Source organism: Papilio machaon, chromosome 17 (assembly GCF_912999745.1).
Source record: "Papilio machaon chromosome 17, ilPapMach1.1, whole genome shotgun sequence".
In the NCBI taxonomy this organism is placed as follows: domain Eukaryota; kingdom Metazoa; phylum Arthropoda; class Insecta; order Lepidoptera; family Papilionidae; genus Papilio; species Papilio machaon.
In genome coordinates, this window is record NC_060002.1 from 6,250,180 (window position 1) to 6,374,289 (window position 124,110).

Below are 124,110 nucleotides of genomic sequence, written 5' to 3' on the forward strand. Positions count from 1 at the left end.
AAAAAGAAGTCTTATAAAACAGTGGTATTAAATAATAAACTATGAAAGGAATAACTAAAAAAAACAAACAAAAAAATTAATAATGAATCTATTTTTTTTATTTCAACCAAGTTTTTCTGTACCTCTTTCGGAATAATTTTTAGCCGACTTCAAAAAGAAGGAGGTTATCAATTCGACTGTATTTTTTTTTATGTGTGTTACCGCGAAACTCCGCCTCTGGTGGTCCGATTTTGATGAAAAATATTTTAATCGAAAGGCAGTGCTTGCAGATGGGTCCCATTTTTTTTTTTTTGTAGTTCCTTAAGCAGACCCTCAGTGACCATTGACTCAGTTCAGCATCAAGTTATAATTCTAGAATATATAGGCAAGTACTAAAAATATTATTTTGACTTCTTATGGGACATATCTTCATAACTTACTTAAGATATTTCATTACTGGAACACATATATTAAAACGTATAATTGTCTTTGTTATTTGTTAAGAAAATGAAAGTGATGGCAATATGTAATGAAGCAAGTATCAGACGGTTTAATTCTACAATTATACTTCAATGTAATCGTATATATTTCACATGATTGGATGTCGAACAAGGAATCTCGGAAGATATTTAAATGCACATCAATCTCAGCTGTCGCTTCCTGCTGCTTGACTGATGAGAAGCTACCAGTACTGTAACATCTTTTACTTTATAAGATGACTTAATATTGCTTATATTTCTGAGTACTTTCAACAAGAAAGTTAATGTAGGTTACAGCTACTTTATTAGTCATCTCATTAGGATCCAATTTAAATGTTACAACGAATATGTTTAGATGGATAGTTTAGCATGGACAGAAATCTACAAAGATTCCGCGAACCTTGAAGAATTTAAATTAACAAGCATAAATATAATTAGTAAATATTAACGGCATATTAACGCGTCACAATTACAGTATAGACTACTAATCGTAGCTCAAAGGTAAAGAGTTACATCTCTTAAGATATGTAACCCTTCTCGTCCGATGGCTCGTCCGTCGGCAGCTTTTACGGTCCTCCGGATAACATCTAAGTGCTGCTTTTAAAATTTTAATATCAGTTCTTTACGACATCTTGACCACTATATTTTTTCACATTAATTCACGCGATTATGTGTTATTTAGGTATATTCCTCTAAATTCACGCGTATAATTAAACAAAATACCTGTTTCTAAATGTATTTCATAATTGTTTTTTTATGTAAAACTAAATTTTTAGCAGACATTGCTTATATAATATGTTAATACTATAATCTATATATATATAAAAGAAAGTTGTGTTAGTTACACCATTTATAACTCAAGAACGACTGAATCGATTTGACTGAAAATTGGTGGGCAGGTAGCTTAGAACCAGGAAACGGACATAGGATAATTTTTACCCCGTTTTCTATTTTTTTTTATTCCGCGCGGACGGAGTCGTGGGTAAAAGCTAGTTATTAATAAATATATTGATTGTTATTGCAAGTTCTTGTCTATGAGAGCATGACGTCACTTACGTCAAGCTTGAGAAGGAAACTTTGAAGGGCGGGTCGATAAGAGGGCGCGAGAGTGCACACTGACTAAGCTTGTTGTAAGCGGATGTTGTGACTGTAATGCATCTGAGGTTATGCACCCCTGATAACTTGTTACAAGATCATATAAAATGAAATGTTTCTTAAACATGTCTGTCTCAGGATATATTTTATTCATGTTACTGTGCCGAAACATTTTCATAAACATGTCTCTTTATACAATATGTTTTTGAATACATCATAAGTGAAACTGTACCCCTAATCTTACCTGTTTTGTTTCAGATCGCTGCTGCTAGCAGCCATCGTATTAAGTAATTACTTAGTTTGGACCGCAACAAGGCATCATCACACACACAATGTAAGTATTAACGAGTAATTTATTTAATCACTGCAATAAAAGCCACCAGTGGTCGGGACGAAATTCTAATACTATTTCTGATCATTTTAAATTCGAACCTGAGAAAATGTTAACTTACACCAATATTATGTAGTTATTGGGGGTACAATTACCAATAACTACTATGTTACTCTTGTCCTCTTAATAAATCACACGAAATTGACTTATAGAAAGGACAAGGACAAAGGACAGTTAGAACCAGTTACACATAACTGACTTTTGACCAAGAAGTGTACCAAGTGCGGCCGTATAGAACATCTTATATATATAAAAGAAAGTCGTGTTAGTTACACTATTTATAACTCAAGATCGGCCGAACTGATTTAGCTGAAAATTGATGGGGAGGTAGCTTAGAACCAGGAAACGGACATGGGAACTTTTTTATCTTGTGTGAATTTTTTTTATTCCGCGCGGGCGGAGTTGCGGGTAAAAGCTAGTGTATTATAATTCTAATCAATGAAAAAAAATCACAACAAAATTTAGATAATACATTTCAACAAAAGCTAACGTAAGCCGAGCTACAGCTCACAAGCTGTCAGAAGGAAGCACGAGGCGAGACATTATCTGTGCGACGCCGGAAAGTTAATTTATTGCAGGAAGACGCTACAGCGGACGCTAAATCGAGACAGGGATGTCTCATTTACGAAGATACCAAATATAGACACTCACCAAAGATTTTAATTTGTCAACTAGAAATTAGACCACATAACCTTTAGAAGATAGTCCCGTAAGTTCTTATATTGTATTCGAAAAAAACAAAATTATTTCTTTCTTGATGTTCCACTGTTTCGAGTAGTAATTATGGTGTTTTAATGTTTTATTGCTCATTTTTTTTCAATCCATTAAGTAGGTACGTTTGGACGAAATATCTTATTTTTCAATCACATTATGAGTTAAAACTTCTCGTTAGCTTTTCTTTGCGTACTATAAGGCTGCTTAAATGGAATATATATTTATTTTGTTAATATTTGCCAGCCCTAAAGCAAACAAATAGTATTTCATAAGTCCACGAAGCTGCTATTGACCGCGAGGCCCTTGACTTTGACCGGCGCATCGCCATCTAGTGGCGAGTGGCGGACGCCTGATCGATTAACATCGGACAATGGTCTATTTAATGTGGATGATTAGGCAATCTTCTTAAAACACTCATCTCAAACTACGTAACAATAAGAAACTCATTTTACTGCACAGCTTCTCGGTCCAGGGTCATGAATGTTATTGTATAACTTCACTGAACTTTGACATTTTGCTCATTGAATAGGCTACGACGTTGAAGTAACAAAGACATCATCACTTAATAGAGAACCATATTAACTTACATCTATTGTTTATGGTCACTAGGCCTTATCTAGATTAGAATTATAGATAATAAAATAAAGTAGCCTTTCAAACTTTATCACTAATATTTACAATTACAAATTAAGTTTTCTAGTTTTTATTTTACAAAGCATTAAGTCTATAATAGGCCTACAATAGGCCGGTCATTAAGATTTAAACCTACAGAGAAAAGAAGTATTTCAAGTCGTTGGATCTTCGGAATTTGAAATATGCATCATATTGTTAGTGAGATGCGTTACTTTCGATTTCATCGCGAGATGGCGCTGCGTGAGATCATTGCCAGCATTGCCAGACATCATTACGTTATAGTTATGTAAATACTATACTAGGGTTGAACATTTAAAGAAAATTTTATGAAAAAAATTCAAACTTACTTTGGAAAGTTAATATAAGAGTTGCTTTTTATTTATGCTGTTAATTTAAAATTGCAGTATAAGACAATTACCAAAATAAGTGACAGCATTTTCTCACAATTAGCTTCGCTAAAATAAATATCACACAAATTTTCTTACAATTTTTTAATATATTGTTGCAACCCTAACTGAATGAAATTAAAAAGCATGTGAACATTTTAAATGTAATTAATCAAGACCCGCGCGTCAGTTATTAGTCAGAGACAGGCAACAGTCGCACATAGTCACAGAAAGTCACAGAGAGTCACGCTTAGTCCCATTACGCACTATTTCGGGAGTCACATTCACTTGGGCGGCACGCACAACCGTTACGGACCAATTTATGAGGTTGTTGTCTCGAAATACATTTAAAACTTCGACATTTTAGCAATTATGAAGTCACAAAATGCCGATTATTTATTAATTCATATACTTAAAAGTTTTCACATTGTCTATGGTAAGATCAATGTGATATACTTTTGTAAAAGTTACCTTTAATTAAACTCTAATGTACTTAATTCTTTAAGTAGGTATTTTTTAGATCCGATTCAACTTATAGTTATACTACCTCTAGTATTTGGATTTAAATGTTCATCTATTATTTAACACTAGCTTTTACCCGCGACTCCGTCCGCGCGGAATAAAAAAAAATAGAAAACGGGGTAAAAATTATCCTATGGCCGTTTCCTGGTTCTAAGCTACCTCCCCATCAATTTTCAGCTAAAGCAGTTCGACCGATCTCGAATTATAAATAGTGTAACTAACACGACTTTCTTTTGTATATATAGATTTTAAAATGCATATGTATAAGTTTTGGAATGGTCTTAACAATTAACGTAATGTTAAAAATAACACAATGATGTACACTATTCCATCAACACGTAGCTGAAAGTGATTTTAAATAAACTTATTTAAAGTAACTTTTATTGATTCAGTCAACACGTGAAAAAATTAAAAGTAAGTGAATCGTGATGAATAAATGTCTTAAAGGTTTCTGGTCACTATTCTCAATTTTATTATGCTAACTATAAATCTATTCATAAACCTTTTGATTGCTAATAATAATAAACTTGAAGAGTACGTATCTAAACTATTTTATAGCATAAGGGAGGCAAACGAGCAACGGATCCCCAAACATTAACCGAAACATTGATCCGATGCCCATGTACATCCGCAAAACTAAACGAACCGCAGATGCATTTGCTTGCCTTTTAGAGTATTTGTATGCTCTTTTCTTGAAAGCTCCTAATCGTGACTTACATAGCAAGTTTTTCTTGTATAATAAATTCAACACAAACTATATTAAGTAGTTTTACTTGCATAGAAAACCATAAAAGGTGACAAGGATATTGATTTCTTAATACCCATTGGTCTACTTTCTGTTAAAATCTATTTACGATTGAATATCTTTAGGAAGGTCTATCTATATCTATTAATGATCTCATCTTCGGCCCAAAAATGTGGTGAAACGTGGGTGCCGGTGTTTAAGGACATAAGAGTCAGAGACTCATATTGTTGAAGCTTAACATTTTCACAACGACTTCTTTTACGGCATTATAACTTTATTAGATTACTTAATTGAGTGTTTGCAATTTTATTATGTGAAGCAGCTATTACGATATGAGTAAAGTTGAAATAGCTATTATTATAAGCAATTCAGTTTAGTTGCCGTTCGTTGCAACACTCTTGACAACCTCCGCGACCCGGCGCCGTTTGTTTATCTACAAAACATTGACTTACAAAGCTCGTTCAGAAAGTTCTCGCGGTGATCGCAATTTTAAACCATAAGCTGGGTCGACATTGGTTAAAGTTTTATCGAGTAATAAATAAAAATAATATGCTTTAAATGCTAAAATTGTAAAACGGTGTTCATACAAACTATGTAAAACTAAGTATATAAATTGGAACGACCTCTGGTACCATAGTGCATTGGCGGGAGAACAGTCGCACCCCCAGATCAGATTTTTTTAAATACCCATGATAAAATGTAAATTATACGTAAAAAGCTCTGTTGGAAACGATTTAGTAGTAAAATGTATATTTCAAAACAATACAGGGTTCTATTTACACACCATGTGAGCCCAGCTTTACTTTTACGATTTTAAACTTCTCAGTCAACGTCCAATAGAGGGCTCTGTGCGGGAACAGATACAATCAAACCAACATTCCAACGACATATCAAGGATTGGGAAACTTTCGTAATTCTCTGCTTCTTAACGCCTATCATTTTAAATAGAGCAATTATTCGATCTGTAATAAGTAGACGTAAAAAGTAGTTATAAAATTAAGGATTTTTAAGTTCTTGAGTCTTTCTAAATGCCTTTTAATAAAGTGATAATTGTTGTTATTCTTTTATTTCATTCAAGTTCTATCAAGAATGGTCATTTATGTTGAGTGAGATCCGCACTAATTTTGCTAGACAGTACATAGATTAGTATAATAGTACTCTATATGTACATACATAGATTTCTATTTGGACTCTGAATAAGTTACCGTTAAGCTATCAGTGCTAAGTGTTATTAAGTTATTTAAATGTAAATAATTCAATCTGATATTTATTTCGTAACTGTTTCAATATCAGATTACGTTATTGTAATTGAAGCAATCAAAATTTAATTCGTTTATATTGTAAATATTGTAACGGCGTACGTACAATAAGTGCATCTGTGGGAAAATATTTTTAAAAGCTATCATAGAATTTATTTCGTAACTTGATTTGGAGGTTATGATGCAATTTGATGGAAAGATGAATTAAAATTACTCTATACTATAATTATTTTCGATATTTATCGTTTTAAATAGTAATTCGGAAGGTATGTGAAAACGACTTTTTTATTATGGAAGTTTTATCCCATCTGACGGCCTCTAGATATCTATTGCTTAATGTACTCTAAAGGTCCTTAGAGACCTCAACACTTAACCTTAATGGAACAAGTGGTCAGAAATGTAGTGTTTAAATGACTCCTATAAGTCAATTTGTGTTATATTGGTGCAGCTATCCCGTCACCGCAGCAGGCACAGGCGGCAGGGAGCGGGTCTGTACCTGCCAGCGTCCTACGTGCTGCCCGGGGGCGAGGGCTCCGGCGCTTGGGGGGAGTGGGGCGAGGTCAGCCCATGCTCGCGCACCTGCGGCGGCGGCGTCGCCAGCCAGAAGAGAATATGTTTAGAAGTTAGGTTAGTACAGCTGACCATCTCTGCCTGCTACCATTACGCTAATTTTTGTCGTTGAAGACAACCAGACAAATCTACTCTCTTTTAGCTTATCTTACAATCTATAGTACGGTACATTATCTCCAATTTAGCTGATCACTTTATCAATGGAATTTACCCAATACAGTTACCATTAAATTTGTGTTTCTTTGACTCCAGTCCCGAAGGTCAGCCGCTATGCACGGGCGGCGACACTAAGTACTTCTCATGCCAAACGCAGGACTGTCCAGAGACTGTCGACTTCCGTGCGGAGCAGTGCGCAGAGTATGATGACATCGCTTTCAGGGGAATCAAATATAAGTATGTATTCTTTTATCACAATAGTAAACCTTCTTCTTTTCACAATACTATGTCTAAGCTTGTTGGCTACAGATGGCTACCATATACGAACGCCCCAAACCCATGCGAACTGAACTGTATGCCGCGCGGCGAACGCTTCTACTTCCGACAGAAGACCAAAGTGGTGGATGGCACCAGATGCAACGACGAGTCCTTCGACGTCTGCGTCAATGGCACCTGTCAGGTAACGCACAATTTTCTGGTAATGAAAAAAAGCGCTGTGATCTCTCCGAACAATATAATTCGATTCCTAGGAATAGGCTAAGATATTAAATATATAAAAACCGTATAACTGGCATAAAATTTATTCCAACTAAAAACAGCCGGTAGGTTGCGACATGATGCTGGGGTCCAATGCGCACGAAGATAAGTGCCGCGAGTGCCGCGGGAACGGCACCAACTGCCGCACCATCTCCGGGCTCATCGACAGCTCTGACCTCAGGAAAGGTAAACGTTTACTTGCACAGCAATTCTTTACAAGTTTTTAATCTCTACTTAATTTTATCACTTGTACGATAATTAAATTACTCTGCAAAGCTTTTAAGATATTATTCTTTGCCATATTTATACAGAATTTTACAATTTTTTCTTTAATTTACAGGCTATAACGACGTCTTGCTAATACCTCAAGGCTCAACGAGCATTTATATTTCGGAAGTGCGAGCATCAAACAATTACTTAGGTAAGAAATGAGAAAAAAGATACATGCTCATTTACTTACTTTTTATATTTATTTCTAAATTTATTTTGATTAAAGCTTTAAGATCGAAGCAAGACAACGTATATTATCTAAACGGGGAGTACCACATCGACTTCCCTCGCAGTCTGACGATAGCCGGCGCCACCTGGCACTACGAGCGCAGCCAGCAGGGTTTCGCCGCGCCCGACAAGCTGCGCTGCCTCGGACCAACAACAGAACCCTTGTACCTCTCGGTTAGTAGTGTAACCTAAATCGCCAATAATTTTAAATCCCTTCACTCGTCTCTTCCTTCGTCTTTTGCTTACACGTTTCGAACTGGCATCTTCTTGATTTCAGCTGCTACTACAAGACGAGAACGTTGGTATCGAGTACGAATACAGTCTGCCCACCGCACTAGCGCCACCTCCGAACCAGCAATACAACTGGGTCTACGGGGAATTCACCCCCTGCAGCGCCACATGCGGCGGAGGTATGAAACTTTAAGACACACTGGCGCTGCGTCATACCATCTTTCATACAAATCTATTTAGTCTACATATATTTTTATCCGCTTTAGGGACCCAGAGTCGACAAGTGACGTGTCGGTCGAGAGAGGAACTGGAGGTAGTAGAGGACAGTCTGTGTGATACCGGCCTCAAACCTGTCACCGATCAGACCTGCAACACGGACCCCTGCCCACCGCGCTGGGTGGACGAACCTTGGGGTCCATGCTCCAAGCCTTGCGGGGAAGGTGGCACTAGGTCCAGACAAGTCTACTGTCAGAAGATCATCGTTAATGGGTAAACTTATTTCAATATAATATAATATTTTATTTGATTAATGACTATGATATAATGCCACATGATGATACTTTCAGGCTGCAGTCAATAGTAGCGGACAAGGAGTGCTTCGACCTGCTGGGCCCCAAACCCGAGCTATACCAGGAGTGTAACAGGAACGCCACTTGCCCCACCTGGTTCGCTGGACCTTGGAAACCGGTAATAAAAAATAACATAACTAATAGAGAAAAACCTCTACGTCTATATTTATGTCCGAATATGGTCTTTTTTTAAACTGATTTTCGCTAATTTATCGTATTTCTCCAGTGCGACAAACTCTGCGACGAAGGCAAGCAGACGCGGCAAGTGGTTTGCCATCAGAAGATCAACGGAAAGGTGGAAGTGTTTGAGGACGCAATGTGCGAGGAGGAGAAACCGGCCACAGAGCAGAGCTGTATGCTGCGCCCCTGCGAGGGTGTCGACTGGGTTCTCTCTGATTGGTCTGGGGTGAGTAACATGTATATAGTCTTCATCAGTGACCCTCAAAGTGCCCTCTGGGATCAACGGAAGACCCCAAAAGGGTATACAATGGCGAGAAATACTTACATTAATTTTTTATGTTACTAACTATTGATATTAGTTTTGTTTGTATTTCAGTGTGACACGTGTACATCATCAGTGCGCACGCGGGTAGCTCACTGCGCCACCAGCATGCATAAAGTGGTGAACTCTAGCTTCTGTTCGTACCACCCAGCGCCGGTGCTGGAGGAGCCCTGCGACCGCACTAAGCTGCCTTCCTGCCAGCTACTGTGGTACGCCACTCAGTGGAGCAAGGCAAGTTTCGATAGAACTGGAAAACAGCCTATCTTTTGCGTGTCAGTCTGACTGCCGTACTCAGAGCCATTTAATGGTAACCTAAATAGTCACTTAATGTAGATTTTTTATACTAATCTGATTGCGGTAGTAAGAGTTTATATTACAGATATTTAAGTTATGCCTTTCGGAATTAGGTCTTTGAGTCAGATGTTATTGACATAAAACTGTTTGTTCCAGTGTTCAGTTGAGTGCGGAAAAGGTATCCAAAGCCGGCGAGTGTTCTGCGGTCTATTTGACGGCGCGTCGGTGATCAAGGTGGATGACGACCGCTGCGACAGTAAACTACGCTACAACGATACAAAGCCCTGCGAGGTACCGTCGGAGAAATGCGATGCCAAGTGGTACGCTGGACCATGGTCTAATGTAAGCCGCTTTCTTTATTTATGAAACGTTTTTCTGTGAATTATATCGTGTACTGTTTTGACAGATGTATAACTTTTTCTGATTCTTCTGGACAGTGTACAAAAGATTGCGGTGGCGGTCAACAGTACCGCCGCGTGATGTGCTTGAGCGGTGGTGTCGAAGTGAAGACATGTCCTGAGGATACCATACTGGAAGCGATGCAAGCTTGCAACACTGAACCTTGCACCAGTAAGTGTTATCAAGATGTCAAAGACTAACAATTGCTTGTGTTCTGTTCTGCAGAGTAAGGACCCGTATATTATATCTATTTTGACCGGCTTCAGGCCATCAACCATCATCACGTCAGTCACTTGTTAGTTTTTCGACAATTTGCATAAACACGGGTTATTTAATTTTCTAAAAGATGACATCAAAACGTCACCGGCTAAAGCTGCGACTGCGGCTGACGATTACTACGACTACGAGGAATGTATCGAAGAAGACTACCCTGAGGCCGGTGCTGAGGCGATCGGACCTAGTGGCGTCACGGTGTGTAAATTTATGTACTTATTTATACTTTGTCGCATATGTTTTGTGACAGTATACAACGCTTTTTCTCTTATTTTATGTACGAGAGTTGTTATTATTTGATCTCTTTTCAGATAGAAGACGTAATGTTCAGCGATGGTCCAGTCACTGGTAATATATTTTGTCCTTTATTATTAATGTTTTATACAAGGACTTGTTAGAATGTAATTAATAAAAACTTTTTACAGATTATGAAGGTTCCGGTGATTATGAAACTCAATTTACTCTTGAAACTGGATCTGGTTCAGGTTAGTACTTGTACTTAAAGTATCGTCAGTTAGTAGTTTAAATGATTTTACATCTCTCTTAATTTTCTTTTTCACGTCACAGAGTCCACTGATGTTTGGACCACCGATGAAACGGGCAGTGGATCTACTGGCACTGACTTCACTGATGAAACAACAGTATTTACATCAATCACTGACACGACAGAGTCGACAACAGATGAAAGTGAAAGTGAACTGACTGGGGAATTCATTCCAATAAGTAGCAAGAAGCCATTATATTCCGCTTCGAAGAAATCTGAAGTTACTGATACAATATCCAGTACAGAACCATCGTCAACAATATCAGATAGCTCAGTTAGTGGTAGCACGGAAACCGGAATTACAGAAGGTAAAAAATACATGCTTAGTTTTTTTCATGGTTATATTAAACACCGACCCTCCGTAAGGAAAAGGGCAGGATAACAATATTCATGATTTTTTATTTTTTCCAACAGTATCCACAGATGGAAGCACCGATTCAAGTTCAACTTTGGATATTTCGGAATCAACTGGTGATGAAAGCACAGTAACGTCATATAGCAGCACAGAAAATAGTACAATAGAAAATACAGAATTGACAGGATCTAGTGAAGGTAAATACAGAGACAAGAATTTTTACTGTAATCAAACTTTAACATTCATAACCATATTGCTCTTTGTCGATTTGGATTTAACTGCGAACTTAACCAATATTTTCAGGAGCATCATCGAGTGTTAGCGAAACAGAGTTAACTGACTTAACCGAAAGCACAATTGCCGAGAGAACAGAGTCGACGGAAACAGGCGCAAGTTCAGCTTCTACTGAAGCTACTGAAACAGGTACAACTGAAGGTGGAAGCACGGAAGGAGCAAGTGAAAGCAGTTCACTCAGTTCAGAGACTGAAATAACGGACACCACAGAATTGTTTACAACCGAAGCAACAAAATCAGATACAGATTCGTCTGAAACAGATAGTAGTGTTACGACGGAATTAGATACAAAGGCCACGAAAGAAGAATCTGTTTCTACAGAAACTAGCACCTCCGACTCCATAACGACGGATCTCGTAACCACAGGCTCTACTGAATCTGAACCAACTGAGATTACAGAGTCCACTGTAACCGATACAACATTGACCGAATCAAGTGAAACCACAGAATCTGAATCATCAGAAATTACGGAATCTGAATCGAGCGCATCTACAGAATCTGTTTCTAGTGTATTGACTGAATCTGCATCCAATGTATCTACAGAATCAGAATTAAGTGCAACTACAGAATCTGGATCTAGTGCAACTACTGATTCTGAATCCAGTGCAACTACTGAATCTGGATCTAGTGCAACTACTGAATCTGAATCTAGTGCAACAACAGAATCTGAACCAAGTGCGACTACCGAATCGGGATCAAATGCAACAACTGACCTTGAAACTAGTGCATCTACAGAATATGAAACTAGTTCAACTACAGAATCTGGATCAAGTGTAAGTACCGAAGCTGAATCACTGGCGACCACAGAGACCACGGATCGAGAAACAACTATCGCTGGTGTAAGTACAGGATCTACAGAAGAAGCTACGATATCTGAATCAAGCGCGACTACAGAAAGTGCTACAGAAGAGAGCACTGAATCCTCAGAAACAACAGAAAGCTCTATTGCAAGCACGGAAACAGAAAGTGCAGAATCTAGCACCACTGAGGTCTCTGCTAGTTCATTATCAACAACGGAAGTATCGGAATCTGAAGAAGAAGAAACGTCAGAAGGTGAGAAAATAATTATATTATAATAAATAATTTATTCCCATAAATAATAATGTCATTAGTACGGACTACATAACAATTATTTTTGGTCACCTATCAGTCTCCAAGGTATGATTAAAATTGATAATAGAAAGATTTTATGTTTTAATTTAATAAAACCTTGTTTTAGAAACTGGCAGCACAACTGAGTCTGCGTCTACTACAGAAACTATTGAAGAAACATCAACGACGAGTGGATCTAGTGAGTAACATATTCTTTTGTTTTGGATGATCGTGTTTCTCTTAAGACGTTCTTAATTTCCTAACTTTTTTTTACAAGATATAGCTTTTATTACGTTTTTTCAATTTAAGCACTGGAAAGTTCCGAAACATCTGCAAGTTCGTCTATTGAAAGTGCATCCACAACGGAAATTTCGAGTACTGAGGAATCGTCTGGTGCAACTGAGACCAGACTGGAAGGCTTGTCCACCACTGAAATATCAACTGAAAGGGAGACGGGTACTGAAATTGGAACAAGTGAGTGTTAGGGCTTTTTTCATTACGTAACAGTATTTATCTTTGATATTCGGCCATGCATTGCTTAGATTTCTTAATATTCTTTAGTAAAGGTTAAAAAAAATAAACATTAATTTGTTATCTCAGCTCCATGGGACTGGACGACGACTGTTGAAGTTTACACAAAGAAACCAGGCTGCAAGGCGCGTAGGAAAGTCGCTAAGTGTATTAAGAGCAAATACGGATGCTGTCCCGACAAGAGGACCCCAGCAAAGGGACCATTCGAAGAAGGTGAGTTTGCTACCTTAATTTTACTCACGCAAAATACACGCTGGACGTGAAGTTTCGGAAACCGTAGCTCTGACTACTACTACTACTGCCTCTACTTTAAGTTTAACTAAGACTTTTCCAACCACACTCGAGTAATTTTCGTGACTTAAGCTGCACCATAGTGGACATAGATTTCTCAAAATTAATCTACTGTAAAGGATACATTCGGATATAAAATGGTTACATGTTAAACCAGGTTGCGAGAGTCCAAAGACGTGCAAGGAGACTAAACACGGTTGTTGCCCTGACGGAGTGTCCCCCGCGACCGGTCCTCGCGGTCAGGGCTGCCCACTGCTGGCCTGCAGCGAGACGCTCTTCGGTTGTTGCCTCTCCGACAATGTTACTGCTGCGGAGGATAACGATCAGCAAGGCTGTCCTCCCGCCAAGCCTGCTTGTGCAGAATCCAAGTAAGCAGCGTCTAATTTACCATGTTATATGACTCAACAATTAACATTTTTGGCAATCGTTATTAGCTTAAATTATTTAATTGTTGAACGGTTATTGATCATTCGATTCATGTATTTAAAAAGGTTTACGCATCTTAATTAATTTTTCGTTTAGGTACGGCTGTTGTCCCGATGACAAGACTGAATCTAAAGGACCGAGGAATGAGGGTTGCCCAGAGGAAGGTAACAGTATGATTTATTTATATTGAAATTACAAGGATTCCTTTTATATGATTTGTCTCTTTTTTAATTTAAATAAAGAAAAAAATGTTTAAAAGCTGTTTTTCGTTTGTAGAAGTTACAAACGAGGGATGTTTTGGGAGCGAGTTCGGTTGCTGTGCAGACAACAGCACCGCGGCAACCGGACCCGACGGCAAGGGCTGTCCCTGCAACATCACCGCTTTCGGCTGCTGCCCCGATGGTGTCTCTCCAGGTACAAACTACTTTATTACTATCGAATATATGTTTCTCTTGTATAGGAATGTAGACCAATTTCGCCGTTAAAGCTAAGATGAAGGCGACATGTGATAAGTCTAGGTCGTGATTCTTGGCAAAAGCCCATAACCATTGTTCTTTAGCTGATAATTACATAGATATATAGCAACATATTCTCTACTTTAACAGCCTTACGTATAAATAACATCATTAGAATTTTCCCAGAATTTAAAAAAAAAACTTGCGATTTGATTTATCTATCTTGTATCAGCGCAAGGCACTCAAATGGAAGGCTGCGTGTTCTCATGCAACTCGACGGAGTTTGGGTGCTGCGCAGACGGCGAAACTCCTGCCCACGGACCGGAGCAGGAGGGCTGCTGTTTGCAGTTCCCCTTCGGCTGCTGCCCCGACAACTACAAACCCGCCGCCGGGCCTCATCTTGAGGGTATGGCAACCAGAGATTTTATTTATGGAACAACGCATCAAACAAAAAAAGAACTTCGCCACCTATATTGCTCCTGCAAATGCTGTCTCTTATTAATGTTAAATACTTATAAGTAAACGTGTGGCAGGCTGCATGTGCGCAGACGCCCACTACGGTTGCTGTCCGGACAACAAGACCATCGCACGTGGACCCAGAAATGAAGGCTGCGGCTGTCAATACACAGAGTTCGGATGCTGTCCGGATCGGTAAACCAAACATCTATATTTTCTCCACCTTATCGGCATCATTGTTGCAATTTACTACAGTAAAAAAGACGCGATTGAGTTATTAAATAATCACTGTTCTTGCAGCCACACTACCGCTACCGGGCCAGACTTCGAGGGCTGTTCTTGCAACACCTACCAGTTCGGCTGCTGTCCCGACGGCATCACCATTTCCACCGGCCCCAACCTGGAGGGCTGCCGCTGCCAGTACTCACAGTACGGATGCTGCGGAGACGAGCTCACTGCCGCCGTGGGCCCTGACCAGTTGGGTTGCGATTGCGCCAGTAGCAAGTACGGCTGTTGCCCTGATGGCCAAACTGAAGCCAAAGGAGAAAAGTTCCTGGGTTGTTCTGATGTACCTGTAAACAGACAAGGTTAGTTTTTCCTACTGTGCATTATACGGTGGGTTAAGTTTATCGCATTCCTTTGGTTTAGTATGATTCTTATTAGTGTTTGGAATTCGTATTATTTAGGTAAATTCTCAGTTCTAAGAGCGTACTAAGACATAAACGTATATTTTTTAGAGGCTTGTAGCCTGCCGACGGAACGCGGCTCGTGCCGCAACTACACGGTGCAGTGGTACTACGACATGGAATACGGCGGCTGCTCGCGCTTCTGGTACGGCGGATGCGAGGGCAACGGCAACCGCTTCCAAAGCAAGGAGGAGTGCGAGGACGTCTGCGTACAGCCCTCGCCTAAAGGTTGGTAATCAAGGGAATTGTCGCTACCAGTAAAACGACTAATATTTATTTATATGTTTTCGTCACTTCATCCAACAGACGCGTGCAACCTTCCGAAGGTGAAAGGCGCGTGCGTGGGATACAATTTGCGCTGGTACTATGACAAGGAGCAGCAAGTGTGCGGCCAGTTCGTGTTTGGTGGCTGCCTCGGCAATGCCAACAACTTCGAGAGCCGCGAGCTCTGCCAGGCGCAGTGTCAGCCCCAAAAGAATGTTGGTGAGTTGAGTGTTGTATTACAAAAGCATATTATGTTCGCGTTTATTTAACACTTTGCGCGCGTTAGTGAAAATATAAAACTTAATTCCTATGCATTACGACTCCCATACGTGCCGTACCTGTAGAGCCAGCTATGCGTTACGGTTTGTATTTTGCCGTACCAGCACTTGACTTCGAAGGCTCTCAAAAACATGAAAACCCATAGATTCTAAAAAAAAATTGTACGAATCGATAGATTATATACCTGTATATACACTGCCGCCGCCGCCAGGATTTCTACTTAATATTTCAGAAGTTATAAACATTTTTCAAAATCGGTGGATTTACGGCAAAATGAATGCCTTGCCGCATAGAGCATAAATTTCGCTAGTGATGGGAAATATTTGTAAAATAGAAAACAATTTTGAACTTTAAAACAACATATTTTAAAGTCATGCAAAATCAACACTTAAAAATAATAGTAGGAACATTGATTACAATTTGATTACTTAAGTAATTATTTTTGATCTAGTAGTTAAGTTAACATATTATTCATAGTTTTTACATAATAATGTTATGTTATTTAAATTTAATTGTTGTAGTTAATAAAGTATGTTTTATTAAACTGCTTTATATTTGTATATTAAAGATAAAACCTTATGTACTTTATTATAGCACTCCAAACACATAGGTTTCTGGCATTCTTGACAAACAGTGCGTACTCTTTTCACCTTCTTGTCAGTTTCTCGGCTGGTTAGTTCTTTCCTCAATTCTTTCACGCCCGATCGCTGTACAACACTACGGCGCTCTGAGCTGCGCGCACGCCCCCCACCAGTGCGGTACGGCATCAAAGTTACGGCAACATACTCGCTGTGCCGCACCAGTGATAAATATTTTTGGTTCTGTGCGTTACGGCAACATTATATGCCGTAGTTTTTTTATGCAAAATTAAAACTTAAATGAATAAAGCAGGTCGGGAATATACCTGTCTATTTGTACGTGCCCAGGAGCCTAAAAAATCCAACCCCGCACCGCGCGCAAAACAAGGACAACTGATTGCCGCATTGTTCGATAGTCAAATACGGCAAAATAGTGCTCGTAACGCGCGGAATGTGTTAAAAGCAACATAAAGTTAATACGGCGTCGGTTTTACAGGATCCTAGCACTACATGTTTTCTTCTACTGCCATACAAGAATAGTCAAATAATTAAAATAGCTTCCTATTTAGAATCGTTCATATTACAGCACACTGACTAGTAACTAGTCTATAGCTATTTTGTGGGCGTTCCATTGTGGGTTTACATTGTTCCAGTTGTAATCCAATTTCAATCCTTGGACTTGAATAATGTAAACCGCACATTAGTTTTTATTTAGCTACTTTATAAATATCATATTATCATCCAGATGAATGTGAGCTGCCGATGGAGGAGGGTCCGTGCGCCGGGAGCTTTGCTCGCTGGTCCTTCGACCAGAAGACGCGGCGTTGCTTCCAGTTCGTGTGGGGCGGGTGCGCCGGAAACGGCAACCGCTTCACCTCCGAGGCTGCCTGCATGCAACGCTGCAGTCCGCCCGGCAAACCGCAACGTGAGTACTGACAATACGACACTCACTACAGTAACGTATTGTACATTTTTTCCACATCAATTGGATTCTAGTATGTCAAAAGAAGAAATCCAGTGGTATGCTTTAAAAAAATTTTAGTCTTGTCTTTAAAGTAACGAATCGTAGTCATATGGCGAAGTGATCTGATTCTAATAACACCGACTACGCTGAAAGAAATTTTATTGCATCGAACTTTAATTTGCTAATAATAGTTGCTATACATTTACATTGGATGGTCATGTACAAAGGTGATGGGAATTTATTATTTTTAATCTATGCTTCTATTCTAGTAGTTATTATGCATGAAGCTTGTATTGTGTGTTCTCTATATCCAAATTCTTTTTATAACCTTCTGGTATTAAGCCGGAATCTTAAGAACTGATGAACTTAACTGTATTCATCTCTACTTCCACTTTCTTTGACTTCAATTTCAAGTAAAAATTTAATGCATAATCTCGTGTACTTCATTCGTGCGACATTCTTTTGCTCAAATTAGCATTTTATCACGCTCAACTCCAACACTTAAATGAAATTGAAGTCATTTGAATGTACTAATATTTCTAACTAACACTGGACGTGCAGCAAGCTGTGTTGAGCCGCAAGAGACAGGGAATTGCACGGAGAAGCATGCCGCCTGGTCCTTCAGTCAGACGGAGAACCGTTGCGTACCATTCTATTACACCGGCTGCGGGGGCAATGGGAACAGATTCGATACAGAGGCCAGTTGTATGGCCTCCTGTCCCAGTGCGTACGGTAAGTAATACACGAAGTTCAGTGATAAGCTAATAATTGAGATTATTATCATCATCATCATCAACAACTGACTATACGTCCCCACTGAGGGGCTCGGAGCCTATTGACTTAGGGGTGACTCCGCCATAGTCAACCACGATGACCCAGTGCGGGTTGATTGACTTCACACATATCTTTGAATTTCTTCTCAGATATGTGCATCTTGCATCACGATGTTTCCTTCATCGTAATAGAGATGAGATTATTATAACCAGAGATAGAACTTTAATAGAGAGGCAATTCCTGTACGTTGATTTATGAAGGTATGTCAGTATTAGTGGTACATAATAAGAACAGTACCTATAGACAGTTGAAATAACTTTTACAACAGTCTACAAAGCCTACTGTCTAAGTACTATATATACCTTACAAAATAAATGTGGGTAGTAAAATAATCAATGCGTTTAATCGCAATCTGTATATATTGATATGTAATATTGAATAATCTGTGATAGCAATTGTTACTGCTAAATTTAAATGTCACAAATAACGTGACAGACTTACTGTAAGTTTCTGAGACCTATATAAAAAAATATCTTCATCCCTGTCATTATCTTTGACAAAATAGAGATAACAACATCTTTTAAACGGAGATTTTAGTCTCAGAAACACACTGTGAGTCTTTTTTAAATATTGCATTGCATGACTCATAACGTTTTATTATTCTATTGTTTCATTTGGGTACTAATATTAACAATATTTAAATTTAACTGTTTTACGGACGTTGTCGCTAATGTTTGCTAAATGTTTTTTTATTAACACTCACTTTAAGGAAATCTATTTTCACAATGTAATAAACAACTCTTGTGTAACATTCATATTATATGTGAATTTATAGATTTAAATAAGTACTTACTTTTCACTGACATTGAGGAGTAACGTGATCTTCCTTAATTATATAATAAATAATTTCAAACAATTTTCATGTATACTATAATATACATATTAATTCGGAATTGTGAAAAAAGGGACCTAGTTATTCTCCATATTACAATATAACCTTTTTTATTTAGTTATAAAAGAGGCTTTGTCGCAATGCGACCATACCGCCCCATAAGCCTTCCAATTAATAAGACATCTAATCATATTCATTATTTCTTAAACATATGTCAGTCAATGCAACCTTTAAATTAGTTAACGTTGTAACTATGTTATATATTTCAGAGCCAGAGATATGCGTACTGCCTGCTGAAACAGGAGAATGCGCGGACTATAGAGAGAAATGGTTCTACGATACAACTAATAAGGGGTAAGTCGCAGAAACGAATTTGAAGAAAAATAAACAGGAGATTACTACTCATTTCATAGGTAGTTCTAGTTACGTTACAACGTGATAAAGTCGTAATTTTTGTTCTCAGTTGCCGACAGTTCTACTACGGCGGGTGTGGAGGCAACGAAAACAGGTTCGATTCGCAGCAGGAGTGTGAGATGCGCTGCTACGAGATACCCACCACTACTACCACCGAGCCCACCACGGTCCAGACTACACGACTCACTCCGATCACAAGACCCGCGGAGACCACAAGACTCGAGGAGACTACACGGCCGGTACCGCAAGTACAGCCACCAGAGTCCGGCTCACAGAGATCTGGTTAGTGTTAGAATCTTGAGAATTTTAATCCAATTCCTTTACTATAAACAAACTGCACTTTACTTTTTCTCGCATACCATAACTACATAATATTAGCTAGTAAGAAGCCTTTTTAACAAAATCACTTTAAATTTTTAACGAAATTTGTCCGCTGTATAGATTTCTGTGCGTTGGAGTTGGATCCTGGCCCGTGCGAGGAGTTGCAGAGCCGCTGGGGCTACGACGGCTCCCTGGGCACATGCATCACCTTCATGTACGGCGGCTGCGGCGGCAACAGGAACAACTTCCCTACGCAGGAGTATTGCAACTATTTCTGTCCCGATGAAACAGGTAAATAGTGGTCAACAAGACAATGACAAAATGACGAGGAAGACTAATGAAAGACAAAAGAATGAGTAACGTTACGAATAGTTAGTTGACTTTCAATTGAAAAACATTGAAAAATTAATAAAACACATATTTCTAAGTGAATCTAGTTTGATACCATTAGTTCGTTCCAGTGGCAAGCCGTTTCGACCCGGAGACGTCTTCGGATGACATCTGCAGACTGCCGATGCGCGCCGGACCGTGCGATCAGTCGTTGATGCGCTGGTTCTATGACCCCAGCACCGACTCCTGCAGCCAGTTCACTTACGGAGGCTGCGAGGGCAACGCCAATCGGTCGGAATAAAAAAATAATTAATTTATATCAATTCTTTTTTCAAACTAAATTGTATAAAGTTAGTTACCAAGTCTTTCTTAAAAATCTAAACGTTCCTTTACAGTTATCTATAGACTTTTATTGTTCATTATTCATGATACGCTAATTATTTAAAACAGATTCGAAAGCTTGGAGGAGTGCGAGAGTCGGTGTAAGACAACAAGACCGGAGCCCAAGACTTCAACGACCACCACGACGAGCACCACGACGCCGGCTACAACAACTAACGCTGTCACGGTAAATTAATAACTACTGAAGCCTATGCACTACCATGTTACAAAATTTTATGGTGTCTTTTATCCGCATTCTTGTTTGTTGACAAACCCCCGGCTAACATAAAAATATTTTTTGGCAAATTAAGTCACAAAAATACGTTAAAACGGTTGTTTTCTCTCATTAGGTGGAAGAGTTGCCGCGAGAGTGTATAGTGTCCCCGATCCTGGAGGAGTGTTCGGGCGCGGGCACGGTATGGTATGCAGACAGTAGCCGGCAGTGCGTGCAGCATGTCAACGCTGACACCGGCGTCACCTGCCGCATCACAGGCGTCTTCAGCTCACCTGAGGCCTGCGAGAGGAGCTGTGGAGCTTTCCGAAATATTGGTTAGTTAGATGAGCAAATTACTATTTGTAACTATAGGTATACTGCTACTGCAGAGTGAGGTTCAATCAGGAGACCCTCACAGACCAGGCCAAGAAGTTCACGTATAATCTCCGAAAATGTATCTACTCGCATTTAAGCATGTAGATAAAATTACATCATGCGAATAGTTTTAAAAGAGAAATTATGTCACCAGATGTATGTCGGTATCCGATGGACGCGGGCCCGTGTCGGTCCTTCGAGCCCAAGTTCTACTTCGACGGCGACAGCAGCAGTTGCCGGCAGTTCCTGTACGGCGGCTGTCACGGCGGCCCCAACCGCTTCTCCACCTTCGACGAGTGCGAGGACATTTGTCAACCTAAGAGCGGTAACTAAATTAATTCTAAACCTTTTTACATCTAGAAATCCAAACTCGATTTGTTTTACAAAAAATCGATTAATTATTCTATGCTTTGTCTGAGTTAAAAGAAATATAATTGTTATGTATACGGATCTTTGATTTAATGCAATTTCCTCAGACCCATGCAAGGTGCCCCCGGAGCCGGGCAACTGTCTGGCGTACCTACCCATGTGGTACTATGATGAGGCGCGCGACGACTGCAGCCAATTCATCTATAGCGGCTGCAACGGCAACGGCAACAGGTTACACCAATGATATACTTGTACATTTCTACCGCGAAGATTCAGGACATTGAATTATTGTTATTACGTCTACCGCTAAAAAATTATAACAATTATCCCCAAATCTTTGAGATATTTTGTAAGTTGAATCAAAGGTTCTAGTCCAAAAACTGTAAATATTTTTCATTAGAATTAATATATCCTGATTTTAATGAATATTAACCAATTCATACAGATTCGATACACGAGAAGACTGCGAGGGTAGATGCAAAAAACGACCCTCGACCACCCTCGCGCCTACAACCGAAGTTATTACCACCACGACAACAACGACTACAACGACCACAGCCGCTCCCACCACTACACAACAAATAGTATGTAATACTTTGCCATAATAGCCTTCATTTCGGGTGAATGGAGTTGCTCGATTTACCCTTCCAGTATACCATTGTTGGAAAGTGTTCAATTCATTTGCTTCTTTAAGATGTACCTTAGATCTACAAGAATATTCTATATATTGTAACTTTCAGTTGGTGGAGGAGCAGTGCCGCATACCGGCGTCGTTGGAGCCGTGCGGGGCCAGCGCTGCTGTGTTCTACTACGACGAGACGCGCGGTACATGCCTGCCCGCGGAATTCGGCAACTGCCGCCATCCCAACTCCTACCGCAGCGAGGAGGAGTGCGAGAGACGCTGTGGTGTCTTCAGAGCGCTCGGTTAGTACTTTCATATCAGTATATCGTCTTGTTTTTAAATGCTGTTTATATATCTCTTTAGACTTTCTCGCCTTTAAACTCTAGAAAATCAAAAGATTAGATCAAACCAAACACCTTGCTATTTCAAGCAAAAATACGAGATAACTGTGCTCTAATTACACGTATCTCGGTATCTCACAGATGTGTGTCGGTATCGCCTTGACCCTGGGCCGTGCAACGAGACTGGCATCATGAAGGTGTACTGGGACGCGGAGTCAGGTGGCTGCCAACCGTTCGCATACGGTGGCTGCCAAGGCGGACCCAACCGCTTCTCCAGCGTGGACGAGTGTGAGGAGGTCTGCGGTCCTAGTGGTCCCGGTATGTATTGCCATTTGTAACAAGCTATGACAATCATCTCGTTTCTAATTAGTAGTTCTTAGATATTTTAATAGATCATTAGTAATGCTACAAAAGGGTATGGCTTGTTATAATCATTTCAGTAACTCATTTTCTATCCTATAGAGAGTAAATAAATACAGCAAATGCATTGTACGTTAATGCTTGATTGCTGGAGACGTGTTTTCTTAAATTCAATTTTTTTAACCTTAATTAATAGCATAGTCTATGTAACTCATCTGTTTCAGTAAGAAAACTTATACAATACATTTGTTGTACTCTCTAACATATTTTTCATTTATATTGCAATATAATTCTACGTAGTTCATTACTTCAAACCCACTTAGTAATGCTAATAATAATAATAATAATAAACTTCTTTATTGTCATCATAAGGAATACATACAATATTTATGGCATTAATAACAACACAAGAATATGACAACAATGGGCTGCAGGCTCAGCGTAGACCGCAAGGCATAGCCTTGTGGAGCTGGTTTTCAGCCTGTGCCGGTGGGCCATGCGCCCGTTCAGAGGTGCCCATCTGCTGGTTTACAACATAAGGAATTTAGTAATACAAACAAAAAAATACATCCTAATATAGAGAATTAAAAAAAAATTGGTTACTTTAAAATAAAAAAGAGCACATTAGCTTTATATTAAAAAAAATAGATTAATTATAAGTTTAATTATAAGTTTATTTGTCTACACAATAATTTTTGCTTAATTTTTTTTTTAAAAATCTGTACAGATACAGGACCGCGCAAGGGTGGGGGCAAGTCGTTCCATATTTTTGTGGAAGCAAACTTGAAACTTCCTCTGTAGCTTGTACTCCTATGTTTGGGAATTTTAAGAAAATTCTCCATTCTTCTACGTGTTTTTCTGTCAGTTCTGTCTTGGAACCAGTCGAATTTTGTATATAAATATGATGGCTTTTTAGATTTTATAACTTTATGTATACAACAAGCTAAGTGTAATTCCCTTCTCGCTGCCATGTTTAAGATTTCGCGCGCGTTTATGTACGGAGTAATATGCGAACGTTTTGGTATATTATAACAAAATCTGATACATGCATTTTGCACGCGTTGAATGCTCCTTTTTGTCTTATCTGTAATTCTAGGTCCATAAATAATGTCACAGTAATTGAAAAGGGAAAGTACTAGTGCTTCGGTAATTGTTTTTCTGATATCCTCGGTTAAATATTTACGGAGTTGGTATAGGTGTTTCAGTCTATAAAGAGCATTTTTTATCTTGCTGTTTACGTGTCCTTCAAAGCGTAAATCCCCGTCCATCAATAGCCCCAAATTTTTCGCGTATTCTACTCTATCAATTTCTTGACCCGATATCATGATTCTAGGAGACTGCCTGACAATAGCTTCACGTTGGTGTCTATTTCCGAAAACTATATATTTAGATTTGCAGGGATTTATCTTAAGAGAATTTCTCAAACTCCAATTAGATAAATTGTCTAGGTCCTGATTAATCTTTGCCTCCGCTTGTTTTAAATCCTCGGGGCGGCATGACAAGTATAACTGCGTGTCGTCTGCATATAAATGATACTTACAGTGTGCGATCGATGTTGTGATATCAGCTGTATAAAGACTAAAGATGATTGGGCTTATTATGGAGCCTTGGGGGGTGCCGCTAATGATGTCTTTAACTTGTGATCTGACATTTACACCTTCAACATTCTCGATTTCAACAAATTGCTTACGACCGGAGAGAAAAGACCTGAACCATTGGCAAGCTTTGTTAGATATACCGTAATAGCTTAATTTCTTAATTAGAAGCTCTATATTTATAGTATCAAAAGCTTTGGAGAAGTCTAGTAGTACTAGAAGAGTTCCTTCCCCCACATCACGTGCTGCGAGGATATCGTCGCTTACTTTAGCCAGTGCCGTAGCTGTCCCGTAACCCCTCCGGAAACCTGATTGTAGTGAGGGTAATAGGTCTTCAGATTCCAAATAGCACGTTAACTGTTTGCATACGATCTTTTCTGTAACCTTAGAGAGTGTCGGCAGAATACTTATTGGCCTTAAGTCTTTCAATTCTTCTACGTGAGGTTGTTTAGGAATTGGCTTGATTTTTGAAAGTTTCCATTGCTCAGGGTAAGTGCCTGATTGTATAGATTCATTAATTATATGTTTTATTACACTACAAGTAGATCCAAGAGTCATCCTAATCATGTCAATTGTTATTCCATCATGACCCATCGCTTTTGTGTTGATCGATTTTATAATTGTTTCTATTTCATTCTCTGTGCAGTTTTCAAATTGAAATCTACTATCGGTGCAGATATTATTATCGAAAAAGCTTAAGGTATTAACGTCCGTTGCAGTGCTAAGCGAATTCAAGAAAAAGTCATTTATTTTGTCTGGATTACTCAAATGAGGTGCAATTATTGGTGTACCTGGATCACCAAGCACTGCAGCTCTTTTCAAATAATTCCACATATGATAGGGCCTACATTTGTTTTTGTTAACATAAAAGTTAAAGTAAGCTGCCTTTTCCCTATCAATGGCCTTGGTGGTATAGTTTCGTAGTGATTTGTAGTATTCATAGTGACATGTACTTTTTGTAGCCCGAGCCTTTTTAAAAGCGTTGTCGCGAAGCTTCATCATTAATTTTATATTTTCGGTGATCCAGGGATGAGACTTATTATTTATACGAGTACGCTGTAAAGGGGCATGTTTATCAAATAAAACATTGATGAGAGCATTTAGGCATTCTACTTTGTCATCAATTGTATTGCACTTTAGTACTAATTCCCATGGTAAGCTTTCTAAGTCTTTTTTAAATATGTCTAAATTAATCCTATCAATATATCGTTTAAAAACAAAGCGTGTAACATCTCTAGGTTTTTTTATTTTTAATTCAGCAATTACCATAGCGTGGTCACTGAGCGTGGGATTATGAAATACGTTAACGTCTTTGCATAGGTTTGGTGAATCAGTTATTATTAAATCCAACAATGTAGCTGTTTCGTCTGTTACTCTGGTCGGTTGATGAACAACTTGCTCTAGATTGTAATTTGAGAGAAACGAAATAAGATCTGACGCTGGTTTCTTATCTGGGTGCATTAAATTGATGTTAAGATCGCCTAATAGGAAAATGTGCTTACAATATCCAAAAACTGCAATCATGTTACTAAGTTCCTCGATGGCCGTATCAACTTTAACAGATTCTGGCCTATAAGCAGTACCAATAGCCAAGCAACCGAGTCCTGGTAATTTTAATTCCAGCCACATTTGTTCCATAATAGATACCGGTTTCGCTATAACCTTAATTTTTAGATTGCGACGTATATAAAATCCGACACCGCCACCCTTTATACCATGAGGTCTAGGCTTATGCTTTAAAATATACCCAGGAATTGTTGGCGCGTATTTTTCATTGCCAGCTTTTATCCAGGTTTCATTAAGTGCAAGTATATCAGGTTTATGTCTTTCCAAGTACACAAATAGTTCATCTCTGCCAGTATTCAAAGAACGAACATTTAAAAGTCCTAACTTTAAATTAAATGATTTTTTAACCATGACACATATTTATAAAAAACATGAATGTACTTCTATAATTATGACACATTTAATATCCTAAGATTTTGTAATAACATACTTTAAGCCAGGACTTAAAGTAACACAGTTATCTAACAATAAATATACAAGAAGGCTATCGATGCGATCTATGATAATGTCTGTAGTTGTTCTAAGTTTCGAATATGTAAATATTCTGACGATTCTGTTTTTCTCATATATACCCGACCGCTTTTTACCCACACAAATTTGTAGTTTAATTCCCTGCCACGTTGCCTCGCAGCAAAGTGAAGGGCCCTATTAGACGGTGAAAGATTCTCGACGACAAAGATACGCCGCGGCGGATCCGCGGCTATACCGAGGTGGTGAGTGTCCAGCTTGCAGCTACCGTTGGCTCTGTTGAATTTTGCCGCGCAGTGAAGAAATTGGTCACGATTCGTCTGATTTTTGAATTTAACAAGAATTGATCTCGGCCTCGATGACTGTGGATTCGCCTTGGAAATTCTTTGAGAATGAGTTATATCTTCTTCCTTCATTTCGCAACCAATCGTTTTACTCAATTGAAGGACGGTAGTTGTTAAGTTTTCGGACTTGCTCTCTGGCACGCAGTGGATTTCTAAATTTTGAGCTCGTAATTGTTGTTCAAGACTGTCTACTTGCAATTTTAAGTCGATGTGATTTTTCTTCACTCTCTCAGCCTCGTCTTCTAATTTTTTAATCGTAGTGTTTTTCTCGGATATTTCAAATTTAAATTTTTCGTACTGGTCATTAAAAAATGAAATCGAGTTCTGAAAATCGGTGACCAGCTCCCTGATAGATTTCATTTGTTCATTGATAATTTCTTTAACGGTTTCTTTTATAACTGTATTGACTTCTTCACGTATAATTTCGCGTATATTTGCCATCAGATCGAGCTTGTCATCAGGATTTAACATAGGCTGAGATGATTTTGTCCGTTTTTCCATTCTTCTCACGGTTACGTTGGAGTTGTCACTATCGGGGGAAAGATCTGGCCTAGTAGTCTATAACAAAATATAGTAATTGTAGTCATAAGTAAATCGCATGTTGGGGTCCTATCGAACTGGTTGTGGGGGTGACTAACCGTGGGGGGGACAGCCCCGGCGTGCCTGCAGCCGCTGACGATGGGCTCCCGAGCCTGCGGCCAGGAGGTCCCGCGCTGGCACTACAGCACTACCTATGGGGACTGTCTCTCCTTCATCTACTTCGGCTGCGAGGGCAATCAGAACAACTTTATATCCTACGAGGAGTGCGCCGACGTCTGCAAGGTCCCACCGACCGCCGGTACAATATCCCTTTAGCTAGCCATCTCTACCGCGCTCCTGAAGTCCTAGTCCAGTTACCAGACATTTTTCTCTGTTTTTAGTTCATATACTACCGATTAAATTCTAGGTGGATTTTATCTGGCTCCCGATTTTACTTTTAATTGTGCATAAACATCACAATGGTCTTTTAATCAAAATTAAAGTTGCGGATGCTGAAAACATGCATGATAAAATTATAAAAGTAATGTAGAATTTCTATGACAATATTGATTAGTAGAATAAACGTTGAGAGACCATTATGATGCGTTTTGGTAGAATTGTGGGCTGGTTTAGCGCGTGAAGAGCTGGCACAAGGTCAACGTGATGAGCTACTGCATCCACAAGCACTGCTTGCACGCTTTATCTCCTTCCACTTTGCACTATACAGGTGTATTGTTATTGTTCTACAAGTATTATCTATGTGCGTACGTACAGGTCGGTATTTATAAAATAAAAAAGTTTTTTACTACTTAGTTATTCAATGTTAAAATATTTGTACAAATTGTCAGTGTATTTGTAATTTGGAAATCAAATGGAGCATGATTCTATTGTTCATGAGGTTATTGATATCGAACAAAACAATTTTTTACGCCATACACGATACATAAACACATCCCAATAATTTCCATAGATGTATACGTTAAGAAGGATTCACGTAGTTTAAATTCTCTTCTTTCATCAATGTATTTGTTTTTCATTAAAGAAAATCACAAACAGAACGATTTAATTTTGTGAGAACATGAACATGGACTTCTTATTTTTAAATTAATTAAAAACGGCTTAACTCACGTATTATCGTCCGGTGATGGCAACGACTAGTTTCGGACCCATCGGGGTTCATCTTCACCGGTCGATCATAATGACGATGAGTTAAGCCGTTCTTAATTAATTTATTATTATGTATCATTAAAGTTCAAACAATTTAATTTTTATATAAAAGTCGAAATATACCAGATTACAGGCAAACAATGTTAAAACAACAATTACACATTTATTATTAACTAATTACTACACTGGTGAGTTGTAGGTAAAAAATATTTGTACAGTCCAAACTGGACATACTGCCAAATATAATTGAACGATATTGTTATCAGTGTGTTAATTATTTGCGTGTCTGCAGAGACGAACGAAGTGTTGCCGGACTGCGAGGCGTACAACGCGGAGTGCTCTGCGCTGAGGTGCGCGTACGGCGTGCAGCGCACGCGCACTGCCGGCGGTTGCGAGCGGTGCGCCTGCGTGCAGGTCGAGGTCGACTGCGCGCCACTGCTGCAAGAGTGCCAGCGCCTCAAGTGCTACTACGGAATGCTCAACGAGACCGGCGACGACGGCTGCCAGAGGTACGCTCATGTTTTAATCAGTGCATTTTTAAAAATATCACAGGTTTCATTATATTTTTTAACGCCGCATGACGTATGTAATCTATATATGTTTTAAATATCATCTAGATCTGTTCAACTGTTCTGGAGTTACGTGATTATTTATAATTATTTACCTATTAATAAATTTCATAATTCTTACTTTTAAGTGATTTTGTACGTTTTAAAAATGTTAAAACAACACCAGATGCCGCTGCCTGGACCACCCGTGTGCAAGCAAGAAGTGCGCGGAGGGAGAGCGTTGTGTGCCCACCGTATTCCGCGACCCTGTCCTGCAGGAGATCAGTTACGTGGCCAGCTGCAACGTCAGTGAGTACCGCACCATTTCTTTATCACATGAATCCAGAAGGCGAACATTTACTACTGCACTTGAACCTTGAATAAAGTGTCCGTTGACATATATGATATAAACACATGATATATACAACTGGGTTAGACATAACAAATACATATTTTTTGTATAACGTAAATAGTGAACAAGACGGGTAGCTGTCCGGTTGCGGAAGAAATGCCGGTATTGGATGGGTCGTGCCGGGTCGAGTGCAACGACGACGCAGACTGTCGCGGCGAGGCCAAGTGCTGCGCCCGCGGCTGCAGCCAGCTCTGCCTTGCGCCCGCCGCCCCCACGCCTTCACCAGCAGCCAACATCGCCGCCACCAGCACCGCGCCACTCACCACCGCATACCAGCCCGGTTAGTATACCGTTACATCTAGTGAAATTTAAGTGAGAACTGAAAGGTAGAAGTTCACCACTTCTACGTATAATAGTCCTCAATAATCCTACAACACTTTATTGTTACCACACCTTCGTTACAACTAGAATTGATTTCGTGAACTTGTGTTTAGAGCTGCCGCAAGCGCCGCGCGCCAACACGGCGACGGAGCCCGAGGTGAGCGCGGCAGAGGGCGGAAAGGCCACGCTACGCTGTCTCTTCCACGGCAACCCACCGCCCAAAATCACCTGGAGCCGCGGCGCGATCACGGTACGCATGTCGCTTAGAGCATTATAGCATTTTATTTACCACTCTACTAGTCCTAAGGGTGGCCTCTCATCTCTGCCGTCTATCTCACACGAATCGCAGTAGCAAGAATAATTCTTCTTGCCACAGTTCTGGCCCTTATGTAGCTCTACTTAAACTGTCTTATCAGTGGCATTTAAAGAGTATCTTGGTGTCAATAAAAGATTATAAGATGGTTACGATGTCAGATCGACGGTACCTCTGACCGCTACCGGCTGCTGTCGGACGGCGCGTTGGAGATCGTGTCGCTGTACCGTAACGACTCGGGCGTCTACATCTGCATCGCCGACAACGGCCTCGGTGTCGCACGCCAGGAGATACGGCTGCTGGTCAACGGTCAGTGCTCATTGCCTTGCATGCCACACAACATGCCTTTCATACGTCATCGAGTGTTATCAATAAAAGCAAAACTCGCGTTGTCAAAGTAACTGCTACTATTAAGAGCTACTTAATAAGTAAAAACCTATCGGTGTAGTGTTATTCGTCGAAATAAATATTTAGTGATTTATTACAGATTTCATAAGATGAACGCTACGGAGTTTCAAATTATGCTAACCAAAGAATATTTTAGTTTGATGAAATGAAATGCATACTTTGTTTCAATAATTTTAGGTTAAATTATACATTTAAAGATCATGAAAGCTCATCATTAACGGAAATAAATAATAAAAACCTCTTTGAATATAGTCGATAAATCGATGACGTATGAAATTTTATATTATTTGCAACTGGTTTTGGAATATTTTAATAACATAGTAGAATAGATCTTTTAGTATTATCTCCTACTGATCGCACCACTTTCGCATTATTTTCTTTTCTATTGTAAACTAAATTTGCAAGAACCTGCGCCAGTAATGGACATTTACATGAAACCTGACACTATCTTTCTAATACTCTGCTCAAAGTATATGGGCATTTGTTGACACACATTTGTAGATTGATAAAATTTTAATTGGCAGACTGAACGATGCATAAAATATTTAAAAACAATATAATAGTAGCTATAATTCAACGAATAATGAATTAAACCAGGGTTTTTAAAAACTTTTATTAGCTTATTGTTAGTATCAGATGAACTCAATTACGTTTTTAATCTCTTCGCATTAATAAGGAAGCAGAAAAACATCCTTTGCTAAGAAAATGTTCGTAATATCTCTAGTTATGGAACATTAGATAGATACAGACCTATTGGACCTGTTAAGGTCATTCAAGGTTAATTAATCGGCTTACAGTATGTTCGTTGCGTAGCAGCTATTTGTTTGTCAATAAATAAACGTCTTTGCACTCTCGCCCTACAAGATAGCGTTTAATGTTATGCCATCTAATAACATTTCCGTGCTCACGATATTATCAAGTATATCGTTTATTATCGTTTAATTTAATTAAATATTACATCTTAATGGAAAATTGAACTTAAACAACACAAATGTGAGGTAAAACTGTACTCAAATGAAACTATAAAATCCTTTAAAGTCGTGTTATTTTACTGTTATCTACAAAGTTATTTTTTCAGTAAAATATTACCACGTGTCCAAATTGCAGGATGAATGTAAATTCATTGCGTAATCTTTTGCAGTCAACAGTCCCATATCTGAACTAAATTAGAAGGCAAACGCCCCTAATGACTCGGTTGACCAGTACTTGTAATGTTTGTGGAACGTCCTAATTATTTATACTAAAGTCCTCAGTAACTGTACATGTATTTGAATTCTAAATTCGAATACCTTCATATCATAATCACAAACCTATAAACTTTTGAGGTTAGTAAAGATAAAAAAAATAGTTTGCAAAACCTTGAATGTCACATAATAGTATTATAACTACTATCAAAATTTAGATTTTTACGTAAAATTAATAAGAATCAATCTTTAAAGCACCACATATTTAATAATACAAATAAAACCAGAGCTTGTTTGATTACTGACTTGATTAGCCTGGACAGAAAGTCCTAACCTATTAAAATGGTCACTGAGTCCTTACGAGTGCACAACGATCATTCAGTCCGCAGCTAAATCTCATACAATCAACAAGTGTGTCTGTCTGTTGCGGTAAACATACAGAAATACACACACAGCATGTGTAGATGTCTGTTACTGACGCTGTGCGCGTTGCTGCTGGGAGTTTGCGCGAAACAAGGTTCGATTTTCCTCATTTTAATCTGTTTTGGAGTAATTTATATTTTTCTAATCTCTTCATAGACCAGAAAAGATAGATATTTCATCGATAAAAAATAATATCTTTACATAAAAATTATAATTTAATTTGGAGTTGTTGTGATAATGTTGAATTTTTATGCTTTGAATTGACTGTATTCTTTCTAATTTATCTGATTCCTTAAATGTAGTAAAAATAATGCTATCACAGTTTATAAAATATTATTTAATTGTGGAATTCTTAACTAATCTAAATGCAATACAAGCAAATTAAAATGTTGCATTATCAGTCATTTGCATGGTCATCTGTGACATCACCCGGGAAGTTGGCGATAGCGTTCAAAGAACTGCGGGAATCGGGATATGTGGCGATATCACGTCGCCAACATTGTCCAAATATTTAACAAACATTACCAAAATTATCCAAAACAGATTGATCTAAGTAGCTTATTTTTCTAAGGTTTCCAATAACATTCGGGTTGATGGTCGCTCATTACTTTTAAATTAAAGATTTCTGGCAGTGGTACTTATGACATTTAATATTTTGTACTGCCAAAACTCTTATAACACCAGTAACAGTCACAATTCACAATGCAATCGCATTGTAGCACCCATGAACCTATGTAGACTAGTTTACTAACAATTGGAGTGGTCAGATCCCGTGGAAGCGCCCGTGGGCATCGCGGGAGATAGCGACACCGTCGTGATGGGAGAACTCAACCGGGTGCTGTACATTCGCTGCATGGCATACGGCTACCCCATGCCCTTCATACAATGGTTCCGAGGAATGTCGGGCCCCATGGTACCGTACAGCAGCTCCCTGTACGAAGCTAGAGGCAGTGTGCTCCAGATAAGAAGACTAGATTACGATACGCTCGGCGACTACGCATGCCAGGCATACAACGGCGTGGGCAAGCCGGCATCCTGGTCGGTCGTAGTGAAGGCGTACAGGCCGGAAGGCGATGAGACCGACAACCCGTACTTGGTGGACAGACAAGAAAGAGTGCGGATAACTCCGCGGGAACCTATCACTGAAGCGACGACCACACCGGTTCCTGAGATCACAGTACCAGTGTACACCGGTAAGATGGGAAATGTTATTTGAATAAAGAACTAAGCTGATAATTCATGTTCTATCTAAGTCTTATGATAGACAGATTGTCAGCGTATTTCTTTATTCCGCCTTTTGGGATGGTGCATGTTCGCATGGCTGCATGATTATCTTTTCTTTGGGTCGCATTCTTGTAACTACGTGCTTAAAATATTACAGGGTAGTATTGGGTGATATTTTATTTTTACGATTGTATGCACATTTTTTTATGATTTTGTCGAATTTTGCTTTTCGTCCTTATTAGATATTTATTTTAATATCTAACGAGGTACATCACAATGTGGGTATATTTTTAATGGAATGAAACGTTCACGTGAAACTGTTATTGTTATCTGCTAGTTACAGAATAATTACATTATAATTGTATTATATTGTATTTATAATTGCATTATTATAAATACAACCAGGTATGTGTACTTAAATATAAGATTATATTTTTATGATTTTATTTATAGAAATATCAGCCAAAGACAATGGATCTCCGGATGTCCTTCATGAAATTTAAAAAAAAATTAAAGTTATTCGTTTTTTTATTTTTAACTTTTTGCAAAGGGTCAATTTATATATTTAATATTAAATGTGTGCTATGTGTAGTGCCAGTGACGACACGTATCCTGTCGTCGACGGCGACGGTTGCGACGGGCGCGCAGCTGACGCTGCCGTGCGAGGTGGACGGCTACCCCGAACCCGAGGTGCGCTGGACCAAGGACGGCGTTCCACTGCTGCCCAGCGACCGCATCGATATCACAGGTTACATTCACTTCCACATTACAAATTTTCGTGTTTGATGCACTTCTACTAGATGGCTTTGGAGATGATTTTAAATCGACTTTAGCTCCGGTTCAATCGTTCAGGATTCTATTTAATAAAAATACTTCAGGACACTGTTGGCAATTCTTTGTTCCATGGATGTATTTCTCAGTCTACCCTTTTTTTTTATCTTTCCTTATAGTTCTTATTTATAAGATCGTCGTGACGTTACAGAAGAGTTAACATTTTTGGTTGCTGTTTATCTAATTAAGTTTGTATTTTAAGGTAAATAAATTTAAAAATAACTTCGGTAAAGTTAGTTTTATGTACTCTTAATTGACATAACATGAGGGGTTTCACAGAGTCGCGGCTGACGATAACGTCGACAAACATCAACGACAGCGGGCTGTACGGCTGCCACGCTCGCAACGCCTTCAGCTCGCACTCCTCCACGGTGCAGATCACCGTAGAAGGTATACTCGATGAACTCGCAAAATAAAACTCTGGTGATGCTTTACCATTCCTAATAAACACATTAGCAGATGAGACTTCCTATATCCTAGGAATTCTAGCTGTCATACTGATTTACGGAATACTTATTTCAATTTCTAGTAGAATATTGTATTTGTTGTTAGAATTTTGTATTGATTTTGTGCTTGCCTGTTAGGTTTGTACATCCCGCCGACATGTAAAGACAACCCGTTCTTCGCGAACTGCAATCTCATCGTGCGCAGCAAGTTCTGTACACACAAGTACTACTCCAAGTAAGTTTTATTCATTTAAGTTAGCGTGCAACAGAACGTGCATTAATCTTGTATTACAACCTTTAAATTTTGAATGTGGCAAAATTAGGAATGATTTACCTGAAAATCAAAATTGTTGAAATAAAAGCAAGATTGTTGGCAATACTCCTACAATTCTTACACAAAATGTTGCAGATTTTTCTGATAATTTTGAATCTTTTATTACATTATTCAATGTTGTATTAACACTTATCGTTTTGTTTCAGCTTCTGTTGCAAGTCGTGCGTGGAGGCCGGCCTCCTTAACCCACTAGATCTGGATATATTGGTTAAGTAGCGGGACAATTAAGTTACCTATACTTAGGATAAGTAGAGGCCAAGGGTCACGACCGATGCCATAGAATTATAAAACGAAAACTAGTTAAGTATTTCTAATGAATAACAACTATTTAATTTATAATTCTCACCAAAATTTGTGCAAAAAGTGAAGCCTTTTAAATGTTAGATTTATAAACCTTGTCTTAATGTATTTTATCTTGTAAAATTCTAAAATAATTATTCATTGATAACTTTTTCTAAACTAAAGCATTTTAAATAGACTACTCTAGTAATTGTATCAAAAATATAGATATTTCAAAAATTAAAAATAAATAGTCGTCGGTCGTAGAGACCTTTGGTGTTGAAAGGATGTGTGCCATAAAACCCTGTGTTTTACGTATTAAAACACGATGTATAATTGCACATGATATCTGATGACAAGATAAAACTCTAAGGGGCATGTTTCCAATCTAGTTATGCACTTTTAAGTAAACAATAAATACCAATAGAATAGATAGGGATTAATAATGTAAATAATTACTTACCCATCTGTGATGGGAACAAAATATCTGTTAGAATTTATATAAAAAACGCTGACAGCTCTAGATCATTCCACACAAGTTTAACTAAAAACCGCCATACACGGTCTGAGCGGCTTTCAGCGATTTCGCGCGGAGTAAAACTTCGATCTGTGTATGACAATCGTCAATTTACTTGTAGCTGCATTAATTTTATTGAAAGTGTAACTAATTTAAAATTTTAATTTACCATATGGGTTATTTAAAACTTGCGTGGAATGGCATTCAGAGCTCAAGTACCTATTTTCGGGACAGATCTTGACGGATACGTCTAATACAGTTCATTAAAGTATAAAAAAATAGACAAGGCTTTTTTCCATCAAGATCTGCCTCAAATATTAATGTTTCATGTTTAAATCTGTAGTTTCATAATTTTCCCATCATCTCGTACATTCTATCTCAAGGCCAGAGCGAGTTTTGGTGAAGTTACTCCGTAAGTTATTTATTACATAAGTCTGTAGCTTCGTATCACTAAGTGTACTTAGAGTCAATTTCAGTGTTATTTGTGAGTCATAATAATATTTTTAAGTGGAGTTTTATATTTGTGACGTGTAAATAGATGACAATAAAGTGCGTATTATTGATACTTTGTAGTAATTTTAATTATCCTTATTCCTATGAGCAAACTTACCAACACTACTAGCATTGCCAGGCGTACGGATAAAGCCGGACATAGATAGGCTTTTTGATTGCGTGTCCGGCCAAAAGTCCGAGTTGTCTGGCTTTTGTTAGGCTTTTTACATTTCCGAAACCAGAGTGTACCTATTAATACTGAGACAAAATTCTAAATAATACAGGGTGTCCGATCTTTCTACCCAAATGTCCGGCCAAATTGGCTGGTCTCTCCGGCTAGTAGGTTTGGCTACCTGGCAACCCTAAACACTACGTTTTTTCATATCTTGTCGGCTGAAGGACATGTGAGCGCTACGCAGTGACCTCCCCTACGCGTCCTGTTACGCCCAGATACATCTAAAATTGAGCTCTATGCAGCGACTCGTACAATATTCAAAGCCACCAAGATATATGACGACAGTATCAACAATTACCTAAAAAATGTTTCTTTGAAAGAAAATAGTAATAGTATTTTTGGTCTGAGAGGTAGTTAATAAAAAAATGTGTACACATTTATATAAGTTATATTTATAGTGACTGCATTTATCATATATTATAATGAAATTTCTAAAGGTAGATAAAACAACATGAGGTGTAAATATTTACAACAACCTTAAACTAAAGCAATATTTTTATTAATACGAGTATATATAAATATATAGCATGGGGTATGTATAAGTATATAACAAAGTATGTGTAGGCAGTGATTGAATAATAACATAATGAAAAAAAATAAAATAAAAGGAAAACATAATTATTTTGCGATAACATAAATTTTTATTTACATTCCAAAAATTCACAGTCAAATATTTATTAACAAGTATCGACCCGACGTCCTTCTCGCCCGGTGCGCGGGGTCGGCGCGGGGTCGGCGTGGGGTCGGCGGGGGGCAGCGGGGGGTCCCGAGCCCGCTACTGGAAGACCGCGGGGTCCTCGCGTTACGCCGCAAGCGATTGTCAATCATAATTATATATCTTGATTATCAGAGGCTCTACCACGAATGTAATATGCGTTTTCGTAACGTCGTCGACAAAATATGTCACAATCTGTATGAAATTTGTCATTGTACTTTACGACCGAAATAAGGCGCTGTACAAATCTAATACAAATATTGTCGATTACGTTACAAATACTTATTTTCGTGCTAGGCCCTCTGTTCACACGTAGTTTTAGAAACTTAAAACTAGTATATGAATTAACAAGCAGTCGTGACCGAGCTGCGACACGACGCGAGATGTCGCGGTGATCGTGGCTCGGCTGCAAAGGTATATATACCGGACAATCAACTCAACACCTACATCCCATGATGGCTTCTGATTTTGTAATCGTACATAACACAATACAGTGTTTACAATTTGCATAATCATATTGGATTGAGAGTACATCACAGGCGATGGTGGTGGTGGTGGTGGTGGTGGTGTTGGTGGGGCGAGGCGGACGCGGGGAGAGCACACATACACACAGACAGTTTGAGTGCGACGACATCGGCCCGTACGTCTATACTTAAACAGCTTACCGGGCGCGAGCCCGTTTAATATCACAATATGTGTTAAACTAAAACAAAGCGCAACTAAATGCTATTCATTTTTATTATATAAATCTAATAAAATCTATCGAAAACGAAACTAGGCGACGAGCTGACGTCCAGTCGAGCGCTCCGACGTACCCCGTATCTAAATATTGTACGTCCATCGTCGGCGACTTGACAAAAATAATCAAAATAAATACAAATAATATATAAGTAAAATCTCATCCTAAACTACACTAGTGTAAATGCGACGTGTCCCCGCTTGTACTTCAGAGGGGGGCGCGGGGGGTGCGGGGGGCGCGCACACGTCGCGATCGGATCGCATCGCAAAAACATTTTAGATTCCTAAAACATCGAGTAGACAATAAACGAGTAACTAACATATATCATTTACATACTAAAAGATGCGATGGCGGGCGGGGAGAGGGGCTCACTCGAGGACCTGAGCGACGATCTTTTCCATGTCGTTGTAGAGCTCCTCGTTGGTGAGCGAGTGCAGCGGCAGCGGGGCGCGGGGCGCGCGCGGCGAGTGCGGGCCGGCGGGCGCTGGTGGCGGGGAGGGCGCGGCCGGCAGCTGGAAGGGCTCATCCAAGTCCTCGAGACCGGGCGGCACCGGCAGCTTGGCCAGCTCCTCTTGTAGCTTCACGTAGTGCCGCTTGAGCGCCATCAGATTGTGCTGTATGCTGCGCTGCGTGCGCTCGTCGCCGCTCTGACCCTCCAGCTCCGTGATCCAGTTGGCGACCGTTTGCATTATTTCATTACGTTTGATCCAGAAATGTGTCTGTATCACCTGCGGTTGAAAAATTGATATATTTTTATAAGGCGATCGGATTCATGTGTAATTTAAAACGGCCTCAAATAGAAGATGTCATACCTCCTTGAAGCAGGGTTCGGGATTGCGCAGATGGTCGAGCATAGCCCAGCGCACACACGCCTGGTAGATGTTGGAGTTGTACTCGAGCGAGGCGTTGCTGCCGACGCGTGTACCACGACTGCGCTCGTAGCCCGGCTCGTTGAAGTATGGTTCCGGCACCAGGATCAGCGACTGGATCGACACCAGCACCTGCACACAGCGCAACACACTCTCACTAATGTGCCAACCAAACAAACTAAAGAGAAAGAGGGAAAACATCGTCTGATATAGATAGTTTGATATGATGTCACTCCGTCAAGTCGGCTACCTGTAGGAAGCTGGAGGTGTGCGCGTTCCACTTCTCCTCGGGGCGGCCGTGCCAGGTGTTGAGCACGGAGAGGCACACCTTGCCGTCGTTGTATAGGTTGGGGTTGAAGCGCACCGAGTGCCGGCCTGTCGTCTCCAAGTTGATGAGCATGGGCACGGCGGGATACTCCGCCGGGAAGTACACGTCTAGGATAAAGCATCCGTTCGCGTAGGGCGTGTCCGAGGGACCAGTTATTAGGACCTGTAATTAATAAACGTAAAATTTCTACCTGCCGCTTATTTTCTTATTGTGAATTACAAATTAAGAAGTGACAGCAATGAATATGGTGTACCTTCATCACGTCGAGACGGTCGGTGTCGGTGCGCACGAAGACAGAGGAGGAGTAGGAGAGCGGCAGACTGGTGGCGAGGGTGGCGGCCTCCTGCGCGAGACGCTTCATGCGCGCCGGGTGCGCTCTCTCGCCGGCCGCGCGCACCGTACCCTCGAAGTGGTACGGCACAGTGAACCTGTACCCGTTCTCCGAGCACTCCGCCAGCATCTCGAACGTCTCTGCACACATAATACAACATGTGCTCGTTCGTAATTGTTTGTATAGTTCAACAAGGATCTTGTGTTAATCAGAAAATTTGTGAAATAACAACGACATTTCCACAGCCTTATATTTTGACCAATGGCAGAGCGGCTGCTGCACAGTTTCACTTTCTTGGAATTTTAATATGGACAATTCTCAGAATTTTTGCTCACTGGTAACCCTTAAAACTTGTAGCCCCCTCCCTTGTCAATGTCAAAAAACTGCCATAAGACCCTTGTGGGTGCTATAATGTCTGCTTACCGAACTGCATGGTGCGCATGAGGTTGATGTAGCGCGCCTCACGCGAGGCCCCGCCCAGCGGCCGCGGCACGCCCCCCGCCTCCGCCTCACCCTCGGACCGGCACATCAGCGCCGACGTCGCCTGAACCATTACAAACAAAATAATTTAACCTCACTTTTGTTGTTAATAAGTATATTGTCTTGTCACATTATGTCAATATATGATTGTTGTTGTATGTATTATTTATTGGAGAAAGTAAGAAAAGCGACTTGCCTGTATGTCTGCAATGAGGGCGGCGAGGCCCTCGTCCTCCTCCGACAGCTCGCAGTTGCTGGCCGTGTTGAATCTTTGGCTGTACGTCATCTTGCCGAATATGTTCTTTTTGCTCATTCTGTAAGGTGTTAATAATATGGAGGTTCAACTTAAATTGGATGAAATTATTATTCCATAAATAAGGCTTGTCATTGCTCTAAGCCAGTGATTGTCAAACTTATTTCTTTCACCGCCCACTTTGAAAATCTATTATATTTTAGAGCCCCCTAATTCTTATTCAGCCCTAAAACTTAAAAACCACAATTTTATTCCTTTAATTAATTTCAATGCACCCCATTTTTTGAGCTCCTTATCGCCCCCTCCTAGGTTTCAAACGCCCCTTTGGGGGCGTTATCGCACGCTTTGGGAAACACTGCTCTAAGCATTTTACGGATTAAGGAGCGAATTTTTTTTTCCTTTTTATTATTCAAGAGGATACAGACGAGATGCGATAGATAATAGTTACCTGAGCTTGCTGGCGTATGAGTTGGTGGTGCGGCTCATGAGCGCGAGCAGCTGCGGCACGGCGCGCAGCGCGCCCGCCAGCCGCCGGCAGCGCAGCGCGTGCAGTGCGCGTGCGCAGCTCAGCACGCACACGTATAGAGGAATGTGCCGCGACATGTCCAACACTACCAAAACAAATTTGTTACTTAAAAAACAAAAAAAAAAACTCAACTGAATATTGTACTACAACACTCCGAGGAAGAAGACGAATCGAATGACACCTAAGTCGTCCAAATCGGTTCTGTCGTTTAGGATCCAGGCCGCCAGAAAGGAATTTACATACATACAAACCAACATACATTAAAACAAACATACATAACGAGCGAAAACATTATCCTCTTGTCAGTCGGGTAAAAGTATAAGAAAATATTTTCTTCACACGTGGCTGAATGGCGAGAGCGCGCGGTACCTGAGTCGTTCCTTAGGTAGGAGCATATGGCGGGCAGCAGGGAGCTGTTAGCGATGAGATCGACGAACTCGTGCGGCAGGTGATGGTCGCGTTCCTCGCCCTCTGGGGAGGGTTGCGGCGCGTCCTCCTCCGGCGGCCACCGCTCACCAGGGTTCATGTACGCCGACAGCACCTGCATATCACCCAACAAAATCGTTAAACAAATTGTAAAATGCTTTAGCTTTATGTCTTCTCCCGACTGGTTACTGTGCTCTCTTCATTAGCAACTTAATGGAGCTGACCTCGAGCAAGACAGTGACGTGTTCCTCCTCGACGCGCTGCCTCACGAGGGCCTGCTCCACGTTCCACGACTGCTGCGTGGAGCCGGTGCCGAAGCCCGTACCCTTCGCCCAATACAGCTGGCTCTTCTCCTCCGGCTTGCCAGAACCGTTTGATGCCTGGCTATTCTATAACAATATAACATTACACATTTTATAATTAACTAGCTTTTACCCGCGACTCCGTCCGCGCGGAAAAAAAATAGAAAACGGGGAAAAACTATCCTATGTCCGTTTCCTGGTTCTAATCTACCTGCCCATCAATTTTCAGTCAAATCGATTCAGCCGTTCTTGAGTTATAAATAGTGTAACTAACACGACTTTCTTTTATATATATATAGGACAATCACATTTCATTACTTTATTGTAGTTAAATTACATCGGATTCATGAAAGTATAAAAAAAAGATTACTGTACTAACATCATTGGAAGCGGGTTTGTGATGCGTGAATACTGCGAGGCAGGCGAGCAGCAGGCGCACGAGGCCGAGGCGCAGCAGTGCAGCGCGCAGAGAACGCCCGTCGTCAGTGTCGGGGGGCGCTGCGTGCAGCAGCCGCGCCAGCACACGGAACGGCAGCGTGCCCAGCGACCACGACCCCTCACCCTTCGCCCCGCCTCCGCCGCCACCGCCTACTGCACTACCAACGGCTATATTACCTGCAGCAACATCAACTCTAATTGACTTCAAATTTCTAAACAAGTTAAAAAATACTTTTAAGTTGCTCATATGAGGTCGGTTGAAAAAAAAAATTCATTTCTGAAAATTATGCCGAGAATCGGTTGAATACACTTTTTAACACACAAATCGGACAAAAAGGAAGCTCATATGTGACCTTTGATGGCAGAAAAATCTTTGTCATTGACATTCTTGCTCATATAGTATTTGTACTGACGTCCGTCCTCATCGTGCGAGACGCCGAGCAGCAGACGCAGCAGGTGCACGGCGCGCGGGCCCTCGTCCAACAGCGCGGCCGCATAGCCCGGCAGCTTGAGCAGCGGGCCCAGCGCCACCAGAGCGTGCACGGGTACGCCCGCAGACTGCTCCTCGCCGCTCCCCGCACCGCCACCACCACCGCCTGCTCCGGCAGCCCCGCCCAACTCCACTAAGTCCTGCACATGTTACGTATTCATTAAGGATTAATTGCATAAATATTACATAAAAGAATGAACAAAAACTTAGTAAATACTCCATAAAGGCTTTATAACTTCAGCAAATTATAAAACAACCTACAACAGAGACAAGCTTACTAGCAATAAGTGCACTAATAAAGTAATGATACTCACATCATATGGGTCCTCGAGTTTGACCCAGTCGAGGTCATGGTGGTGAGAGGAGGGCGCGGGCGGAGGAGCTGGTGGGGCGTGCGGGCGAGGCAGGCGCGAGGCCACCAGCGCCAGCCCGCCGCACTGCGCAAACCAGTGCAGCACGCCCAGTGCCAGGCCACCCACCCCGCCCACGCTGCTGCCCCCGCTGCTGCTGCTGCCATCCCACGTAACGCCGGGACGGGTTTCTGCTTACAATATACACATAGTTATATGTATGTTGAATTTCAAAAAGTTGTATAATTGCAATGAGATAGATCATGTTGTCAGTTGTTACCTCCGTTGGTGTTGAGGTGCAGCGTGAGAGACAGATGGGGACCGAAGTTGTGCGGGCAGACGGCGGCAAGCTGCGCCAGCGTCACGGTGCCCGGCACAAAGCCCTCCAGCCCGCTGGCCTGCACGCGGATCGTCGTCTCCACAAACTCTGTACAATATGCATGTGTAATCGTATCGTAATCTCAACATATTGCAACATTTATTTACAACTAAATAATGTAAGGCTTGTTATACAAAGTACACACCTTCAGCGAGTGATAGTACAGAGTTGTCGTTGTTGGGCTTGGACTGTCGCTTCTTGGTGCCCTGTTGCTTTAGCGAGTTGTTCTTGGCGTCCTTGACGCGCTTGTCCTTGGAGGCGCTGGCGGCGGCCAGGCTAAGCTCCCAGGCCTCGGCCACAGTACGGATGGCGGTGTCAGAAGCGCTGCGCAACATAGCCGGCGCCGCGCTGCTCAGGCTCATCCTCGTCGCTTCGTCTACTGTCGGGACATATTGCAAGTTACACGACTAGGCCACGTAATGACCGCTTACGACGATATGCTATGGTCCTTCGAGTTGGATAAATAGAACTATATGCAACTCACGTGGTGGGCGGTGTTCTGTGAGCAGAGAGCGCACGGTGGTGTGAAGCGGCAGCGAGAGCAGCGCATGGCAGTGCATGGAGGGGTGCGGCGGCGCGCTGTTGCTGGCTGCTGCGCCCGCGCCCGTGTCCGCGCCCGACGCCGCCCAGCGCAGCGCCACCGTGCCGCGCTCCGACGACAGCACCAGCCGCAGGATCAGCGACCTTGTGAATCCGGACAGACCTTCCGGACCTACTGTAACAGAGCATAAGAAAATCGTACATTTCGAGAACTTCAGAATATTGTGACCTGCTGCTTATTATTTGTAACAATCAACTCACTCGTGTTTTGCATTGATTCAAGAATATTGTGTAATGTCGAAGCGAAGAGTTTCTGATTGGAAGCGTGGCACACAGTCAGTTCTGCGAACAACCGTATCGTTTGTTCCTCCAGATTAGCGTACTCCGAGCTCTCCTGCCATGAACTGCAACAAAATAAGTACATTGAGACTCAACACATAATTACATTACCTTGTGATTACGAAATTATAATAATTATTTAACTTTTAATATCATTACATCAGTTTTGTCAAACTTTAGATAGTTATCTCTGTCATTATCTATATACATAAAAGAAAGTCGTGTTAGTTGCACTATTTATAACTCAAGAACGGCTGAATCGATTTGACTGAAAATTGGTGGGCAGGTAGCTTAGAACCAGGAAACGGACATAGGATAATTTTTACCCCTATTTTTTGTTTCGCGCGGACGGAGTTGCGGGTAAAAGCTAGTCTTTGATAAAACAGAGATAACAATATATTTTAAACGGAGATTTTGGTTTCAGAGATCCAAAGAGAGAGGTGCGACAGTGTACTCACGAGGCGCGCGGGCGCGGATAGCAGAGCATGGAGAGCAGAGGCCGCCAGAAGGAGTTACCGGCCGCACCCAGCCAGTCCTTGAAGCGGCGGTCCACGCACATCAGCCGCGCCCACTCCACGATGTCGCAGATGTGCTGCATAGATGGCGCTGTAAAATTGTACGACGAGTTATTTAAAAGTTACACCATCAATATATGAGAAAAATTTATAGTTTGACTTACATGTTACGGTTTGATTCGGTTCAATTTCGGCGTCTTTCATGTATACGTCCTCTTGAGTATTTAATTGTTCTTTAATTTGTTGTAGTTTAGCTTCACTGTATTCTGTTGAAGAAATCACATTTAGGTAAATAAAAACAATAAGCATAATGTATTATTGAAGATCTACCCCCTCTCATATAATGTGATATACGTACCAACGATGCACCGCACGAGCGCATGCGGCAGCGGTGACTGCATCAACATGAGTGTGGCGGCGGGAGAAAGTGCGGCCGAAGCCAGTGTACGCAGCTCACGTCGCCTCAGCCGTGCAGCAGCCGCAGCCGCACCGCAAGCTGCTGCGGTCGTCACCTCGCCCCCGCTCTCACCCGCGCTTGTGACACGCAGCGGCTGGTGCACCTTGCGGTCATCTGTCAGACCCTCCATACTGCAGGTAAACAATAAATAACAATTAAGAAAACCAAAATGTGCAAATTTTATCGTATCAATGTATGCCATAAAATATGCCAACTAACATTTCGTCATTGTCTACAGGAACGCCAATGTGTTCCATTAACTTCTTGAAGAGGTCCGGCCTTATGTAGCACATTGAGCATACGACTGAAAAAAAATACATTTTTTTAATAAGGCAATATGAAAAAGAAGTTGTAAATATTCATATTGCATAATGATTACTAACTGGCATCGAGTGCTTTTTTAAGGAAACTGATCTCGTCCACTTCCTGCACCCACACAAACACTAAGTCGAATAGCTCGTCCGTTATCAGCTCGTCCAGATCGTCCAGCAGACGCTCTTCTTTCAGGGACCATAACACCTGCAAATAGTCACATTTTAATACAGAAATACTACTAAACCTCAGTGGCAGGACTACCTTAATACTAATTAAGATGTTAATTTATTTCTTTGTTTTACTCAGGAAGTCTTTGAGATAACAAAGTCTAGGGACTGACCGATGCGAGTGTGTGAAGCAATGCTGCGGAGGGCGTGCGGCGCGGGCGCTGCGCCACCTCGGCCAGCCAGTGCACAAAGGCTGCGGTGGTGCCCTCGGGGCAGCGGCGACACAACTGGCGCGCCGTCCAGCACACCGCCGTTACGCTGGCGCCCGCGCTCACACCCCTATTTCCACCCCCGCACATCTGGAACGCTAACGTACAATCACCTCATTACAAAGTATACATTAACTGGATTTCTATAACCTCATTTTCTTCATGAATTATTAAGCCATAAGGTCCCTCTGGAATTTTTACAAAGGCAGTACTCACAATGTACGTATGCGTGTTCATCTGTGGCGAGTAGGGCGTTGAGTAGTGGGGCGCGCAGTTCTGGGCAGGCGCGCGCGGCGGCCAGCAGCGCAGTGTGCGCAGCGTACGAGGTGTGGGCGTGCGCCTGCGGGCTGCTGCCGCGGGTAGCCAGCACGGCGGCGCACAGCGCGCGCACTGCCGCCGGGCTGCCCACGCTCGCCCACCGCGACGACTCAAGCTGAGCTCGCGTGCACGCCGCCACCACACACACCCAGTTATTACTGAAAAAAACATTTCGCATCTAATCCATCGTACTTTAAATTTTGACAATATTATCCTAATTAGTAGAATTTTTTTCCTCAGACAAAAGTTATAATTTTTAAACATGGGTGGTATCCAACCTGTACCCGTTGGGCGCGAGTAGTGTGGGCGCGGCGAATGCTGGCGCGACGATGACTCGCAGCTGCAGTAGGCCCATGTAGGAGCTGTCGCGCGGCTTGTACAGGCGCAGCTGCACCGTAGACGCCACGGCCGGCCGCGCCAGCACCAGCCGGATGAAGGTCATGCCGGCCGTCACCTGCGGTGGACCCAACGCCACCAGCGGGCCACCGCATGACGCCTCTATGCTCACTGCACCGGGGCACGCTACAAAAATAAATTAACAACCTCTATATCTTGTAAACACTATCCATATTTCTAAAAGGTTATTAAATATAATATCAATAGCTTTTAGAAACTTATTGACAAATTATTTAATATTATTAATCCATATGTGTTGTTACTGACTTGCGAGGCTGGTGAGGTGCGGCTGCAGATGCACCTCGTGCAGTTGTGCGGCGTATGGCAGCGTAAGAGTGAGGGCGAGCGAGGTGTCGTCCGCACTGAAGAAGTGGTAGGACCAGGCGGCGGCACGTACACGTCGCGCTGCGCACGCGCCCGCAGACAGCCCGCCTCCGTCCAGCAGCACGTCTGCTGCCTGCGCCGTCGGGTTATCGCACGACACGGTGCCTGATTAACACAACAATATTTTACTTTTCAAAAAATATATGTATAATAATTTCATTTCTATTATAGAAGTGGGTTCCCACTGCCGAAACACTCGAACACTTTACTTATATATCATATATATTTAAGCTACTATTGTTTTTTGTTTATTGCTAATATATTTGTAGCTAACTAACATAGTGGGGCAATGTTGACGAGTCCATTAGCGGTGTCGGTGATAGGCGGCTGAGTCTTCTTGACGCCGGCGGCCGTCGACATGTTGATGATCTGCGGCGGCACCTTCAAGTGGTTCATCAGGGACGAAACTAGACCTTGACTGTTGCTCGGCCCCGACTGGAAAGTTTTACATATTTTTATACATCAACAAAGTAACAGCTACTAGTATTGTGAAAAAATGTACGTAAATTGTGGATTGAATTCTATGAATCTAGCATACCTGATGGCAGGTGGTGAGTTTCTCCACAGAGAGCTCCAACCCGCCAGCCTCTATGAAGGCGGCCAACGCTTCGGATTTGTCTAGCAGTTTCACAATCAGTTGCTGCATAGCTTGAGACAGATTGATCACCTCCTTTTTCCCTGTTCAAACAGAACCATGTTATTTTGTATAATGGTTGACTATTTATGTGTGCGGACGTAACTATATATTATTAGTGGTCGCCCATTGTTCGAAATTTAACACATTAACTTTAATTGGGTCAAATTTTACGTTCATCCGTTTGCGCAATTTACTTAAAAAGGGTACAAAATTTTTGCTTCACACGTTAACATAATGTTATTTATGACATGAAATTATGTCACTTGTAAATTCACGGTTAGAAAATAAATATTTAAACTTATTTTTTTTTTTTAATAATTTAAATAATTTGTCTATTGTAATATAACATACTGAGGAAATCCATGAGACTGGGCACCATTAGCGCCGCGTTAGAGGCAACGGTCGGCAGCTGAGCCACCAACCAAAATATTTCTTCCTTCAACGAAGAGTATTCTGTGGACTCGGCATTTGTGCCTGAAATTAAACATTTTGCGTGTTACAAATAAAATTATTTTATTAGTTGACATGAAAAAGAAATTTCTCTACTCACTTGAATTCAATACTAAACTGTTCAATCCATCGCACACTGATAATGTCGCGTAAAAGTCTTGCATGATGTCTGCTTCTTGTAATACTGGAAGAAAAAACACAAATTTAGTTAACCTTAAAAGGTTTGTTAAATTGTAATCATTCGTATTAAAATTTGTTGAATACTAGCTATCACCCGCGACTCCGTCTGCGGGGAATTTAAAAAACGTAATAAGTAGCCTATGTATTCTTTTAGACTATGTTCTGCATCTGTGACAAATTTCACCAAGATTCGTTGAGCAACTCCGGAGATACCTTCAAATAAACGTCCATCCATCCATCCAGCTAAACTTTCGAATTTTTAATATTAGTAAGATTAATTACAAATAGTTTGTATACAAAGACAGTGAAAGAAAGTGCGGCTTTAGAAAATGTTCACCTGCGTCGGCGAGGCACGGCGCGCGCGGTACATGCTTGCGCTCGTCCTCCAGGTTGGTGCCGTCAGCAACACCCAGCGCCTTGCTCTCGTCTGTCTGCGACTGCTCGCCACTCTCCACCTTTACCAATTGAAAAAGAAATGTTATAAGTTTATTACAGTTAACAACAAAAATTAACTTTCAATTAACACTTTACAGCAGTAGATGACGTTACACAGATAAACAGTTTCGATCAGAGAACGAAGTGTTAAATATATACTTAGTTCTAGGTTTATATCTCTAGTTCCATTTACTTTAATTTTATTAAAAACTAGGTTAAAAAAGTTAATTAGTAGTGTATATGTTCTTCCAGACTATATCTTACATATATACCAAATTACAGCGTGCTCTATTGAACTTATATTGAAATATCTTTTAACAAACATCCATCCCCTAACATCCAAACTTTCCCATTTGTTTACACCTGTATGTTTCATTAACAACGTATAATGTACCTGTCCTTGTTGTGTGTTGATGGGCAGCGGCAGTGCGAGAAGGCGGCGCGCGTAATACAACAGGTGAGCGAGAACAGCGCGGCGCGGCGGCACGCGGCGTGCCGGTGCGGCGCCGGGGGGTAGTATGTCTGCCAGCAGACCTGTCAGCCGCGCCTCCGCACTGCCCTCGACACGCCCCCCACCCGCACCACGCATCCACCACAAACTCTGAGTAGCTACAATCGGACATAAAAACATTATTATATATATTGTAACCATTGTATACATATGCATTTTATAACAATCAAACACATGACTCACCAATAGATCGTATGAGCGGCATGGCGTGGTGCAGGTGTTGCGAGGCGAGCGAGGGCACGAGGTCGTGCGCGGCCCGCAGCAGGGCGGCGTGCAGGTCGAGCGGCTGCGCACTATCATGAGCGCGCTGCGGCGCCCACAGCGAGGCCAGCACGCGCAGCGCCACCAGTGCCCCGGCTCCGCTGCGTGCCTTCACCACGCGCGTCAACACCGCCTGCAGCGCACCCGCAGCACCCAATCCCGCTCCGACACTAGACCCCGACTGACAACACAACACACATTATATAAATAAACACTCAATCACACTATGAACTGTAACTAAAATTTGCAATTTTTGTTTATAGTAGGTAGTGGGATGTACTCACAAGATAAGTCTCCGAGCAAGTGACTGCACAGTCCGCATTGACGTCCATCGAAATGAACTTGACGAGGGCGGGCACGAAGTACTCGCTCTCCAGCACGAAGCGGCCCAACGTCTGCGCTCCGCCCTCCGTCTGCCACGACACACGCATAAGATATTACAAACATCAAAGATGTTATATAAAGTAACAAGAAGTATATAGGTATAAGTTTAAACTCACTTGTAAAGGTAGTCCCGCTATCCACGCCAAAGACTGCATTGATAATATCCAGCACCTCAAAGATATATTCTCCACTCTGCATTACAATAAAAATATAATTGTAAACATAATACTACAAAAATTTATTTATTCCGATTTTCTCTTTATAAAGAACGTAATAATAATATTTAAACTGACGTGCAGAGCTGGTGCAATATGGCGGTGACGGTGTCCGGAGCGAGGCGCACTCGCGGCGTGTCCGAGGGTACGGGAGACCACGCCCCCGAGCTAGACGAGCCCCCGGAGCCCCCCGCGCTGCCCGCGCCCCACGCGCATCCATTCAGCGTCATCCACAGCGACAGCACGTTCTCCATCAGGCTGCAGTCGCGCTGCAAACACAAAACAACATTAATCATTATAAAAAAACAAGGGGTAATATAACACAAGATACAAATATGCAACAATACAATCCTATTACGAAAGGAAGATAATTTTACGTACCTGTTGCGGGAACTCGAGCGCCAGATGTCTGAATACGTCGTAGAGCGTGTGCGTGAGAGGGGGGTGAGCGCGCGTGGCCACCGAAGAGGAAGCTATGGCCTGGTGGCTGGGGCCCGCTGCGGGTGGTGAAGAGGGTCCGGCGGGCGAGGGCACGGGACTCATGCCCGGCGATAGCGGAGGGGTGAAGGGTGGTGATGGTGCGGGGCGCAGTGCCGCCGCCAGCGCGCCGGATGTTGCGGCCAGCAGCCGCCGGGCCAGCGCCTCGCCCGCCGCCGCCACACCACTCTCAAGACGCGCGTCCACGCACGTCGATATACTGTCAAAATAAGCTTTATCACTACTAATTTTAGAAAGCATTATAGTAGTGAACGCCTTTCACTAATTCTCTGATATTTTATTATTGTTAACGCTGTTATCTACTTCTTCAACCATATGGAAATACCAAAGTCTGAAACTTTGTAAGTGAATACGTTACCTAGTGTTGAAATTATCGGCAGTGGGTTTTATCTTGTATTTCTTTGCGTCCACGAAGTCTGAATCCTGTTTATCCTCCGTTTCCGAGTCGAGCAACACCTCCAGCTCCGCTACTTGGCTGAGACGATATTCAATGGTTTTCACTGCATCTATTATTTAAACAAGAAATATATATTTAAAAAACCTTAGCAGCACTCGAAGCGCATAAACTCAAATAAGCGCGAACGCAGGTGCGCAAAACATTTACGCAAATATTACAAAGACTCTAGATTTAAATGTAGTACATTCTAGTATTTGAGCAAAGATAAAAACTGGTGTAGTATTTTGCACGGCTTATTTTGTTATTATACATAATTATTCATAGCATGTTGTGCTTATTTAAATAGATACCTGTCACAATATAACTAATGAATCTCATTCCATTAACCCTTAATTGTTGATTGAGTCGAAAAAATATTTATGTGAATCTGAACATTTGCGACATAAGATCATGCTTTTTGAAGCATATGACAGAATTTACTATTTAAACCGCCTAGATATCTTTAGCAAAGAAGCTTAAAAGCGATACTAACACTTTTGCATCGATTACTCTCGATTTTTTGGAATGTCAATAAATTACCTACTTTTTTTCAAGTATTCTATTTTTAAATAACCCGCCACAAAATAATCAACTCAATGGTGTATAAAGCCATGAAGATGATTGCAAACCAAAAGTGAAATATCTTTCTACCAGTGAAAATAACACGTGAATTATTGAAACATTAAAGTGGGGGTATAGAGCGACAAGCCAAGTGACAAACGCGTATGGCGCTAGTGTGTCAAGGCTTACTTGCGGCCGCTAGCACGGTTGCGGCAACTTTGGGCTTGGACTTCGGCTTGCCGCTCTTCGACAGGCCAAAGCTAGCCGCTAAGGAATCTGCAACAACAGTGTGGTTTCTGCCCATTACTACCCTTCTATGATCTTTCGCTTGGCTCTCTACACCTGCCTCGTGCGCTTTTCACTGATAGCAATAAATGCTTTCATACATTTACGCGAATACTACACATTGATATAAATTAAAATAAAAAAAAATACAATGAAAATTTAATATCTACAAAACATTGAAACACATTCTATGCAACTAATGAAAATTCGTCTTTGTTTAAATGAATAAAATCATTTTTGTAATGAAATAAAGTGAGATAGTAACCTGCTACAGATCCGCTCTTGTTCTTGCGCGGCGGCGTCCTGGCGCCAATGTCGTCCTGTGTGACTGTCGGTCGAGATGAGCTCGCATCGCTCCACGACGGCTCTTCACTGGTGGGACTCGGGGTACCGTCTATGTTTTCATACTCGACCAAATCCTACAACAATTTAAGTCGAATTAAAACAAGACAGATTATGGTAAGCCGCTAAATAACAAGAAAATATAAAAAGTTGGTCCTTTGAGCCGGACATTGTGTTCACAGTACCTGCAGTAGAGTGGTAAGTGCGTGTCTTGGCCACGGTGGCAGCGTGACCGCCAGCCGGGCCAGTCCCAGCACGCTCGCCGGTTCCAGCAGAGACGCGCCGCCACTCGCAGCGCAAAGTCTCCCCACGACCTAGAAATAAACATCGGTAAGTCATTAGGATAAGTGCACTAATTACTATAGCATTTAGAAGTTTGAGAAAGGCGGAGGACCGCACAATGGAAAACGCCTATGTCCAGCAATGGGCAGACAAAGGCGGATGATGATGATAGTAGTTCATGCTAAGTGTTACAATGAGTGAGGTCCGTGTTGTGATGTACCTTGGCGCAGAGCAGCAACGTCTCGCCGGAGACGGAGCTGTCGACGGCGAGCAGATGCGCGACGAGCGCCTGCGCGAGCTGCACGGCGAGCGAGGGGGGCACGAGGCGCGCCGCACGCTCCATCTCCTCCGCCTTGGTGCTCACCACGCACCCCAACTTGCCCGACGAAACCAGCCGAGCCTTGATTCGGTTGCGCTGTAACAAATTATTACGTAAGATATGATGTCCCAAATCAAGATCTAAACATTGCTAAAAAACGTTAACTACTATAGAAGGCGGCCATTATACTAAGTGGTTGTCGTTGTTACTTTTGCCTTTTTAAAAGTTTTATACATTAAAAGACAAGCGACAATTTAAAAGAAAAGAGTTCAAATGTCATTACAGCATTTACCTGAGTAAGTCAGAAATATACAACATTTTTATGTTATAAAAATTTGAGCATGAAGTGATGTAACCATTCGTTAACAATGTTCAGTTCTTGATTTGGAAAGACGTCTAACAACTCAATGGATAAGATCCCATCAATTTAATTGTCTTCCCAAGCATCTTCAACTCCGGACATCAAACACTGTGATTTTTGAAAGACACAAAATATACTTCGGGAGTTTCGTGTATAAACAAGCCGAAACTCCACTATGATGCTAGGGAAGTAGGAACATAACCAGGTATGTTTGTCAACGTAGCTGGCTATGTTGGAATAAAAGCCTTACAGCGCGTCGCACCGACTCAAGCTCGTGCATGTGGTTGAGCAACTTCTTGTGCAGTTTGCGACGCGGCAGCTTGCAGTCACCGCGCTCGCCAGCCGCGTCCGCGCCGCCCGGCCCGCACGCACCCGCCAGCCCGCCCGTCACCCACTCCCATCTGATGACATTGTCCACACTTCACTTTAATTTATAACGATAATGTCTTTATGATTTGGTTTGTTTTGTTTTGTGGTATTTAAGATGTAAGTAGCCAACAATATATTTTGAGTTCACATAGTATGGTATTATGTTAGGGTACCTCTTGAGTCTCTGTGCGGCCGGCGTGGTGTTGGCTGAGGGCATGAGCGAGACGGAGGGTGGCGGCAGCGCGGCATCCAATACGGAGGAGAGCGCGGTGAGCAGCGCGACCAGTGGCGCGGGCCGCGGCTCGGGCGCGCGCAGCAAAGTCAGCGCACGTCGAGCTAGCGCCGCCGCAACGCCCGCGCCACCCGTCTCCAAGTGCGCGTACATGCTCTTCCGGCACATGTACATCACTACCACTAGACATCTGTACAATACAACCACATTATATACTGCTCCACTAACTTTACTAAAAAGCATAAAGTAGTGATATAATTAAACTGTAAGGGTGGATTACCTATCGAGTGGCCTTGGTGGTGCATCGTGCGGCGAGAAGGCATCGCAAAGCAGATCGGCGAGGCGCTCGCCCCACCAGTCGGCTGAGCCGCAGAGGCGCGCCAGCAGCGTGCCCAGCGAGGCCGCACCGCGCGCACCGCACGACCACATCAGTGAGGACACGCACGAGAACCACTCGCTGGACACCTCCGGATATTGCTGCAACACATTAATTCTTACAATTTGAAATCTGTCTTAAAACTATATATTTCCAGGTGGTGAATGGATCGAGGAATTAACACTATCACACAGTACAATCTCAACTCACCACCTCGTCCATTTGGAAGACGAAGTAGAGCAGCATGTCGACGACGTTCTCTGCGATGACGCGCAGCTTGTCAGTGGAGGCGCGCAACAGGAGGTCCTCCGCAGTGACAGCACCACGGGTGATCATGTCGAGCGCACGCTCGTTGCAATCGGCGCCGTTGCCGAGCTTACGCAGCATGTTGTTGCAGTTATGCACCTGCTGCTGCAGCTCCATACACTCCTGGTACGCGGCAACCACCTTGGGGTCCACCTCGTTAGCCAAGTTGAAGTACGCCATCATGTGGGCAGCGTTGCCGTTGTACATTTCCAGGTATGGGTTCAAGAGATCGATCAGTTTTCCGGTTGCCAACCTGTTTAAGTCAAGTTTTGAATGAACATTTTTTTCTTAAATACGTCATTCAAATTATAAAAATGTATCTTTTAATTATGGACTGTTCTTTTATAATCACCTAAACCTGCAGCTGAGGTCCTGGTGCAGGGCGTTGAGGGCATTGATAGAGGCCTGCACGTTGGGTACCTCCGCGATCTCGCCGTAGAACCAGCCCAGCGGGATCTTGCACTTCATAGCTGACATGCCGTAGCGCCCGATTGTTGTTATCTACAAACATAATTTACAATAACGGTCTCTTTTAATTCTGATTACCTTCTCTTATTAGTGAATTCTTTATCGATATGAGTATCAAATAAGATGGTATCAGGTACAGTAGTTGTCAAAGATCTTGGCAGTTTGGAACATCACAAAAGTTGTTGCGCAAAATACAATGTTAGGTGTAGTAAAGGGTACGCCAATATTTTTGAAAAGACAGTTGGTATTATAGTCGTACATTAGAAGAAGTAAGAATTTCCTATACATACCTTCATGTATCTGCAGAGCGGCGGTGGCTGTATGTCTGTAAGCACGAGGTGCTTTGTAGCGATGTCGGAGGCGAAGGCGAGCTTCACGCAGTCTGTCTCCTCGCCGGCCACCCAGATGTCGATGCACAGCGTTACCAGATCCGAGCACGACGGGATTATCTAAACAACACGGTAACATCGTATTAATGGACTCCAAGAAATTTATAACTTCGGTAAAAGATAGTTTTTACATCTTCGTTTATATATTTCCTTGTCTCGTTTACTTGATACTAGCTTTTACCCGCGACTCCGTCCGCGCAGAATAAAAAAAATGCATAGAAGATAAAAAAGGTCCTATGTCCGTCTCCTAGCTCTAAGGTACCTCCCCATCAATTTTCAGCTAAATCAGTTCGACCGATCTTGAGTAATAAATAGTGTAACTAACACGACTTTCTTTTATATATATAGATAAGATTAATAAGAAATATCTACACAAAATGGTCTTGTCTCATATGGTAAATTAAAAGTTAATCATTTGCAAAAATAAATAATATCATCTTCACCTCATCGGGTGAGATCGTAGTCAAGCGTTAACTTTTTCAATATAAAAAAAACTTACGACATCAGTAAGTCGCACGGTGTGTCCAAAGTCTAGCACAATGTAGCGGCGCGCACCAGAGTGCATGCGCTCCACCACCAGCGTGTGCTGCGGCGGCTTGCTCACCAACGTCGCCCACGGGATGCCGCATTGCTCTTCCTCCTGCTAACACAACAATATTTAACACTATCTGCCACACAAAGACTTCAATATTCACTATTATAGCCCTTTATTGCAGATTTAGTACAACCATCAAAGGTCTCTGAATGTGGCATGTTTCATATTTTTAGGTTACTTTTATTTCAGAAGTAAACGTAAGTTACCGTAAAGAAGTTATCTCCCGGCGTATCGGGTTTGTCCTGGGGATCGCATTCCATCATAGAGCTCTCCACGTCGTCCAGGGAGTCAGGGTCCTGCGACTGCTGCTTAACTTGCCCCTCCTTCACCACTGTCCAAAGCTGGCATGATAAAAGTTAAAAACACTATAGCAAACATAGTAAACCCTCTAGTAAGGAAGTTGTACGGAAACGTTACAATGTAAAATATATATAGTGATTTACTTAAGTAACTAAAATAAACGGCAACTAAAAACTATTTAAAGAGTGAAAAACTAAAAACTATTTTTTTTTTAATTTAATGGAATGTTGTGTGTACCTGATGTGAGTCAGTTGGCAGCGCACTAACAACAGCGGGTTGGTGTCGTGCGGCGACAGACTCTAGTTTGGTGCCATCTGAAGCCACGTAGCTGGTGACGTGCAGCGCCAGCGCCTCGCCCGCAGCCACACCGCACGCTGTACTCGCCGGCCCGCTCGCCCACCACGCACCATTCGACGAACCGTTACTCTTACCTTCTAACACATATACAGCAGGTTCATATTAATTTATTACATGAGTAGTTTATCTATAAAAAGTCTACATTTACTGTAAAATATAACAATGCTATTTCTTTTTTTGATACTGACGTGTCACGGGGAGTAACTGACCGATGTTGAGCGGCAAATTTAGCAGATCCTTGAGCTGGTGGTCTGGCCTAATGGTGGGTCCGGCGTCATCGCTGCTGCTGGCCTGCGTGCTAGCAGCGCGACCCAGCTCCGGTACTTCCGTTGTAAAAATGCTCCGCTCCAGCGGTAGACCGTATAGGCCGAACCTGACAATATCACAAAATGTCACTTCACGGGATACATAATTTAGCATATTACTATTTGTATGTTAAACTACTGTACTTTGCGTTCTCTTTCCTTTATTGTGTATAAAACTGTATAATTTATGATTTGATTAAAAAAATGTATTTACCTAGCACGTAACAAATGATGGTATAGATCGGTGCGGTCCTGCAGGCACTTGGCGGAGAGGTCGAGCAGGCGACAGCAGTGCGCGAGCAGAGCTGGCGCGGCGTGCGGCGGCACCGCGTGCTGTGCCAGCGCCACCAGCCACTTGAGCGCGCCGGGAGAGCCACACGCACCTACGTACGGCACACACGACACCACGCACTGCGACAGCCGCGACTCGAAAGTGCACTTCCAAGGCTTCGGAAGCTGCTTCACGCCTCTGCATCAACAAAAAACAACTCATATCAATATCGTCATACAGAACCAAAACTTAACTAAAAAATAAAATAGAGTTAGGAACCACCGAAAGGTATTCAAAATTATTCACGGTAATTTTTCCTATACAACGTCGGGTCTAATTTAACATTGCCTGTTTGGGTCAACAATAAAAAAAAATCTTTACTTACTCGCTGGTGATAAGTATAATTTTGATGCATTTCTTGGCGATGCTCCTGTTGGCACACAGGATGCAGTTCTTGACGAGCGCCTCGATGTGCTTCTCTATGACGGCGACGCACTCCAGCTGCTGCGTTTCTACCGGGCTCTCTGCCTCCTTGTCCTGGCCCTTCTCCACCAGCCGCATGCGCTGCAGCCGTATAGACAGAACCCAGTTCAGGAGATCCAGAGCGAGTCTGCGTTCCTCGTTACCTCCCTTTTTTGTTGCTATTTCGCAAAGCGTATCCAAAAACGTGTTGGATTCGAGCATAGCGATCCGCTGTTGCTTCTCCATTGGCAGCTCGGTGTGGGGGCTGGACCTCACCGTTATAGATATCTGGTGCAGCCAATCGCAGCCGATGAAGCCCGTCTTTTTGGAGCTCTCGCCGGACTTGGTCGGGCCTTTCGTCATGTCCTTGGCCGGATCGAACAAAGTCTTAATATGAATCAGGAATGTTCTGCCTCTCGCTCTAAATAGGCGCGGACTTGTCAGTATCAATGTGCCCGACTGCTGCGTCAGATCCAGTCCGGAGGAGAGCAGCAACGGCCCGGCGAGGATCTCCGCGTTGTGGGCCTGGAGATACTCCTCACTGTTGACGGGGTTCTCTATGTTGGGTCCGTCGGTGTCGATGACAGGGAAATGAACGGGCGAGTCGGATCGCTGGCAGAACGATGCGTCCTTTTTGTATCCAACTCCGTGCAAATTCTGCTTCAATAAGGTGACCTGAATCACGGGCAAATTTCCCGTACTGGCATTGTGCAAAGTGAAACTAAATTCTATGTGTGCAAGTGAGACGCTGTACGGCATAGTCAACTCGAGCACGTGCTCGTCCCAGGTGGAAGATGTATTTTGCAGCCTCCAGCATCTGTTGTTCTGGTGATCGGATCTCGACCTTTGCGCGGGGGACAATTCGCACCAGAAGCCCGGCACCACGGTGCTGTACGGCACGGTGTCGTTTGTGCCGTACATGCCACTGAGTGTAATCAAAGTTTCTAAGTCCGTAATGTTCAACTCGGGCTTGTTAGCTATGATAGAGGGGGGGCTGGTCGGCCCGGTCAATGACTCGTACCACAACATGTCCAGGTCTACATTAGAGAAATGATCTTCGACTACTGCTCCTGCTGAATCTTTTTCCCCATCGTTGAGCGCGTAGAAGTAGATCATGCCTTGCTTGGTGGCAACACTCAGGCGCTCCACAGACGTGCAGTACACGACCGACGTGAACTGACCGTTAGGTAGAGATTTTTCAGACAACATTTTAAAATCTGACATTGAATACATTCTTAAAGTGCCGTCCACCCCGACCGCAGCTAGGGAACATTGGTCGTGTTTATCGGCAGGCAGGAGACATAAGTCTACAGGGCTCTCGTTGTATGGCAACTCTTTAACTAAAACGGGTTGATCGTCTAAAGTGTAAACGGAGGTTTTCTTGTTAATTTTGTAAAGTAAGAAATGAGCCTTCGTGTCTTTCACTGTGCTGTCGATTTCGCTATCGTCGACGTCCATGTTCATGTCGCTATTGCCATCCGCCTCGGGTTCCGGTTTTGATTTGTCTGATTCTATGGCGGAAACGACTACTAATAAATGTTCCTTGTCCTCGGTCGGCAACAGGTGCGTTATTTTAGAAGCATCATTGATATCCAAGTCGGCCGGCAGGCGAAGGCACTGCACGGCGACGATGGGATACAACGCCTCCTCCTGGTTGGCGTCGCTGTCGAAGCCGTCGTTGTTACTGTTGCTGACGGCGGTCTCCGTGCCAGGTTTACATACAGTGAACGGGGGAATCTTGATTTTTTCAATACCATCTCCATCTTCATACCATTTCAAATCTGATATTTCCAGAGGTCCATTCATGTTGAAGTAATGAGTGATGGTCGGTGTAATAGTCGGCGGACCGATTTGAACCGCATCGGGCTGATCGGCTATTTTGGTGCCTACAGAGTCCAGGTTGCCACTCTTCCAGCTTTTGAGCTGCGACAGATTGCCGACGAAGTCGATGATGGTCGTCTGTCCTGGCTCCGGTAGCTCGGGCAGCAGAGCATTCGGAGGGGAAGGCGCTAGCACTTTGTAATGTTTCGAGAACATAATCTTCTTCGTGTCCCAAAATTTGCAGATCTCTTTGCTGGACGATGCATTTAAATTAATAACGTTACTTATGTGTTCATCTAATAAGTTGGTGCACTGCGGAAGCTCGGTCTCCTCATCGGAGTACTGGAAGTATATCTCGTCGTAGATATTGCCGTCGTCGGTCCTGGGCACCGGCAGGAGCGGGATCTTCTTGCTGCCGCCGGGCTTGGAATTTGCGCTACTGTTGGAGGTGGGCACGACCGTGGCGACGGTGCCTCCCAGCGAGCAGTATATGTCATAAGTCAAAAGGAAGAGCATTTTCTCCGAAGTCTGGTTATTCTTGGCCTCATTTTGGTCGTTCATTTCTTTGATGGTCTCGTCGGACTGACTGACGGCACCCGAGTCGAACAGCGCCTTGCTCGCATCGTCAGCGAGGGGCTGGTCCGCCTGCGCAGAGTTAGTTCGTGTGACAATCACTCCACATATGAGGGAGGGTTTCGACTTGACGCCGCTCGACTCTTTCTCGTTAGTTTCTGTGTTTTGATTTTGCTGGTATGTTGCCTGTTTCGACGTCATACCAATGAACGCCATCGCTGTGAGCTCCAGGTCGTATGTGGCTGCAAAAAATGTTATGATTTAATTTTATTAAATGACAATTTGCAATATTTTACTTCTACAAATAAAATTATTTTTACTTTAAGCGAAGACATTAAGATATGATAAACTACTTACATGTATCCTTTTCCAGGCTAGCGGACCAAACTTTATTACTTTCGGTGGCCAGTATCCCGCTGAAAATGGAGTCGTACGGGGAGAGGTTGATAACATTGACGAACTTGAGGCCGCTATCGAAGCGCCACAACGAGACCTTGCCCTCGGCGGTGCCGGTCGCCACCAGGTCGCCAGTGTTGCCCTTTGACACCACCGAGATGTCAGGGCAGGGATGCGCGCACGCAGTCGCATTTGAAACCTAATCAAATTACACGATATTTTAATAAGTAATAGTAAGTAAGAAACATGCAAAAAGTAATTTTGAATAAAAAAAATGTTGTTAGTACGACTGAACCTAATTGCAAAAAAAGGTTTGTTAGATATAGAGTTGTTTGTCAGTGTGTACGCACTCGTACGTAATGTAACGTACACGTGCGCTCGTGCGTGTGCATACTGACCGAGATGGGCACGTTGTGCGTGTATTCGCCGCGCACGAAGGGGCAGTTGGGGGAGTGGCGCTCGTGCTCCACCCACGGCTCGTCAGACTTCTCCCAGCACACGAGGCACACCATGCACGTGAAGCACATCGCGCGGTCGTCACCACTCGGCGACGGCTGGTGGTAGAAGCCCGCCTGCGCCATGCGTGCCGGCAACGCCCACCTGAACACATCACAAAAACTTTCCACTGTTTTATGTGACATTATGATAGTTTCTTTTAAATATATAACTTACGACACCTATGTTACGCCCCGTAGAGGTCATAATCTCCATTCAAATATGTTAATTTAGGTATCTAATATGTCAGATGAAGACTAAGTAGATTAACATCCGCAAAGTTACTAAGTAACTTGCATATTTTAAAATTGACACATTGAAGTAATGCATTGCAAAACTCATAATCGCTTCATATTTTCTACAAGAATATCGTTGTTGGTACAAACTTGTAGTCCATATGCGGCCAACGCTTGAAGGTCTCCTTCCTCTCGGCTTCGGAGTACATAAGGGCGCGGGTCTCGCCGTCGCGCGCACTGGGCATCAGCTCGTTGGCGCGCTGACGTACGGCGGAGGCGATGGCCAGCGCCGGCACGCGTCGGTTCTGCCCCTTCAGCTCGTGTACCACCGCCGCAGTCACAAGTCGGAAGGTCACTTGCGGCAGGGAGATCGTCACTGTGCTCCACTGCAATAATACAATGTTTTAATCATCCCTTTACAACAAGTTGCCTACATTGTAACTGATAACCATGCCAGTCAGATACTGATGGAATATACTGGCTGAACCATATCAATGTCAATGAGTAATTACATTAAAAGAGTTGATGCTTATTATTTTAATAATGAAATTAATCATAAGAACTTTCACATAAGAATATATTGTCAAACAAAACTAGATTGTTGGAAAATTTTAGGGTATGTTTTATAATGAACTTGAAAATTATTAATATTCACGCATATTCATTCGCAAACGTAAAACTGTAATGATCTTCTTTGCGGAGTGTATTTGCGCGTTTAAGCCCGGTCAGCTGGGACCGGGACTAATACCCAATGGTAAAACTGTCGTTCTCCAATGAAAATCGATGCGACCGTAGCGGACTAGCGGCGAGATAACGAAGCCGAAAATAATAACACGGAACTAGATTTCATACAAAGTTCAATGTTTTTCAAACGAAATTGGTACTGCACGATTCATATTTCTATTGTTTAGTTAAAGTAAATTAATAAAAAAAAGGTAACATATAGCAAACACTTATAAAATTATGAGGAATTTAAAGCAAAACGCTACTATCCACTTTCAAAGAGTGGCAAAGTTAGAGAGATAGAATGAGAAGGAATAAGAATGGAAGAAATAATTTATAGCGACGTTAATATATCGGTTTTCTTATGGTCGCCTAGTACTAGATACTTTACCTTTTGAGCTTTAACGCCTTTTCTAGCGGGCTCGGCATCAATGGCGGTCTTGAGTGCGTTGACGAAGTCTTGCAAGCCCTCGATAGCATGCACGTCTAGATTTTGGAGGCACTGGTACAGGATCACCGCCTGCACAAACAAGAATGTTCGTTCAAAAAGGATAGCCTATGTTACTCAGTGATAATGTAGGTTTCTAATGACAAAAGAATATTTGAAATAGGTCTAGTAGTTTTTAAGTTTGTGTTATAGATTAAAATCGAATCTTCCCCCTTTATAATATTTGTATAGATAGAAGTATAAATTGTAGTAGATTAAATTAACTTTATTTATGACCAGCTATTGCCCGCGACTCTGTCCGCGCGGAAGAACACTTTATAAGTAGCCTATGTATACTTCAAGGCTATGTTCTAAATCTATGCCTAATTTGCCAGCGATATCTTGATTTTTGAGATACCTTCTAACAAACTTCCATTCATCCATTTAAACATTCGCATTTATAATATTAGTAAGATGGAATCTAGTATTTGATATATAAAAGACCAATATAACGTAGTACTAATCTTTAATCCCATTCGTCTTCAATTACACCCTCATCAGGTCTCGATATTTAATTGCCAACAAGAACTCTTACCAGTGCGAAACACGTAATTTGTTTAGTTATTCCGAACTTTGAAGGTATTTTTAAATTTCAGATATTATTTATTAAATGTACTTTATATATAGAGAATTTAATTTACATTAATTTGAAACAATTTACGTTTTACGACACGAAAAGAAAAAAAGAAAAAAACAACAATAAACTAAATTGAATTTAAAACAGACGATGCCGCTTTATTGCAAAATATATCGCCTTGGGTCTAATATTAGGTGTATGAAAATTTCTTATTACAAGTTAGTTTATCGTAAAACTTAAAAGAGTAGCTTATGTTAGAAACTTGAAAAAACAAACTAAAAACAAAAAAAACAATCAACGTAACATTTATACATATTACATAGTGTATTATGTCAGCTTTTTATGTGATACTCAAAAACGGTAAATAACATAATTCCATTAAAAATAGTAAATACACAATATGGGTAAATATGGATACGATTTTTTTAAAAAGTTAAACAGTATTTTTATCTAATAATAAATTATTTCAATAAAAAAAAAAACAAAATCATCACTTACAGGAAGTTTCGTAGAAAGGAGAACAAGTAGGAATTAAAAAAACACAGCTATAATCAAACATCAGAATTTACAACATTCAAAGCACAAAAAAAATGGAGGAAAATGTAAAAAAATATGACGTTTGAACTTAAAAATTGATAGTTTCATGAAAGCAATTAAATTTCTAAAGAAAGTATCAAGAACGTTTATAACACAACAAATTACATTCACACCGCAATTTGCTCAATCCAATAAATACTGGCTGACGACATACGCCACTGTATGATTGAAGTTAGAATTGATTAAAAAAAAACAAACTACCCACCGACTACCCGTTGAAAAATAAAGTCAACAACACTTTGATTACAACTTATAATTAGTAAGTGAACAGATCAATATCTCAACTGAAGAACAATCGAATATTATAAATCGTTACAAATTAAAGAAAACAAGAGCTCGCATCCACGATACGGTAATTACGACTGTGATTATATTATTTTATATTGTCGTGCCCTTCTATATAGTAGGTATATACTGTGGATTATAAAAGTCTAATGAAATTGTAAACTACATTTTCAAATTCGTGCTTGTATTATATTGTGCCTAGCTTAGAACCTCTATATGAGAGACCTTAAGTGTATAAAAATCACAAATACCACTAAATCTATGCCATATCATTAAACAATTAAACGCGTAATTCCATAGTGAAGTTGCAACATGTTGCATAGAATGTTGTTAATTTCACCCGCTTATATCGTATCTAACATCGCGTGGTACTGGTACCGGCTAAGATGACTAACACATCTGCATAATGTAAGCAATTCCAATACTATCGACTTGTCAAGTAATTATTTACTAATGTTTTATTCTACGCATTGTTTCTGACCACGCCTTTACAAAATCTGTAACCCTTCGTATTAAGTTACGATTTGTTATTTTTTTTTAAATGTTTCATTTCTATTTTTAATATTACCTAATAAAAATTAAATAACAGAATTTCGTTTATTAATTAAAAACACGTTTTTACATTTTGCTTCTCGTACGACGGATTGCGAAACATCGGGAAAATAAGAAAATCGCCCAGTAGTATAAATGCGTAGTAAGGAAAGTAACATTGTATGAAATATTGATTGATATTGAGACGCGACGTATCGTAACGAAAAATCGAGATCCCATCGAATGTTTATCTATTTTTTTTTTTCATATGGAACGATTCGGTAGTGGCAACCCACATAAAACATAAACCGTGGGTTTTTGAGATCAAAATCTTTGCATATCCTGTTATTGTCTTTGACAAAATAGAGATAAATAAGTTTTAAATGGGGATTTTGGTCTCAGAAACCCATGGTTAAATGAAGGAAGGATAGGTTCAAATGGAACAAATCATTTGATGCTTATAACTAAACTAGCTGTCGACCACAACTCCGTCCGGTGCAGTATTAAAAAAACTTAGTAGCCTATGAATATGTTTTACATCTATGCAAAATTTCAGCAAGACTCATGCAATTGTTCAGGAGATACCTTCAAATAAACATCCATCCATACATCTCAAACTCAAAGCAAGATAAACAGCTGTGAACTCTATAATTAGCAATTGTTATTTTCGTCTACCGCTATTATAAATTACCAAAACAAAATCAGCTCCTTTTACACTATACAATATGTTCATGGTCATGGGTCAGGTCATGTTCACAACCATTACACAAAATGGCCAACCAAGTATAGATTACAAATTTATTATAGAATAAAATAAAACTATCTTCATCTAATTTTATAATTTTGTGTTAAAATATCTCCCCAACTCAGGACACCTGGACATCCTACCACATATAGACCTAGGGCTTAGACCCTACCCAAGTTAGGGGTGACTTGGCAATAATCAACCACACGGCCCAGTGCGAGTTGGTCGATTTTACATGTATCTTTAAAATTCTTTTCCAATATGTGAAGGTTGTATCACAATATTTTCCTTCACCATAAAAATATTGGATAAATGTATATATATATTACAATTCAATCTGACCAAGCGATTACAACTGTGTCACTGACGCTCTTACATACATGTCATGAAGTATAAATCTGTCTTGCTTCCACATATACAATATTGCAAAATAAGGCAAAATTATATAGGTTTGTAGATTATTTATGTTAAATTAGAAATACTCTCTACTGGACTTATTTTTTTCATCTACTCGGTACAAGGATGTAATATTCCTTCTTTGGGCGACAGCATGCTACACAGCCTTTCATACAACTCTGCATTTATTTTGTTATCTCTAAATAACTGTCAAAAAATCTTAACCTGGAGAAATCTTCTAACAAATATCCATTTATCCATTTTAGCAATTATAATAGTAGTAAGATTATTATTAGGATTATCCGAAGCGAGCAAGTTAAATGTCATGATTCTCATTTAAAATGTTAACCAAAACAGTGTGATTGTAAGAGTCATAATACTTTTACTCTTTATCTTTCGCAACACATTTTGCATATTCATTGTGATAGTTAACATATTGAAGAGGTGTGCTAAAACATCTGTAATTCCTCTATAAATTAACAATAGGTGTACCTCTGACAGGACGAGTTCGATCTTTATGACGGTCTCGGGCTGTGGAGAGGGCAGTCGGCGCTGCAGCGCCGTGTGCAGCAACAGCACCCCGTTGTAGTCTGTGCGGGCGCCGACACCGCTTCTGTCCCATAACAACACACGGTCCGCTCCTGGTGCATATTCCACGCCGACAGTACCGCCTTCATCTAAAATTAAGTTATAAATCATGATTTCCAGTAATAGCAAATCCGGCAGAATCGTAATTGTTTACTGAAAACTGTCAAATCAAACAATGTAGGACATTGAAAAAATTAAGTACGAAAATCATTGCTACAAAAACGATGGTGACGAATCACTTATTTTTCGTTATTTACAGATTGGATTCTATTTATATGTATAATTACAGAAGTATCCCAGCCTTTCTGACTTACCCGCTGATAGACAAGATGACTGAAGTATCACACCAGAGTTCACATCCAAAACGTGTACACCACCCACGTCAGTCTTCACCAAAATTATATTTAAGTTACTATGGTACGTTAAAGAAGAAACAGGAAAGTTCATACGAATATAACCATCTTCTCGTAATATCAAAGAATCATCGCCCATCGTGGCCGTGAACACATCTGTCTATTCTACGTAAACGCCATTTGTAATTATATTTTTTATGTCAAATACTTTATCGACAACATGGCCAGAGTCAAAAACTAAAAATCAATCGTTACCGTTTTCATTATCTGTATTGTCTCTACTTGAGTAAAACAAGATTTTTTTTAAATATTTATAACTTTTATAATGAACCAAATTATATGAAACAAAAACATATTAAAATCTTCATGTAAATAATCAAAACTTTTAACGTCTATTTTTCTCAAATGATTTTAATATTACAGTAAAAGAAAGTGAACATCGACCTTAAATCGTAATTTCTACATTCAATTATAAATAAATATATAACTTATTAATTTAAGAGGTATAGTAATCCACACCTAATACTCGTGATTGTTGCCGATATTTGCGGAAAGTTACCTAATGATGTTTATCAGGGTCTTCAAGGAGTGAATGATCAACGAGTGAAGGTCCGGACCTCAGGTAGCGCCCGGACATCGTCTAGGAGTAAATTAATCTATCCGGGACTTCTCTACCAGGGCATCCAACATGATTAAGATTAAGACAGTCGTGATGTCTGATGATCTACTTTGTTAACTAAACCATAAATTTTAAGTTAGTCAAATCTATGGTTCGATAGACATCTTGCTTTAAGATTTCTCAAGCATGGCAATGAGCAGAAATAGCGGTGCTATGTAATCATTGATAAGTAGGATTATATCATATTAAGTAATTAGGTATATATCTAAGGACATCAAATAAAAAATCTTTCAAACATACATAAACTTTATTATATAAAATTGTATAAATCTTGTAAAAGTGTAAATATTCAATATGACTTACATACTACAAATATAAATGGACGGAACTCAAGTCTTTTGTTATTTTCAGATTTTAACACCCTCTATAATTCCATTCCAATTCTACTAAATCAATTAAATATTTATTTTGTTTTATTTAACAATGAGTATGTTCTTCACAACCTTAGTGTAGATTATAAAATATTGTTCAATTAACTCAAATATTTTAGATTCCTTAGATAATACTTTAAAATTATTAGCTTTACGCAGACAAAAAAATCATAGCGTGTTAGGACGGAATAAGGAAGTAAATCAGTAAGTAGTCACTTGAATAATAGTAAAACCATAATTTCCTCTGTCACAGCGCCATTAAAAATATTGTAGTCCCACTCAATTTCGTTTGTAAAACCAGAGACAACATACTTATGTTTATGGTACAGATTTTTCGACATTAGTTTCCATAGTTAGAACCATGAATATATAACCTATAGACAAAAAGGAGGCAAAAAACAACGCTTCTGGAATCCTTTTGCCGCGATAATTACTCACAGTGTTGTCATTTACAAAACAAAATGACATTTAAAAAAATCGATTTTCAGTTTGTGTCAGAAATTTACGAACGAAACACTCGATTTATTAGTCTATGGTCAGAATATATTTATGGTTAGAACATTAAAACTCCCACGACTCCAGCCATTTCAAGCCGGTCATAGTGGAGTTGGGCTCGTGTGCTAAAGGACCGGTCATGCCGTACGCCAATGGAGAGAACAGATAGAAGCTGTACACTGTACTGGAGATGACGAGACCCATCGCGCACTGGTACACGCTGCGCCCCAACTCTGGGCTCAAGTAACTCTTGATGCTACGTAACAGATATTCTGTTAAGATACCTGGAATACAAAAGTTTAATTAATTTGTGAACAATAATTGGACAGTGGACAGACCAGTGTGCTGAGTTTTCATTTAATTATTATAATACTCGTAATTAACATGCCATTGCCATGATGTAGAATTTAAAAAAAACTTAAGAAGTAGCCTATTTGTTCTTCCAGACTGTGTTCTACATGAATGACAAATTTCATCTGGCTACATTATGCCATTACGGAGCTACCTTCAAACAAAAATCAATCCATCTATACATCCTTCCATCCATATAAACATTCGCATTTATAATATTAGTAAGAAGTAAGATGTCATCCCTACATCCCTTGGTCACGCCATCACGCGTGAACGGCTGGACCAATGTCATTGTTTTTTGTTGTATTTGTTATTGTCAGGAGAAGGTTCTTATGCCAGAAAATTTTTAAAAACTAAGATGGATGGATGGATAATGATGTTTGTTGGAAGGTATCTCCAGAAAGACTTAATGGATCTTAATGCAATTTGGTATAGATATAAAAGTAAAGTTTTTTTTATTCCACGCAGACGAATTCGCGGGCGACACCTAGTAATTAATAATATTAACTATTAAGATAATCGTAGTCAGTTACGATCTTTAGTATCAAAATCATTTTAAATATGTTTTATTGGGAAAACCTGTGAGCATGGAGCTGAAGACGAGCGCGGGGAAGTAATGGTGGAAGTAAAGCACGCGGCCCATCGCCCAGAAGGGCACGTAGTGCAGCGCCCACCCCACGAAACTCCACCCCGCAGCGTTCAGCAAACGCCCTCCCCCATCCCCACTCTCTGGAATATACATATTAGTTTTTTTTTTAATAGTACAAGGTGGCATGTCGCGCCGTTCAACTTTTACAATAGGTTAATATTATTTTTTGTAATTTCGTCTAAGAAAAGTTACTTATTTTAGAAATAAGTAGCACATACGCTAAATATGTAGACACCGTTGATGAAAAATATTATTTTTTTATCTGTGATGGATATAAAATGGATATTAATATATCGTATTTTAACAACAGTCGTGATAAGCAATTTTTTTATCAATTACAAAGATTTTCATAAAATTAATCCACAAAAAAAATTAACGGTTAAACTTTACTGTTGTCTTTTAGTCTTACCTTTTAAAGGTTTTCCAAATGCCTCTGCCCTCTTTTCTCTGATAGAATTAATGATGTAGATAAAAAAGAAAACAACCAAGAAAATAAGGTTGGTCCACCAAACTACAGGGTTGCCTAATAAATATACTCTATGACCACTGCCAGAGAAAAATTGACCCTGAGGAGAAAAAAAATAAGACGAATGAAAACCAATATTTACACTGTACATTTCTAATTTATTATTAAAAATAAAATTTATTTTATAAATAAAACAAATAGATTTGTTATTTTAAAAAACGAACATAATTAAAAAAACCACAATTTTAATGATGTAATTTTTTCATGTCGTATGACGTCACAACATGGCGCGGGTTTATGTAACTTTGTTAATTTGATCTCAGAATTTAATAAATTTTCTTACCCTGTAATTGATAGGCCACTGCCAGGGTTGTGATGTCACCTCCCCTTCCTTGGGCTTGAGTCCTGAGTTGCCTTGGAACATGACGGCGTGCGACTCTATGAACCGCTCCAAGAATCCAGACGCGTACGCATCGAAACTCACCTTGGGTACTACAATATTATAAAAGAGATAATCCAATATAACTTGATCTCAGATATTTTTGGTCAGTCTTATGAAAGATGGATCAGCTTAGCTTGGACAAAGTCAAAGTAAAACGAAGATGAGAAGAAAGTTGCGGGAGACTATTAGTTTAAAAATAAAGGATCAAAAAACATACTCTCACTTTCTCAAATCTAACCGCAGGATTCAACAGGCTAAATAAATCACATCGGCAGCTCCCTTCTTGGTTATTTATTTTAAACTTGAATGTAAAACTGGATCATTAAATGTTGCAATAACATACTCACAGTCATCAAACAAGTTGTCCTCAACATTCCAAAGCGCGTGTTTGTCCCTCAAGTTGGGGTTACACGCCACCTCTTGTTGTTCGTAGCCCCACTTCGGTAACTGTTTTCCAGTTGTAGTCAATACACATGTCTGTGTAAAATAAATAGTTTAGAGATAGCAATATGTTTTAATACAAGTGTGACAGCAGTGAAATTACACACTAAAATAAATTATACAATGTATAGATTTGTCGGTAACTTACCTGTAAATAATGCACAAACATCAACTTGCTCCGCACAGTTTGGATCTCTTCCCCATCCTTCCCTCCGGAGATTAAGATCTTCCAAACATCATTGGCGTCTCCTATACCATCCTATGTGTAAAAATAAAATATTAACAAAACACTAACTGGTGCCAGTGTGCCAAAACAATCCATTCCATTACAGTGCTAATTTTCTACTATACTGGAATAAATCAAGCATAAATTAATATTCATTTTTACATGCTTGAATAATAAATAGTAAATGTAATGGCGTCTTCTTCACAGATTACAATTGTAACTCTACGATAATTCGACAGAGACATTGCTCTAAAAAGTTAAATTATCTGATTGTCTCTTTCAGCTTACCTCTCCGTACCCTGTGACCTGCAGGTACTTGTGTGAGAGAGGTGCTCGTTCCCTGTGCGAGTGCAGATTGCGGCCTGTGGCGGCGTGTGTGAGGCGCACCAGGTCTCCGCTGCGCACCACCACCGCACCCCCCGCACCACCCGACACAGACTCGCGGTCGTAGGGTTTCACCACCCACCGGTTGTTATCATCTTTGTGTGTGTACGTTGTTATCTGTTTTGTTTATAACAAATTAATTCACCAACAAATAACATACGCACAATATTTTTTCCATTAGGTACATGACTCCAGTGTAGTGCATCAATGATAAATTGTATACTTTGCCTTTATCAAATTGAACATCTTATCAAAATTATAAATACGAATGTTTAGATGTATGGATGAATGGATGGATGAATATTTGTTACATAAGTCTCTACAAACAGTAGCAAAAGAAATTTCTATAATTTTTATGGTGCTTGTAACACTTTTGTACTCTACTTACAGTCAATATACAGTTAACACTTTCAGTGCCAACTCGGCGTTTGAGTCCACTTTAGAACATAAAAATATTGTCAAATTGAATGTGTTACTAACCTGCTGCTGACGAGCCCCCACTCCGGCGGGATAGAGATGATGATGCGAGTGCAAATAGCCGCCGCCAGTGCGGTGGTTCTTCAGTGTGACGAGAGCTCCGTAAGCCACCAGACGTGGCGCACTGGCGTTGTGCAAACTATTGCCCTCCAAACGCGCCTGGAAACCCGACGAGTAGAAACCGTCGCCGTTGCCACTACAATATTAAAACAAAAACTAAAAAAAATGTCGTACTCATAGTCGTTAAGAAGTCCCTTAGAATGCATGTAGTATGATAATTATATGTGTAATAAAAATTACAATGGTATATATATCCATTCTTAACTTTGGTAGGCTTTGAGCCTGAGAGGAATAATATTATGTATAAGCTGCTGACAAATAAAAAAATAATACCTTTTGCTTAGCACTGTGAGATGAATCCAGAAAAAGAACACATAAAGAATGATCGGCCATAGAATTAATGTAAAGGTCCGTCCAATTAAATGTTTCAATGTTAACATCTGGAAATAAATATTTCACATTAATTAAATCTGCATTTATTTCAGATGCATTTTGCCACCGAGTTCACTTTATGTGAAAATTGCAACCGCATTAAATGTGTTAACTCTTAAAACTCACCACTGGTTTTGTTAGATCGCCTAGAATATTCCATAAATCTGCAATTGTGCGCAGACCAACAAACAATACAAGGAACAAACCAACAAACTTAACAGACATTGTGCATGCTAGAGACCAGCCCAGGAACAGTTGCCATGACAACATACGAGTTGAATATGGCGGCAGACCTGTATCTGTTAATGTTCTCACCTGATATAAACAAAAAAAACACTACATATTATATTATATACATATATATAAAGGTACATATGATTAACATAATTATTAGTAGAGTTCTCGTAATACTTACTTACATTTTACAATGAATGTATATCAAAGAGAGGGCAGTGATGGAAAATAATGATGTATACATGTTTTTACCTTAAAAGCTCCATAAATAGCACAGCTCATAAAAAATAACAGAATAGGATCTAAAAGAATATATCTGTTCAGAGTTAAATATCCAACATCTGAAAAAAAAAACAGATTCACAAATTTTTTTTTTATAATATTTTTTAAGTTCAGTAACTTATACTAGTTTATTTCTATAAAAATATTACAAGAACTTACCACATAACAGTAGAATGGTACCAATAGATGTGGCTTCCAAAGATTGTGTCATCTCCCAAATTGACAAAAATGTTATCGGAACTGTTAACGCTCCTAATGTAGTACAAAACTAAAAACAAATTAATAAAAATTGTTAATTTTTTTTTTCAAATATTTTAATTTTTCATATGATAATGGAACAAAGAAGCAGTGGGACCATTGAAGTTTTAAAAATCACTGATGGCCATGGACACATTGCCGTCCTTCAAGTAATAAATCAAGTATATATTTTTCTAATATTATAAATGCGAATGTTTACATGACCGCTACGACTTAGGGTCCTTCAAGAAGCGAGCGTATCACCTTCTCAAAGGCCGGCAACGCATCTGTGGTACCTCTGGTATTGCAGATGTCCATGGGCGTCGATGAACACCTTGGTGTTCCCGCTGCTCGTTTGCCCCCTTCTCTTATATAAAAAAAAATGACATATCTAGATGAAATTTGGTACAGATGTAGAACATAGTCTGGAAAAACACATAGGCTACTTATTAATTATTTTTAATGCCACACATATGACAGCTATAGTCCGGTCGCGGAGCAGGAAGAATTTCGTACAATGACCTCTTTATCTACTGACAGAGGTTCCAAACGTTTTTGTATTAAGTGCGGTTTACATGAATTATTATTTGAAAGTGAAAGAAAATTTACCAACTTATAAAATATAGTTATTACTATATAAATCATTTATTTAGATTTAATAATACAAGTAAAAATAAAAATCTAGACAAGTATCTAATAATAAAAAATCAAAAAACAGAATCTGATTCCTCTGTTTCGGAGTAACTGTTACTTTGCTCTATTGTTCAATTTCGAGAAGTGAAAAATTCATTTGCATAATATTTTAAAACCAAAAATTAATTATCGGAAAGCCGGCAATAAAATAGATGAATGCCTGCACTTTCGTCTTTCAAATATTCGTTTCGATTGTTCATTTCGAACTAACCAATAATTAACCTTTTCGGTAATCCTTCTAACGGAGCCCATAAAATTTTTATTATGCAAACAAACAAACTAAAGGTTTAGAATCCCTGAGGACGGCGGCCTTTGTTTCTGTGCGAGCGAGACTCATTGTATTTACGCGGGAGCGACAGAGACAGGTAATGCGAGTTCAATGTACGAAATTCTTCCTGCTCCGCGACCGGACTATAGTAATAATATTAGGTCCTTACATATGAAATTGGCGTTTTTCGTACTGGCCACTTTAATCACGAATTTCTCCTCTTTGGTAAGGAATTCCAAATTCAAATTTGTACAGCTATAGACTCATGTATTTGTGGTTCGATGACCGTCATTCGTTTGTTTTTTTTCTTCTGTTTTTTTCTGTTTGCGTCACTCATTTTACAAAATGGAAAACTTAAAATATCGCATTTTTTACGAGTACGAGTTCCGCCGTGACACTAGTGCTGCGGAAACGACTCGAAGGGTGAATGATGTGTATGGCGGTCGTGTTGCAAAAGAAAACACAGATCGTTTTTGGTTCCAACGTTTTCGTTCTGGAAATTTCGATCTGCAGAACAAACCCCGTGGACGGCCTGAGACTCAAGTTGATAATGAAGAGTTGAAGGCTATTGTGGAAGCGGATCCATCGCAAACCACGTCCGAGTTAGCTGCAGGCTGCGATGTTAGTGATAAAACTGTTTTAATTCATTTGAAGCAAATTGGGAAGATTAAAAAGCTTGAAAGGTGGGTACCTCACGAATTGACTGAAGGAAACCGGCAAACGCGCGTCGACTGTTGCGTTACATTACTAAACCGGCACAATAATGAAGGTATTTTAAACCGAATCATTACCTGTGATGAAAAATGGGTTCTTTACTATAATCGGAAGCGCTCAGGGCAATGGTTGGATCCTGGCCAGCCAGCCAAATCCTGCCCCAAGCGAAAATTAACCCCAAAAAAGTTACTTGTAAGCGTTTGGTGGACTAGTGTCGGTATTGTTCATTACAGTTTTCTCAAATCTGGCCAGACTATTACGGCTGATGTCTATTGTCAGCAATTGCAAACCATGATGGAAAAGCTAGCGGCTAAACAACCTAGGCTGGTCAATCGCTCCACGCCACTGCTGCTTCACGACAACGCTAGACCACACACTGCGCAACAGACGGCTACTAAATTAGAAGAGCTTCAATTGGAAAGTCTAAGACATCCTCCGTACTCCCCGGACCTTGCTCCAACAGATTACCATTTTTTTCGAAATTTGGATAACTTGTTGCAAGGGAAAAAATTCAACTCCGATGGGGCAGTCCAAATCGCCTTCAAAGATTTTATTGATTCCCGTCCGACTGGTTTTTTTAGTAAAGGGATCAATGAACTACCTATGAGATGGCAAAAGTGCATAGAAAATAATGGTTCATACTTTGATTCATTAAATATATTATATTAAAAAATATTCGACTTTTTGTTCTTCCCATACAAAACGCCAATTTCATATGTAAGGACCTAATATATAAATAATATAATAATAAGTAATTTAATTCTTTGTATACTTACAATTCTCATTCCTTCATATCTGGTACCATTATATTTATCGCCGGGTTTCTCAAAAGGATATTTTCCATCATAGCCTGACAGTTTCCCTGAGAGTGCTATTAGCATCTGAAAATAAACTTTCTATTTTAATGTTTCCATTGGAGTTTATGAGAACTGGCATAGTCAAACTAGGGTGCTTTGGGTACTATTATGCTATATTTATAAACACAACATAATTCATAACCGTAACCCAGAGGGGTAGGCCATGAACTTCTATTTGGCAAACTCCAGGCATCGTAATTTTTCAAGTTTTATCTGATATAAATGTACTAACTGACCTTTCCCAGAGGTGGATGGACATCAAAGAAGAAAGTTCTATTTATGTACCAACTAGCCATTTTACCAAAGTGAGTCTCATCCCAGCTGAAAATTACCATAATCTATATATATAAAAGAAAGTCGTGTTAGTTACACTATTTATAACTCAAGAACGGCTGAATCGATTTGACTGAAAATTTGTGGGCAGGTAGCTAAGAACCAGGAAACGGACATAGGATAATTTTTACCCCGCTTTCTATTTTTTATTCCGCGCGGACGGAGTCGCCGTTAACAGCTAGTAATAAAATAATGTAATGTAGATGTTATAAATATATAATTTAACTGGATAAGCTGGAACAATCTCATCAGCCACATATTTCTCATAAATTATTTCATGTATTGTTCTATTCTATTCTATGAAAGAATAATCTTACCAAACATGATCTGGTTCCAATACTTTATAAAATCGGGTCAAAAAGGTAGCCGCGCATATAACACCAAAAAGAATCCACCAACTGCAAATTTACAAGACTTTTAATTTATAAATTGAGCTATTTCATTATATTTGTATTTTATTAATATTTAAATAATTCAAACATCGGAGTAATTAAAATAATACTTTATCCCTACCCTTTAACACTAGATTTACTAAACACTTTCTTTTTGACCTTTTCAGACATGTTTTTATAATTTACTTTATTACTTATAATAAAACGAGGAAATATAATATAAATTATAAACTTTCTCTAAAAATAAAATAACGGTAAACACATCAAAGACATGACAATTTACGATTAACAATTGTCAATGTCAATTTCATTTTGTCGTATTGACATTTACAAAAAAACACAGAGCAGAGTATGAACGAATTTCAATATAAGCATATTCATCAGAAGTTGGAATCTGAAAAATTTGACAGAACTAACAGAATCCCACGTGATTTGCATGAAAAAATCAATGAAACTACAATTAAAGTAAGTTAGTGTCTAATGAATTTCTTTACTTTCTTCACAGGTTTGAAAAAAAAAACGATTTAACAGCGTGTCTGAAAGATACCGATACTTTATCATGATGTCATCTGTCATTATTTTTAACACAGAGCATAGGTTTCACAATACATGAATCTTAATGATGTTTGTAAATATAAAGTTGACAAAGAAACAGATTTCTCTTTATTATTTTCCCATTCCTCATTCTTTATGCGAGTATTAGTTGAGATGGTTGTGTTTTAATCTTACGTCATGAAGGCAATTATTTACGTTTTATTAGGCCACTGCTTTCTTCTAACTTGTTTGGCAGAGTTGAGTGAGGAGAAAAAAGTACAATTTGTAACAAGTTTCGTTGATTATTTAAACAATTTACCTAATCATGCCTTCATATATGATGACGGTGTCCTATTGAACGCGCAAAAAACTGTGAGTAATCATATTAACATTTTATTTCTAATTTTATCTAAGGTTATCAAGTTTTCAACTTCAACAACATCTTTGTATATGTATTATCGCAATACCAATACTTATTATTTTAATATAATATAAAGATAAATAAATTAATCATTAAACACTTGCAAAATGTCAGTTATTGTTTGATGACAACATTATTATAATTTTTTAATTAATTATTATTTAATTATTTTTTAATTATATTTAATAATTATTTGCAGGATGAAAACAACTACAAGATTGAAATAAAACTTAAAGTTACTAGTATTCATAATCTTGAAGCATACTCTTATCATACATGTTCTGTCTCTTTGGAAGACACCGGAGGTAGTGATATCCACATAAAAGATGATTACAATTGCGAACCACCACCACCTTCAACTACTACGGAGTTTAATGTGGATAGCATAGTGTCTCAAGAAAAAAGCACAACAACAGAAGATGGTATAGAACACCTGCCCGTGCAACTTGATAATGAAGTGCAAACTAATACTGCGGTGAGTTATATTTTGTTTTATTTTTCTAATGATTTATCTAAAAAAAAAATTTAAAAGGTAATAGGAAAAGGAAAGTATAAAATAAAAGATATATATTTTTTTTGTTTCTTATGAAAAAAAAACGATTTTATAAGATTTTGGTGACTGCATGACCAGTTTTATTGATTATAACAACTAAAGAAGATTATTCAAAACGTTAGAGTATCTAGACTTGAGTTTCCTTGAAAGTTTTCCATATTATTCAAACTATATACTAAAAATCAATATACTTTTAATTGATTCAAAAATAAATAATTTAAGCATGATACAAGGTACTTATCTTAGTTAAACTATATTTATATATGAATCGAAAACTTTGTACCCACCTTTTAAGGGAATTGTGGTAAAAGATGAACATGTAATTAAAAAAACAAATCCTTAAGTATGAATTATGGTTTAATTTTGATCAATGAATGACCATTATTAATTATTAAAACTCAAAACATAATTTAGTAAAGTATTTGTTCTTTTCACCTTGAGATGTGCTTCCGAGATTGTATGTCACATTAGCCCTATAACATTATTAGTTACAGTGCATTGTTAACTGTACTTTACTTTTAAATAAATTACAAACACAATTTTTATTATTAATAACACTAAAGTTTTTTTTAATATCCTAATCATTACTTAGGATGAAGAAGAAATAAATAATATTTTCATTTTATTTATTCAAATATGTTATTACTGTAGCCATGTAACCAGTTTTGTATTAGGTTTGTGAAATTTTACACACTCAAAACTACCAAAGAATGTCTTGTCTGTCTTGTCTAACAGCTATAATGTTACTCTCTAAATATTACTCTGGATAACTCTTAAAAATATTAACAATATCAATCCAGTGTAAGGACAAAACTATAAATAATTAAAATAAAAAAAAATAAAATAACATTTAATCCTTCCCACCATTACAACGCAATAAAAACTAACATATTACAAAATAATTATAAATACATAAAACAGAATAAAATTAAAATTACACTAGCATAAAGAAACATTTATAATTAACGTTGCAATGCTGACCGGATAGGGTCCTCCCTCAGCTTTGTATGCTGGGTGCTCCTCTCTGGAACACTCAGCGCTGATCTTCCGCGAAAACCCTCACGACTATCCGCACGCCAGTTGCAGCGGTGGATAACCAAACATAAATATTTATATATAAAGATAAATAAAAATTTCAATATTACAAAAGATAAAATAAGATAAGAACTAATAAATAATATAAGAACTATGGTATAAAAAGAAGTTAAAGTTATGTATAATTAACGGGTCCTAAGTTCAATATGCAAGGTATTTAAAACAATATTAAAGAAAAGAAAAAAAAACTTATTCACTATCATAACTTCAATGTAACTTAAAACAAATAGAAATTCTGGAACAATATTAGTCTCCCTTTTACATATGTACATTTCGATAAGCAGCCAAAGAGTGCAGGAAAAAAAAAAAATTAGAAAAAAGATTTATTATAAATTTTCTGCTTCTGGACTTCTAATAAAAATACTTTTAGCTTTCTTTTAAAAGTAAGTTAGTAAAAAGTAATTAGTATTTAGATAGCTAAACTTGGCTATAGTAATATGACATAGTGCCAGATCAATTAGCTCCAGCCGCTGTAATTGAACCTCTTAAATTGATTTGACATTTTTATGACTTTATAATCTGTGTACCATGTACGATTTATTTGATCATCTTTTATGCTCATTTCTAGGTAAAAGAGTAAGTGGCTAATCAGTAATTGTGTAGCTATGAAATTGCCGATTTTTGGGTTCCTTCCATACTAATATTATAAATGCTAATGTTTAGATGGATGGATGTTTGTTTAAAGGTATTTTCAGAACGGCTAAAAGGATCTTGATGAAATTAGGCATAGATGTAGAACATAGTCTGGAAGAACACACAGGGTACTAAGTCAGTTTTTTTAATAAGCGCGGATGGAGTCGCGTGCGACAGTAATAAAATGTTATTAAAGGATCACTTATGGCTAATACATCTAATATATAAAATTCTCGTGTCACAGTTTTCTTTCCCGTACTCCTCCGAAACGGCTTGACCGATTCTCATGAAATTTTGTGAGCATATTCAGTAGGTCTGAGAATCGGCCAACATCTATTTTTCATTTTTTTTTTAACCGCGCAGACGGAGTCGCGGGCGACAGCTAGTTACTTATAATTTGATGTAGATCAGAATAGCTGTCGCCCGCGACTCCGTCCGCGGAGATTAAAAAGAACTGAATTAGTATCCTATATGTTCTTCCACACTATGTTCTACACCTATGCCAAAATTCATCGAGGTCCATTGAGCAGTTCTGGAGATACTTTCATACAAACATCCTTCCATTTTAACATTCACATTTATGATATTAGTATGATGGATTATAACCCCAGTGCCGCCATGAGAATGGCAAGTACAGATGTTCTTGACCTCCACACGGCATTTGCTCAAAAATGTCCCATAAAAATAAATAATTTATTCTACATCTGCCTATCCTGTAATTCATAAAATAAATTCAATTTACTATAGATTTAATAAGCTATAATAATTGCTTTCTGTAACTAAATTGCTTTGGTAAAATCGGACTTTAAATTATGTACATTGTTCACGGATAATTAGAAGCCGTTAAATCAATTATTATTTTTAAGCGCAAACCGCGAATATTTACACGTGTAAGAATAAAATGATGTATTTTATTTATAAAATACATCTCGCTCAATACAATCGTATTGTTAGTACTTGCTATATAAGGGGGCGTTTACAATCACAACAAAAATAAACCAAACTAGTTGCGTCAGACCTGTCATATTCCTTAATGTGATAATTCGCGCTCTTTTTTATTCTATAGATATAGATAATGCTGAGTGACTACTGTCGACTCTACCGAAAAATATTTTACTATGTTCTAATTTTATAAAATAACTAGCTGTCGTCCGCGACTCATTCCGCGTGGCATTAAAATAAGTTATGTGCCTATGTGTTCTGCCTGACTATGTTCTGCAACCGTGCCAAATTTCATCAAGATCCGTTGAGCTGTTCTGGAAATGCCTTCAAACAAACATCGATCCATCTAAACATTCGCATTTATAATATTAGTAGATATAAATAGATTTAAAATGCTTAATGTATTGTTAATGCACAGTGCAAAAGACTGGCTCAAGTTAGCAGGGTTAAGCACTAAGTTATCGCTCCTGCGCTGGCATAAAGGTGTGACTGAAAGCATACTAAACAACTGTTTACATCTACATCGCTAAAATTGGCAAAATTTGATTTATCCCTTTAATATTTTTCATACAAAACCAATTTTTGATGTTTTCTGAAGATCCTTCTTGGTGTTCATTACTTGAAATGAATCAACTCGCTCTATTTTATGATGTTAATTGACCGCGAAATTATCATACTCATATTTAGTTTTCCTACACTGGTTTAGTGTGATCACCGGCTTACTAATTGTGCATTTGTATCTTGTTCTTAGAAGCCATGTGTACGATGTGATCATTGTTATATTTAATTTATTATATATCCCTACCTTATAAAGCTGGTGATGTAGTGATTTATTAAAAGTATTTCCGGTGGCTATGTATTTTTTTTGGATGCATACAAATGTTTTTTTTTTTATCCATCACTGTTTTATCTATTTATCTTAGTCCATTTATTATGTTTTTCAGAAGATTTTGTTTAGTATGTATTTATTTTATATGTGTCCATGAACTCATTATGATAACACTATTACGAACATATCGTAGTGTCAATAAATCGCACTCATCTCGGTAATGACCAACTAACCTTAGTCATTATATGAACATGCGTTAAAGCAAAAGCAATACATAAAGAAAAGACGACTTAATATTCATTTAAAGCCAATGGACAATGGACTTAGGTGTACGTATTTGGTTAGTTTCTACGCACGTGTTAAAATTTTCCTATTTGATGACTGGATTAGTTACGCTAATAGGTAAACTAATTTAATGGACAAACAGTGGTAAACGCTAGTAACAACAACCTCTGTTGCGCGAATGTGTCGGCTTGTCCGGTGTAATACTACGACCACACCGAAGACAGGCGTCAAGGGGAAACAATACTGCCGTCTGAACATTTCCGTCTCATGAGTGTGCGTGCCGGAGACCTAATTTTTGTCCTCTTCTCCTTCCCACCCTTTTTACTATAAGGAAAGGATGGGAAGAAGTTTATTTGCAGGTGACGCCTTCAAAGATGAAATATTCTCTTCCTATGCGTCTCTTTCGACGTCTATTGGCAGTAGTTTCTTCGCTTTATCGGCGTATCTAGGTAGCCGCCTACTCGTTTGCCACCTTATAATATAAAAACAATCTCATAGCTGTCATTAAGATAAATGAGAATCAAAATGACGACTATTTGTTTTGCTACTGCAATTACGACATTATTCGTCCACTCCTTGCACTTGTTTTTGTTTAATGACTAAATTTATCGCGTAATATTGTTTTCTTTATACTAATTAAATATTACATAATTATTAAACATTGATTCTATCAGCTTTAATCCGATGGATAAATATTCTATGTGAAGATATTTTTTTGTAGTATTATGATTAATTTGATATCTACTTCAACCATTAACACAATTCATATTTTATTCGCTTTCTAGTAATGTTTGACCGGTTATCAATATTAATTTATAAATAAACGAAGTTTTTATTATTTGTAGTGTGGGATAAAGAGGTCATTAACCCACTTTACGTGTTAGTATTACACTGGTGATGCATTTTCATGATCACGCAGCATATTATAATCGCGAAGATGTTCTCAAATTGACAAATGGCCTTTTGATGCTTTAGGATTTTTTCAGCCATCATAACTTCAAAACGTTCTAAGAAATAAGCTAACGTGTAACAATTTCTGTAATCGCAAATAAGTATTTAGACATACATAAATGGAAATATTAAAAAAAACAACTTCAACGCTTTACAGCGATAGTCACGGTGCACATGACGAATTAATTCTTCACGAATGTTACGAAATGGATAATTTAATTTATATCCTTGTTAATTTCATGGATACACTTTTCAATATATAGGGTACCTATTTCTAAATTAAACAATATTAAATTTTTTATTTGTATAGTTGAATAAATTCCGAAGACGATATTGACAACCAAATACTTAGCTAAAAACCTATTTAAAACACAATGACACTGTGAAATTCTTTAGGCCACCTCTGGAGAACAGTTCATCGCAATACCAAGGGAGAAGCCTGCTGCACCATGTATCGGATGTTCCACCTTCGTGAATCCCGGAGCTGCGGGCGTCGAGGAGTTGGCTTTGCTGGGTATCCGGCACCTCAACAGGCACGACCCCGATGTCAAGCATGAGTTGAATTCAGTCGTTGAAGTGGAAAGGCAGGTTCAGGTTGGTTGATAATACTCTCTATCTTTGTCTAGCGCGTATCCTGTATGGTGGTGGGGCTAGCTTTTCTCATTACTCTCTTCTATTTCGCTCTGTCCTTACCAAATGTTTACCAGAATTCTAAAAATATTCCGGTATCTAAGTCAAACCAAAAAAAAATAATAATAATTGAAATTTATTTAAGTCCTGTAAAGTCACTGAATTTTCCTGGTCGAGCCAGCTTTACACATTATTTGTTGCTGCCAGCTCTACTGCTGTTGTGCGAATGTTGGTATAGCACTGAACCTTTTTTTATTAAAACTTATAAGAATATTTATCATTATTAGGACAATTAATGTTTACATAAAGTAATAAGTATTGGTTTAATAGTTCATTGGCGTAAATTGAATATTTTTTTTATTTCATATTTGTTTCAGATTGTAAACGGTGTAAGATACATTCTAACGCTAAAAGTTGATTATAACAATTGTACTATCGATGTGGCAGAAAGTTGTACAGTTGTAAAACCTTGCAAAATAAGTATTTTAGAAAAGCCGTGGGTCAGGTTATACGATGGTTCAAAATATAGAGGGATTTTAGCTAATAATTGTACAGAAGAATGGATATTTAGCGACAACGGTGAAGTTATAAACGACGAAAATAAAGGCAAAGATATTGTAAAAGTACCAAAAGATGATCTAGATAACGAAGGTGGCGCACATAAACCTATTCCTGATTTTGACAAAATTGCGAACACAGGCTCGGTAGATGATATACTTAAAGCTATACATAATTCCGACGTACAAGCTCAACCGTTAACAGAGAGAACCTTATCGGAGGGAGAAGTGAAAAAGTTAGAAGAACAAGTTATACCTTACAATCAGTTTTCGGATATATCAACGTTACATGAAGATGAAATAACCGCAAAACCTGATTCAGAAAACTTTAATTCCCACTCGATCAATAAAATTGAATCCAGAAAAAAATATATACCAAATTCTAATTCTTTTACGTTTGATAGCGAAGAGAAAAAAATTAATTCCTTAAACAGTGATAAGAAAAAAGCTATCGATGATTTACTTAATTTTTTTGCATCTGTTGATTCACATTCAAATCAACAAACAGAGAGAAGAAAAAGGAATTTAAATTTTGTTGGTGGAAAGCTACAAAAAAACATTAATGATCCAATGTACAAAACATTAGCAGAAGAATCATTAGCAAAATATTTACAAATATCAAATGAAGACGAAGAATATGAAGTATTAAAAGTTGAAGATGTTAGTGTCCAAGTTGTGTCTGGACAACTTACTACAATAACATTTCAAATAGTAAAAAAGAATGCACATTCTTCATCTCCACAGAAATGTACTGCACATGTTTGGGAAAAGCCTTGGATACAATTTAAAGATATAAAAGTAACCTGTCAATATAATCAATTGAATGATACGAGACGTAGAAGACAAATACCAGGTGGTGCGTTAGAGCAAAATCCGAATGATCCCAAATATTTGGAATTAGCTAACGAATCTATGCAAAAGTATTTACAAACTACGGGCAATTCAAGGCCCCACAAAGTGGTCGAAGTTGAAAAGGTTAAGACTCAAGTTGTGTCTGGTACGTTGACGGAAATTCATTTTAAGATTATGCCAGTGCAAAGCACGGGTGATGTCATAAGCTGTCTTTCCAAGGTGTGGGAACAAAGCTGGCTTAACAAAAAAGATATAGACGTCAAATGCCAAATTGGTGATGGTAAATGGCGATCGAAGAGGCAAGCTTTCGGTGGACAGACCGAGCGAAATCCGAATGACCCCAAATATTTGGAATTAGCTAACGAATCTATGCAAAAGTATTTACAAACTACGGGCAATTCACAGCCCCACAAAGTCGTCGAAGTTGAAAAAGTTACGACACAACTTGTTTCTGGTACGTTGACGGAAATTCATTTTAAGATTATGCCAGTGCAAAGCACGGGTGACGTCATAAGCTGTCTTTCCAAGGTGTGGGAACAAAGCTGGCTTAACAAAAAAGATATAGACGTCAAATGCCAAATTGGCGATGGTAAATGGCGATCGAAGAGGCAAGCTTTCGGTGGACAGACCGAGCGAAATCCGAATGACCCCAAATATTTGGAATTAGCTAACGAATCTATGCAAAAGTATTTACAAACTACGGGCAATTCACAGCCCCACAAAGTCGTCGAAGTTGAAAAAGTTACGACACAACTTGTTTCTGGTACGTTGACGGAAATTCATTTTAAGATTATGCCAGTGCAAAGCACGGGTGATGTCATAAGCTGTCTTTCCAAGGTGTGGGAACAAAGCTGGCTTAACAAAAAAGATATAGACGTCAAATGCCAAATTGGCGATGGTAAATGGAGGTCAAAGCGGCAAGTAATTGCGGGCGGAATAACTGAAAAAAATCCAAATGACCCCAAATATTTGGAATTAGCTAACGAATCTATGCAGAAATATTTGCAAACTACGGGCAATTCACGGCCCCACAAAGTCGTCGAAGTTGAGAGAGTTACTACTCAAGTTGTTGCTGGTTTTATGACGAGAATCTATTTTAAAATTTTGCCAATGCAAGGCACAGGCGACGTCATAAGCTGTCTATCCAAGGTATGGGAACGAAGTCGACAGGAAAAAGACATAGACGTCAAATGCCAAATTGGTGATGGTAAATGGCGATCGAAGAGGCAAGCTTTCGGTGGACAGACCGAGCGAAATCCGAATCACCCCAAATATTTGGAATTAGCTAACGAATCTATGCAAAAGTATTTACAAACTACGGGCAATTCACAGCCCCACAAAGTCGTCGAAGTTGAAAAAGTTACGACACAACTCGTTTCTGGTACGTTGACGGAAATTCATTTTAAGATTATGCCAGTGCAAAGCACGGGTGACGTCATAAGCTGTCTTTCCAAGGTGTGGGAACAAAGCTGGCTTAACAAAAAAGATATAGACGTCAAATGCCAAATTGGCGATGGTAAATGGCGATCGAAGAGGCAAGCTTTCGGTGGACAGACCGAGCGAAATCCGAATGACCCCAAATATTTGGAATTAGCTAACGAATCTATGCAAAAGTATTTACAAACTACGGGCAATTCACAGCCCCACAAAGTCGTCGAAGTTGAAAAAGTTACGACACAACTTGTTTCTGGTACGTTGACGGAAATTCATTTTAAGATTATGCCAGTGCAAAGCACGGGTGACGTCATAAGCTGTCTTTCCAAGGTGTGGGAACAAAGCTGGCTTAACAAAAAAGATATAGACGTCAAATGCCAAATTGGCGATGGTAAATGGCGATCGAAGAGGCAAGCTTTCGGTGGACAGACCGAGCGAAATCCGAATGACCCCAAATATTTGGAATTAGCTAACGAATCTATGCAAAAGTATTTACAAACTACGGGCAATTCACAGCCCCACAAAGTCGTCGAAGTTGAAAAAGTTACGACACAACTTGTTTCTGGTACGTTGACGGAAATTCATTTTAAGATTATGCCAGTGCAAAGCACGGGTGATGTCATAAGCTGTCTTTCCAAGGTGTGGGAACAAAGCTGGCTTAACAAAAAAGATATAGACGTCAAATGCCAAATTGGCGATGGTAAATGGAGGTCAAAGCGGCAAGTAATTGCGGGCGGAATAACTGAAAAAAATCCAAATGACCCCAAATATTTGGAATTAGCTAACGAATCTATGCAGAAATATTTGCAAACTACGGGCAATTCACGGCCCCACAAAGTCGTCGAAGTTGAGAGAGTTACTACTCAAGTTGTTGCTGGTTTTATGACGAGAATCTATTTTAAAATTTTGCCAATGCAAGGCACAGGCGACGTCATAAGCTGTCTATCCAAGGTATGGGAACGAAGTCGACAGGAAAAAGACATAGACGTCAAATGCCAAATTGGTGATGGTAAATGGCGATCGAAGAGGCAAGCTTTCGGTGGACAGACCGAGCGAAATCCGAATGACCCCAAATATTTGGAATTAGCTAACGAATCTATGCAAAAGTATTTACAAACTACGGGCAATTCACAGCCCCACAAAGTCGTCGAAGTTGAAAAAGTTACGACACAACTCGTTTCTGGTACGTTGACGGAAATTCATTTTAAGATTATGCCAGTGCAAAGCACGGGTGACGTCATAAGCTGTCTTTCCAAGGTGTGGGAACAAAGCTGGCTTAACAAAAAAGATATAGACGTCAAATGCCAAATTGGCGATGGTAAATGGCGATCGAAGAGGCAAGCTTTCGGTGGACAGACCGAGCGAAATCCGAATGACCCCAAATATTTGGAATTAGCTAACGAATCTATGCAAAAGTATTTACAAACTACGGGCAATTCACAGCCCCACAAAGTCGTCGAAGTTGAAAAAGTTACGACACAACTTGTTTCTGGTACGTTGACGGAAATTCATTTTAAGATTATGCCAGTGCAAAGCACGGGTGACGTCATAAGCTGTCTTTCCAAGGTGTGGGAACAAAGCTGGCTTAACAAAAAAGATATAGACGTCAAATGCCAAATTGGCGATGGTAAATGGAGGTCAAAGCGGCAAGTAATTGCGGGCGGAATAACTGAAAAAAATCCAAATGACCCCAAATATTTGGAATTAGCTAACGAGTCTATGCAGAAATATTTGCAAACTACGGGAAATTCACGGCCCCACAAAGTCGTCGAAGTTGAGAGAGTTACTACTCAAGTTGTTGCTGGTTTTATGACGAGAATCTATTTTAAAATTTTGCCAATGCAAGGCACAGGCGACGTCATAAGCTGTCTATCCAAGGTATGGGAACGAAGTCGACAGGAAAAAGACATAGACGTCAAATGCCAAATTGGTGATGGTAAATGGCGATCGAAGAGGCAAGCTTTCGGTGGACAGACCGAGCGAAATCCGAATGACCCCAAATATTTGGAATTAGCTAACGAATCTATGCAAAAGTATTTACAAACTACGGGCAATTCACAGCCCCACAAAGTCGTCGAAGTTGAAAAAGTTACGACACAACTCGTTTCTGGTACGTTGACGGAAATTCATTTTAAGATTATGCCAGTGCAAAGCACAGGTGATGTCATAAGCTGTCTTTCCAAGGTGTGGGAACAAAGCTGGCTTAACAAAAAAGATATAGACGTCAAATGCCAAATTGGTGATGGTAAATGGCGATCGAAGAGGCATGCTTTCGGTGGACAGACCGAGCGAAATCCGAATGACCCCAAATATTTGGAATTAGCTAACGAATCTATGCAAAAGTATTTACAAACTACGGGCAATTCACAGCCCCACAAAGTCGTCGAAGTTGAAAAAGTTACGACACAACTTGTTTCTGGTACGTTAACGGAAATTCATTTTAAGATTATGCCAGTGCAAAGCACGGGTGACGTCATAAGCTGTCTTTCCAAGGTGTGGGAACAAAGCTGGCTTAACAAAAAAGATATAGACGTCAAATGCCAAATTGGCGATGGTAAATGGAGGTCAAAGAGGCAAGTAATTGCGGGCGGAATAACTGAAAAAAATCCAAATGACCCCAAATATTTGGAATTAGCTAACGAATCTATGCAGAAATATTTGCAAACTACGGGCAATTCACGGCCCCACAAAGTCGTCGAAGTTGAGAGAGTTACTACTCAAGTTGTTGCTGGTTTTATGACGAGAATCTATTTTAAAATTTTGCCAATGCAAGGCACAGGCGACGTCATAAGCTGTCTATCCAAGGTATGGGAACGAAGTCGACAGGAAAAAGACATAGACGTCAAATGCCAAATTGGTGATGGTAAATGGCGATCGAAGAGGCAAGCTTTCGGTGGACAGACCGAGCGAAATCCGAATGACCCCAAATATTTGGAATTAGCTAACGAATCTATGCAAAAGTATTTACAAACTACGGGCAATTCACAGCCCCACAAAGTCGTCGAAGTTGAAAAAGTTACGACACAACTTGTTTCTGGTACGTTGACGGAAATTCATTTTAAGATTATGCCAGTGCAAAGCACGGGTGATGTCATAAGCTGTCTTTCCAAGGTGTGGGAACAAAGCTGGCTTAACAGAAAAGATATAGACGTCAAATGCCAAATTGGCGACGGTAAATGGAGGTCAAAGCGGCAAGTAATTGCGGGCGGAATAACTGAAAAAAATCCGAATGACCCCAAATATTTGGAATTAGCTAACGAATCTATGCAGAAATATTTGCAAACTACGGGCAATTCACGGCCCCACAAAGTCGTCGAAGTTGAGAGAGTTACTACTCAAGTTGTTGCTGGTTTTATGACGAGAATCTATTTTAAAATTTTGCCAATGCAAGGCACAGGCGACGTCATAAGCTGTCTATCTAAGGTATGGGAACGAAGTCGACAGGAAAAAGACATAGACGTCAATTGCCAAGTTGGCGATGGTAAATGGAGGTTAAAGCGGCAAGTAATTGCGGGCGGAATAACTGAAAAAAATCCGAATGGCTCTCAATATTTAGATCTGGCAGGGAAAAATCAATTAAACCATAATAAAAAGAAACATTCTGGGTTGGGTACTAAAAAGTCTGATAGAATAATAGTGGAAAAACTGGTACGTGAGTCTTTAGAGAAGCTTGAAAAGTCATCTGCTCATAAGCATAAACAAAGGGTATATCAAATAATAAACTATTCTAGTAAAAAACCATCTGAGCCGACGTCAATTTATTTCGACGTGGGTTACACGACATGCTTGAAATTCGAAATAGTAAATGATATAACACAGTGTAAGTTTTTAAATGATACACCATTACGACATTGTGTATCACAAGTTTGGGAAAGACCATGGTTAAAAGATGGCAAAGATATTGAGGTGAATTGTGAAGAGCGATCAATAGAAGAAATGAATTCTGAAAACGCAATGCTATTAGCTGCTTCTGCGTTAAAACACATCGAAGCCAAGTACTCCCACCCACGACGACAAAAAGTTGTGAAGCTAATCTCGTTTGGAAAACAACTAATCGCGGGTGTCCATTATAGAATGACAATTGAAGTGGGTCCTACAAATTGTTTGGCCCTAAGTTCTAAGCAAAAGTGTACGCTGGTCGATAATATGGGACCGAATAAGATTTGTCATGTGAATGTATGGCCTCGACCGTCTGTTGACCGGTTATTAAATATCCGTGTTGTTTGCGACCATAAAACAGGTAGCAACTTTACACTTCGAAATCAAGAGGCCCGCGTTCTTTTTAATGACTTTCTTGATACCTACAAACCGGCGTATGCGAGCAATGAGACTGAAAAGTTGAGGAGATTTGAAATATTTAGAAACAACGTAAAAATGATCCATGCATTGAACATAGGGGATGCAGGTACGGCTAGGTATGGTGTTACTAAATTCGCTGACTTAACCCACGAAGAATTCAAGACACAATTTTTGGGTTTGAAGCCGAGTCTACGTAATCAGAATCAGATACCGATGACGAAAGCGGTTATACCAGAAGTGAATTTGCCCGGTGCGTTTGACTGGCGGCAGCGCGGTGCCGTTACCCCTGTCAAGGATCAGGGCAGCTGTGGAAGCTGCTGGGCTTTCAGTGTTACAGGTAAACTGACATTTTAACGCAACCATAGTCAATTTAAAAAAAAAACATAAAAAATTTGTAAACCATAGATCATCAAAAACATAATTGTTGCTTTTTACTTCAAATTTGTAGAAGGATTATTTCATACAATCATTTTTCCGGTGTTAATATCTGTTTGAAAAGATTTGTTTAGCCAAATTTAAATTACTTTTACATAAGTTTCTAGTAATAAAATATTTCTTATGGAAGAGCCTGTTAATTTTGTATCATTCTTTTAGGTAACGTTGAGGGACAGTGGCAGTTAAAGACTGGCAACCTGCTATCACTAAGCGAACAAGAGCTAGTAGATTGCGATAAATTGGATGATGGTTGCAACGGTGGTTACATGGACAATGCTTACAGGTACAGTACAAGTTATTATATTTCTGCTTTAGTATCTGATGTTTTCTCTTAAGGCTCGCTAGCATCGCCTTCTTTCTGTGAACTATGCTTCTTTATTTTTCAAGGTTTAAGTTAAGATATTTATATTACAACTAGCTGTCGTCCGTGATTCCGTCCGCGCGGAATAAAAAAAAAACATAATTAATATGTGTTCTTCCAGACTATGTTCTACATCTGCCAAATTTTATCAAGATCGAGATACCTTCAAACAAACGTCCATCCATCTAAACATTCGCATTTATAATATTAGTAAGATAGTTGTGAGGTTTCTTTTAAGGAATGATGGTATATTTGTAAATTAGTCATAGAATACTTTCAACAAAAATTGCTGTTTGGATTTCCCTTAATGTAGAAAAATAATTGGCATTTTGAAATATGTTTGCAATTTGCATAAACATTAAAATATGCAATAATTACTGTAAAATAATGTATGCGTTAAATTGTTTAATTTATGAGTCTTATTGTGAATTTCCATTGCCGTAGGGTTTGTTAACCAACATGTTGTCTTTTGTTCTTTTTAAAGATAATGATAGGGATTATATGTTTTCGCATACTTGTTTCGATAGTGAAAACTCACGATATTATTTTGTTATTCAACGTGACTGTTACATCGCAAAACAATGGGAAAGGAATTAACGGATTTTACCGCCGATAAAATACCGTGAAATAAAACATTATAGACTTGTCAGCTATTAATGTTTGCTTTGTTTATGTTATTAGTGACTTGAGTATCGTAAAAATTATTATTATCTTAGTTTAGTATAGAATATATTTAATGAGTTTTGCTAATGTTACCGTAAATGCTGAAACTTTATAAAAACTAGACAATATTAAAGGAAACTATACAAAAATCTTACTTATCTTACTAATATTATAAATTCGAATGTTTCGATGGATGGATGTTTGTTAGGAGTTAGAACGTCTGAATGGATCTGGATAAAATTTGGCACGGAAGAACATAGTCTGGAAGAACACGTAGGCTACTTATTAAGTTATGTAGGCTAATTTCGGAGTCGCTAGCTACAGCTAGTATGAAGTACATGTAAACCAAACAAACAATCGTGTTAGGCTAAATGCCTAATAACTTTGATGAATTTCATCAAGGAATTATTATACATTAATTATGACGTTTAACATTATATTTAATTTAAAGGCAAACATTACATTCTATAAACAAAAGGGAGTAACAAAAACTGTGCAAATAACATTAAACTTACATCAAAGGAATTAAAAATCATGCTAAAATAAAAATCCAAATAATTAATTAAGTTACACATGATGAACATAAAACAAAATAAAATAAATATTACTAAACAATTTTCGATTGCTATTAAAATTAAGTTAATTAAAATTCGAACCTAGATTAGCGAGAAACCTCTATAAGCGAGGTACCAGCAGACGTCTTCCATAACAAAGAAATACGTGTTAGAGAGAAATCTTTATATGCGATTAAAATATCGCACTACCTTGGATTCTTGCTTGTCAAAGTTATTCAAGTTCTTCTCAGTATTTAGACATACTAGCTGTCGCCCGTGACTCTGTTCGTGCGAAATTAAAAATAACTTTATTAGTAGCCTATGTGTTCTTCCAGACTATGTTTTACATCTTTGCTAAATTTCATCAAGATCCATTGAGCCGCTCCTGAGATACCTTCAAACAAAGATCCATCTGTCCATCTATCCATCCATCCAAACATTCACTTTAATAATATTAGTAAGATTTTAGTCAATACATTTAATTCTACTTTATACAAATATGTCCATACAATTTCAGAGCTATTGAGCAAATGGGTGGGCTTGAGTTGGAAGACGACTATCCTTACGCAGGCAAAGCTCACGATAGGTGCAGTTACAACAAGACGTTGTCTCGAGTGACCATCAGCGGCGCGGTCAACATCAGCAACAACGAGACAGACATGGCCAAGTGGTTGGTCAAAAATGGACCCATATCTATTGGTAAGTTAACACCTTCCATGCTACGATTTTCATATGTAAGCGAAATTACTTGGCGAGCCATTGGCACTAAACGTGTTAACCGTTAATTTACTAATGTCAACATTAAAAAATAAATTCATGCATGTGTTGGATAATATTTTAGTCCCCTTTGCTTACCCACGCTTTTCTTGTAAGGAAAGGATGTGAGGGCGCATAGGAAGGCATATATCCTTTTTCTGTGCGTCCCCCTCCTCTGTCGATTAAAGGTAGGTAATTGCTGAAGTATATGGTCGCTCGCTTCGCTATTTCGTCGTATTCAGGTGACCACTTGCTCGTTGGCCACCTTCTTATATAAAAAAGATGTTTTTATGTAATCCAGTTGGCACCTGCTACTTTTGTTGTTAGTGTTGTGTTTTGTATTGTCAGGTATAAACGCGAACGCGATGCAGTTCTACATGGGCGGGGTGTCTCACCCTTGGCGCATGCTGTGCAGCCCCGACAACCTCGACCACGGCGTACTCATCGTCGGCTATGGAGTCTCTGGTCAGATAACACTTCTTTTTTATTACTTATTATGTAGTATTGTCCGCGTGTGTTATTATTTTTCTACCTCGATTTATTTGTTTATCTATAGCTAGTTGTCGCCCGTGACTCCGTCTGCGTGGGATTAAAAAAAATCTTAATTAGTAACCTATGTGTTCTTCCAGACTATATCAATCTATGCCAAATTTCAACAAGATCTATGCAGCGGTTCTTGAGATACCTTCTGGTAAACCTCCATCCATTCATACATCTATATATATAAAAGAAAGTCGTGTTAGTTACACTATTTATAACTCAAGAACGGCTGAATCGATTTGACTGAAAATTGGTGGGCAGGTAGCTTAGAACCAGGAAACGGACATAGGATAATTTTTACCCCGTTTTCTATTTTTTATTCCGCGTGGACGGAGTCGCGGATAAAAGCTAGTTTATAATATTTATAGGATTAAATTGTTAATAAATAGAAAATTAATAACAAAGAAATGTTATTATTAAATTATTACCTGTTCAAAAAAAAATATGTTACCATAGGAACCAAATTTTCTAACTAAAATGTTATGGATCCCTGGAATTAAAAAAATAACAATTCTTATTAATAGAGCGTTGAAATGTTAGTTTACTAGTGATTTTCACCTATTTAAAAATCCATTTTCTATGCCAAAAGACTAATTGTTTCTAAGGTAAGTTGTCTTGATCCTTGACCAGAGCTTGTGATAAATTTAGTGAATGGAATGATTCCTCATATTTTGCTTAGTTAGTTCTAGGTAGTTAGGTTATGTAGTGATTATAGTAATTTATGCTTTCGTTTTTTAAATTATACTCGAAATTTGTTTTCAGACTACCCACTATTCCACAAACGTCTGCCATATTGGATAGTAAAGAACTCGTGGGGTCCGTCGTGGGGCGAGCGCGGATACTATCGCGTCTACCGAGGTGATGGCACCTGCGGCGTCAACATGATGGCTAGTAGTGCTGTGGTATGAACATCACTGACCACCACTGACCACCACTGACCACCACAGACCACCACAGATCATCACATACCACAACAGACCACCACATACCACAACAGACCACCACTGTCCATCACAGACCACCACAGACCACCACATATCACAACAGACCACCACTGACCATCACTGACCACTATTGGCCATTTGTGACCACCACTGACCACTATTGGCCACTAGTGACCACTGTTGGCCACCTGTGACCACCACTGACCACTATTGGCCACCTGTATCCACCACTTACCACTATTGGCCACTTGTGACCACCACTTACCATACGTACCATATACTTACTTATATTTAAGCCGGAGATAGCTAAATACTAAATTAATCTGTGAATTAAAAAAAATGGATATAATTATATCGAAGGATATACTTTACATATTTAACCAACTGGTGAAAAAAAAAACACAAATTTAATACTGTACATATTTTTAACCTTTTTCTTCTAATACCTTTTATTATTTCTAAGAAGGAAATTTTATGAAATAATAACGATTTTGAGTCTTACTAGTTATACCTAGTCTCCAAAGATCTGCTTTGTATCTCCAATGTGTTATGTAAGATAAATAAATATTTACTTATATTTTACATAATGTCTTATGTATAATTATACTTATGTAAAATGTTGTATAATAAATAAAAATACTAATGAAATTAATTAACATTATACAATGAGATTTTTTTTGATATGAGATAATTATTTTTTAAAGAACTCAGCATGTTGGTATAATTAAAAATAAATTGGTATTTATTATAATTTTTTGACGATGTACGGATACAAAAAATATATAAAAAATAACAAATTATTTACTACTTGTACAAAAAATCTACCAGTGTACGTATTTTAAACTATTACTAAAATAACATAATTGTATTTTCTATTTTTTTTAAAGTAGAGTTTTGCTAAATTCAAAAAATTTAAAGTCATCGTAAGTTTTTTTTTAATGAAGAATAATAAATTTTTTATATTATTTTTTTTATTACAAGTCTAACCTTTTATCAGTATATTAGTTATTTTAAATTATAAGCAAAATATTTTATGTGAATTTATATCTATTTATATACCAATAAAAAATTATATCCAAATGTTTTGTTATTTAACCCTTTAATTTTGTAAAATTACCTTAAAGGAGGTCGTGAATTTCTACCTGCTTTTAACTGACTTTATTCAGTCCCAAATCAAACTAACATAAATAATTGATGAACTGAAAAAGAATGATGGAACTATGAATTGCGAAAACCGTAAATTTTTTGGTACATCATGAAAATATTTTTAATAATTTTAATGTTACTACACCTTACCTTATGTATGCGCCGAGGTACGGAACTCTCTGTGCGCGAGTCCGACTCCCACTTGGTTGCTTTTTACTATTACAATTTTAATGCAGAAGATAATCAAATACTAATGTATACGTTGTATTAAAATGTCACTTTAAAATTCTTCTTCTTCGTCGCTGCAGTCTTTTCAGACTGGTCGTGGTCATCATGTATCGGTGACCCGCTGTACTAAGCGCCGCCACTCCTCCCTACTCTCTGCCTTTTTTGTACATTCGTGCAGGGGGACAGCTACAGCCGCTCTAATCTGGTCGGCCCATCTCATGGGCGACCTTCCCCGTGGTCTGGTGCCCTCTAATTTCCCCTGCACCACCAAGCGCTCGATAGACTCGTCATTACGTCTGCAGACGTGACCGAAAAAAGTGAGTATCCGAGTCCGAACAATGGATGACAGACGCCGCTTGATGCCAAGTTCCTCGAGGATTGACTTATTAGTCCGGAATGCGGTCCAAGGTATCCTCAGCATTCTTCTCCAGCACCACATCTCGAGCGCGTCTATCTTCTGTTTCTCACTCTCTCGTAGGGTCCACGTTTCGGATGCATAAAGGAATATGGAGAACACTAGCGATCGTACAAGCCGGGTATTGTCACTTTAAAATTAAATAAGCAAAAAAAAATTTTTTCCTATATTAGCCTGCTTCTCCAACATTACCGTGACTTTTCACTGCATAAACATATTTAAAGCACGAATAACCGAATGATTAAGGGTACGGGTTTCCGATCACATGGTCGAATGTTCGAATCCCAGCAATCGAAACGAATCGAATATTAGTAAATTAACAAAAATCTATTGCTTAATATGATAAAAAAAATTCACCTCCATTTTTATACATAATAAAAAAAATGAAATTGTGTTTTTGTACATGTGTTTCAACAGTCTAAAATCATGGTTATATCTTACTCGTTACGAGTTGCGTTTGTTTTGAGAGCTATTCTTACGTTTTAATGATGTCTTGTTAAATTTTCATACTTGTAACGCAGTTATTCTTAAAACTAGATTCCGAAAAGATTCATGACACTTGTGAACTTATGTTTATTTGACCTACATTTTTTTTGGATTGTTAATATGTTTAAAGTAAGAATTTTTATTCAAACTGAAACTAGTAATAATCATAATAAATACGTTCAAAATAAAGTTTTTTTTTAAATAATTTCACTTGAAAATACTAAACTACCAGAAATAATTTTGAAGTACAAATAAATAATGGAATCCTACCCAAAAATAATCGTGGAATAAAAACTCCATTGAAAATCACAAATGGAACATTAATTATTATATTTATGTAAATTTTTAGGTGAATTATTATCAATCATTTTACATAGGCAGTTCACGTCTTCACGATAACTCAATAGGTGTAGGAGCAGCGAAGGTAACTCAATAGACCCGCTTCCGCCGCACAATAGTTTCCGGCGCTGAAGTCTAGCAATGTAGGCATTGCCATACCTAGATCTAGGATGACTAGGTATTGTGTCGCTCGGGGCCGCGAAACTAGGACGAATGTACCCCCTGCCCGCTACAGCTGTGTAAACATCTAGCTATCTTGCATATTTCTGTCGTTAGTAAAGAGTTTTAGTTAGTGTTCAAAATTAGTATTGAAAACTGGTTTTCATTTCCTATTATAATATAGTAGCTATTTTTTTATATATTTGCTTATGAATTACGTACGATGGCTTGCCACTAGTAATAATAATAAATATTATAAATTAAATAGTACTTAACACGTTCGAGAAAAAACAAATGTAAGTATTTAATACATATGTAATTCTTAACGTAGCATTCGCAGCGCCTGATGCAGTGTGCAGGGTGGCGTAGTACGCGACCTCGCTACGAGCGGCTACGTGCCGCTGACAGGTCGGGGGCGTAGCGCTACGACAAAGCGTATTGTGACCCGAGTTCTAACGTATGCACCGCATTTAAATATTTATTACAACGGAATATATTTTAATCTCATATTTCTCAATTACGTATAACTTTCCATATTCAATCTTTTTACAAGCTTTTATAAAGTTTTCATCAAATCTTGCAAATTAAATCCGATCCATTTCCCGGTTACTAATTGAGCTGAAATTGTGCATACATATGTAAATCGCATGACAATGCAATATTACGTACGATGTCATGGTGCTGGTCTGATGATAGAGACACAACCTCATCGAGTTTGGGCTCATTTGAAGCACCTTGACGAGTAGCTGTAAATTTTCTTTTAATTAACAAGAACATAATAAAAGCATGTTTTAAAAAGGTTTTTTTTCTCTTGTATTAAATCCTATTGAATTTCGACTGGAGAGAATATAATCCCATGCGGTTATGTACATTGGAAAGTTTTATTTTAGGTCAAACACGGTCACAACATAAACAAAAACGTCATCAAATGTTGTAATATACTTGGGTATTTGCCTGATAATGTTACTTTTAAATTGCTTTTCAATATCGCGACTTGAACTTTGGTCCGTGTAAAATCCATATTCGCTGACGTGACCCGGGTCACTGGAATTGCTTGAGAGAAAGTTTTCGGGTCAGTTTAATGAGATACTCCCTTATAACAAGCTTATGATCTTCTAAAATCCGTCAAATAAGAAACCTGAGAATAACTAAACATTGAATATTTTTTTCTTTTTCTAATTTACAAGCAGTTATTGTACATACTTATAAATTAAACAGTAACATAATCCAAGAGCGGAGTAAACATATTTTAACGTGGCAATAAACGCTGTTTATTTTCCAGGTCAATTGAACCGCTTTCGTATATTGGTGTGTGTTAAATAAAAAACAAAAATTGTTAAAGGGCTGATATTAAAGGCTTCGTGGGCTGTGTGGCAAGTAGCGCGAACGTTTGTGCCCGATCTAAACGATGATGTTAATTGAAATATGATACTTGAACTAAGTGGCGAAGGTCGTGAATCGTTAGTACGTCAAATTACACGTGTTTCATACATACAATCATAGTTAATAAATGTTGACCACTATTATGAGCAAACAGTTTTTTTATTGCACAACGTGACATAACGAGTTTCGCGAATGCTATATTGTGTTTGCTTGTTTTTCTAGTTTTCTATCTTGTAATGTCGCTCGCCGAAATTTCCTAGTAGTATTTTCTATTATTTAATTTTATTCAAATATATTATTTATTTTTATTTTAATAAACATTAAATAGTAGTAACAATAACAATAAATTACAGATTGAATAAAAACAGTAGGGTTCTATGACAATATTTAATTCAAAAAAAGGTTTTACTTAAAATCGTCTAGTAACTATTGGCAATGAGAGAACAACTTTATTCTCCGTCCATCAACTGGCAAAAATTTATTGTGACATTTCATCGTAAAAACACAACTGATAAAAATTAATGACATTTTCGAACTGTGATAATTTTATGCATAAATAATTTCATTAGCACATTTCGAGAATACAATGGAGATAATTTAGTTGTGTGTTAAGTACTTTGAAATGGACGATAAAGTTAATGAAATACCGCGGCTCATCAACATTGAAGAAAAAGGATCTGCATCATATATTTTAGAGATAAATCCGGATGTTCCTCATGAGGTATTTCGAAATGAATCCACGGCCGTTGAAGTTGTCGTCAAAGAAATTAACGGACGAAATAAAAAGAAAAAAGACACAGTGCATGTTAATACAGATGTCACGATAAGGAACAGAAATAAAGAAATTGAAGGACTAAAAAAACAGCTCCACGAAGCAAAAATTGGCACAGATGAAGTTATAGAATCTTCAAGGATAATTACACTTGAAATAAAGAAGCAATTAGATAAAGCATATCAGCGGGAACTAAAGGAACAGACTAGAAATATAGCACTACAATTGGAGAACATGAAGTTACGTACACTACTGGAGTCAAAGACGAATTTGGTGAAGAAATTATTGAAAGAACTCACAAATATAAGGCGAGTGGTGAAAGTAGTGGCCAAGGGCTTGGGATCTTCCGCACATTCGGCTCATGTGACAACTAAATCAGATCCCGGCTACAGGAGTTTTGACAAGGACTTGCAACATAGCTTCCTAGTCGATGCTCTGGGAGTCGAAAGTTTGACTTTTAATAGCACATTCTGAAATTATTGGATCATTTGTTTGTAGTTGACATTAAAATTCACATGAAATTTCACAAATTTGGGATTAAATTTACATATTAGTTAACAGATTTCTTTCAATTTTGATAATTTAATCATAATTAAATGATTTATCACAAGCAAATTGTCGGTAATATGATAATATGTTAATTGACTCCATGCATTGTCTATCAAAGCTAATGCGGTTATGCGGCAAACATAACACAATTATTCAGTGCATGATGTCCCTGTCAAATCACTTACGCATAGAACACGGCACGTGTAAGCCAATGCCTTGCCAACTGTCCACAATCATTGGTAAGATTCTAATATACCTACTGTTTACTCATTGAAAGGAGCTTATTTGCAGTTGTATCTTCCATTGCGACCTAAACATTTGGTTTGATTCGTTAGTACTTTTAGGAACTATGGGTCCATGTTAGTTCTATTAAACCTAATATCTATTAACTCGAACTAAAAAGGCTCTCAAATGTTGTCAGATATTGAGTTGTTAATTTTTGATGATGCTAGATAAAATGGTCCAGATAATGGAGGTAAAGAAATAATGAATATCCTATTTTCTGACCTGAATAAAAAGAACTTACTAGTATGGAAGGACAGGAAGTAATATTGGTTTGCACTTGAAAATATTTTCTAGCACAACTGCAGAAAACAGAACTACATATATAAGATCGCATCTGAAACCGAATTTTATGCCGCACGTAAATTGGTTTTTGGTTTTACGTAATAGTTCAGCCGCTTTGTCCTCGGTTGCTACGTGTAGGTCTGTTTGTATTGAAACGAATTTGTGTTTTATTACTTCACATTCTATTGAATTGGACAATATTAAAAACGCTACGTAAATAATATTTTCTACTACATCAAAAACCAGCTACGCCTTATACGAAGTTTGCTTTGAATTTAGATATATTTTTCTTGGTATTGTATCTAAGAATTTATCTATTATACAAATATCAAAATAGTACAAAATAGTACAGGAATATCAAGTAAAGTAAGAAGTGAGTTTAAAAAAATCGAGGTCTGATTGTAGTTATGTAAAATGTTTAAGTAGTATATAACAGTGAATCAATCGCGAAATGCAAGCGGGCTTCGGGATACCCAGGCGCATACCCGGCTGCAGGGTTACTGGGTCACGGCGCGACCGGGTCACGCGGTCACAGCATACCCGGTCACCCGGTCGTCAGCAAGACACGCCCGGTTCCCTCAATATGCTGCCGATCTTGGTGATTCACAATGCATTGACTTACGACTTTTAGAAACATGTTATTTGTATAAAGGTTAACAAATAGACAAAATTTAAGTTATTAATTTTCAAATAAGTTGAAATATTAATTTAAAATGTCTTGATACTCCTGCTGCATAAAACATTAGTCATATTCCCATAGGTTGTTTGAAGTTTTCCAAAGTTTACAAATGTTTATCGTTTGGGCAATAGGTTCTATTTCTTGTATCTAAGTCACTTTATAACTTATAATTAAGTAACTTAGTGATAGTAAAAGGACTTGCTTCTTTGAAATGAGACTAGTTTTAGAAGTTATAATTTTACAGTAATTTCTAGTAATGGACTCTCCGGGCGTTGTATACTTACTAATCAGACTGGAAAATGTAAGACGATGTACATATATCTGTATGAATGTCTCGCACGTGTAAACAATCTCAAGCGGTCACTTCAAGATCTCGAGAGTTTTCTTTACATTTTTAATAACACTGTATCAAATAACATCAGTACATATAACACTCAAGTTACAAATTATTTTATATATGTTTTTATAAAATATTTAATCTAAACAGCCTTTTTATAGTAAAAAGTGGCAATGGAGTATGCCGCCTCTTGAATTTGCCTGCCCATAGGTTATTTCCCAGACGTACAAAAATATGATATTTAACGTTCTGCCAAGTCCACCACCTCTCCCCATTCATTCCTTATAATAAAGGGAAGAGAATAAAAATTACTCTTTCTGCAAGCACACTCATGCGAAAAGCGGAATGACTTCCCCTTATGTGTGGTCGTGGTATTACTCTGGTGGAGCCGGTCCATTCGTGCAAAAGATGTTGTCCGTCTCCAACTGTTAAAAGATAAGGATACTATTGGTATTTCAAGTTAGAACTGTACAATTCATGTACAGTACTTTACTGACATTACTTGACATTACTCTAAAAAGTATTATTATGAAGCAAAGACCGTTATTCCGCCTTCTTATTAAATGCGTGTGCATTTGTGGGAGGAAATAAACTGAAGAGTAGATTTGTTAGTTACACAGTTATGTAAAATCATTTATTAGTATCAAAGCTAATGTTAATGTCCAGCGTATAAATAAATAAATATGTGCTTGACTACATTAGGCGTAATAACAATTATCGAAGCCTTCTGTATCCTGCTTATTCAGTTAAAAAGGCTTATTTCATATTAAAATTACCAATATTGTACATGCAAGTGGATTCATATTATTGTGCCATTGAGCATTGTGAGGCAGAGTACTTGCGCTGAATTTAACAGCGAGTTGAATTCAACGATATGGATCAAATCAATTTTTCATAACGAAATAAAAAAGCAGTGCGGCTGCTCGTATGTGCCCCTTAGTAAAGGAACTGAGCACAATAGGAACTATATTGTTCTCTTATCAATATGTTATCTACTTTATAGTAATGTGAATGGGTTACGTGAAAAGGGGTGTTTCCTATTGGATCGATCGAATGAATCGGAAAAAAAATCCTCTAGACCGATTAATTGGTAAGCCAATCGGCTCAACGGAAAACAGCAGATTTAACTTTAGGCGGTCCGTTGCTCGTTGGCGCCCTTCTCCTATAAAGAAAACACCAGTGAAAAGTGACATGATTAAGAAAGGAGTGACGACTGACATGACGGAAGATGGATCGATCTGGAGGACGAAAACTGATGCGCAAACCCTACGTGAGTGGGATACGGACAGGGAGATGATGATAATTTAATTTTTTTTTATAAAAATGGGTTATCACAAATTTTGTACACACTTTTCATATAAATTAAAATTGTACTTCAGAAATCTGTGAGGAATATGCCTCTGAACTGAGTCTAGACTTCTGGATCAATTTTGAAAAATGTATGTTTCATTAGTAAAATAACATAAATTGTTTATACAGTATGTATCAATAAAGTTATTGGTGTACACCTACACAAAAAAGTACTATTAACGAAGAGCAAAAACATTTTTACTCCAACGTTACGAAGCAATAAAAGTTGCACTCAATCGTTAACATAGTGCACGTTACCTGAAGTACAATAAACCAAACCATTGCATTTTTCATCTACTCATGAAGAACCCGTTCGGCGTGTCGATGTGAGCCGAACGTTCCCGAACGACTTCGATGTTAAAAAGCCTCAGCAACTTCGGCAGTCTACGCCGAACATCCGCACAGAGAGCACGTAGCAACCGCTTTCACCTCAACACATGTGGATAAACTTTTTCCCTCACTTAGTGCTGTGTAGCCATACAAACAATTGATTCTGGTTAGTGACTGATAATGGGTTTGGAGTGTACCGTGGAAAGGGAACTGTAGATCAGCGCAGGTTTGTGTACACTAAACTCTGTATTAGTTAGATTTATGAATTTCTATTTTGTGTCTAGATCGCGGAATTTGGGAATCGCAATGTTCTTGTATACCTTTAATAATCTAGTTTTTTATTTTTTATAACATGTAAAGTTATATCTAAAGGAATACATTTTTAAATTAAAATTTATCAAGTTTTTATTTATAAGTTACATTTTATTTCGTCCCATTTATATGTAATATATATTTAAAATCAAAGTATATAAAGATAAGGATAAAAAAATATTTTACATTTAGTCCGGTAAATCAAACCCCAGACAATCAAGTTCAGCTACGCCGTAGCTCATGCCGCTACGGGATATCTTTCTACAAATATAGTTAATATTCATACTAATATTACATCAAATCTTGAAAGTTTTAGTTAAAGGTGTAAAGCTTCGATAAAGAATGACTAATTAAAAGAAAAGCAAGTTAAGTCAATCAAGAAAACTTCTAAGCCAAATGAAAAAATAAGAATTTATTTAAAAATAAAAAAATAAATCTAAAACAAGAACAGTTTAGAAAAACGACGTAAAATATAGGGGATTTTTTACGAGTGTGTAATTATCCTTATTCTAATGTTGGAATGGGAATTGGAAAGACTCAAATATGATTATTATTATTTTGTTTCTTTAAAATATCATAAAATTCTTTCAAACTTTCTAATTTAAGTACAACTCGAGGTGTGCGGGGTAGGCGGGGTTGGCGGGGAGGCTGGGAGCGACATGTCGACATCGCTTGTGAAATTCCAAGCTACGTATACCCTTAATTAAGTTAAAAATGTTTTTAATTAACTCACGAAAAAACTTCTCGTGACATGATTTCTTTAAAAAAACATCCACTTACGTTATACCAGTTACTATTTATAATATTGTAAACAACCTACAAATGACGTCTTTGAAAAGTTATCCAACTGGTGGACTCTTATAGGGCAAAGGCAACTTAAGTCGCAAGTTTCATAATTGATTCACAACAACCCTTCAGCTGCCATCTCGATTCAACTTACTAATATAGTAGTACGCGTCCGCGAAATAATACCAGTCCCACTCACCCTAATGAAGGGCCCCCGATGGGCTCGAAACTAGTCGGTGCCGACACCGGATATGAGTACGTGAGTGTTTTAGCCGTTCCTATGTAAGTTAATAGTAGTACGACTTATTTATACCTAAAATTCATTGCAATTTTTTATATCATAAGGTGGCAAACGAGAAAGCGGTCGGTCACCTGAGTCCGCCTAAATAGCAAAGCGACCGTTGCCCATAGACATCCGCAATTGCAGATGCGTTACCTACCTTTAATCGACAAAGGAGGGGACGCACATAATGAGGATATATCCTCTTCCTAGGCTTCCCCTCCTTCGTGAAATCTAATAATAATATGATTCCTGTTACAAATTATAATTGAGGTTAGTTTCAATGAGCAGTAGTAACTCTATATGCTCAGAACTACAGCCTACTTCAATTATACGTCGCATTTAACAACGCAGGGCAAGCGAGAGTTGTGTTATTGTGTAGTGAAGTGGGATAACACGAGAGTTTACCAGTACTTATGTAAGCTTGCGACCTTGTCTGTTAAGTGCGCCATAACATCTTTTATGTTTTGTACACAAATATTGTATTTAAAAGAAAAATAAACAAGATGTGTTGGAGATTTCGTTTCTATTAACATTTTTTTCAGTTCAAAGAAATCTCATTGTCAAATATCGTACAAATATCGTTAGCGATAATAAAAAACAAAATTAAACTATACATAATTTTTTTTAAGTAATTCTTTAGACTATCAAAACATAGTTTATTTCTCCATAACAAACACTTATGTGTTGTAGATACTCAGCCTAGTTGTTAAACATTCATATTATAGGCCCGCGCATACCGTGCACACCACTTTATTTAACCTAGGAACTGCACTAGGAGACGGGAACTGTGTCAAGTGCCTTTCAAGGAATTATGACATTCAGCGAAACAATAAAGTCGACAGGCTGCTTGTGCCGTTTAGTATTAACAACATTTAATGGCTGTTGTCTTTATTAAAGCTCACTTTATCAGGAGGCAAATTATAAAGTGAACATTCGGTATTTTGATGGTTCCTTCCCAAATTATCAGCAATATTCTCTCTGACAATAACAAAATATAGTTGTCAAGCTACAAACAAGAGCGTTCGTTGCTATCGTTTTGAGAAAAAACTACATATCGTCCCTTAGCTTACAACACCGCTCAAATCGAAAATTGGGGGTTTTCACATTTAAATGCCAGAAGATGGTGCTGCTCATTCCACGTCTAACTATTGCTCACATGATAATTGAAAGGTAAAGAAATAGAGTAAATCGATAAAAACTAAAGAAACAATTATTTCTTAATCGCTAAATAGCGTATTTATTAAGAAATGTCTTAAAAATCCAACGATTTTTTTCGTCTCCTGTAAAGTTGATAAAATGAGTTATGCGGTGTTGTTAGCTAAGGGACGATATTTACTTTTTAAAATTCTATGTAATTCCATTTCAATAAATAGCAGTCTATTTCAGTGTGTGTATATTATGTATCTACTTACACACACTGAAATAAATTGCTAGAAGACTACTAATTGTAAATAATTAATAATTAACCGTTTTATTGATCATTGTCAATGTCTTAATGTTCCAATTAAACTGAAAATATCGCTTTAGAAATTACTTCAGTAACGAAAGACGCTTTTAATTACGACAGCACTTTATAAATTGCTTAGGTAGTAAATAAAGCTGTACTTAAGATTAAGTAAATCGAAACAACGTTTTCCCGTGAATTTATAAGACCCGAATATCCATTCTGACCACTTTATTTGTTTCTTTTTCCTATCAGCCAATATGATCTTTTGTGCTCTGATTGTCTTAGTCTAATACAGCATCTCTTAGAGTGTGTTCCGCGAAACCCTGAGGCTCCGCGAAACCTTTCTGGGCGTCCATGAAAATAGAAACTAACTGTAATTGAAAAACACTAAAGGGATACTATTAGGTTTCTACAAAAAGTTGGAAGCGATCTGAACGAGTGACGCAAGAAAACAATTACAAATTCTAGGGCCTAGAATAATCAAACCTAGAATCTAGGGTTCCGTTAATTATTTCGCTTCCCAAAATGGTTCAAAAGGCAAAAAAGTTTGAGAACCGCTGATGAATAATAATTGGTGTTGATATAATTATTTCTTTTCCAGACGCATCGCGGCTGTCTTGCTGAACAAGTAACATAATGTTCTCCCTATGTCGAAAATATAAAGATGAACATGGTAAGTGGTCGCTGTTACCGTTATTTATTTTACGATAAAAAAAATTTGCTAATGTTTCAAAAATGTACCATACGATTTTTTGTACAAAATTTTATGTAATCTTAAGAAGGTACATAAGGATATAAAAGACAAACAAATACGTAAGGCTTTGAATAAATATGAGTACAGTTTATAAAAATTATGATAAATAACATTGAAATGGAAGAAGTAGTTAGATAATAACATAAACAAGAATAAAATGAAATTGAATGCGGGCTACACAGACTAAGAGAAGACCCAAAGGCCTAAGTTAATATGGATGCATTTAAAGAGAATATGCGTAAGAAGGGAGTGACATCAGATAAGACGATGGAGATGTAGAGTAGTCCATATTATGTGTTTGTGTAGGGGAAAGTGCAGGAAGATGTTGACCATAAATAAATGAATTAATACTAAATAAAAATATATCATTACTTTAAATGAAAACTGTATGGTACAAAGGTTATTTAGTGGCATATATTTTGTTACTAACAATAAGGAGAGCGAGGCTATACGTTCCCGTCCTCGACAACGCTATGCGATGTGAGATGTAACTAGATAGCTTTTATGTCTGAGACACAGGTCACGTACTTCAGGGCCACGGCTACGGAAACATTTCGCCTCGTAACTTTTACAAGAACCTCTTTACTATGTCCTAGAATACTATTTTATACTTTATGTAGGTGGGTTTATATGTACTTATTTTTCTATAAAGAAATGTACTTATATATGTTTCCTACGCGTTTCTAAATAGCTACACAGATTTCTATGAAAATTTGGAATGATGTTATGTGGACGCTAGAGAACTGGCCTAAACTATCTTACTAATATTATAAATGCGAAAGTTTAGATGGATGGAAGTTTGTTTGATGGTATCTCCGGAACGGCTAAACGAATCTTGAAGAAATTTGGCACAGATGTAGAACATATTCTGTAAGAACATAGGCTACTTATTATTTTTTTTAATTTCTAAAAAAACCTGTGACTGTATCGCTGTTACAAAAACTTTAAAATTATCCGAAAGTACGCTCATTGCTTAGCCTAAGTGCATTAGAAAATCCATTGCTGTATGAAATTTTCGGGTTGTCAATAAATTGACGGAAGCTGTGATAATTTAACAATTTTGATTGATTTTCCATTCATCATTGATCCTTCTTAGAACGTCGGTGGCTCAGGGGCAAGCACTTGACTTGCAATCTGCAGGTCCTGGGTTCGAATCCCGCCATGTACCAATGTGTTTTTCGATGTTCGATCTACATATGTACATTTATCCGACGCTCTTACGATGAAGGAAAACATCGTGATGCAACCTGCACATATCTGAGAAGAATTTCAATGATATGTGTGAAGTCAACCAACCCGCACTTGGCCAGCGTGGTTGACTATGGCTTAGTCACCCCCTAACTTGGGGTAGGCTCCGAGCCCCTCAGTGGGGTCGTATAGTGAGCTGATGATGATTGATCCTTCTTAATTGTACTATTGTTGTGGGATTATAAAAGAACCGATAACGAATCGTCTTTACTTATTATATTTAATCATTGATTAAAAAACTTAATCTACTATTTAGAGTAATTAACCCATTTCCGAATGTGGTGAAAATAATAAAAAACGTTTGAATTATCGTTAAATAGCAGAACAAGTACTAATTGAGGAACTTCATCAGCCAAACAGCAGCGATTGTTAATGTGGCACGCCAATTTGACTGTCGAGGGAGTCACTCGATGTAAAAAAACGTATAAATAAGGCTCTTTAACACAGACCAATAATTTTTGGAACAAGCAACGGGATATATGTATTTTAATAATTAAACTATTAACCAGTTATGTGACTGTTATAAAGTTATAAAATTATTTAATAAGAATGTTCCTTTGTTTATCTATTTCTCCATTACATTTATGCGTTTCTTCATTTTCCTTCTTCTTGATAAATATTGGTGAGGTATTTTGTATTTCTTTATTTAACTTGCTTAATTAAAACATCATTATTTAAATGGGGGTATCAAAAAGTTTAAATTAACATAGTTTAATTCGCTGTATCAACTTACAGTTCACATAACACTTGAGCCAAAAATGTATCCGAACACCTTTTAAAGCAATTGCTTAGATAATGTTGCCATCGCAAATCGACTCAGCAATATTGAGATGCCCCTCACTTCACTGCCCCCAGATGGTGGGGGGCTCGGGGAAGCAGGAGCCTACATGAGGGGGGAGCCATTCATAAAACCAGGCAAGATCGATACAACGCGGCAATGTACGTACTGTAAGAGAATATCAACACAATGTGTAACGTTCACTGCGCTATATGTTACCTTTGTCTGAGAATGAATAGAGACATAAGTAGCAATGGTTATTGTCCTAATTTAACCTTCTATTAATTTGTTAAAAATTATATCTAATGATAAAAATTGTAACCAAACATAATATTATTTTTATTTGACACTTGACATGGAAATTATTAAGTTAAAATACGAAGCAATAAAAAGTAGAATTAACTAGGTCGGCATCCTAATCCAATTTATACTGCTATGCTTGCGAACTGAGAGAGGCGAAGATGATATGACCCCAAATAAAATAACACGGAATAAAATGCAAGGATATTAGAAAGCATGCACATTCATTTCCCTAAAGGAAAAAAATATTATACTTACCGTTGGTTTCTGAAATAAAAATCTCTGTATAAAACATATCATCATCCCTTTCATTACCTTTGATAAAACAGAGATAGCAATATGTTTTATACAGGGATTTTAGTATTAGAAACCCACGATTAAATAATTGCCTATTAGCTTAGCTAAGCTTTCAATTTTGCAATTGTTTTTTTACAATAATCTCTTAATGCAATTGCACCAAATTGTTTTAAATAATTGAGTCTAACAAATATAACGTCAAAAATCACATTATATATTTAAAATGATCTTATTTCGTATAGCTGGAACAAAGGACAGATTGGTAGTGTCGAAAACACAAGGAAAAGAACGACATTCATTCATAAAACCAAGCTCGATAGATCTTTCTCTACTGAGCTGAAAGTTTCAAAGTTTTAAAGTCATATCACGTCATCCATTGCTTGTCTTATTCTGTACGCTAGTAAAGATCGGAACAAGAATCTTCAATGGATAATTACATATTGATAAACATGATATTAGAGGAAATGTTATCGCTAGATGAGTGCTTTTTTATTGATAACAGATATTGTTGGAGGATAGTCGTAATGGAAACGTGAAAACAGAAACGTGAAATTGCAATTTAGTTTGGACGACTCTCAGCTTTATTTGAATATTATTGGTTGAGTTGAAGAGGAATAGTCTAGATGAATTAAAGAACTCATTTGATATTGGTGAAGTTTATTGCGAAAACGTAATATCAGTCTTTCTATCTTAATATCTATTGCATTACATATTACCTGATCAATAATCCATTTTAAAATACACCATTTTAAAATCTTCATCATCAACTTGCCCTTATCTCTATGAAGGGTCGGCACAGTATGTACTACTTCTCCATACATCTATCAGCCGTCATATCTGAATTCACCCCCTTCCTACGCATATCCTTTTTCACACAATCCATCCATACTTTATTTGGTCTTCCTCTACCTTTAAAACCATTCACATTCAATCTCATTACGTTAAATAATTCAAAGTCTAATCGATTAATACTCTACTAATTCCATAAAATAAAAGGTTTTGTTCAATATCCGTCGCCTAAATAGTTTAGAAACTCGGTCTAGACGACAGACATGTTACAAGGAGGGTTGGTGAGTGCGACGGCCACTAACACAATTTGTTATGTTTAACTTACAAACTGGATTATTGAGCAGCAAAATGGCTGACTCAATACTTTTGTATCATTTAAGAAGACAGTTTTCATTATTGTTTAAAACGTAACCTTTAGCTGGAATGTTTCAGCCCAAATCCTTAGATTTTTTTTAAAGATCGTGTGTGTGTAAGAAGGTGCGAATGTAAAAGAATAACGCAATGTAATATGTACGAAACAAATCTTCGTATTAAGTAATTTCTTGGCGGCTAAGCTAATGTTATAGGACAAAGGAGTTTATTTGCATTCTCTTCGTCAATTCAAATGTCACGTCGTAAACTATAAACCTGCTCATCCGGGTTGCCAGATTTGGCTGGGTGCACGCAAACACGCTAGCACGCAAACACGTGAACTTGACCCAGTTAAACGTGAAACACGAATTCAAACACCAGTCAAAGCTGTTAGTAAACATTCATTTTTTGCAGGAACTTTGCCAAACATCAAGAGCCCATTGTGGTGTATAAAAATGAAACAGAATTTCGAACGTACATAAGTAAAACAGTAAAAAAGATTGGTAAAAGTGTAATTTTAACAAATTTATCATTGTACACTAATTTGTAAATTATATTTATTGCGAAACAAAATATGATTCAATATCTTCACAGTTTATTCATATTGTTTGAAAAATATCTTTACAATAGTCGTATACATATGTATATTTGAATATACTCTACTACATAAACTAATAAACAAGCAAAAAAAGGTAAAAACAAAATTACCCAGAGTGAATTTATCTAAAAATGAACCATGAATCTCGCAGCGTTGCGGGCGCGGAGAAACGAATTGGCGGAGAACAAAACACCTAATTTAATAAAAACCCTGCAAGATTGGGGAAAACAAGGGCGCAGTCTGGCTTGTCGACGGCCCTAGATAGATATATAGATCTATACCAAATCATTTGCGTATGACTGACTTCATCCGAATTAATATTTAACGACTGCGTGTAACATTTTGTTAGTTTGCTATGGTAACCTTTAAAATATACAAGACAAAATCCATATATTCCGACAAAATCCGACTCTTCGCCCTATAGAGTCGAATATTAGTAGCTATTTCACCATGTTAAAAAAGACCACGCTTAGATTGTAACCATAAGTTCATGTTCGTACCTATATTAATTTATTCCATTCAATTACGGTGAATTTCCATTGACGAAACGCCTATACGAAAGAAATATTGCTCATACTCTACTTAAAAACAAAGATGACATTATTTGTACATAGGTTTCCGCAGCAGAAACAGTAAATTCATAGCTAGCTAAATATTGCCATATATTGGTGTAATGATGAGTACACACTATATAGGTACATGAGCAAGTGCGAATATGTGTACCAAGTCTCAAGACAAATACCGGAAGCAAATCAAAATGCATGGAATACATGTTCGTATTTGCTCGAGATCGACCTATATATATGAAGATATATGTACTTGTGTACCCATTATAACATATAAAACATATAGTTATATACGTAATAGTTGTTAAAAAGGGGATAACGAAGGAAGGAAGGATAACGAAGCTTCAAGACAGAAGAATTTTGTTGAAGTATTCAAGAGAACAGATGTCGGCCTTCTCATAGCTTCCCGGAAGTATGAGAAATACTTCCAAGAAGCAATCAGTAGACCTTCGTCAATTCTTCAATAAGAAGAGAAGATAACAGAGGATTAAGCGGAAGTTAATACCACTTTACGTTTAATTTAATAATTTTAGTAAGTGCTATACATTATAATAAAGTATTGTGTAACATTTACGAAAATTATATTTTTATAACAATATTGTTAAACGTAAAGTAGTGGTTAATGAAGCTTAAATGGACATTTAATTATTTATGTTTGTTAATATAGTCCCATAAGGATCTCATGGTAGTTTTTTGACATTGACAGGTAGCGCCTACAAGTTTTAAGAGTTACCAGTGAGAAAAAATGTTATAACTTCTCTGAAAGTGTTCTCTACGACACCAAGAAAATTAACCTACACGTGATACAATCATACGTGATATTTTTTATGCAATTTCGAAATTATGAAAATGGCAACATTAATCCGTGCAGTTGCCGCACCCTCATTGGTTAAAATATGACGCTGTCAAGATGACGTTGTTAGTGCACATTTTTTCAGACTACCACAAAATCCTTGTCGAACTATATTTTATGGTAGTAAAATAAGGTAACTGTTTACTTTAAGTGAAAATAAAAAAAAATGTCTAAAAGGAGGGCTAAGGAATTGAAATAAAGCCTCATTTGTCGAAAGTTTGTTAAAAAGACTTCTTTTACTCTTTGGCAACATAAACGTATAGTATTTTTTTACTTCAAGGTACTTAAACGGTGTTGGTACTTTAAAGTCTGAATATTCTTTGATCAATTTTCTATTTTCTTAGAAACTACTGATACAATACATTGATGACGGTTTTACTAAATACAAATATTGTGTTTATTTTATTTTTCCTCTTATGGAGCTTTTTGGCCAATTACTTTTCATTCGATTCGGATTGAATAGTTCGGGTGTCAGTAGCGAAGTGTAAAAACTTTAGTAAAAACGCGTTGCGGCACAGCCCGACATGGCCCGACGCCACCAGATCGATCGCGACTCCAATAAAACTGTACGCCGCTTTTGTCCTCTGACCCTAGTTCTCCTGTTTTTAAAACTGCAAATACACGTTTTGTTTTATTATAAGTAAGCCTTGTAAGTAAACCAATGATTTATGCTACAATTTTTTTTTGAAATTGTCAAAACTTTAGTGAAAAAAGCATTTGTTTTTATTTAGGTACTTAATATTCTTCAATATTTTATTTGTTCTATTATTTACTGTAATTGATTCATAACATATACCAGTAATAGTCTGTAGTTGAACAAGTTTGTCCTAAATTCGTACACTGAAAATTCTTAGGTCTTATTTTTTTAATCAGCTAATCGGCGGTTAATTATCATAGTTAGCTGTTACGATCAATATAAAATACAAAATTACTTTTTATATAATATTTTTGTTACCTTGGTTTTCTAAGATCAAAATCTCCGTTTAAATCGTACTGTTGTCTATGCTTTTACTCTACGATATGTTTTATACAGAGGTTTTGGTTTTAGAAACTCACAGTTAATAAAGGACATTGTACCCAAAATAAGAAGCTATTAAATTGGATAAAATTCCTTCGGAAGCTGAGAACTTTTATAAAAAGTCTACGTGAATTGTTGAGCCTGATATTGGTTTTATGCTAATGGTTTTTGACACAACCTGTAGCGAACTTCAGGGTTGCTATGTTCAAACTGTATACTAGCTCCTTCTACCAGTAATATATACACACAATATCAGTTTGTCAGTTTTTTCATTATTAACTTAAAGCAAGAAGAAAGAAAACATCAAGAAGACACAGCTTTCCATACGAACAGAGTTTATTTCGGAAATTTGAGATGTTTTGAGTTTACTTTTTGTTGTTAAAAAGACTACATTAATGTATTATTCAAATTATATTCGTTTTATGTGTAAAAATGTCACTGATTTTTTTTTAATCATGGGATATTGTGCTTAATGTGTAAAACTACAGAAACCTCTACAAAACACAAAGTATATTTCAAAACAAGTAGTCATTTGAATCTGTGTTTCCGATACATGTGTGTGTATAATAAAAGAAAACGTGGGCCTTATATGTTGATAAACGCCACTCGCAGTCGAGTGCGGATCGTGTGCCCTCAGAGTTTTACGGATGTGTTCTGATATAGAATGATATTACCAACTTTGAATGATATAAACGAAATGGTATTTTATTGAACAAAATGTTTTGAATTCTCAATTTCAATTGCTATTCATAAAATAAACACAACTGTGTTCAATAGGACGTAGCAGGGATGCGAATTTAGGGCACTGCACATTCACACTTTCCATTTACAATGACTAAAAATCACTACAAAAACGAAGACATAGAGAGAGATGACACTTTATTTTTATCGTAGTTAAATAAAAATATTTATATATGTGTAATATTTAAATAATATAAATATTTATTATTTACTAACAATTTTATGACTACAGTCGACAACTACAGTCGCGGTATAGTTCGAAAAATGTAGAACAATAGTGTACTGCCTTGATGCCCTGGGGGACAATTAATAACTCACGAGAAGACATTTTACGTCATGCGATGCTTAGCTTTGTTTCATATCACAACACGATGGTGAATTTTCTCAGTTTTTTTCACTGTTTCGCTTGTACTCTTGTTGCTGAAATTTGCTGCTGAATTGAAATTTGCATTTAATTTTCTGTGCGATTTTTTATAAAACTGATGTCTCTTTTGTTCACCTATTTATACATATCTTTTTTCTCTCTCACGTTACGAAATGTAATAAACCTGACACGACTTACTGCAGAATCATGATATGGTTACTTTAACAACGTCTTTGTGTAAGTAAAATCAATACAAAATTTTCACTAATAGATTCTCTACTAGTACTTTTTACTTTAATATCTGAAAGAAGCGATGATAAACAAATAAACAGACGAGTACATAACGTCGGCCTTGAGAGCGGTCGTTGTCGGGATTCTTTTCTCGGTATTAGGAAACTTTATTGCTTCTAATAATATTATGGTTAGTTTCTTGTGATATCATCTGAATGTTCTGAGATACGACAAAAATAAGACTTAAAGGGCATTCTGTTCAAGAACTGACTATCTAGTGTCTTAGAAATAGTCTGTGTAGTACATACAAGTCGAGAGTGTAACTATATTTGTAATAATATGTAACTTTGTTGAATGTAAGATGAGTTTACTTATATATAGGTCGATACATATATATAAGTAATATAGTCCCGATGGACAATATTAATGATGTAAATAACGTCGCCAGCCATAAATAAGGGAGACTAGTAATAAAAAATCTTTATTTTTATTCCAAAAGTGGTAAAAATTTCTAATGAAAAACTGACAAGTTGTTTTTGTTTATTCTGTGTGGGATTATAGGCACCTCATAATTATAAAGTAGTTTCGATTCCCGGGGAGCAGCTAAGCCCCTGCCTCTCCTTGGTCACGCTCATGGAATGAAGATCTGCAAATCCAGGAACGATTACCCATAGAATTCTATCTAAGTTGCGATGATGTTGTTGAAATATGTTTATATAAAACAAAACAAAATGCGGTGTCGTAACGTAAATAAATTAGCGTTCAAAGCTTTCCGTAGCAGCCGGCAACTAAGCGCGGCTTTCATTGCGCGGAGCGATCAGAGGGTGCACATTGCGTAAATATTGTGTAACATATCTAATTGATAAATAAACAATGTATATACAGTCTTGTAGTCCCCAGTGTAGATCAAGAACTGGATTATTGAACAAAATGCTAAGACTAATTGCGGCAGTAAAGTTTAAGGTTAAGTCGCTGTGAATCAAGTATGATGGTGCACGAATTCTAGTTATTTAAAAAAAAATAAGAGGAAATATTGGTATAACTGAGAAGTCAAATGTATAAAAATAAAATCGCTACGAATAGACTATCTTGTTTCATATATCATTCACTGTTGCTTGCCTCGTGTGATCTCTTTCTGTGCAAGTATTCCAGGCACGCTCCGCGCCGTGGCGGGGACCGCCTTGGCGCCAATTTTCCCTGTTTACCACCAACTAGAGGCCCTTGTTAACATTCCCTCAACACATCAACTAACCATTCCTATTGCTGAATTATACGATGCGAGAACTCTTTTTTGCTATTTTATTCGAAAGATTAAATTTATTCTTTTTTTCTGCCCTTAAATACTTATTTATAGAAAGCGACTTTGTTTTATTCGACACGTGATACTTGTCGATGCTTCTATGTAGTATTAAATCGAACTGATTTATTGGATACTAGCTAAGTCGTGGGTGACTTTGGAGAACTACGCCTTAAAGGCTTAAAACAATATTTCACTTATTGCGATTTTTCAAAAGACTTGGAAGTAACTTTTGTCTCCTCTTGGTATCGAATACTAGAGATTAAATGAAATCAGTAGTCAGTTCGCAGTAAAGTATTATATTTTCTACTCTCTATTCCATGGAATGACACATTTATTTGTTTCAGAACACGGCGGCACACAAGTCAAGGGAGGCTATATGCTACGATATAAACGTAAGAATATTTTTTAAGCTATTAACAAAATTACTCGAATAGTGTTCTATACAAATCTGTTACAACTATTATTGATTTTAACGTAAAAAATGCGATGTCAAACATCGGTTCCACTAAAATACAATAGAAAATGTTCGTATCCATTTTACGGCACCCTTCACACAGCATAATTACGCCGTCTACTCACGATGTAATGAAACGAGAGAGCCACCGCGTGTGTGTAACAACCTTAATAAAATACGTACTACAGTTATCAAAGCGCGCTTGTGAGTTACGACTTCGAGATTCGTGCAATAAAACGAGTCGTTGAATCGAGTGAAGTCGATACCGATTTTGTATCGATATTCGACTCGTATCGTAGTGATGTAACGCGACTAAGTTAATTGCACTCGAATCGAATGGAAGCTTTCAAACACTTATGTTAACGACTACCGCTGAATGTTTTTTATTTGCTCGCTAGGTATATTTTGTAGTTTTTTTTATATAGAAAGGGAAAACACACGCACGCGTATTTAACCATATCTGATAGGTATAATTGATCTTTCTAGCTGTCTTTATCTTTTTCCTTTTTTTTTTTCTAGACATAATAGCTGGTAATACAACTTCTCTTTTCAAACAAATGTTAATAGATATCAAATGATTCGTTTCCCGATTACATTTAAACAAGCAACAATATATGTAGCAATAACAATAAACAAATATATGTAGATTATATCACAATGTGTGTAGTATTTGAAAGGTACATTAGTATTGATGTCAGCCGCGTATCTGATCGTCGCGGGCCTCATAATGCTTTCACACGACGACACAGACAGATCATTAACTGCATTCATTTGTTTGATTATGAAAACAGTACTGTTCTGCCTGGACGCTGCAGCACTATGCCTAACTGATCCGCGCTCATATCTAGCTAGCTTTATCATAGCTAGCATTATAATTATCGTATCCTATCCGTATGTGTGACAGGCGGCGTAGTAGATCAATCCCCCGCTAATTTCCGTACTGATCTAATCGCCGGCTTTTGATTGGATATCTTTTCATCACTTAGTTACTCTATCTGAATTGATATTGATAGTTGTTTAATTGAGCTTTTTTTTTTTTACAAAAAAGGATTAGTAGCTTCTGTGTTAACGCATTTTTACACTTGAAAATTGTCAGATTTTTTTATAAGATAAATTTAATTTATTTTTTTATTTCCAAGGAAAATACCTATGGAATTCGTGGTCGGAAGAATGGGTGGTCCTTTACGACGACTCTACAATGGCCTGGTTCAAGGTATGTTAACAAAATAGTTATTTATTAAAACTTATTTTTGTCCCACTGACTGGACTTTAATGTTTTTTTACAGGTGTGTGTGTTTGTATATTTATTCGTACCATTGTCGTTTCTTACAAGATCTTTTTTTTACTTCAAGTTGGTAACAGAATGTTTTAAATCTCAGCATCACTGGCTACTTTCAAATTTTTTTTTCATAAAACATTATAATTTGAGTTTCTTTTTCTTATGTATAAAATATATAAATTCTTAGAATTTCTGAGTTATATAAACTGAAAAGATTTTGCGCCTTAAAATTTATACAATGGCGAGTTTCAGAATCCTTTCTACAAAGTTTTTCAGTTGAAACCTATAGAAAAAGTAAAATGAATAAAATCTCTCAAGGTTTTGATTCAAAAGGTTATGTAAAAATTGCCTTTTTTATTTGTTTGAAATTAGATCAAAGAATGACGTCAGTGATCTATATATTACAAATTATTTTTCAAGTTATAAATTCGATCTATATTCTTGAAGAATATCTGTTATTCGGAAGACGGTCTTGATTTATTCCTTGCCAAGTGAGAGCAATCATTCAGCGAGACAGGTGTCTCTGAGAGGACACGATCTGATCTCTACTCGACGAGATATCAATCAAGATAACAAAAAGTTATAGCTTTGACAGTCCGAATGTATTCTGCAATGTAGTTCTGGGTTTCCACTGTAGAAACAAATGTATTAAACTTTTTTTTTAAATACGTTTGAATAAAACTTAGAGGGAGGCAAGGACATAACATAAGCATTTAATAGAATAAATAACAGTCAGTATTAATATATTATTAGTCTTAATAAATTTACATCTCATATTCGATATCATAAATCTGTTATACCATAAACAACCTTGCTAACTTTTTCCCGCCATCAGTCATTCAGCCAGATGTCAACGGCAGCACCACGCTGCCATGTTATTGATGACAATTTATGCTGGCGTCCATCTTGAACTCATCGAATATTCGACGGAGCACGTCGTTTATTACCAGCTTGATATCGTGGGATCAGATTAATGAAAGATAATTTGTTTATTATGTAACTAAAATGTGCTACGTTAAGTCATAATTTTTAACTTTTCATAAGTATAGGATAAGTTATGAAGAAAAATCACCGATATTAACTTTATTCTATTAAAATTTTAAAATATAAATTTTAAATAATATTCAATGCTAGTCGGAAAGTCTAGGCACAAATTTGCACTGGTCCAGTTAAAACTGGGTCAACAACTGAACTCTGTCAAGTGGAACGGTGACATGGGCACAGATAAAATATTAATCTTCAAAATGTGGCGAATGTCGCGGTGTGGCGCTGGCGGCGGCAGTATCGAATATATTCGTTTATTTAATTGGATACTTTCTGTATTTGCTCGCTGTCGACTGCCGACCCCACTAGACGAAATAACTATTTACATAAATTCAAGCAACTTCCATTAGTTGGAAGCAATCATACAAATTGATATAAATATGAATTGAGAGATGTACCTATTTTCTGAATTTGTTTTAAACTTTTTGCATTCCACTTACAAAATATTTTACCACTGTAAATTGAGATAACCAAATCTATAAAATATAAATCTCTAACTTCAGAGCATCTTTACGAAGTTATAAGATAAAGTTTGTCGCAAGGTACGGCCACACATTAATCAAAGCCGGTGCCCAATGTCCCGGAGTCAGCCATTTCGCACTAAACGAGTTACATCCAGTTGGTCGCCCAAGCGCGCTCGCTCTGGATTACTGCGACAAAAAGTTATAATAACTTTAGTAGACGCGACCTCTACAAGTAACTAGATAAGCGCGGAAACAGTTTTAAAAATAATAATAAAAAAATGTTTACGTAAATAGAAAAATTCTAAAAGTACTTTGAATATGTATGCATATTGTACAATTTCACGTTCACCTATACACATAATTTTCGAAAAATTATTTGTATATCCCATAAAACACGAAATGTAATTGCCGTTATGTATCATATAGGACGTTTCTATGTTTATAAGGCTTTCATTTTGATGGGACATACAAATTCTTACAAATTATTACAAATGGTTATGGTTTGAGAAGCCATCGTATAATTCAAAGTAATCTATATGTTGTAATAAATATGTGGAATATTGAATTTTTCCAGACTAACAGATACAAGATTTTTTATGCTGTGGTAGATAAAAGTAAGAATACAATACTTTTTAATTTGAAATGTAAAACAAAATAAAAGCTTTAAGCTTATAATTTGTGTCACAAATGTATGCGAAATCAGTTTACACGAGACGTTTCCCTTGTAATATTTTCTGTGCCGTTTAACAAACGGCCGATTGTCGGATAAATGGTGTTTTTTTTTTGTAGAAGAATTTACTATTTTGTCAAGAAACTAGTTTTAAAATAATTGAGATAAAAACAGATACTCAAGCTGGTGCAAATTAGTTACAGTGCAAGTTTGTTTTTTTTTGTTTAACTTGCGTGGTAGTTAACAAAATTTTGCGGACATCCCTGATAAAAATATTCGGACGAAATAAGAAACATCAGAATTTACCAAATATATCGATAATTTAGAAAAATAAAATTGTATAAGGCTCTCGAAGATTATTCGGCTCTCATTTGCCCGTATTATGCGACGCAGCGTTCATTAAGAGCCCTCGAACTGTGGGGTCAAACTCGACACTCCATTACCACGGATCTTAGACTATTGAGAACTCTTCGTGATCGTTACATTACATGGTATAAAAACCTCTCGACAATATAAAGCTATTCACTTGTTATTATAAAATGAAATCAAACGCTAACTTACTTTTTTAGCGTTTAATTTTATTTTATAATTTAAACACAAGAATTTTTAACGATGAAATCCCTAGCAATTAAGCCTTTACTTAATATAACCCTTGTTATTTAACGATAATGTAGCTTTTTAATGATAAAGAAATTTTTAAAATCTTTTCAGCAGTATTTGAGTTAATCTTACTAGTATTATAATCTAACTAATCTTATCTTACTAATAATAAATGCGAATTTTTGGATGAATGGATGTTTCGTTTGAAGGTATCTCCGAAACGGCGCAACGGACCTTGATGAAATTTGGCACAGATATAAAACATACTCGGGAAGAACACATAGGCTAATTATTAAGTCTTTTTTTTTAATTCCGCGCGGACGGAGATGCGGGCAGCTATTTCGTTATAAATGTCTAAAAATCATTCCTCTTTGTTAGTGTACATAGATACAGAGAATCTATAGAAAGTCCTTTAATTATTAAAACTTAAGTCAATGTTAAATTATATAAAAAGTTGTATCGTTTGATTAATCGATCGTTAAGTGTTCAGAGATAAAGCTAACGTCACAATTAAGTGCGGTACACGGCACTAAAACAGAAGTGGTAACTATCGCAAACTATTTTATGTTCCCAGAGACTACGCACGTCAACACGTATTTTATCATGTACGAGAGGTATATAATAAGAAATATTGACACATTTTCTGTCGTATTTATGCTTTAAATACACGTTGACATATTTCATTTATCTATATACAGATTAATAAAAATTGGACAGTCTGTTGCAGATGACAAAAAAAATATTAAAATTTTTTTGTCTGTCTGTAAGTCGTCTGGTTGAAAGGATTTTGACGGGACTTTGGCATATTAAAGGCTACTTTTTAAAATTCTTCGCTGACGAAGTCGAGATTGACCGCTAGTATATATCTAAAAAAGACACAAACTAATACTTTTATTTCATCAGAGAAAACCGAGAAATATTTACGAGTGAGAAATTTAGTTTTAAATTACAAAACAGGTAAAGCTCTCGTATGCGAGTTTGTCAAACTTACACTAAGATATTTCTTTGCATAAGCAAAAATTATAAATACGAAATAAAATGCTGCAAGTAAAAGACATTCTAATGTGCACGTTATATCTATCTTATCTATATATCTATATATATAAAAGAAAGTCGTGTTAGTTACACCATTTATAACTCAAGAACGGCTGAATCGATTTGACTGAAAATTGGTGGGCAGGTAGCTTAGAACCAGGAATAGGACATAGGATAATTTTTACCCAGTTTTCTTTTTTTTTTTTTATTCCGCGCTGACAGAGTCGCGGGTAAAAGCTAGTATAATTATAATGAAGGAGGGTAACGACATCTGTTTTTGATGCTTTGTGTATCGTATATATAAGTAACCTTCCAAACAATTATAAAAATCATAAAATGGGTTTTTACCTTGATTCATGAAGCGACAGTGTGAAGTGTCCGAGGTCATCGCAGTGGCTCTTCTCATGTTCTACAATGCTTGTGTTGTCGGAGCACCCTTCACTTATAATTCACTTCCTAGATGTTTGTAACAATTCTTTTGTTTTTCTTCGATTAAGTGTTACCATATTATTAAATTATGTTATAATAAAAAAAAATCACGGGATATTGTAAGTCTTTAATTAAAAGCCATTAAAGATGAAAAACAAAAGACGTAGTTACTTTTACCAGTTTGAAGTTGTTCAGATAGTCCAATAGTGATTTCACGTAAGCTCAATGAAAGCTTTAAAGTTTTCCAATTCATGTGCCGACAGAGAAGTCTCCGTTCAATTTCACAACCTGCAGCTTTCGTGGAGCTTAAAGTTTGTTTAAGACAAACTAAAGATCTCAATTGAATGAAGAAATTCAATAGAATAGTCAATATCTATGCATTGAGTAGATAATTTTTCAAGAAATAATACAAGGACTTGGTTTAATATATCTATCTATGTATATATGTATATATCTATATATATAAAAGAAAGTCGTGTTAGTTACACCATTTATAACTCAAGAACGGCTGAATCGATTTGACTGAAAATTGGTGGGCAGGTAGCTTAGAACCAGGAAAAGGACATAGGATAATTATTACCCCGTTTTCTTTTTCTTTTTTTTTATTCCGCGCGGACGGAGTCGCGGGTAAAAGCTAGTAATTTCTAAAATTCCAAGTCATACAAAATTCTATCGTATTATCACAATATTGTCAAAATTGTATTGATTTTTTTTTTCGAAATTAGAATAAGAGATACATGAAAGGCTTCTTTGGCACTGGAAAGAGAATGTTGGAAGATGCTCCACTTTATTTTATCGTAGAGGTGAAATCCTAAAAAATAAAACTTTATTTATCAGAAGCTTTCCAAGTTCAATAGCGACCTTGTAAATGCCTCAAGAAAAAAATATTTACAATTAAAACCACTATGTTGACAATACCAGAGTCTTTAGAATTTATTTTGTTAGTATTTTGCTTGCAAGTTTGCGATTTTTATTAATGGAACCACGATAGATGTTTGTGACGATGTAATGAGATAATGAAAATATTGCATTAATCGCCAGTTGTACCTACTCTATTTAATTTTTATGGTAGAGTTTAAAATTTTAGGTCTGAATGTATAATTTAAAACAAAAATAAATGTATCTTACATCTTATTTCTGACTAATATTATAAAACGAGGGTTTAAATAGATGGATAGATGTTTTTTAAAAGGTATCTCTAAAATGGCAGCTTGTATCTCTCTGAAATCTGGCATAGATGTAGAACATAGTCTATAAGAACACATAGGCGGGAGACACATTATAGTTAGTTCATAACGCAACTATTAATTTTGTATACTAAAAAATCACTGCAACTTATTCACGTATTTAAGGCAGAAAGCTTTTATCTAAAATGTTGTTAACCCCTCTTGATAAGATCTTATCAGGTATCGATTAGAGAGAAGCGCTCACTCAACTTGCTTTTAAAATATTCTACGAGCCTCGCTCAGAGATGAGCACCGCCTGAGAGCCATTATTGCTTATTTGATTGCGTTATACGTAATTTAGGCTTTGTAATTAATACGGTCGTTCAAAGTTTAGTTATCTTTGGCGATATCACTGCTCGTATAATAAGCCAGTGTCTGTGATCTATTAAACGTGATATCAGTAGTCTCTCATTAAGACTGTATTTATATTTTTTTTAAATACATGTACAAAAACTAACAAATTAAGGTTTTGCTTCAAATATAGTTTTGTATTTCGCAGGACGCATCCGGCAAATGTCTTGCAACTCAAAAACATCTCGTAAAGGAGAGTCCGGAAATGTTGGCCATATCAACATGGACAGGTCAGGTGCCAAAGCGGCCGGCCCTGCCGCCTGGTGCCAAACTGTCCCAGCTGATGGCACTTGGTTCTAGAAGAGACCCTGGACATGTGGTCTGGATGTTGGCGAAATCTGACGCCGAAATGAGGTAAGGCAAAGGCATTGTATACCCTTCTCCCTTCTTTTTTACTATCTATCTCATTCTCTAAATCTGCAGATAATCACTAAGACAAAAACACCATAGTCACTATGACCTAATTAGACATTTTTTAAGAAAAATGGCACAGTGTAACGAAAAGGTTCGCCACCCCTGTCTTAGTGGAATTTAATTATACGTACGACAATGAAAAATAAGTCTTTTGTTATTATTTTTGGACGCCTTGACTTTTTGTTATCTATTTTTTTTATTATTTTATTTTATTAATGTATGATAGATCATTTCACCGGAATATTTAGGTGCACATTCCTTATTTCCATGAATCAAATTAACGTTCTTTCAATTCTCTTTATGTGAAAACACCTTTACATTGTGTACACCATCTATGTAGTAACATTATTTTGTTTTCAAGTTATATTTTCGTACAACGACGTAGTTTCTGCGAACTTTCGCCCTCTAATAAAGCGAATATCACTTGTTTGTGAATTCTTCTAAGTTTCGCCTTT

General features: G+C 38.1%; 7 protein-coding genes across 16 annotated transcripts in view; 5 read left to right on the forward strand and 2 right to left on the reverse strand.

The window, feature by feature from the left end:
* Window positions 1-1,800: 1,800 nt before the first annotated feature.
* On the forward strand, window positions 1,801-10,547 carry LOC123721908 (papilin-like; the record flags this gene model as incomplete). Its single annotated transcript, XM_045682017.1, has 16 exons — window positions 1,801-1,887; window positions 6,652-6,830; window positions 7,026-7,166; window positions 7,239-7,389; window positions 7,529-7,652; window positions 7,807-7,887; window positions 7,963-8,138; window positions 8,242-8,374; window positions 8,462-8,684; window positions 8,762-8,882; window positions 8,991-9,170; window positions 9,321-9,497; window positions 9,717-9,902; window positions 9,998-10,130; window positions 10,306-10,444; window positions 10,544-10,547. Coding segments are annotated over 16 exons (2,235 nt in total), but the record flags the coding sequence as incomplete, so codon positions are not given.
* On the forward strand, window positions 10,311-35,636 carry LOC106716114 (papilin). Of its 3 annotated transcripts, XM_045681836.1 has the most exons (40): window positions 10,311-10,430; window positions 10,544-10,580; window positions 10,658-10,717; window positions 10,800-11,084; window positions 11,191-11,328; window positions 11,435-12,478; window positions 12,645-12,716; window positions 12,827-12,991; window positions 13,118-13,261; window positions 13,497-13,707; window positions 13,862-13,929; window positions 14,042-14,179; window positions 14,453-14,626; window positions 14,754-14,871; window positions 14,977-15,263; window positions 15,414-15,590; window positions 15,669-15,845; window positions 17,229-17,408; window positions 18,009-18,179; window positions 19,383-19,467; window positions 19,577-19,809; window positions 19,969-20,139; window positions 20,310-20,469; window positions 20,629-20,746; window positions 20,910-21,108; window positions 21,303-21,473; window positions 21,625-21,748; window positions 21,963-22,101; window positions 22,258-22,441; window positions 22,622-22,798; window positions 28,792-29,008; window positions 29,235-29,356; window positions 29,521-29,739; window positions 29,894-30,030; window positions 30,255-30,402; window positions 32,876-33,301; window positions 33,925-34,080; window positions 34,443-34,553; window positions 34,748-34,844; window positions 35,090-35,636. In XM_045681836.1, exons 2-40 carry the CDS (start codon window positions 10,556-10,558, stop codon window positions 35,157-35,159), a joined length of 7,098 nt encoding a protein of 2,365 aa, XP_045537792.1. In that variant the 5' UTR covers window positions 10,311-10,430; window positions 10,544-10,555; the 3' UTR covers window positions 35,160-35,636. The 3 variants fall into 3 exon arrangements, with proteins under 3 accessions (XP_045537792.1, XP_045537794.1, XP_045537793.1); XM_045681838.1 differs by lacking the exon at window positions 32,876-33,301; XM_045681837.1 differs by lacking the exon at window positions 18,009-18,179.
* Window positions 35,637-36,998: 1,362 nt separating this feature from the next.
* On the reverse strand, window positions 36,999-66,384 carry LOC106716115 (baculoviral IAP repeat-containing protein 6). Its single transcript, XM_045681889.1, is given in 58 exon segments — window positions 36,999-38,648; window positions 38,733-38,921; window positions 39,040-39,279; window positions 39,371-39,588; window positions 39,872-39,992; window positions 40,125-40,242; window positions 40,630-40,792; window positions 41,077-41,248; window positions 41,358-41,522; window positions 41,815-42,050; window positions 42,287-42,503; window positions 42,678-42,904; window positions 42,994-43,140; window positions 43,238-43,804; window positions 43,894-44,036; window positions 44,430-44,577; window positions 44,651-44,752; window positions 44,845-45,074; window positions 45,163-45,247; window positions 45,327-45,462; window positions 45,599-45,792; window positions 45,911-46,170; window positions 46,297-46,534; window positions 46,676-46,897; window positions 47,071-47,227; window positions 47,331-47,470; window positions 47,781-47,903; window positions 47,980-48,063; window positions 48,397-48,514; window positions 48,889-49,103; window positions 49,189-49,447; window positions 49,551-49,679; window positions 49,767-49,842; window positions 49,944-50,134; window positions 50,247-50,562; window positions 50,722-50,869; window positions 51,550-51,636; window positions 51,911-52,064; window positions 52,173-52,301; window positions 52,490-52,684; window positions 53,200-53,350; window positions 53,492-53,740; window positions 53,831-54,027; window positions 54,137-54,485; window positions 54,585-54,733; window positions 54,991-55,149; window positions 55,589-55,729; window positions 55,891-56,025; window positions 56,222-56,418; window positions 56,551-56,714; window positions 56,861-57,115; window positions 57,303-60,015; window positions 60,131-60,368; window positions 60,568-60,769; window positions 61,051-61,286; window positions 62,015-62,143; window positions 65,734-65,918; window positions 66,144-66,384. Coding segments are annotated over 58 exon segments (13,446 nt in total). The 5' UTR covers window positions 66,322-66,384; the 3' UTR covers window positions 36,999-38,288.
* Window positions 66,385-67,442: 1,058 nt separating this feature from the next.
* On the reverse strand, window positions 67,443-75,918 carry LOC106716116 (protein O-mannosyl-transferase 2). Its single transcript, XM_045681800.1, has 16 exons — window positions 75,787-75,918; window positions 75,591-75,671; window positions 75,177-75,261; window positions 74,860-74,964; window positions 72,331-72,439; window positions 72,142-72,230; window positions 71,782-71,970; window positions 71,557-71,663; window positions 71,167-71,359; window positions 70,591-70,803; window positions 70,225-70,335; window positions 69,983-70,112; window positions 69,537-69,685; window positions 69,118-69,293; window positions 68,658-68,803; window positions 67,443-68,011 (listed from the first exon to the last, which is right to left on the reverse strand). Exons 1-16 carry the CDS (start codon window positions 75,834-75,836, stop codon window positions 67,794-67,796), a joined length of 2,151 nt encoding a protein of 716 aa, XP_045537756.1. The 5' UTR covers window positions 75,837-75,918; the 3' UTR covers window positions 67,443-67,793.
* A 408-nt stretch (window positions 75,919-76,326) lies between these two features.
* LOC106716117 lies at window positions 76,327-94,189 on the forward strand. Of its 6 annotated transcripts, none has more exons than XM_045681911.1 (9): window positions 76,327-76,571; window positions 76,820-77,095; window positions 82,305-82,502; window positions 82,916-87,645; window positions 87,955-90,017; window positions 90,275-90,398; window positions 92,211-92,392; window positions 92,798-92,914; window positions 93,752-94,189. In XM_045681911.1, the coding sequence occupies exons 1-9, from the start codon at window positions 76,398-76,400 to the stop codon at window positions 93,895-93,897; spliced, it is 8,010 nt and encodes a 2,669-aa protein (XP_045537867.1). In that variant the 5' UTR covers window positions 76,327-76,397; the 3' UTR covers window positions 93,898-94,189. The 6 variants fall into 6 exon arrangements, with proteins under 6 accessions (XP_045537867.1, XP_045537868.1, XP_045537870.1 ...); XM_045681912.1 differs by having other exon boundaries at window positions 82,916-87,620; window positions 87,930-90,017; XM_045681914.1 differs by having other exon boundaries at window positions 82,916-86,390; window positions 86,700-90,017.
* Window positions 94,190-98,559: 4,370 nt separating this feature from the next.
* LOC106716119 lies at window positions 98,560-99,335 on the forward strand. The gene has a single exon (XM_014509557.2). It carries the CDS (start codon window positions 98,712-98,714, stop codon window positions 99,333-99,335), a length of 624 nt encoding a protein of 207 aa, XP_014365043.2. The 5' UTR covers window positions 98,560-98,711.
* Window positions 99,336-102,749: 3,414 nt separating this feature from the next.
* LOC106716157 overlaps window positions 102,750-124,110 on the forward strand; it is a 26,858-nt gene continuing 5,497 nt past the window's right edge. For all 3 annotated transcript variants that reach the window (XM_045681930.1, XM_014509609.2, XM_045681931.1), the window contains exons 1-5: window positions 102,750-102,899; window positions 106,103-106,174; window positions 116,034-116,081; window positions 117,283-117,356; window positions 123,390-123,595. In XM_045681930.1, the coding sequence (XP_045537886.1) occupies window positions 106,138-106,174; window positions 116,034-116,081; window positions 117,283-117,356; window positions 123,390-123,595 (365 nt within the window). In that variant the 5' untranslated portion in view covers window positions 102,750-102,899; window positions 106,103-106,137. The remainder of the gene's footprint in view (window positions 102,900-106,102; window positions 106,175-116,033; window positions 116,082-117,282; window positions 117,357-123,389; window positions 123,596-124,110) is intronic.

What these genes read in the sequence shown, in the direction of transcription:
- LOC106716117 (XM_045681910.1), top strand. Translation starts at nt 76,398, where the DNA reads ATGAAGGCAATTATTTACGTTTTATTAGGCCACTGCTTTCTTCTAACT. An exon ending in CTGGGCTTTCAGTGTTACAG is followed by an intron (nt 90,018 to 90,274) that starts GTAAACTGACAT and finishes TCATTCTTTTAG; the next exon opens with GTAACGTTGAGGGACAGTGG. An exon ending in CGTCGGCTATGGAGTCTCTG is followed by an intron (nt 92,915 to 93,751) that starts GTCAGATAACAC and finishes ATTTGTTTTCAG; the next exon opens with ACTACCCACTATTCCACAAA.
- LOC106716116 (XM_045681800.1), bottom strand. Translation starts at nt 75,836, where the DNA reads ATGTCTGAAAAGGTCAAAAAGAAAGTGTTTAGTAAATCTAGTGTTAAA. An exon ending in TTGGAACCAGATCATGTTTG is followed by an intron (nt 75,262 to 75,590) that starts GTAAGATTATTC and finishes GGTAATTTTCAG; the next exon opens with CTGGGATGAGACTCACTTTG. An exon ending in CTCACAGTGCTAAGCAAAAG is followed by an intron (nt 71,360 to 71,556) that starts GTATTATTTTTT and finishes TTAATATTGTAG; the next exon opens with TGGCAACGGCGACGGTTTCT.
- LOC106716114 (XM_045681836.1), top strand. Translation starts at nt 10,556, where the DNA reads ATGTTCAGCGATGGTCCAGTCACTG. An exon ending in TGAAACTGGATCTGGTTCAG is followed by an intron (nt 10,718 to 10,799) that starts GTTAGTACTTGT and finishes TTCACGTCACAG; the next exon opens with AGTCCACTGATGTTTGGACC. An exon ending in GGCGACGACGGCTGCCAGAG is followed by an intron (nt 29,009 to 29,234) that starts GTACGCTCATGT and finishes AAACAACACCAG; the next exon opens with ATGCCGCTGCCTGGACCACC.
- LOC106716119 (XM_014509557.2), top strand. Translation starts at nt 98,712, where the DNA reads ATGGACGATAAAGTTAATGAAATACCGCGGCTCATCAACATTGAAGAA.